This window comes from Xenopus laevis, chromosome 8S, assembly GCF_017654675.1.
Source record: "Xenopus laevis strain J_2021 chromosome 8S, Xenopus_laevis_v10.1, whole genome shotgun sequence".
NCBI classification, from domain to species: Eukaryota; Metazoa; Chordata; class Amphibia; order Anura; family Pipidae; genus Xenopus; species Xenopus laevis.
The window spans coordinates 101002462-101145969 of NC_054386.1; the positions used below are offsets into that span (position 1 = coordinate 101002462).

Sequence of the window (143508 nt, forward strand, 5' to 3'; positions counted from 1 at the left end):
CGCAGGTGATTGAGAAGTTGGTCAGTAGAGCAGAGGTTTCAGGGAAGACGAGTTGAACCAGATTCAGTCAATCAGCAAGTTGCTGTATTTACCAATTATAAAGCAGAGACAGACATAAAGCCATTGGGAAATAGAAGGAACGTGTGTTTTGTTGTCATTTCCATGGGGCCTGGTTGCTAGGGTCACCGACACCTTGATGATATGAGCAATGTCGTATCCACATCTCGCCGTTAGATTGACGCAGTCTATAAATAAAATAACACAACTCATAAAATGTTTATACTGACTGCCGATCGATTGCTTGTGTAGCCGGCAGGTCGGCCAATAAAGCTGCGCGTCTCTTTAATTCCCCAACTGTCACGCCGCCAGCTCAATAACTCCTATAACTGTCGCCTTATATATTCCCTGAGTCAGTGGACTTCAGCCAACTAACTGTCACCTTCCACTGCCAGCTACAAACCCAAATTAATGTTCCACAAAGCGGCTCCCATAGATTTCACTAAAAATCACCCAATATATATATTATTTATTTATAGAAAATGACGGTTCACCATTACGTTAACTTTTAGTATGTTATAAGCACAGCAAATTCTAAGCAACGTTTCAATTGGCCTTCATTCTTTCTAGTTTTTCAATTATTTGACTCTTTACAGCTTTCCAATGGGGGGGTCGCTGACCCCATCTGAAAACCAAAACTCTTTCTAAGGCTACAATATTACTGTTATTGCTGCTTAAACTATTACTACTTACTCTTCTTTCTATTTAGATCTCTCCTGTTCATATTCCAAAAGCAATGGCTGCTGCTATGGTAATTTGGACCCTAGCAACTAGATTGCAGATCTTGCAAGCTGGAGAGCTGCTGAATAAAAAGCTAAATAACTCAAAAAACACAAATAATACCAAATAGAAGGCAATTGTAAATTGTCTCAGGATATCACTTTCTACGTCTTACTAAAAGTTTATTTAAAGGGGAACAACCCCTCTAAAGGACAAATAACGGGAAAGGTCTTAAATGATTTATTTTATTTTTTATTTTAAATATTTTGTAATTTGTCAATGTTGCAAACCCAATGAAAAACAGTTCTTAAGGGTTCGGACACTGAGAACGGCATTTTTAATAAGACTAAAAATTTGGTGCTAAAGCGGTTCCCTTTGATTGCACTAAAAATCCCCTTTACAAGCACTGGCACAATTCTATATTAACAGTACATGTATCCTGTAATATCTTGGGGTCGGTGACCCTGACAACAAGAATGTTCAGCTGTAGGTGGGAAAGAGGCAGAAAATAAATGAAAAGAATGTAAGCATTATACAAAATTATGTAAGACCAAGTGAAAAGTCGCTTAAAGGATAAGTAAACCTTTTGAGTAATTGAATGTAAAATTGACGAGGGGGCTATTTTAAGCACTTTTGCAAAGTACATTCATTATTTAATTTGTTTTTATTCCAAGATATTAAGGGATACATGTGCTGTTAATATGAATGAATTTGTTACAACAGCGCCACCTGCTGGTCAGTTTCCCACCAGTCTGACCAGCAAGTAGTCAAGGAAGTTGTCAGGAGAAAGAAAGAGGCTGATGTTCTTCTGCTTAGGAAAGATGTGAGAAAGGTTTCTAATTTTATTCCTAAGCAGAAGAACATCAGCCTCTTTCTTTCTCCTGACAACTTCCTTGACTACTTGCTGGTCAGACTGGTGGGAAAATGACCAGCAGGTGGCGCTGTTGTAACAAAATTCATTCATATTAACAGTACATGTATCCCTTAATATCTTGGAATTAAAAAAAATTAAATAATGAGTGTAATTGATGAAAGCGCTTAGAATAGCGTCCTCGTCCGTTTGACATTCCCTAATTTTTCAGGTTTACTTACCCTTTAAATAGGTCCATCTATAACATACTAACACTTAGTTAAAGGGGAAGTTCATCTTTACATTAACTTAAGAACAATCTTGGATTCCAGCAGTGGCCAGGATTCCCAGACCACTGACTATGAAATTTGTTCCCGATTCCCTAACTTATTCTGATCTCTCATTGGCCAGATGAATGTGGTGGATTTAGACCTGCACATCACCCAGCCGGACTGGACTCCCACCATGTTCTCTTTGTATGAAGACGACAGCAGCAGCAGCACGGGGTCATCCAGCACCCCAACATTAAGCTTAAAGGTCAGCGAGAGTGAGGACAACGACCCCGATGGAGAGGAGAAGTTGTGCTCTGTGTGCGGGGACAAGGCCAATGGCTACCACTTCCACGTCCTCACCTGTGAAGGCTGCAAAGGGTTTTTCAGGTGAGAACTTGGCTTGGGTTGTGGATCATCTCCTTGATATACGGCCTGCAGTACCCCCTATAGCCACAGAGGGCGCCTCTTCCAACTGAGAGTTGCAGTACCACTTTCCACCACAGAGGACACAATGCTTATATGAGCAGGGCAGTACCACTCACAGCCAGACGGGGCACAACTGCTACACCAGGGGCAGTACCACTCACAGCCAGAGGGGGCACAACTGTTACACCAGGGGCAGTACCACTCACAGCCAGAGGGGGCACTACTGTTACACCAGGGACAGTACCACTCACAGCCAGAGGGGGCACAACTGTTACACCAGGGGCAGTACCACTCACAGCCAGAGGGGGCACAACTGTTACACCAGGGGCAGTACCACTCACAGCCAGAGGGGGCACAACTGTTACACCAGGGGCAGTACCACTCACAGCCAGAGGGGGCAGAGTGCAGCTAAGGATAGACCGACTGACTGTACCATGCAATGTGGGGGTCGATGTAAGAGAAATGAGATTCCCAGAAAGAAAAGAGACAATAAGTGAGACAGTGAAGGGACAGTAAGAAGGAGCAGTTCTTCACTGTCACTCCCTGTGATGCTACTAACAAAGGTCTATCCAGTAAATACTATTGTAAAGGAGCTGAGTCCTCCCCTCCAACCCATTTATCTGGCCTTCTGGAATGAGACAGATACAATTTGTCACCAGCAGGTGGCGCTGTTTCATTTCCTTCACTCGATAGGCCACTTTTGGGAATGAAGGACATGAGGACAACTCTATAGAAAGAGAGAGCAGGGATATTCACCCGGCCGCCCTCTAGTTATTGGGGAATGAACCTTCCAGCTGGAAAGTGTAGTTCAACAACTACTTGACAGCTCTGCCCCCTATCCCAATATGATATATAGTAATAATCTGATATATAATATGTAATATATAGTAATAATCTGATATATAATATATAGTAATAATCTGATATATAATATGTAATATATAGTAATAATCTGATATATAATATATAGTAATAATCTGATATATAATGTATAATATATAGTAATAATCTGATATATAATGTACAGTATAATATATAGTAATAATCTGATATATAATATATAGTAATAATCTGATATATAATATGTAATATATAGTAATAATCTGATATATAATATATAGTAATAATCTGATATATAATGTATAATATATAGTAATAATCTGATATATAATGTACAGTATAATATATAGTAATAATCTGATATATAATATATAATATAATGCCTCTCATGTTCTCTGCAGGCGTTCGGTCAGCAAAGGGTTACACTTCACTTGCCCCTTCACCCGGACTTGCCCCGTTACCAAAGCCAAGCGGAGGCGCTGCCAGGCCTGCAGGCTACACAAATGCTTCTCCGTGGGGATGAGGAAAGACAGTAAGTTCACTCTCAGGCAACAAATGGGGAAATGGAGCTTCTCCCAGAGAACCTTCAACCCAATAGACCTGATTCTCCCGCAGCCTCGCTGCACAAGTCCATTAAAGTCAGGAATCCGTTGCACAAAGTGAGTGAGGCTCCCACAAGCCTTTGCTGCGAGGCTTCGGCCAAACCAAGGGTTTCCATACAGCGGGGGGCACTTATATAGTATATTCTGTGCTCCAGGGTCAGTTTATACTCAATTGTGGTGTCAGACGAAGAGGAGCTCTAGTCTGGGGGCCCTATAAATCTTACATAGGGCCACATTTGGAGTCTGTATTCCAGCCCTGGTGTAACATATTGTCTCTTTAATGCTCAAAGATGCTGAAATAAATCTATAAAAAATCTCAACCATTATCATCCTCCAAACCAAACTCTTCCTCGCCCCCCCTCCCCATTGATGTTTACACCGATTTGATGCACTCGCTATACCCCTCAGCCACCGTAGCGATAAATTAAATGTGACGGATGTGGAGCACAGAGATGTGTACAGTGAGTGTGAGTGAGACTGGTGTACAGTGAGTGTGAGTGAGACTGGTGTACAGTGAGTGTGAGTGAGACTGGTGTACAGTGAGTGTGAGTGAGACTGGTGTACAGTGAGTGTGAGTGAGACTGGTGTACAGTGAGTGTGAGTCAGACTGGTGTACAGTGAGTGTGAGTCAGACTGGTGTACAGTGAGTGTGAGTGAGACTGGTGTACAGTGAGTGTGAGTGAGACTGGTGTACAGTGAGTGTGAGTGAGACTGGTGTACAGTGAGTGTGAGTGAGACTGGTGTACAGAGAGTGTGAGTGAGACTGGTGTACAGTGAGTGTGAGTGAGACTGGTGTACAGTGAGTGTGAGACTGGTGTACAGTGAGTGTGAGACTGGTGTACAGTGAGTGTGAGACTGGTGTACAGTGAGTGTGAGTGAGACTGGTGTACAGTGAGTGTGAGTGAGACTGGTGTACAGCGAGTGTGAGTGAGACTGGTGTACAGTGAGTGTGAGTGAGACTGGTGTACAGTGAGTGTGAGTGAGACTGGTGTACAGTGAGTGTGAGTGAGACTGGTGTACAGCGAGTGTGAGTGAGACTGGTGTACAGTGAGTGTGAGTGAGACTGGTGTACAGTGAGTGTGAGTGAGACTGGTGTACAGTGAGTGTGAGTGAGACTGGTGTACAGTGAGTGTGAGTGAGACTGGTGTACAGTGAGTGTGAGTGAGACTGGTGTACAGTGAGTGTGAGTGAGACTGGTGTACAGAGAGTGTGAGTAAGACTGGTGTACAGTGAGTGTGAGTGAGACTGGTGTACAGAGAGTGTGAGTGAGACTGGAGTACAGTGAGTGTGAGACTGGTGTACAGTGAGTGTGAGACTGGTGTACAGTGAGTGTGAGACTGGTGTACAGTGAGTGTGAGACTGGTGTACAGTGAGTGTGAGACTGGTGTACAGTGAGTGTGAGTGAGACTGGTGTACAGTGAGTGTGAGTGAGACTGGTGTACAGCGAGTGTGAGTGAGACTGGTGTACAGTGAGTGTGAGTGAGACTGGTGTACAGTGAGTGAGACTGGTGTACAGTGAGTGTGAGTGAGACTGGTGTACAGTGAGTGTAAGACTGGTGTACCATGAGTGTGAGTGAGACTGGTGTACAGTGAGTGTGAGTGAGACTGGTGTACAGTGAGTGAGAGTGAGACTGGTGTACAGTGAGTGTGAGTGAGACTGGTGTACAGTGAGTGAGACTGGTGTACAGTGAGTGTGAGTGAGACTGGTGTACAGTGAGTGTAAGACTGGTGTACCATGAGTGTGAGTGAGACTGGTGTACAGTGAGTGTGAGTGAGACTGGTGTACAGTGAGTGAGACTGGTGTACAGTGAGTGTGAGTGAGACTGGTGTACCGTGAGTGTGAGTGAGACTGGTGTACAATGAATGAGACTGGTGTACAGTGAGTAAGTGAGACTGGTGTACAGTGAGTGTGAGACTGGTGTACAGTGAGTGTGAGACTGGTGTACAGTGAGTGTGAGTGAGACTGGTGTACAGTGAGTGTGAGTGAGACTGGTGTACAGTGAGTGTGAGTGAGTTGCCTGAACCCACAAACTGTCAGTCCAGGCCTGGGCACGTATCTGACCATTGGAACAAGGAACACTCAGCGTTGGCAGTAATACATCATGGTAACCCCATTGTTTGTGTCCCTAGTGATAATGAGTGAGCGAGCACTAGCCGAGCGCCGGGCCCTGAGGAGCAGGAAGAAACATGAGAGACAGAGCAGGAGGGAGCCGGAGCCAGTCATGGGGTCACTGACGGAGGAGCAGATGAAGTTGGTCTCCCTCCTCACTGAGACGCACCTCAAACACTTCGACCCCACTCTCTCCAAGTTCAAGCATTACCGGGTGAGCTCATCCACTGAACCCCAATAAGCTAGTGACAAGTACAGGGAAATCAATGGGAGCTAAACCAAACTCCTACACTCAATAGGCCATGTCTTTATAGGCCATTTGGGGCTTTTCCTTTATTTTGTCATGGACTCTCATACAGTGACCCAAAGTCCTGCCCCATAGAGAAGGGAAAATACACTGGGTCAGCACAGAGAGTTCCTCCATCAGGAACCTCCAACCTAATAACTTGTCATCCCATGTGCTGCTCTGGTTACACATTAGCTACAGTGTGTCCTTTGTACTACCCACTGGCACGTGCCCACATCTTATTGTCCTTACAAACCTCTGAAACATTCCCATCCAACTGTACAGAGAAGGAATGTTATGGGCACACAATAAGCTATACCCTCATACTGTACTGTCTAAGGGAATCAATATGGCACCTCCCTCCTCCCATATGTATAAATACAAATATACAGAGAAGAAATGTTCTGGGCATACAATAAGCTATACCCTCATACTGTACTGTCTAAGGGAATCAATATGGCACCTCCCTCCTCCCATATGTATAAATACAAATATACAGAGAAGGAATGTTCTGGGCACACAATAAGCTATACCCTCATACTGTACTGTCTAAGGGAATCAATATGGCACCTCCTCCCATATGTATAAATACAAATATACAGAGAAGGAATGTTCTGGGCACACAATAAGCTATACACTCATACTGTACTGTCTAAGGGAATCAATATGGCACCTCCTCCCATATGTATAAATACAAATATACAGAGAAGGAATGTTCTGGGCACACAATAAGCTATACCCTCATACTGTCCTGTCTAAGGGAATCAATATGGCACCTCCTCCTCCCATATGTATAAATACAAATATACAGAGAAGGAATGTTCTGGGCACACAATAAGCTATACCCTCATACTGTACTGTCTAAGGGAATCAATATGGCACCTCCTCCTCCCATATGTATAAATACAAATATACAGAGAAGGAATGTTCTGGGCACACAATAAGCTATACCCTCATACTGTACTGTCTAAGGGAATCAATATGGCACCCCCTCCTCCCATATGTATAAATACAAATATACAGAGTAGGAATGTTCTGGGCACACATAAGCTATACCCTCATACTGTACTGTCTAAGGGAATCAATATGGCACCTCCTCCTCCCATATGTATAAATACAAATATACAGAGTAGGAATGTTCTGGGCACACATAAGCTACTACCTCATTTTCTGAAACCCCCATCTCTGTTGTTCTGCAGCCTCAGCCCAGGGTGCACATGTTCGTATACAACAATTACACCATCCCCAGCCCAACTGGGTTTCCTACAGACGGCCTCTTCTCTGATCTGAGTCTTGCGGAATCCAATCACAAAGACTTGGCTGATCCCCAGCTGATCTTCAGCAGTTCTACGGACGGCGATTTGCCCCATTTTGCTGATCTCAGCACGTACATGATCCAGCAGGTCATCCAGTTTGCCAAGGAGATTCCAGCTTTCCGGTGAGACTTCCATATTCCTGCTGCCACCTAATCCAAGGCTTTTATTGTTATCGGTCTTATTAGGTGTTAAGGTTTTAAACCATAAAGTATATGATCTGGCAGTTGCTATTGGTGGGCCTATCTACTTCCTTCCACCTGTGTATCTATGAGCTACAGTCACATGACTGGAATAACATAGAGAGGCCAATATGCTATGGGGAATGTAAGGGAAGGAAAGAGGCTACAGCTCAAGAAGTGTTTTCCAGTGACCGTTCCTGACCCTTGTCACCCACCAGGGCACTTCCTATCGAGGATCAGATCTCACTTCTTAAAGGATCGTCCATGGAGGTCGCCCATGTTCAGTTCAACCGGGTCTACAACACAGAGACCAATCTCTTTGAGTGTGGAAAACATAAATTCAGCATAAGGGATGGTGTTATAAGTGAGTATTCGCCTCTAACTGGAGTCAGTAGACCAAATGTACAATATTGCCACCTCATGACCAACATTTTAGCAAGACTATTGTAATGGATGGACCTCGAGAGACCTGAAAGGAACCTCTCCACTAGGTAAAGAGATCCACTGTACCAGGAACTGGAAGTAAATAAATCAAAGATCTGAGCCTGAGTATGTACTGTGAGGAGAGTTGTCTCTGACCATGGGAAAGAGAGTAGCCCAGAAGTAGGACGTACAGAGAGACAGATAGAATATAAATACAAAGGGGAGGTTCACTTATTTTTTGGTATCTTTGCCCTAGATATTGGTACACTTTTTGTTATCTTTGCCCCAGCGACCAAACATGATTGGTACCGTGAAGTAGGTGACATGGGTATCTTCTGGTTGTCACAATCTTTATGTTTTTCCCCAATTCAGCCGGATTCCAAGAGATGTACCTGGAACCGATGATGAAATTTCAACTCATGTTGAAGAAACTGAATCTTCATGAGGCCGAATATGCCTTGATAGAAGCCCTTTGCCTCTTTGCTCCTGGTAAGCACATCCCATAAGCCCATTAGCTATCAGTGGGTATTGACCTTCTGCTGGATGGGCAACCTCTTCTTCCATTGTCACCATCGTGGCCTACTGTCTCCCTATTGCCTTATTTTCTCCATCTTGCCTTGTTGTCTCCCTCTTGCCCTACTGTCACTACCCTCTCCTACTATTTAGATTTTTTCCTACTGTCTCCATCTTGCCCCACTGTCTCCATCTTGCCCTTTTGCCTCCTTCTTGCCCTACTGTCACCATCTTCTCCTAATATTTTAATTTTTTACTACTGTCACCATCCTCTCCTACTATTTTGTTGTAATCTTCTTGTATCTTGTTATAATTATTTCATTTTGCCTTACTGCGACTGTAAGGCGTCTTTATCTGGAAAGGTCCTGATTAGTTGTCTCCATATTGCCCTTACTGTCACAAGCTTGGCATGCTGTCAATATATTTCACTGCTGTCTCCATATTGTCATACTGTCTCTAAATTGTGTTACTGCCTTCATCTTGTCCTACTGCCACCATATTTCCTTGCTGTCTCTATCTTGTCCTACTTTGTTGTATCATACTTTCATCTGCCCCTACTTTCTTCATCTTGTCCTTCTACTTGTCCTACAGTCTCGTTCTTGTCCTCCTGTCTCCATCTTGCCCTGAAGTGTCTGTCTAGCAACTCACAGTTTTCCATTCTCATAGACCGGCCAGGTGTGGTTGAACATGATATTATTGACGAGATGCAGGAGAACTTGGCTTTAACGTTGAAATGCTACATGGATCTCCACCACCCACCTCCAGAGGGCAGGTAAGGAAGAGATCACCCACTTTTTAGTAGCACTATAAACCCAGAGCTGTCTTCCATAGGTAGATTTCTGTTACTGAATATCGAGCAAACTATTTTTGTTGCTGCTTTGGACAATTATCCTCCGTGAAAGACAATGGCTATGGTTTGTAAACACTTTTATAGAAGTTAGGGAAAGTCCTGCCACAGAACATTTGTATGCTTAGCTGATGTTTCTCAATATAGTAAAAACAACTTGTATTTAGTTACCTGTGCTTACATTGGTGATTATTTATCCTTGTGTCTATCATTGACCTGTGGCCTATGTGACTTTGGACAGGTTCCTCTACCCTAAACTCCTCTCCTTGTTGACTGAACTTCGCACTTTAAATGAGGAGTACACGCGTCAGATCCTTCACATTCAGGATATATCTTCTGAAAACGTCACCCCTCTGATGAAAGAGATTTTATTCTAAAATTTGCAGCCTCCCAACCAATAAACACGATTGGGAGGTAACTTTAACAATCATGAGACTGTGTGTGTGTGGGGGGGAAATAGTCTCTACAGACGTACAAGATGTCTACAGACGCACAAGAAGTGGTGGATCCCGTTAAAGCTGGATAATCAACATTGAGGCTTTATTTGAAGCACTGGTCCTACTCAATCCCGTATCCTCGTAAAGGACCTGTGAATGGTGATTCCAAGTGGACCTTTACTTTGCACTTACTAAGCCTTCCATGGCCCTCCATGGCTTGCCATCTTCTTTTATATTCATCACCACTACTACACAATATCAATGAAGGAGCTCTCTTATGGGATCCAACATGCTAAACCCCAGTGTCACTTTAATGTGACTCAATAGCAGCCAATAACCTGTAAGGAAGCCTACTCAAAAGCTGATGCTGTTTCTCCTTACCCAACAACCAGAGACTGTGCAACATTGCCAGAATATAAACTAATGTGTTCATGTTGCCTTAAGTTTTCACCCTTATGAAGTCCAGATCAGCCTTATTTGGTAATGTCTGCACCAATTATGGTCACCCAACTATTTTTGTATGATTTTTTTTACTGCAGTGCCACTTTAATAGAAAATACGTTCTTCAGGATGTTTTCGATGTAGATAAAAACGGGGTGATGGCCCACCATGGTGGACTATTATCTTCATATAACATTTTTAACCAAGATCCCAAAAATAAAAACCTTGGCTTGTCCACCTGGAAATCAAACCTACTGAACTTCTGCAATGGGGAGCTGCAGACTAGGTTACATGATCAAGGTGGAATGCTTGATGGTTCATCTCGAAAGCAGAAGAACCCTGCTAAGACCAGCATAGAGTAAGCCTTAAGTAGCAAGAAAATACCTTTGCTGAGTCAGCCATGAAAGTACTTAATAATAAAAATGTTCTTGGAATAAGTAATGTCTATGTAGCCTTTAAGCATCTTCTAATAGCTTGGCCTTTCATTTATTGAGCTGGGCATGGTTCCCATTATCCTTCAGCCACTTGTGACTAGTAATTACTCAGTATCTACTGAACACTTTGCATTTCACAGCATCTCCAGAGAGTTCCTTTTAATGAAGGAATTTCTGTAGATCTTTATGGAGAATTAGCTGATGAGAAAGATGGTCCTCCTACAATGTTCACTGGGCATAAATGTCACCATGGCTGCCTGGAGTCTATTTTATGCCAAGGTGGGGTCAGAGTACTGGTTTTGGACACTGACCACAGAGTTTGGTAAGCTCCAATTGTCTAGAAAAAAGGCCTACAAACATTTGGATATTCCAGGAGATCTGGATTCATCTACAGTATATCAGGTTTTAGTGCTGCTAATTTAGCCTTTCTTGAGTGAACAAAGAGACTATGGGATTTGGGTGTCTGAGAACACCAAGAGTTCCTCTCATTGGCCCTAACAGTGAGCACTTGCATGAACCTGAATGTCCTAAGAATAAAAACCTTGGCTTTTCCAGCTGGAAATAAAACCTACTGAACTTTGGCAATGGGGAGCTGCAGACTAGGTTGCACAATCAAGGTGGAATACATGATGATTCTTCTTGAAAGCAAAAGAACACTGCTAATACCAGCATAGAGTAAGGCTTAAGTAGCAAGAAAATACATTTGCTGAGTCAGCCATAAAAGTACATATTGTCTATGTTGCCTTTAAGCATCTGCTAATAGCTTGGCTCCTCTGGCCTTTCATTCTTTGAGCTGGGCATGGTTCCCATTATCCTTCAGCCACTTGAATAATGGGCTCATAGAGTAGAGTGTTTTACTCTCATCTTGTGACTAGTAATTACTCAGTATCTACTGTACACTTTGCATTTCTCAGCATCTCCCGAGAGTTCCTTTTTATGTAGGAATTGCTGTAGATCTTTATGGAGAATTAGATGATGGGGAGGATGATCCTCCAATCATGTTCACAGAGCATAAACATCACCATATTTAGAGTTTAGCTGCTTGGAGTCTATTCCATGCCAAAGTGGGGCCAGAGTATTGGTTTTGGACACTGACCACAAAGTTAGGCAAGCTCCAATGTTCTGGAACGAAGGTCTACAAAAATATGGATATTCCAGGAGATCTGGGTTCATATGAACCTGGTTTTGGTGCTGCTAATGTAGCCTTTCTTGAGTCAACAGAGAGACTATGGGTTTTGGGTGTGTGAAAACACCATGAGTTCCTCTCATTGGCCCTAGAGGTGAGCACTTGCATGAGCCTCAAGGTGACCATACACTTCTCCTTCGGGAGGTTTAGTCAATTTTGACCTTATTCTGTAACCATCTACACCTATAAGTCTACCTTAAGGTGTAGCTACATCAGATCCTACTCCCATCCAATTTGTTTGAAGTTTTGGACACTGACCACAAAGTTAGGTAAGCTCCAATCTTCTGGAACGAAGGTCTACAAAAATATGGATATTCCAGGAGATCTGGGTTCATATGAACCTGGTTTTGGTGCTGCTAATGTAGCCTTTCTTGAGTCAACAGAGAGACTATGGGTTTTGGGTGTGTGAAAACACCATGAGTTCCTCTCATTGGCCCTAGAGGTGAGCACTTGCATGAGCCTCAAGGTGACCATACACTTCTCCTTCGGGAGGTTTAGTCAATTTTGACCTTATTCTGTAACCATCTACACCTATAAGTCTACCTTAAGGTGTAGCTACATCAGATCCTACTCCCATCCAATTTGTTTGAAGTTTTGGACACTGACCACAAAGTTCGGTAAGCTCCAATCTTCTGGAACGAAGGTCTACAAAAATATGGATATTCCAGGAGATCTGGGTTCATATGAACCTGGTTTTGGTGCTGCTAATGTAGCCTTTCTTGAGTCAACAGAGAGACTATGGGTTTTGGGTGTGTGAAAACACCACGAGTTCCTCTCATTGGCCCTAGAGGTGAGCACTTGCATGAGCCTCAAGGTGACCATACACTTCTGCTTTGGGAGGTTAATTCAATTTTGACCTTAATCTGTAACCATCTACACCTATAAGTCTACCTTAAGGAGTAGCTACATCAGATCCTACTCCCATCCAATCTGTTTGAAGTTGGTGTATCAGACATCTGTCTGTATATATAGCCAGAGAGATATAGTATATCACATGCTTGAGGCTGTTTCCATCTTGGCCTCAGCACTTTGAGAATTTATGAGGCAATTGCAGCAGAACTGAAGCATGAAGCTGCTGATCCAAAGCAAATGAGATGGTTTTAGAAGGAAAATAAAGCAGTTGCTTCGTGCAAGGGAGATGCTGACAAAGCAATGCCCAATGAACTGGATTGGAACTCTAGGCAGGGTTTTAACTACTACTGTGCCGAGGGGATCCCACCAAGGAATGAATATACTCAGGGACATCACACTGTCTCTCACTGATGTCTTTACTCCTGGTGACCAACAGAACATCATTTTGGAATAAAAGGCACACCTATGACCCCAATGACTCTTAATAAAACCAAGTTAATTGCCATTGTTCTCTAATTGATCTTGTTTTAATACTGGTTCATCTGGACCTGGTACAACTGAATTGTAGATTTCTCTATCTCGCCCAGGCACATCTACGTCCATACGTCAGACACCAGCAGGCACTGACAGCTCTAAATCTGCCACCCATTGTCTAATATGTGTTGTAATGGGCATGATGGGAAGTGAGCAGCAATAGTCATTCAGATACACACTACCTTCCCAGAGACTATTATCCACTGTTACTATAGACACCATCTCTCCCTACTATACCTGCTATCCCACAGTCACACTCCCTTCCCAGAGACTATTATCCACTGTTACTATAGGCACCATCTCTCCCTACTATACCTGCTATCCCACAGTCACACTCCCTTCGCAGAGACTATTATCCCACTGTTACTATAGATACCATCTCTCCCTACTATACCTGCTATCTCACAGTCATACTCCCTTCCCAGAGACTATTATCCACTGTTACTATAGACACCATCTCTCCCTACTATACCTGCTATCTCACAGTCATACTCCCTTCCCAGAGACTATTATCCACTGTTACTATAGACACCATCTCTCCCTACTATACCTGCTATCCCACAGTCACACTCCCTTCCCAGAGACTATTATCCACTGTTACTATAGGCACCATCTCTCCCTACTATACCTGCTATCCCACAGTCACACTCCCTTCCCAGAGACTATTATCCACTGTTACTATAGGCACCATCTCTCCCTACTACACCTGCTATCCCACAGTCACACTCCCTTCCCAGAGACTATTATCCACTGTTACTATAGGCACCATCTCTCCCTACTATACCTGCTATCCCACAGTCACACTCCCTTCCCAGAGACTATTATCCACTGTTACTATAGACACCATCTCTCCCTACTATACCTGCTATCCCACAGTCACACTACCTTCCCAAAGACTATTATCCACTGTTACTATAGGCACCATCTCTCCCTACTATACCTGCTATCCCACAGTCACACTACCTTCCCAGAGACTATTATCCACTGTTACTATAGGCACCATCTCTCCCTACTTTACCTGCTATCCCACAGTCATACTCCCTTCCCAGAGACTATTATCCCACTGTTACTATAGACACCATCTCTCCCTACTATACCTTCTATCCCACAGTCACACTCCCTTCCCAGAGACTATTATCCCACTGTTACTATAGGCACCATCTCTCCCTACTATACCTGTTATCCCACAGTCACACTCCCTTCCCAGAGACTATTATCCACTGTTACTATAGACACCATCTCTCCCTACTATACCTGCTATCCCACAGTCACACTCCCTTCCCAGAGACTATTATCCCACTGTTACTATAGACACCATCTCTCCCTACTATACCTGCTATCCCACAGTCACACTCCCTTCGCAGAGACTATTATCCCACTGTTACTATAGATACCATCTCTCCCTACTATACCTGCTATCTCACAGTCATACTCCCTTCCCAGAGACTATTATCCACTGTTACTATAGACACCATCTCTCCCTACTATACCTGCTATCTCACAGTCATACTCCCTTCCCAGAGACTATTATCCACTGTTACTATAGACACCATCTCTCCCTACTATACCTGCTATCCCACAGTCACACTCCCTTCCCAGAGACTATTATCCCACTGTTACTATAGACACCATCTCTCCCTACTATACCTGCTATCCCACAGTCACACTCCCTTCGCAGAGACTATTATCCCACTGTTACTATAGACACCATCTCTCCCTACTATACCTGCTATCTCACAGTCATACTCCCTTCCCAGAGACTATTATCCACTGTTACTATAGACACCATCTCTCCCTACTATACCTGCTATCCCACAGTCACACTCCCTTCCCAGAGACTATTATCCACTGTTACTATAGACACCATCTCTCCCTACTATACCTGCTATCTCACAGTCATACTCCCTTCCCAGAGACTATTATCCACTGTTACTATAGACACCATCTCTCCCTACTATACCTGCTATCCCACAGTCACACTCCCTTCCCAGAGACTATTATCCCACTGTTACTATAGACACCATCTCTCCCTACTACACCTGCTATCCCACAGTCACACTCCCTTCGCAGAGACTATTATCCCACTGTTACTATAGACACCATCTCTCCCTACTATACCTGCTATCTCACAGTCATACTCCCTTCCCAGAGACTATTATCCACTGTTACTATAGACACCATCTCTCCCTACTATACCTGCTATCTCACAGTCATACTCCCTTCCCAGAGACTATTATCCACTGTTACTATAGACACCATCTCTCCCTACTATACCTGCTATCCCACAGTCACACTCCCTTCCCAGAGACTATTACCCACTGTTACTATAGGCACCATCTCTCCCTACTATACCTGCTATCCCACAGTCACACTCCCTTCCCAGAGACTATTATCCACTGTTACTATAGGCACCATCTCTCCCTACTATACCTGCTATCCCACAGTCACACTCCCTTCCCAGAGACTATTATCCACTGTTACTATAGACACCATCTCTCCCTACTATACCTGCTATCCCACAGTCACACTCCCTTCCCACAGACTATTATCCACTGTTACTATAGACACCATCTCTCCCTACTATACCTGCTATCCCACAGTCACACTCCCTTCCCAGAGACTATTATCCACTGTTACTATAGACACCATCTCTCCCTACTATACCTGCTATCCCACAGTCACACTCCCTTCCCAGAGACTATTATCCCACTGTTACTATAGACACCATCTCTCCCTACTATACCTGCTATCCCACAGTCACAATGAAATGTGCGAATTAAAATGACGTTTAGGAATCACATCCTTCCAGAGCCGGGGCTCAGTCATTTCTAGTTATGCCACTGACAGCAGATTAGAAGGAGGTTTCCAATAAAGCTCTGGTTTGGTTCCAGAGGAGGAGTAGAATACTCAATGCTCCTGTGGCATCAGAATGACTCATGGAAATCAGCAGCTTTAATTTACTTTAATTACTTTAGAGATGGAGTTAATTCAGTATTTCTCTTAAAGGCACAGTGTCACATGTCCCCACTGCATTGATAATCAGATTTATACGTAGAACTTTATGACACACCCCTGAAATACTGAGTGTATGGTTTAGTCAGTTAGATTGTTATTACATAAGCCTGGTTTATTCATCATTTACACATAATTACTGGCAAACAAAATAATTTTTGTTTTGTCTAAACATCTGACTGGTTTAGGCCACACCCCTGCTCAGTCCTATGCTGCCATCGTTTTATGGGATCTCTCTGTACAGACTATGAGCAAACTTAGGGACTGTTCCTGCTGAATTGTGCTTAGTACAGGGGAATACCTATGCTGCCATAGTTTTATGGGATCTCTCTGTATAGACTATGAGCAAACTTAGGGGACTGTTCCTGCTGAATTGTGCTTAGTACAGGGAATACCTATGCTGTCATAGTTTTATGGGATCTCTCTGTACTGACTATGAGCAAATTTAGGGACTGTTCCTGCTGAATTGTGCTTAGTACAGGGAATACCTATGCTGCCATAGTTTTATGGGATCTCTCTGTACTGACTATGAGCAAACTTAGGGGACTGTTCCTGCTGAATTGTGCTTAGTACAGGGAATACCTATGCTATCATAGTTTTATGGGATCTCTCTGTACAGACTATGAACAAACTTAGGGGACTGTTCCTGCTGAATTGTGCTTAGTACAGGGGAATACCTATGCTGCCATAGTTTTATGGGATCTCTCTGTACTGACTATGAGCAAACTTAGGGACTGTTCCTGCTGAATTGTGCTTAGTACTGGGAATACCTATGCTGCCATAGTTTTATGGGATCTCTCTGTACTGACTATGAGCAAACTTAGGGGACTGTTCCTGCTGAATTGTGCTTAGTACAGGGAATACCTATGCTATCATAGTTTTATGGGATCTCTCTGTACAGACTATGAGCAAACTTAGGGACTGTTCCTGCTGAATTGTGCTTAGTACAGGGAATACCTATGCTGCCATAGTTTTATGGGATCCCTCTGTACAGACTATAAGCAAACTTAGGGACTGTTCCTGCTGAATTGTGCTTAGTACAGGGAATACCTATGCTGCCATAGTTTTATGGGATCCCTCTGTACAGACTATAAGCAAACTTAGGGACTGTTCCTGCTGAATTGTGCTTAGTACAGGGAATACCTATGCTATCATAGTTTTATGGGATCTCTCTGTACAGACTATGAGCAAACTTAGGGACTGTTCCTGCTGAATTGTGCTTAGTACAGAGGAATACCTATGCTATCATAGTTTTATGGGATCCCTCTGTACAGACTATAAGCAAACTTAGGGACTGTTCCTGCTGAATTGTGCTTAGTACAGGGAATACCTATGCTGCCATAGTTTTATGGGATCTCTCTGTACAGACTATGAGCAAACTTAGGGACTGTTCCTGCTGAATTGTGCTTAGTACAGGGAATACCTATGCTGCCATAGTTTTATGGGATCTCTCTGTACAGACTATGAGCAAACTTAGGGACTGTTCCTGCTGAATTGTGCTTAGTACAGGGAATACCTATGCTGCCATAGTTTTATGGGATCTCTCTGTACAGACTATGAGCAAACTTAGGGACTGTTCCTGCTGAATTGTGCTTAGTACAGGGAATACCTATACTGCCATAGTTTTATGGGATCTCTCTGTACAGACTATGAGCAAACTTAGGGACTGTTCCTGCTGAATTGTGCTGTCATATTTGAAGGAGTTAGTATATACCTATAAAGCACTTCATGTTCCCTGGGTTATATTAGTATAGACAACAAGGTTTGGGAATTGTAGTTTAGCAGCACTAGATCTCAAGTCGGCCCGTCAACAATTAAATAGATCAGATTATGAACCAAGAATAGAAATGAAGGGAAAGAAATGCAGAGAGACAGAGAGTAAGGGAAAGAATATTATTTTTACAAACAGCACCACCCGCAGGCGTTAGTGAGTAAAGCTCAAGAGTTAGAGATCAGCAGTGACGTAACAATGGAGTAAGTGCAAGGCTGCAGCGCCTCCTAGTGGTGGTGAAAGAGGAGTAAACTTGTTCATTCACTCGCCGCTCTCAATAACAGAAGCCTTTACCCCAATGCGTAATCACAACTCAGTGAAACTGATAGCAGATATATCCCCGGGGATGACTCGGAAGGGTCCCTGAGATCAACAAAGGTCACTGTAGCTTTAATATCCCTGTAATGTCAGTAACGTATTGCACTGCAGAAAGACTAAATGCTGCTGCGTGATTATCAACACCACCACTAGGGGGCCACTCCTCAAGGGCATCTTTTATTTCATCTGAGGGTACACCTAATATAAAACTCATACTTTTGCTTCTTCTCCCCATGTATAAGCAGGAGCTGTCATAATGCTTGCCTCTGCAGCTTGTAAACAGGAAAGCACATCTACTGGACTGTAATAGATACTAATCTCCTGCAATATGTGTCAATATATATACACATAGTTGGAATGTTCTGGGCACACAATAAGCTATACCCTCATACTGTACTGTCTAAGGGAATCAATATGGCACCTCCCTCCTCCCATATGTATAAATACAAATATACAGAGAAGGAATGTTCTGGGCACACAATAAGCTATACCCTCATACTGTACTGTCTAAGGGAACCAATATGGCACCTCCTCCTATATGTATAAATACAAATATACAGAGAAGGAATGCTCTGGGCACACAATAAGCTATACCCTCATACTGTACTGTCTAAGGGAATCAATATGGCACCTCCTCCTCCCATATGTATAAATACAAATATACAGAGAAGGAATGTTCTGGGCACACAATAAGCTATACCCTCATACTGTACTGTCTAAGGGAATCAATATGGCACCTCCTCCTCCCATATGTATAAATACAAATATACAGAGAAGGAATGTTCTGGGCACACAATAAGCTATACCCTCATACTGTACTGTCTAAGGGAATCAATATGGCACCTCCCTCCTCCCATATGTATAAATACAAATATACAGAGAAGGAATGTTCTGGGCACACAATAAGCTATACCCTCATACTGTACTGTCTAATGGAATCAATATGGCACCTCCTCCTCCCATATGTATAAATACAAATATACAGAGAAGGAATGTTCTGGGCACACAATAAGCTATACCCTCATACTGTACTGTCTAAGGGAATCAATATGGCAACTCCCTCCTCCCATATGTATAAATACAAATATACAGAGAAGGAATGTTCTGGGCGCACAATAAGCTATACCCTCATACTGTACTGTCTAAGGGAATCAATATGGCACCTCCTCCTCCCATATGTATAAATACAAATATACAGAGAAGGAATGTTCTGGGCACACAATAAGCTATACCCTCATACTGTACTGTCTAAGGGAATCAATATGGCACCTCCTCCTCCCATATGTATAAATACAAATATACAGAGAAGGAATGTTCTGGGCACACAATAAGCTATACCCTCATACTATACTGTCTAAGGGAATCAATATGGCACCTCCCTCCTCCCATATGTATAAATACAAATATACAGAGAAGGAATGTTCTGGGCACACAATAGCCTAAAGCCTTATACTGTACTGTCAAAGAGTAACACTATGGCAGCTTCAGTCCATAAATATAAATACAAATATTCAGGGAAGGAATGGGCACACTGAGACATTATGACAGATTCGACCTATTGGTATAAATACAAAGAAACTGAGAAACACTTAGCATAACCTCATGCTGTACAGGTTTAAGGGAGTATAAATAATATAAAACCAATATTTGGTGCCAATTTGGGGTACAAAGCTAGGCCCTGGCTCGTATGGATTAAGACACAGGTATTGGTTCTGACACACAAACTTCTGCCACAATTCACCATTACAGGTATGGGATCCGTTATCCGGAAACCCGTTATCCAGAAAGCTCAGAATTACCGAAAGGCTGTCTCCCATAGACTCCGTTTTATCCAAATAATCCAAATTTGTATAAACTATTTCTTTTTTCTCTTGTAATAATAAAACAGTCGCTTGTACTTGATCCCAACTAAAATAAAATTAATCCTAATTGGAGGCAAAACCATCTTATTGGCTTTATTTAATGTTTATATGATTTTCTAGTAGACTTAAGGTATGAAGATCCAAATTATGGAAAGATCTGTTATCTGGAAAACCCCAAGTCCCAAGCATTCTGGATAACAGGTCCCATACCTGTACTAGGAATGAAGCTTCAGTCCATAGGCCATGTGTGGAGCTGCCTTTTGGTCAAAACAAAACAGGTTCCAGGTCTAGTGGCCATTGGACTAATGCAAAGCCTATGATTTAAGTGTCACAGTAACACGAAACGCGTTCGGCTCGAGATGATTGTTTAAATAAAGATTTTTTTCTACTTTTTAACTAATTGACTTTTGGTCTGATCTATACGTGGATTCCTAGAGTGCCCTAAACCCTTTTTGTTTTTAGCGTGGGACAAATTCTGCCTCGGCTCCTCAAATCGGGGGAGGGGTGCAGTCTGTGAATGTATATTTAGGACACTGGGTCTCCAGTATTGTGAGACAAGTTACTTCCGCACCAAGAGCCGGGGTCGGTATCATCCCACCATGATATTAAAGCCACAGTGAAACTTGTTCTTCCAGTGGTTCATAAAAGCCCCGAGCGCCAGTGTAACAGGCAGCGGGGGCAGCTTTTTCTCCAGGACGCCCCCTACACCCCAAGAACTGTCCACTGAGCCTTTAAAAACCACGTTGGCTTTGGGAATGTCCAGGTGGTAGCCAAACGCAAAGGATGTCTCCTGGAGCCTCGTGTTGGCTTCAAACTCAGCCCCAATTTGGATCTGCTGCGACAGAAATGAATATGGCAGTAAAAAATGTGGCAGATTACGGACATTCTCAAATAACTGATTAAAGAACAAACAAAATCTAACAAAATAACTGCCTTTTTGCACAAATCCTGCATGTAGAGAGACATGATGTCTGGTGAGTTTAATAGAGTGACCTCTAACACCATATATACTCGAGTATAAGCCGAGTTTTTCAGCCCCTAAAATATGCTGAAAAACTCTAGCTCGGCTTATACTTGGGTAAAGTGCAAAAACGGTCGCCGGCGTCTAAGAATAGTCGCCGGCGTCCAAGAATAGTCGCCGGCGTCCAAGAATAGTCGCCGGCGTCCAAGAATAGTCTACAAGAATATTCGCCGGTGTCCAAGAATGGTCGCCGGCATCCAAAAACAAGACGCCGGCACCTCCAATGGGAGTAGAAACCCTCAATTTTTTGATTGAAACTTACCAGAAGCTGCTGCATTTCTCACCCTAGGCTTATACTCGAGTCAATAAGCTTTCCCAGTTTTTGGAGGTAAAATTAGGTACCTCGGCTTATACTCGGGACGGCTTATACTCAAGTATATACGGTACATCTTCTAGGCAAAAGGAACCCCTCTATAAGATATATTGGATCTAACTGAATATCTGACACCTAACTGCTGCATGAAGAGAGAATGAAGAGAAACAGATGCTGAGAGAGGAATAGTGAACATAAACTTGATTATTTCAGAAACGATGCAGAATATTTAATTGATTGTATTTAGAAACTTTCTTATTTCAGTATGCTGAAGCTTATATTACATTTTTATTTTCTTGATATTTCCCCACTCAAAGGGCATGTAAAGCCAAAACAATGAAATCCAATTTTTACTTTCTTTAATAAGAAAGAAACCAATATACTTTAATTAAGAAACCTGACTGTATGCAGTGAAATAAGCTTATATTACATTTTCATGATAGTTCCCCTTTAAGTGGGGAACACAACACTGATAGTGTGTGAATGCAATTACACTGAGGTGTGAATTTTACAAAGAACCCTACACTATATATTTTTTCTTGTTTTTTCTCCATTTCCTTTTTTTGAGGTACGATCAGTTACACCTTTTGGAACATCTGATTTCTCTTGGAGGAGAACCTACACATTACTGAACTGGGGACCATACTTGGTTCGGGACTTTGTATTTTTTTAATTTATCATTTCTCATCCGCCAATAATCTGGACTGACAGGAGAAAGTGAATGGCTTTTTATGACCCTGGAAATGGGATTATGGGAATTAGAGGTAAATTGTATGAGCAGCTAAAACTACCATGCCCATTGCTCCTTGTACAGTTTTGGGGCAAGGAAAAGACTCCATCTTTAAATACACTCACCTGCTCATTGGCTTTGTGATAGTAGCTGGCGTGAGCACCCCCGTAGCCAATATTTACAGTTGCCACCCAATTGGGAGCTGGAAGTTGAACAAACAACACAATACCAGTCATTACTGCACACAGCACGGATACACATGCAAGATACAAGTGAGCAGCCGCTCACATTCAGCCAACCATAATGCACAGTCCTCTGCAGTGATCAGTGAAACTTACCGCTATATTTCCCTGCCATGGTAAAGATGGCTCCTTCTTCTCCCATTCGTTGATGATAGACCAGTTCTCCTCCCAAGACCAGCCGGGAAGTGATGCTCTGTAGGAAATGGGTCACCAGGATTGCTGTGAAATGAAGCGGAAAGGGAGATGAATAAGGATTGTGGGGTCTTCTAATCCCTTGAATTGATGGAGACAAAAGATCAGCCATGTGTAGAGAATAAACTAGGACTATCTGGTTAACTAATTCCCTTACTATACACATAAAGGCAATTGACTAGGATAACTGCACTGGAGTATCAGGGCAGGAAATATGATCTTTAACACGGGGTCAGACCAGAGCAAGGTTCAAAGCAAACAGACAAGTCCGATAGTTTCTATTCTAGGGAAGCCTCTCATTCTAGATTGATATATTACAAGAATCTATCATTCTGAATTCCTAGAATATGGACATCTGATACTATAGTTTTTTTTGTAAAAGTAGCCAAACCTAAATGTCTGATAGAAAGGATTTTTAACATTCTAGGTCTCTATAATAGAAGAATCGGTCATTCTGGTTTCCTCTAAAAAGGACGTAAAATATCCCTGGTTCCTCTTACAGAAGAATTAAGCCACACTAAGTTCCTATAAAAGGGACATCCAATATTCTCAGCTCCTCCTACAGAACAATCTGTAATGCTGTCATATAGTTCCTATATACGGTACATCAGATATTCCAGGATCCTCTGATAAAAAAAACTCTCACTCTATATTCCTCTAATAATAGAATCTGTGGTTCTAGGTTCCTCTAAAAGGAACATCAGATATTCCAGGAAATTTGAATTGGTCTTCTAGGTTTGTTTATAAGGGAAACATTAACGTTTTGGGTTCCTATAACAGAAACCACTAGGGTCATCTAATAATGTAATTTATAACTCTAGGTTCTTCTAAAAAGGAAATTTGATATTCAAGATCCATCTGACAGTGGAATCTGCCATTCTAGATTCCTCAAACCAATGAAAATGCTTTCATTGGTTTGAAGGAAGACTATAATTTAAGTTTCCTAAAGGATGAACCCTGCTATTGGCTTCCTTTGAACTCTTTCAGCTGTGCATTACAACTTCCATGCAGAAAGTAAATAGTCCAGTACCCCTAGTATCAAAATCCAGCAAACTGCCACAGTATGTGGCCCTGAGTGGCTGTTCTAGGTAGTCTCTTTACCGGATTCATTGAGGATATCAGGATTCCCCAAGGTCATGGTCACTGTGCAATCATCCCCTCTGTATTCCCCGTCAATCTGCCAGGTAAGGAATTTAGAGCGATAGGTCTAATAGAGAGAGAGAAAAGAAAGAGAGTGATTAGGCCTGAAATCAGATCAGCCTCCCTCCCTGCATCCACAATGCATGGCTACTAAGCAATACGGGACTCGCTAATACCTGGAACACGGCTTTGGATCGGATCTGATCAGCCAGCAGATATATCATCTGAGCATTAAGGCTCCCGGCGTTATCCACATCTCCAGACATCATAGGGAAAGTCTAGAGCAGAACAAGAGGCAAGAAAGATCATACATTGTATCCCATCCCCACTGTAAGTATATGCCATGCGTCTACTACCCATCCCATTACTAATAGAAACATCTACGAAGGAGACGTATACTGTACTGTGACAAATAAAACTCTACCTCTGCAGGGCTGGGCTGATAATCTCCCACATACTTTGCATTGAAGTGGTAATTAGACTGGCCCACTGTGCTCATGTGAATCGAGTGACTGACCTGGGAAATAGGAACAGAACACACAATTATACCATTAGAACTCATGTGCTGTACAAGCAGCAGATATAAACCCTATACACGGGCAGTGATTGTTTTCCTTTAACAGTTACAGTCAAATATTAATGTAAATCTTATTGTGTGCCCAGAACATTCCTTCTCTGTATATTTGTATTTATACATATGGGAGGAGGAGGTGCCATATTGATTCCCTTAGACAGTACAGTATGAGGGTATAGCTTATTGTGTGCCCAGAACATTCCTTCTCTGTATATTTGTATTTATACATATGGGAGGAGGAGGTGCCATATTGATTCCCTTAGACAGTACAGTATGAGGGTATAGCTTATTGTGTGCCCAGAACATTCCTTCTCTGTATATTTGTATTTATACATATGGGAGGAGGTGCCATATTGATTCCCTTAGACCAGGGGTCCCCAACCTTTTTTTACCCGTGAGCCACATTCAAATGTAAAAAGAGATGGAGAGCAACACAAGCATAAAATAGTCCCATGGGGTGCCAAATAAGGGCTGTGATTGGCCATTTGGTTGCCCCTATGTGGACAGGAAGCCTACAAGAGGCTCTACTTGGTACTATACTTAGTTTTTATGCAATTAAAACTTGCTTCCAATCCTGGAATTCAAAAATAAGCATCTGCTCTGAGGACACAGAGAGCAACATTCAAGGGGTTGGAGAGCAACATGTTGCTCGCGAGCTACTGGTTGGGGATCACTGCCTTAGACAGTACAGTATGAGGGTATAACTTATTGTGTGCCCAGAACATTCCTTCTCTGTATATTTGTATTTATACATATGGGAGGAGGTGCCATATTGATTCCCTTAGACAGTACAGTATGAGGGTATGGCTTATTGTGTGCCAAGAACATTCCTTCTCTGTATATTTGTATTTATACATATGGGAGGAGGTGCCATATTGATTCCCTTAGACAGTACAGTATTAAGGGGTATAGCTTATTGTGTGCCTACAACATTCCCTTTCTATATATTTGTATCTATAGACAGTAGCTGCCATATTGCTTGCTAGACATCACCAAAGGTGTCTTACCTGTAAGTGACTACTAAGGGGCTTGTTGATTATTAGCTTCACACCTTCCATCTGCTGTGGGAACACGTCTGAAAGCAAAAATTTTGCTATGTAACTAGCAGTTTTTAGGAATAAATCCCAAAAAGGAGGTACATCTTATCCTTTGCCGTCTTAGCAACTTATTGAAATTGTAGCTGGAAAGCAGATTCATTTGGAAATGAGAACTTCATTACTATGTGTTATTACCCTTTCTTGTATCTGGTTCTGACTTTGGAAACAATGTAGCAGAAGACCATACCTTTCCAGGCCGGTTAATCAGTTGACTTCTTCTTGAGCCGTCAGAATCAACAGGGCAGAGAATTAGCGATGTGGGAGTTGACAAATGTCCCGACCCTAACCCTCCCGCTCCCAGCCTAGCAAGTCCCATCTGTTTATAGACCTACTCCCGACCCACCCATTGCTGATGTCTGACTTTTTTCAGTTTACTCTGGGTTTGGCCATTTGTGGGGAGAGGAAATCTTGTGTGGAAGTCGTCCAAAACCCCCCACCTGCTGGTCCTGTTGGGTTAGGGCCGGCCTCCACATCACTACTAAGAATGTTTTCATTTACACCTGACATTCAAACCACTGAGCATCTGAAATGAATGTACAGCTCAAAGTTGTTTAGAATTATATTTTATTTCATTAGGCGATTGGGTGTCCCCTCCTGGCAGCTACACCGAGTCACCCACCAGTAAGGGGAGTACAATATAAAATCCAATATAGCAAAATCCATCTTCTCCCCTTTCTGTTGGGGTTCCTCAAGGCTCTGTCCTGGGCCCCTTATTATTCTCCTTCTATATGTCCTCCCTCGGCAAACTCATCAACTCATATGGTTTCCACTACTACCTCTATGCTGATCTATCTCTCCTCTCCTGATCTCAACCCAGAACTCCTAAATAGGGTCTCCTCCTGCCTGTCCGCTATCTCTACCTGGATGTCGCAACGCTACCTTAAATTAAACCTCTCTAAAACTGAAATGGTTCTCTTTCCTCCAACTAACACCAGTAACATCCCGGAAGTATCCATCATAGTTAACAATTCCACTATCACCCCCTCTCCCCAGGCCCGGTGCCTTGGGGTTATCCTAGATTCTGCCCTGTCATTCACTCCTCATATCCAGTCACTTATTAAATCATGTCACTTCCACCTAAGGAACATATCCAAAATACCATCATTTATCACCCAAGATGCTGCCAAAATTCTTATTCACTCTCTCATCATATCGCGTCTAGACTACTGCAACTCTCTTTTAATTGGCCTCCCCCTCCAGAGACTGTCAGCTCTCCAGTCCATAATGAACACTGCTGCGAGGCTCATACACCTCAGCAACCGCTCCTCCTCTGCCTCACCATTCTGTCAATCCCTGCACTGGCCTCCGTTACCTTTCAGAATTAAATTCAAATTAATGATCCTGACCTTCAAAGCACTTCATAACTCTGCCCCACCCTACATCTCTGAACTCATCTCTATATACTCACCCAACCGCTTACTATGCTCCTCTACTGACCTGCTCCTCAACTCTTCTCTCATTACCTCCTCACATGCTCCCATTCAAGACTTTGCAAGGGCTGCACCCCTCCTCTGGAACTCTCTCCCACGGTCTGTCCGACTTTCTCCCAACCTTTCTGCTTTCAAAAGATCTCTTAAAACGCACTTAAAAGCCTCCCCTCCCTCTTAAATACCAAACGCAACACCACATACAATACCACATTTCTCACCCACTTAATTCTGATCTTGCCCACTCCCACACCTTGTGTCTTATTCCCTTCCCTTTAGAGTGTAAGCTCTTTTGCACGGGGCCTTCCTCACCTTTTGTACCAGTATTGGTTGTGATGTATGTAACTCCATATGTTCTATGTATGTGATTTAGTTGTATAATCACATTTACGTTACAGCGCTGCGAAATAGGCTGGCGCTATATAAATACATGTTAATAATAATAATAATAATAACAATGGCCGATACTCACCTTTGCAGCTTTTGTGCAGCTCATCAAAGCTCCCCGGGTTGGGCAAGGTGACGCTTTTTTTGTGCGCTGTCCAATACGCCGGAAAGGCGGCCATAGCAACAATATTACCCATCCTGCCTCAGTCACAGCGCTGACCCTGGGCGGTGGGGAAAAAAATCAGGGTTGTTGTGGGTCAGAGACTGTTCTATTCTCCAGCTCTAGGGATAACGCTGATGGATAACTCCGGGACAAGTCGCTGCAGAGAAGCCATATTTCCCACAAGCGATTTAATGATGGAGTCGTCCCACCTGTACAGGGAAACACAGAGACACGTGACACAGAGAATCTTTATTTCACTCACTGCCCCTCATTATTTTACTCACACAGGGATAAGACTAGATTGTCAGCTCTTCTGGCTGGGCATGTCTGTGCCATTAGCCTGGGCTAGTAACTGCAGGCAGTGGCTTCTATTCATCCTTTATTATTGGCCCAGTTTACCAAGTAAAAAATCATGTAAAACAATAATAATCCCAGAATGCTTTGCCAGTGACTGAAATCTCTCAGTTATCCTTTTTAAATGAAACATGAAACCCAGGAAACAAGTGGTTTGTTATATCTATCCCTGAGGCGCCAGTTTCGTCGTGGCTCTGACAGAAATCCACTCACACTCACACTCGGTCATAAGCGGAAGCGGGCGGCCATCGTAAGTGCGGGCAAAATAAAAATCATTCCAGCGTGACGTCAGACGCTTCCGCCGCGCCGCCATTGGTGAAAAGGGCAGTCGCTACCATAGCAACGCTCGTAGCCTGCAAAAAAAGGGCATGGAATGTCGATGAAACAAAATATGAGTTGAAGCTGGAGCTGGCTCGCAGCAAGAGAAGCAGATTCTTTCCTCAGCCATTGGTCGCCGGGCTGGTGACGTCATTTGACCCTTTTTTGTAAGTCATTGACGAGCTATGTTACTTTAAGGGAGGTCACGCCCACCATGGCGAAACTCCGTGCTGCCATTGGAAGAGCGGGGACAGGCTCCAGACTTCCGGTAGCAGCAAAGGCAGGTGTTGGTGGGTAAAAGGAAGAGAGAGAAGGTGGTTCCACCCCTCGGGGGACAGGACAGGACAGAGCTGGGCTGAGGCCTACGGACAGAGCTGTGAGGAGTGACTGTACCGTGCAGGTGAGGGTCGGGGTCGGGTGCAGAAGTCAGGGCAGAGGCTCACTCAATACCAATACCCCATGAGGGATGACTGAGCTCAACACTAGGCTGGACCCCCGCGCACTTACCTTCTACTGGGTTATTATAATACTTTATTATAGGGACTGGGCCTGTAACAGAGATTCCCCAGTAATGACCCAGTTACCTTATGTTGGTTATTATAATACTTTATTATAGGGACTGGGCCTGTAACAGAGATTCCCCAGTAATGACCCAGTTACCTTATGTTGGGATATTGTAATTGATTCCTATGGGGGGCTGGGGCCCAGAAGTTATACCAGAAAGGGCTGATTTACCCCAAACTTAAATATTACCATAATACATGAGTATTGGATTGTGAGTCCTGCAAGTAATGACATTGGGGAGAGTGGGGACCCCAGTAAGGGCTCCGTTCCTCCTTGAAGCCATTGTAATATTATGGGGTGTATGATCCCTGTAGGTAACCCCTGGCACAGAGAATGGACGTTCCAGTTATTCCCTATGGAGGGGGGACAAGCTGTTCATCAGCTGATCATCACCCTCCCCCGTATCACACAGTGTAAAGAGCCACAGAAGGGCCTTATAGATCCATGTTGTGTGTGTGTTGGTTGGAAACACTTTGCAGCGGTACATAACCTTTCTCTCCATTGTTTACTTTTTTAGCTCCTGAAAATCATGGCTCAGTTCCACGACTCGTGGGGGGCTACTGTACCCCGGCAATGAGACAAAGGCCTGATGCAGGAGTTCAGGAACTTGATAGGTGAGTGGAACGAGAGGGAAGATTTAGATTGCCGAAAACTCAAAATATAGGAAAAGACCAACTACTAGTAAAGCAGTAGCCCAAGTGTGTGTGTGTGTGTATGTATGTATGTATGTATGTATGTGTATATATATATATATATATATATATATATATATATATATATATATATATATATATATATATATATTTAAAAATACTTTATTAGGACATACATAAGCCTAACGCGTGCCTAAAGTGGGCACTTACTTATAGGCTGGTGGTCTCCCCTTTTAAAGGAGTGCTGACCAAATCAAAATGGACCTATATTACATCACACTGATCCTTAACCAATCAGAGAAAAACTCGTTACTAAATCAATGACCAATAGAAATGTTACACATACTGCATCATACTGAGCCATATCCAATGAAAACAAATATCCAATCAAAAAGAAAGTCCAATGAGAGAAAGCACATTATACAAAAACTTATAAAAATTAGTAACGAAAAATCGGGGAAAATGCATATTACGCAGAAATTTAGCCAGTAGAAAAACTGTGTAGATTTAGATTCGTCCACTATAACAGGCGACACATGGCAGCTCCTGCTATAGTTATGGTTGACTCGTTATAGCTCCAGATTCTGCTAAACTACAACTCCCAGCATCCCAAGGCTCTGAGGCAACAGCACCAACACCCATTCCTAGAACACAAACCTGCTGCTCAGAAGCACAACACACTCCCAGGCTCAATATGGGCAGGGAGATAAGGAGAATTCCCATTTAAAGGGCAACTATCGCGAAAATTAATATAGTAATAAAAATATTAGCTTCAGCATACTGAAATAAGAAACTTTCTAAATAAAATCAATTAAAAATTCTGAAATAATCAAGTTTATCTTCACTATTCCTCTCTCAGCATCTGTTTCTCTTCATTCTGTCTTCATTCAGCAGTTGGGTGTCAGATATTCACTGACAGTTAGATCCAATATATCTTATAGGGGGGCTCCTTTTGCCTAGAAGATGTATTAGAGCTCACTCTATTAAACTCACCAGACATCATGTCTCTCTACATGCAGGATTTGTGCAAAAGGCAGTTATTTTGTTAGATTTTGTTTGTACTGGAATCAGTTATTTGAGTGAGCTCTAATACATCTGCTAGGAAAGGAGCCCCCCTAGAAGATATATTGGATGTAACTGTCAGTGAATATCTGACACCCAACTGCTGCATGAAGAGAGAATGAAGAGAAACAGATGTTGAGAGAGGAATAGTGAACATAAACTTGATTATTTCAGAAATAATACAGAATATTTAATTGATTGTATTTAGAAAGTTTCTTACTTCAGTATGAGGAAGCTTATATTAAACTTTAATTTTTACGAATGTTCCCCTTGAAACACGCAAACGCCGTTGCAACATTCCAAGGAGGAATCTCATGTTCCCCTAATAACTAAGGGTAAAGTTTGTACAGTTTTCAGTGTCGCTCACCCCAATTGATGGTCAAGATTTTGATTTATGATTTTAGGAAGGGGAGGGAGGTCATTCCCCTACTAGTTACTCACTGAGCCCATGCCTGCACAGCACTAACCTTCAAGTTGATAGGTTCCATAAGAAGTTATTTTAAAGGGCAAGTAAACTTTCCATAGTCGTGTAGCTCATTGCTGAGTGATACTCTTAATAGGTAAGAGCAGGCTGGGTGCTGTGGTAATGAATTGTTTGGGCCACCTACTCTGGGGAGCTGAACCTTGCCTTCACTGCATTGTCATGTTTCATTAGCAGCTGCTTTTAACTCAACTGGTTTTTCAGCTCTCAAAGAAATGTGACTGGTCCCACAAGCTTCGTAGACGCAGGATTTATGACTTTTTTTTTTTTTTTCTCGCTTCTGTGTCAGCCTGTAGGACTTGAGTTGCAGGGCAGACTTTTTCGCCTTCCTCTGGATCAACTGGCAGTTAGGCAGGTTAAAATAGAGTTAAAAGGTTGAACTTGATGGGCTTGTGTCTTTTTTTCAAACTGATTTATTATGTTACTATGTATTAGTGATGTGCGGGCCGACCCGATACCCGCGGGTCGGGCGGGTTCGGGCCGAGCTTGAGTGCTCCTAGCACGCATCCGACTTCCGGGTTCCAGTTTTATAGTGTTGCGTCTGCTCGCCCCGCCCCTTCGTGATCGGCAGGTCGGCGTGGGTCTATAAAAGGACCCCCGGAAGCGTGTGTGGGTATTAGCAGGGCGGGTTAGGGTCGGGTGCGGGTCAGGGAAACCGCACATCACTACTATGTATGACTCACCCCTGGCAGATCTATAGAAATAAGTCAAATCAACTGGACTTGCTGTGTTTTTTTCCTTGAAGACAATTCACCAGTCATCCAACTGGCTTTCCCAATTCAGAATAACTTGTACATAGGATCTTGCTTTGCTATATATCCTCTGAAATGTTGCTCCAATCAGCATAATCTGTTTATCATAATCAACAATGATGTCATTAAACGATAAGTAAACCTGAAAAATAAGTGAATGTAAAACGGATGAGGGGGCTATTCTAAGCACTTGTGTCATTTACATTCATTATTTATTTAGTTTTTATTCCAAGATATTAAGGGATACATGTACTGTTAATATGAATGAATTTTGTTACAACAGCGCCACCTGCTGGTCAGTTTCCCACCAGTCTGACCAGCAAGTAGTCAAGGAAGTTGTCAGGAGAAAGAAAGAGGCTGATGTTCTTCTGCTTAGGAATAAAATTAGAAACCTTTCTCACATCTTTCCTAAACAGAAGAACATCAGCCTCTTTCTTTCTCCTGACAACTTCCTTGACTACTTGCTGGTCAGACTGGTGGGAAACTGACCAGCAGGTGGCGCTGTTGTAACAAAATTCATTCATATTAACAGTACATGTATCCCTTAATATCTTGGAATAAAAACTAATTAAATAATGAATGTACATTGCTAAAGTGCTTAAAATAGCCCCCTCGTCAATTTTACATTCAATTACTCAAAAGGTTTACTTATCCTTTAAGTCAGGTGTTGATTAGCAAGATTGGAGCTTTGATGTATTATTAAACCTTCCAGGGAAGATTTTACCAGTTATTCTGAATTGGGAAAGCCAATCGTCTTCAAGGGAAAAAAAAAACACAGCAAGTCCAGTTGATTTGACTTATTTCTATAGATACACCATGACCTGGATGAATGAGAATCTTCACAAACTCACCCCTGGCAGATTTAAGGCTGAAAACTGCATTTTCTGCAACCATTTACTTGGTACGGTTACAGGCACATTTATCAAGGGTCGATTTTGAATTCATGGGAGTTTTTTAAAACTCCCATAAACTTGAAGTTTCGACCAAGGAAATTTATTATAAAAAACTATTTCTTTTTTTTTAAACTTGGGTGAATAGGATCGACCTGAAAACGAATCTAATTTTAAAAACTCGATTTCGTTTTTTTTTTTTTTTTTTTTCTCAGAAAAAAACTTGAATGTCAGGAAGGCAGCAAACAACTCCAAATTGATCCCTGGGCGTCTCCCATTCACTTAAACAGCAATTTGGCAGGTTTTACTGCAAATAATTGACTGTACAATATAAAATGTCATTCCTGAAGCAGCAAGTGTATTTAGTTGTAATATTGGTGTGTAGGTGCATCTCAGCTCATTTTGCCTGGTCATGTGATTTCAGAAAGAGCCAGCACTTTAGGATGAACTTCTTTCTGGCAGGCTATTGTTTCTCCTACTCAATGTAACTGAATGTGTCTCAGTGGGACCTGGATTTTACTATTGAGTGCTGTTCTTAGATCTACCAGGCAGTTGTTATCTTGTGTTAGGGAGCTGCTATCTGGTTACCTTCCCATTGTTCTGTTGTTTGGCTGCTGGGGGAAGGGAGGGGGTGATATCACTCCAACTTGCAGTACAGCAGTAAAGAGTGACTGAAGTTTATCAGAGCACAAGTCACATGACTGGGGCAGCTGGGAAACTGACAATATGTCTAGCCCCATGTCAGATTTCAAAATTAAATATAAAATAAATCTGTTTGCTCTTTTGAGAAATGGATTTCAGTGCAGAATTCTGCTGGAGCAGCTCTATTAACTGATGTGTTTTTAAAAAAAATGTGTTTTCCCATGACCCTGTCCCTTCAATGTCCTGTATATTGGGGTACAGTTAGAACAAGAGGTTCCTGTATAAAGGAAGGAACTAGTTTGAACCTTTTCTCTAACTCTAGTTGTTGTGCTGCAGGCGGGACACTATCGGTGCAGACATGGAGGACAAGCGGAACATCCAGATCATCGAGTGGGAGCACCTGGACAAGAAGAAGTTCTATGTTTTTGGGGTGTGCATGACCATGATGATTCGGGTGAGCGTTTACCCCTTCACCCTCATCCGGACGCGGCTGCAAGTGCAGAAGGGCAAGAGTCTGTACAACGGGACGTTTGATGCTTTCGTGAAGATCTTACGGACAGAAGGGGCGGCTGGATTTTACAGGGGGTTCCTGGTCAATACGTTTACACTGATTTCCGGCCAGTGCTACGTGACCACCTATGAGCTGACCCGCAAGTACGTGTCGCAGTACAGCAGCAGCAACACCGTCAAGTCATTGGTTGCCGGGGGCTCCGCCTCCCTGGTTGCCCAGAGCATCACGGTGCCTATAGATGTGGTCTCCCAGCACCTTATGATGCAGCGCAAAGGAGAGAGTATGGGGAGGTTCCGGGTGCATAACCCAGACGGGAAGCAGCCTGTGGTGTTCGGCCAGACCAAAGACATAATCCTGCAGATATGTCGTGCTGACGGTTTCCGAGGTTTCTACAGGGGTTACGTGGCTTCCCTGCTCACCTACATCCCTAATAGTGCGGTCTGGTGGCCATTCTACCACTTCTACGCAGGTACGTTCCACAGCGTGTTCTTCTCTCATCACTGGCACCAATACAAAGTACTGAGTCACACCGTGGAGTTGAAATACCACCCGGGACTATATCTTTTCTGTAATAAATATAGCAAGAATCTCAGCCATAAAGCAGGACAGGACTGTTGCTTACAATGGGGATCAGATAGGATCTGTGCAGCCACTGGGACAGAATGTTCTGTTATACAGATAGCTAGAATCTCAGCTGCCATAAAGCAGGACAGGACTGCTGCTTACAATGGGGATCAGATAGGATCTGTGCAGCCACTGGGACAGAATGTTCTGTTATACAGATAGCTAGAATCTCAGCTGCCATAAAGCAGGACAGGACTGCTGCTTACAATAGGGATCAGATAGGATCTGTGCAGCCACTGGGACAGAATGTTCTGTTATACAGATAGCTAGAATCTCAGCTGCCATAAAGCAGGACAGGACTGCTGCTTACAATGGGGATCAGATAGGATCTGTGCAGCCACTGGGACAGAATGCTCTGTTATACAGATAGCTAGAATCTCAGCTGCCATAAAGCAGGACAGGACTGTTGCTTACAATGGGGATCAGATAGGATCTGTGCAGCCACTGGGACAGAATGTTCTGTTATACAGATAGCTAGAATCTCAGCTGCCATAAAGCAGAACAGGACTGCTGCTTACAATGGGGATCAGATAGGATCTGTGCAGCCACTGGGACAGAATGTTCTGTTATACAGATAGCTAGAATCTCAGCTGCCATAAAGCAGAACAGGACTGCTGCTTACAATTGGGATCAGATAGGAAGTTGTCAGGAGATAGAAAGAGACTGATGTTCTTCTGCTTAGGAATAAAATTAGAAACCTTTCTCACATCTTTCCTAAGCAGAAGAACATCAGCCTCTTTCTTTCTCCTGACAACTTCCTTGACTACTTGCTGGTCAGACTGGTGGGAAACTGACCAGCAGGTGGCGCTGTTGGAACAAAATTCATTCATATTAACAGCACATGTATCCCTTAATATCTTGGAATAAAAACAAAATAAATAATGAGTTTAAATGACAAAAGTGCTAAGAATAGCCCCCCCCCGTCAATTTTACATTCATTTATTTTAAAGGTTTACTTATCCTTTAACAAAACAAGTAAAACACTGATTAAACAAAAAAGTGTATCATTTTAACTTACAGTTGAGTTATTTTACTAGTTGTAGCTTAATGAATGAGGAATTATTAGCAAATATTATATTATTATTATTAGTAAATATATTATAAAAATCTAAAGGAAAAGCAAAGTCTCCCAGTCATTTTTTTAGTTTTAGCAGCACTTGACCTAAAATAATAAAATATACTTTTTAAACAAATCCCTATATTATGCAAAATAGTATTTTTTGGTATTTAGACCCTTATATCTTGTTACTGAAGTGGAATTACACAAACGTCACGCAAAAAAAAATGATATATAATTTTCCCAGATAAAATAAACTCCCTCCCCTGGAAATTCCAAATTGAATGTCTGACTGACCGGTGTAGTAAGACAAAGACAAATTCAGAAAAACAAATGTTCTTAAGGGTTAGTTCACACAAGGAGATGGTAGATTTTGTCGCCTGGCGACTAATCGCCTCGTCTTCTGCCTCACGGAGGCAACTTCGGGCGACTATGGAAAACGCATTGCCGCATGTGCTTTAGCGCAGGCGACTTTTCATTTTAGCCTATGGGAAAACGCACTGAGGCAGTTCGGGGAGATTGTCGCTCAGAAGACGCGTTGATTAGTCGCCAGGCGACAAAATCTCCCCGAATCTCCTCGTGTGAACTGACCCTAAAATGTCGTGTGAAAGAAAATCTGAACTGCAAATTCACAAAAGTGGAGATCGAGGTCTGTGAATTTGGTGGGAAATCCGACAATTTTATCTCCCATTTTTATTTTGTCTAAATCTAATATATCTGCCATTACTAGTTAATATATTGTTTACTAGTATTAACTAATATTTAATATTTGGTCTCTTACATGTGTTCCAAAAGGGAATCTACTGATGACTAGGGTTTAGCTCCCCAGGGAAACTTTAGGGGGCAGATTTATCAAGGATGGAATTGAAAATTCAAAATTGAGTTTTTTATGGTCAAAACTGTCAAATTTGAATAGAGTTTTATAAAATAAAATAAAAATTTGATTTTCAAGATTTTTCATACTCTGGCCCTTTAAGAACTCGAATCTGACTATTCGCTGCCTAAACCCTGCCAAATTTCTGTTTAAGAAACGTCCAGGGATCAATTTGGAGTGGTTTGCTGCCTGCCTGACATCGAATCGAGTTTTTGAAATTCGAAACTAATTCGATGAGAGTTTTCGGGTCGATTCTATTCACCCGACTTTGAAAAATTATTTTTTATTGATAAATTTTGATTGGTCGAATTTCGAGTTCGTGGGAGTTTAAAAAAAAAAAAAAAAAAAACTCACATAAATTCAACCCTTGATAAATGTGCCTTCTGGAGTTGTGGTTTCCTTGGCTGGCCATTGGGAGGAGTCTCAACTGTAACTGTCTGTTTTCTCTTAGAGCAACTGTCACGCCTGAGCCCCGATGACTGTCCTCACCTCGTGCTTCAGGCTATAGCCGGGCCACTAGCAGCTGCCACCGCTTCTACCATCACCAACCCCATGGATGTGATAAGGGCACGTGTGCAGGTAAAAACTGTCAGCTCTTAGTTGGGGTTGAAGGGAGGGTTGTTCTGCTGTGCAAATGTCAGAATACTCTACAAGCCTTGAAGATGGAGTTGCAGATCCAGCAGGACTGATGGAATTATGAATTGTATCCAAACACCACTATGTGTGTCTTTGTGTCTAACTAACTGCCTTATACTTTTCAGGTGGAAGGTAAGAGCTCCATCATCAACACCTTCAGGCAGCTAATGGCAGAAGAAGGTCCATGGGGGTTGACCAAAGGCCTTTCCGCCCGTATTATTTCCGCCACGCCATCCACCATAGTCATCGTTGTGGGATATGAGACGCTGAAGAAGCTCAGTTTACGACCGGAACTCGTGGACTCGAGACATTGGTGATGGTAGAGCTTGTGAACTCTATCTTGTCCATCTCATGAGACATTGGTGATGGTAGAGTTTGTGGACTTAATCTTGTCCATCCCACGAGACATTGGTGATGGTAGAGCTTGTGGACTCTATCTTGTCCATCTCATGAGACACTGGTGATGGTAGAGCTTGTTGGCTCTATCTTGTCCATCTCATGAGACATTGGTGATGGTAGAGCATTTTGGCTCTATCTTGTCCATCTCATGAGACATTGGTGATGGTAGAGCTTGTGGACTCTATCTTGTCCATCTCACGAGACACATCAGGAGAACGTGCTGGAACATCATTGGTCTATCTCCTTACTTGGTTCTTCTGTGATCCTCTGCTGCTGGACTGAATTGGGGCGACCAGACCCTGAGAAGCACAAGACTCTCCCAAAACAACCTGTGTATACGTCCTTCCTTCTCCGTGTCCCTCACACGCGTGTGTCATACAAAGGGGTATTCCCCGTGGCCTCTCCTTTTCAACATTGTATCTGCCTTTTCCTCTTATTGTTCAGTTTTAAAAACACAGGGTATTCTCCCCCTTTTTTTTTTTTTTTATAAAGACGTCTAGATTTTTACACCCCATCCCTTTTATTAAATCTAATTGCCAAATAGGTTGCCCAGGGCTTACAGAATAGGCAATATAAGGTCCACGGGGGAAACTCTTCGTGCCCTCTGCTTAAAGTTGGTTTTGTTTGGTATAAAACATACCCCAAACCTTTCCTTTGCACCGCCCTGCAAGGCAATAACAGATAATAGTGCTACTTGTTTATTTTTAAAGGGGAAGTATGCCTATGTTTTGCATCTCTTCAAGTAGACTGAAGGTGGAATATTCTGAGCAACTTATTAGAGATCTTTATTATACATTTATTTTTAAAGTTTTGTTTTCCTAATCTTCTACAGTCTCTTGCCAGACTCAGACTTAAAGGAATATTGACACGGTGTAAGTCGGAGCTGCTCAGCTTTAGTTTCTAAGAGAAAAGTAGGCAGTTGAGTTGCTGCCTGATTTTCCCAATGGAATCTCCTATAGCAGTCCTTATTGCACCGGGGGAGGAATTTCAGCCTTTTGTGGTGCCAAAAATAGGGTATTTTAAAATAAAAAGTCATGGGAATGGCCAGGGATGTTTAAAGGATAAGTAAACCTTAAAAATAAGTGAATGTAAAACTGATGAAGCTTTAGTGATTTACATTCATTATTTATTTTGTTTTAATTCCAAGATATTAAGGGATACATGTACTGTTAATATGAATGAATTGTGTTACAACAGCGCCACCTGCTGGTCAGTTTCCCACCAGTCTGACCAGCAAGTAGTCAAGGAAGTTGTCAGGAGAAAGAAAGAGGCTGATGTTCTTCTGCTTAGGAAAGATGTGAGAAATGTTTCTAATTTTATTCCTAAGCAGAAGAACATCAGCCTCTTTCTTTCTCCTGACAACTTCCTTGACTACTTGCTGGTCAGACTGGTGGGAAACTGACCAGCAGGTGGCGCTGTTGTAACACAATTCATTCATATTAACAGTACATGTATCCCTTAATATCTTGGAAAACAAAATAAATCATGAATGTAAATCACTAAAGTGCTTAGAATAGCCCCCTCATCGGTTTTACATTCACTTATTTTTAAGGTTTACTTATCCTTTAAATAAAAAATAGTGTACACTTTCCTTTTAAAATTGTATCCGGCAGTTAAGGCACTAGGCATGTTAACACTTCGCCAAACCGTAGACTAAATATAAAATTAATTGACCTATTAATCCTGAATGTAGACAAATCTATGGTAGCTAAGGTGAGAAAGCCTAGCAACCAGGTGTAAATTCCAAAAAGACTGAGGAATACCCCATAGCAACCTAGAAGAGAAGGCAGAGTCGGTTTGTTCCTCATTATACTAAAAGTCCATCCCCCAGTGATTGGAACGTTCCATACGGGTGGATAGATTAGAGGGGGGCTCGTTATTATTCGGGGTAAGTCCAGTGGCTTCTGTTACTAAATTAATTCTAAACCTATGGGGAGGGGGGGTCTTTGTTTATAAACTTCAGGTTATATTGCAGATTTTTATGTGTATGTATATATTTAAACTTTTTAAAAAGGAATATGAAACACTGATAATATTAACTGTGACTGTATAATATGTACTTGGCTAATGGTTTTGTGGTCACTGGACCTGACCGGACTGTCCCAAATGAATTTAATTGTTAGTTCGTTCCCGGGCCCAGGGGCTGTCAATCGGGTTCTGCTAATGGTTTAACCCAAGTTTTATTGCCTACAATAAATACTTTCCTCACTGTGGACCATCTGATATTGTGCCTGAGACTATCTTTATTGGCTGTGGGCTACTGGGATTGGGGGCAGGGTTCTTTTGCAACGTTAAAGAAGATCCTGTCATTGGAAAATGTTTTGTTTCAAAATCATCAGTTAATAGAGCTACTCCAGCAGAATTCTGCACTGAAATCCAATTCTCAAAAGAGCAAACAGATTTGTTTATATTCAATTTTGAAATCTGACATGGGGCTAGACATATTGTCAATTTCCCAGCTGCCCCTGGTCATGTGACTTGTGCCTGCACTTTAGGAGAGAAATGCTTTCTGGCAGGCTGCTGTTTTTCCTTCTCAATGTAACTGAATGTGTCTCAGTGGGACCTGGATTTTACTATTGTGTGTTGTTCTTAGATCTACCAGGCAGCTGTTATCTTGTGTTAGGGAGCTGCTATCTGGTTACCTTCCCATTGTTCTTTTGTTTGGCTGCTGGGGGGGAAAAGGGAGGGGGGTGATATCACTCCAACTTGCAGTACAGCAGTAAAGAGTGATTGAAGTTTATCAGAGCACAAGTCACATGACTGGGGGCAGCTGGGAAATTGACAGTCTAGCCCCATGTCAGATTTCAAAATTGAATATAAAAAAAAATCTGTTTGCTCTTTTGAGAAATGGATTTCAGTTCAGAATTCTGCTGGAGCAGCACTATTAACTGATTCATTTTTTTAAGGGCAGGGGCACACAAAGCTACCGGGGGGACTTTGGAAACCGAAGCGCTCAGAGTGCCATCCTTCGGGCGATTTAGATTCGACGACCGACGGGGAGGCAGTTTGGGGAGATTAGTTGCCCGAAAAAGAAGCGATTTGTCGCTGGGTGAATAAAACACATTTTTGCAAATCAATCCTACTTTACAAGCACTTGTTTTCATGTAGCAGTTTCCCTTTAACGGGTTCTGTATCGTAGTTCTAATGAGGCTTTAAGGGTAAGGGCACCCGCTCAGATTCGGGGAGACTTCGTCGCCTGGCAATAAATCGCCTCTTCTTCCGGGCGACTAATCTCTCCTAACTGCCTAGAATGTAAATTGCCGGCAGGCTGGGACTGAAATCGCTTAGTTTTCCGTAGTCGCCCGAAGTTTTCTTGTGAAGCAACTTCGGAAAACGAAGCGCCATCCCTCCTAGAATCTTCGCGCTTTCCCTAAGGCACAGCAGTAGAGAAGGAGAGAGGTGATGGAGTTCAGCAGGGGGAATGCAGTTCATTCTGCTCCAGCGCACGTTGGTGAGACTCGGACACGGAGCAGAAACCAGGCTGGGGCTTGTGGTTGGGAATTGGGGCCAAGTGAACCCCAGGCTTCCTCCCTCTGCCTCAAACACTTATTATCAAGCCAAAAAGGCATGTGGTTTGGTGCTAAATAGATGAACTGTCGGCACTTTAAGCAGCAGTGAGCTGTCAGCACAGAGAGCAATCCCATTGGTTTCTGATAGTGAGGCTTGATGATGTCACCTGCTTATGTCATCCTCTTGTCCAACCAGCAGCCTCCAGCTCTGTTATTGGATTGGGATTCTCATAATTCAGCTGTGAGGGATTCTGGGAATCACTTTAATAACAGCTGGAGAACTGCAGTGTGTTTACATCATGGGACCTATAACGGGCCCCGGGGCCCAATGTTACGGATCAGAAACAAGTAAAGTGTAAAAAAGACACGTCCATCATGTCCAACCTTAAAGGAGAATTTAACCCTAACGTTATAAAATTCCTACCCCCCTCCCCCCAATTTAAGTGTTACCCCGGGAAAAATGCCCCTAACGTTTTACTTACCCCTTGGCGCAGATTTAGGCATCAGAGTTCACGGGCGCCATGTTCTTCTCTTTGTAAATCTTCGGACTGAGACCGGCGTGGCGGCGCATGCGCAGTTGGAACGCGTTACTGTTCCCCGACAGCTGCACATGCCCCGAAACTCACAAAAAATTCAGAAGCGCCGGTCTCATTCCGAAGATTACCGAAGCGGCTGAAGATGGCGCCCGTGAACTCTGATGCCTGAATCTGCGCCATGGGGTAAGTAAAACATTAGGGGCATTTGCCCAGGTAACACAGGTTGGGGGGAGGGGGTCTATGTAGAGTAGAGGGTAGGGGATTTTTAACTTTAAGGTTTAGTTCTCCTTTAAAGGGATCCTGTCATCAGAAAACATGTTTTTTTCAAAATGAATCCTTTAATAGTGCTACTCCAGCAGAATTCTGCACTGAAATCCATTTCTCAAAAGAGCAAACAGATTTTTTTATATTCAATTTTGAAATCTGACATGGGGCTAGACATATTGTCAATTTCCCAGCTGCCCCCAGTCATGTGACTTGTGCCTACACTTTAGGAGAGAAATGCTTTCTGGCAGGCTGCTCTTTTTCCTTCTCAATGTAACTGAATGTGTCTCAGTGGGACCTGGATTTTACTATTGAGTGCTGTTCTTAGATCTACCAGGCAGCTGTTATCTTGTGTTAGGGAGCTGTTATCTGGTTACCTTCCCATTGTTCTGTTGTTTGGCTGCTGGGGGGAAAGGGAGGGGGTGATATCAGTCCAACTTGCAGTACAGCAGTAAAGAGTGACTGAAGTTTATCAGAGCACAAGTCACATGACTGGGGGCAGCTGGCAAATTGACAATATGTCTAGCCCCATGTCAGATTTCAAAATTGAATATAAAAAAATCTGTTTGCTCTTTTGAGAAATGGATTTCAGTGCAGAATTCTGCTGGAGCAGCACTATTAACTGATTCATTTTGGAAAAAATTTTTTTTTCCCATGACAGTATCCCTTTAAGTCTATATATACTGTAACCTGCCTAACTGCCAGTTGATCCAGAGGAAGGCGAAAAACCCTCCTGACCCTACTCCAATTCCTTCCTGACTCCAAGATACATTGGAACCAGTCCCTGGATCAACTTGTACTAGGGATACACCGACTCCACTTTTTCGGATTCGGCCGAACCCCAGAATCCTTCGCAAAATATTGGGCCGAATACCGAACCCGATTCCTAATTTGCATATGGGTGGGAAGGAGAAAACAGTTTTTACTTCTTTGCTTTGTGACAAAATGTCACGAGACTTCCCTCCCCGCCCTAATTTGCATATGCAAATCTGGATTCGGTTCGGCCGGGCAAAAGGATTTAGCCAAATCTGAATCCTGCTGAAAAAGGCTGAATCCTGGATTCAGTGCATCTCCCTAACTTGTACTATGAGCTACTCCCATATCCCTGTATTCCCTCACTTGCTAAACACCATCCAAGTCATTGTCAGCAAGGTCTGGAGCAGACGTGGCTCAGCATCTCCCTCACTCCGGAACCAACGGGCCCTTCCAGAACCGCTCAGACCGCTGGGGGCCACAGATCCGCTGGCTAATGATACAGGGGCCGAGGGAGCGGAAGAACAAGAGGGAGAAGTGAGCCCAGAGCTACGGGACACCCTGCCATTATACAGCCACAACACCCAGGGCACGGCTTCCACGTTAACCCCTTCCCTGCGCTACATTGTTTCAAGAGTCGGACCTAAAACCAAACCAGAAAGGGATAAAGAAACGTTTCTCTCAGTAGCAATTACTGATGTCTAATATATCTATATATATATATACAGTATATAGGGAGGATACCCCTATAGATCTCACTTATACATCTCCGGGGTAAGGACAAGGGTGCCAGTTACACATGAAGTGGCTGCTGATCTATTGTGCAGCGTGCTGGGCTGGCAGGGGTTAATATGGGGGGGTTCTATTATAGGGTTGGAGAGATGGATATATATTATTTAGGCCTGTTCCTTCCTCAGGGGGGGAAATGAGCCAACTGCCCCTCTAAGCCAAGACTCGGGGGTATATATATATATATATATACTGTCACTGTTGTACCCAGGCAAGAGCGTTACTTGTGGGAGCAGCAGTGAGCCATGAAGCTAGCAATCCTTACTGTCCTACTACTGGGGGCGGCAGTGCTGTGTCTGGGCAGCAAAGGTAACTGCTTGTATTGGGGGCTCAGTCAGCTGAAGGATATTATAGTAAATATATTATTAATTGGGCAATAAAAAGCAGCCAATCAAATGTTTTCCTTCATTATTCTGACCTAAGCTGGCTGCTGATTGGCTGCACATATATACACATGTCTATTGCCTGCGTTACTTGTAAGGATCTGCCTGGGGGTGACAGTGGGTTTTGTACGGGGGGTTCAGCAGTTGCACCTTCTCTTGCTTTTACTTTGGTCAATTTAGTTCCATCATCTCTGACTTTATCTCCTTTATGTCTCTAGATGTCGATCATTCTAACAGTGTGGGGGAGTCTCACAGCTCCGAAGGTTAGTGATGTCTTTTACTTTATCTGAACTCACTCTGTTCTCTTCCTACACAACCCCTCAGTGACTTCTAATATCCTTATCATTTACAGTAGGGGGTACATTATCCCTTATAATACATGAGTGATACTCAGAGTTCCCTGTATAACTCAGCCTACAGCCTTGTGTCTTTATATGGTCACAGAACAACCCCTCAGTGACTTCTAATATCCTTATCATTTACAGTAGGGGGTACATTATCCCTTATAATACATGAGTGATACTCAGAGTTCCCTGTATAACTCAGCCTGCAGCCTTGTGCCTTTATATGGTCACAGAACAACCCCTCAGTGACTTCTAATATCCTTATCATTTACAGTAGGGGGTACATTATCCCTTATAATACATGAGTGATACTCAGAGTTCCCTGTATAACTCAGCCTGCAGCCTTGTGACTTTATATGGTCACAGAACAACCCCTCAGTGACTTCTAATATCCTTATCATTTACAGTAGGGGTACATTATCCCTTATAATACATGAGTGATACTCAGAGTTCCCTGTATAACTCAGCCTGCAGCCTTGTGCCTTTATATGGTCACAGAACAACCCCTCAGTGACTTCTAATATCCTTATCATTTACAGTAGGGGGTACATGATCCCTTATAATACATGAGTGATACTCAGAGTTCCCTGTATAACTCAGCCTGCAGCCTTGTGCCTTTATATGGTCACAGAACAACCCCTCAGTGACTTCTAATATCCTTATCATTTACAGTAGGGGGTACATTATCCCTTATAATACATGAGTGATATCATTCTCATTGCTGCTCTTCTCTCATGTGATACAGCTTTTATCTCCAGACAAGAATCTGCCAGTTTTGCGAGACTCAAGCGCAGTTACGGGAATAATGTGTAAGTCTCATGCTCTGTAATATTACCCAGAATTCTGTGGCCTTTCTGTGGGGGGTGGAGTTAATGCAGGTTAAAGGCTACATTTACACAGGGGAAAAATAACTCTTAGTACTTCCCCAGTTCTGCTTTGCTGTACTTCTACTTGGGCTGCTCTCTTCCCTGTGGACAGTCAGGGGTTTTGTTTTGCCGTGTTTTGCTGCTAAACACGATCAGTAGAATGAATGTGAACTGTACAGTCATTTACACTATCAATGCAATGGCTAATTCCTCTGGTCAGGTTTTCAATCAGAACCAAGTCCAACCCCCACACCTGACCATGGGAAAGAGAGCAGCCCAGGAGCAGGATGTACAGAGAATCAGGCATTGGAGACATTGGACTTCCAAACCCAGGAGAAAGTTTACAGTGGGACTAATGTAAATTGGCCAAATCACCTTACCTTTTAAAGGAGAACTAAACCCTAAAAATGAATGTGGCTACAAATGTCCTATTTTATATAGTGAACTTATTGCACGAGGCTAAAGTTTGAGCTTGTCAATAGCAGCAATGATCCAGGACTTCAAACTTGTCACAGGGGGTCACCATCTTGGAAAGTGTCTGTGACACTCACATGCTCAGTGGGCTCTGATTGGCTGTTGAGAAGCTAAGCTTAGGGCTCGTCACTAATTATCCAGCAGAAAATGAGCTTCCCTGGCTGTAATATAAGCTGATGCTACAGGTTTGCTGATTATTCAATTCTGATGCTAATTGCACTGGTTTCTGTGCTGCCATGTAGTAATTATGTGTATTAATTACTAATCAGCCTTATATTGTGACATTTCTATTCTATGTGTACTGTATATTGTGAGTGGGTCCCTAAGCTCAGTAAGTGACAGCAGCACAGAGCATGTGAATCAGTGAATCAGCAGAAAAGAAGATGGGGAGCTACTGGGGCATCTTTGGAGACACAGATCTTTACTGCTCAAGGGCTGTGGTTGCCTTGGGCTGGTACAGAAGCACAAAACATCATGTACAACATTTCTACCTACTTTTTAGTTTAACTTTCCTTGTCCTTTAAATAGGGAATTTCAAGCGGAACTATATTTCCCAGCATCCTCAGCCAGACATGACATAGGGCTGGATGTAGAGTAATACTAGTGATATGTTAATGTGTGTTGTGTCCTGTAGAGGCCAAGGTGCAGCCGTGGGGTCCCCCCTGGAGTCCCAGCGAGAGGTGTGTGAGCTGAACCCCGACTGTGATGAACTTGCAGACCACATCGGATTCCAAGAGGCCTACAGACGCTTTTACGGACCGGTCTAATTGCTCCCCTTCTCCCCCCCTCGACTGCTTGGTACATTCCCCCAACTGCTACACCCCATTTGGGAATCTCCTCCTGGCTCCCCAAACCCACGTCCTCTCTGATTGGTCTATATGTTTCCTGAGATGCTATTGGCTTATAGGGAAAGGTTTTCCACCAATAGGGGGGTAACACTTTGTATCAGATGAATAGGGTCTCAGTTGCACCCCTTACTAGTGGCCCTTAATGCAGACACCCAGGGGCCACTAATAGAATTTAACAACAGGGAACATAATGAGAAAGTATCGTCACTCCCTACACCCACAGTGTCTGTCTGCAACTCCCAGCACCCCTTGCTGCCATACTGCTTGCCTCAGCAGACCTAAACTTGAAAAGCCTCCAGAGATAAAGAGCTGACCCCCCAGTGGTGATATTGCAGTTACTTCCTATGGGGGGACCCAGATTGACCTCAGCTGAGGCAAGCGACATGGCAGCTCCTACTCATATGTTCTTTATAGAGTATGTTCATTTAAAGGGCCCCTGTGCTAATATAGCAATAAAGCTTTGCCTGCCATGAATATACAAACAAGCCAAGCTTCATAGGTGTAGCGCCCCCTACCTGCTGAATGGGCAACTGCATTCCCTCTACTCTACTGAGTTCTGACAGCGCTAATGGAAATACCATGATGCACTATGGGAAATAGGAACCAGCGCCTTCCCGTAAACCAGAAAAACTAGCCAATACTTTATAGGGTTACTCGCCTGCATGTAAACTGAGTCACGCCGCGTTATTCTGGGAATTCTGACTGCTTTGTGGTTGCTATGCTCACTGGCCCTAACAACCGTACAGTGATTGGAATGACAGACAGGGAAACCAATGAATTTCTGGCAGGAGAGAAGGAACTAGAAAAGGAAATTATTACTAAAGAGGCAGAAATCTCACATCATCATTGACTTGATTGTGACATCAGTACATTATAAGGTGAACTTCCCCTTTAATAAGGTGCTTATAACAAGAAGCCAATGGGAAGCTGCTTATTTTACACTGTCCGGCTGCTTCGCTACCTGCCAATAAAACAACTTTATTTACTCCAATTTCAGTCTCTCTTTGTGATGTTTGTCAGACTGGGGGTGTAATGAGATTTACTGGGGTTCATTTATCAACACTGGGCACATTTGCACCTGAGCAGTAACCCATAGCAACCAATCAGAGAGGAGTTTATTTTCAGCTGACTGCAGGTAACCAAGAGTAAGTGACCTATATATGTACTCATGCTCTGATTGGCTACAGGTTGCTTTAACCTATATATGTTCTCATGCTCCGATTGGCTCCATGTTAGTCTACCCTATTTCTCATGCTGATTGGCTACAGGTTGCTTTAACCTATATACTGTATGTTATCATGCTCTGATTGGCTACAGGTTAGTCTACCCTATTTCTGTTCTCATGCTCTGATTGGCTACAGGTTGCTTTAACCTATATATATTCTCATGCTCTGATTGGTTACAGGTTAGTCTAACCTATTCCTCATGCTCGGATTGGCTACAGGTTGCTTTAACCTATATATATTCTCATGCTCTGATTGGCTACACGTTGGTCTACCCTATGTTTTTCTTGTGCTCTGATTGGCTACAGGTTGGTCAAGCCTTGTCAGTGTTCTAATAGGCTGAAAGTTGATCTGGTACAAAGAAAGTTCCCCTGCTCTGATTGGTTACAGCTTATTTCTTGCCACACCCCTTCCCAGTTGGTTCCAAACTAACAAGTGCAATGGTGCTGTAGTGCTAACAAGTTTATTTGAGTCGTCTCAGCGGCTTCCTATCTACAGTTACATCTAATGATTCCAATACAAACCTTGTAATAAAACACAATTATTAGAATTAGGGTTACATTAAAGGGATTCCACTCGACTCTGCAAGGGTTAACAGGGAAAGGTAGTCTAATGCCTGATATCAGCGTCATGAGGTTACATATAGGGAATTCTGGGAAATCAGCAGTACCCCTGTTTCTTAACGTTGGGTCACCGATGTTGCTGCACTACAACTCCCAGCATTCCTTGACATATAATAAAGGGGGGAGGTTGTAGCACAGTAACATCTGTGGTCCCAGGGCTAAGCTTTAGGGCACCTCTCGTTTGACTCAAAATGAGCTTCCCCTTGGCCCCAGTATTAAGTGGCAGATACCCCAGTGCTGGCGCAGTTAAAGGGGTCGTTCACCTTTAAATTAACTGTTAGTATGATGTAGAGAGTGATATTCTGAGACAATTTGCAATTGGTTTTCATTTTTTATTATTTCTGGTTTTTGACTTATTTAGCTTTTTATTCAGCAGCTCTCCAGTTTCAGCAATTTTGTTGCTAGGTTCCAAATTCCCCTAACAACCATCCATTGATTTGAATAAGAGACTGGGATATGAATAGGAGAGGCCTGAATAGAAAGAGGAGGAATAAAAAGTAGCAATAACAATACATTTGTAGCCTTACAGAGCATTTGTTTTTAGATGGGGTCAGTGACCCCCCATTTGAAGGCTGGAAAGAGTCAGACAACAGAAGGCAAAATAAATCAAAAACTATAAAAAATAAATAATCAAGAGCAATTGAAAATGTGCTTAGAATTAGCCATTCTACAACATACTAAAAGTTAACTTAAAGGTGAAGCATCCCTTTAAACCTGCGTGTATAAACGGGTGACGGCTTAAGAGACAATATGGCCGAGGAATTAGCAGCAAGTCAGGGGTTACACAGGAGAGATGGAGCTGACCTTGGCATGAGGCCACACCCCCTCTCCACTGCTGGGTGCTGCTCATGTGCTCCATCTATACAAGAACAAAGTCAGGAAAGGAATGAGATGTCAGTGTGCTCCTCAGTAGTCGTAACAGACGGTGCATGGGAATGTATTGGATTCAGGGGCCTCTCATAGAAAAAGTGCAGTTAGTTCTGTTATATATAATATATATAATTCCACGCTAAAATACTCCTATTAGTAACAGTAACGATACATTCAGCAGCGGCTCTGCAAAGGGCAAGTTCATTGTGGGTGCAACGTGGTCCCATTTGCACTGCCCCCTGAATACATGACAGTTGGGATATAGTAGTACTGAGTATGGTAGACTGGAAGTGCAGCCCATTCACAAGAGCTCTCAGTGTATAAACTCTATGTCCAGACATGAACATCAACTTGCAGTACCGACCCTTGAACACTAGAGGGAAGCGCAGCACAAACAAATAATTCAGCTTTTAAAATCCAAAGTGGTCCGTTAAAGGGGGTGTTCACCTTTAAATTAACTGTTAGTATGATATAGAGAGGGATATTCTGAGACAATTTGTAGTTGGTTTTCACTTTTTATTATTTGTGTTTTTTGACTTATTTCGCTTTTTATTCCGCAGCTCTCCAGTTTGCACTTTCATCAGTCTGGTTGCTAGGGTCCACATTACCCTAGCAACCATGCATTGATTTGAATAAGAGACTGGAATATGAATAGGGGAGGCCTGAACAGAAAGATGAGGAATAAAAAGTAGCAATAACAATACACTTGTAGCCTTACAGAGAATTTGTTTTTTTAGATGGGGTCAGTGACCCCCATTTGAAAGCTGGAAAGACGCAGAAGGCAAATATTTTTAAAAAAACTATAATAAAAAATGAAGACCAATTGAAAAGTTGCTTAGCATTAGCCATTCTATGACACAATAAAAGGTGTCTTAAAGGTGAACCACCCCTTTAAGGCAAACACAAAATAGGAGCAGTGAGTTGCCACTGGAGAGCCTTTACTAGCCATGGTCACCCTTAGCAGGTAAGTAGATACATATATATAAACCCAGAGTGAAGTGTTTAACAGCAGAAGCAACAGCACAAGGATTCTTGTATAAAATCTCACCCTATTAGTCACATGCCAATTTCCCCTTTAATTATTTCCACTCCCGTAATTACACCCCTCCCCAGCCACACATGGGGGGCCAGTGATGCATTATATAGTAGGGAAGAGTCCAACACGTACAGTAGCCCACGTTTGGGCCGGCCCACTAGAAGCTGCACACAAACAAGGGCTCCATTATTGTCACTTTCTTGGAACATTCCTGTAATTCAGCTGACGGGGCGGAACGCCCTAATTCTTCGGGTGCTCGGGGCACGGGCCCAGCCAATCATGGGAGCAGCTGCAGCAGAAAAGCTCTGCAATCCAATGGATCATTGCTGAAAAATGGTGCGACCCCCAGTTCAATCCTTAATACAGACCACCTGCTCCGTTCCACGTATCTACTACACATTAGGGCCCATCAAGTACTAGGAGACTCTCAATCTGCTCTAGACACTTCAACTCCACCCTGGGAAATACCCAGACACATAGCTCTGCTTCTTCTTGATTCTGGGCTGCTCTCTTTCCCCTGGGAAGGAAATAGGGCGGAGTTTTCTCCTAAGTGATCTTGGTCAGATGGTTTTCCCATTGCACTGAACGCTATTGGCCAAGGAGATAGGGCTTCTCCCAACAGAAAGAGCTTGCCCAAACAATGAGCTCTACTCTGATTCTAAAGGGATTCAAACCCTTTAAGTCGAAGCCCCGCCCCTGCCTGTGGGAAAGAGAACAGCCCAGGAGCAGGAAGTACAGAGAATCAGAGCTCTGTACCTGGGTAAGTACTGGGGGAGATTGGATTCACTTACCCAGGGGGAGGTTCCTGTCTGACCATGGGAAAGAGAACAGCCCAGGAGCAGGAAGTACAGAGAATCAGAGCTCTGTACCTGGGTAAGTACTGGGGGAGATTGGATTCACTTACCCAGGGGGAGGTTCCTGTCTGACCATGGGAAAGAGAACAGCCCAGGAGCAGGAAGTGCAGAGAATCAGAGCTCTGTACCTGGGTAAGTACTGGGGGAGATTGGATTCACTTACCCAGGGGGAGGTTCCTGTCTGACCATGGGAAAGAGAGCAGCCCAGGAGCAGGAAGTGCAGAGAATCAGAGCTCTGTACCTGGGTAAGTACTGGGGGAGATTGGATTCACTTTCCCAGGGGGATGTTCCTGTCTGACCATGGGAAGGAGAGCAGACCAAGAGCAGGAAGTAGAGAATATCAGAGCTCTGTACCTGGGAAAGTACTGGGGGAGATTGCTTTGGGCTCACAGTGGAACATACTCAGTACTACTATAAACAAGATAAGTGCTATAGTTTGCCAGGCTCGGCCTGTTCCCCAAGAACGTTGGCCGGACAGAGGGACCTCCTCTCACTATAAGAGGCTCCACTTTATGGCTAGAGCCGTACAGACTGACACTGGCCATGGGGCACGATCACCTAAACGGCGACATGTCAGGGCGAGGCATCAGCATTCCTTCAGTTTGGCATCACCAGGGTTGTGATTGTGGAGAATGGAGTTGGCACGTGGAGACCACATCAGTGTGGCAGTGAAGAAACAGATAAGGATGAGGTTCCCCACCAGGGCAGTGGCCACGACCCCCAGGGTACAGGCCAGAGAGTCCCCTTCTGAGTGCACGGCTAGCCAGGCCTCCCGAGTGGCTCGGTCACACAGCACAGCCTCCAGCTGGAAGTGAGTGCCCAGCACAGCGCAGACGTGGAATAGTTGGTGGCTGTGGCCTGGAGGTGACAGAATGTGGCTAGTCAGTGCATTTTCTTATGTTGTCACTTACCTCCTTACTTACCTACATACACCCCTCCCCCGTAACCATATATTTCTCTTTCACTTAAGTGTTAAAGGATAAGACAACATAAGATGAAAAGTGGTGTCATGAGCATTATTTTCAGTGGCTTCTGGGCTGCTCTCTTTCCCATGGTCAGACAGGAACTTACTTTAATCTAACCAGTACCACTTCCTGTTCCTTGAGTTAAGACTTATTTAAGCACAGACAGGTTCCTGCGTGACCATAGGAAAGAAAGAAGCATATGTAGGTACTAGGAGGAAAACTGACTATATATTAGCCAGGAGGAGGAGCCTGTCTGACCATGGGAAAGAGAACAGCCAAAGAGCAGTATGTGCAGTGGGTATGGGAAGCTGTTAAAAAGTCCAGCACAGAAGTACAAAGAACCAGAACTCTGTACATAGGTAAGTACTGAGGGACGTTTATATTCACTTATCTATTGGAGGTTCCTGTCTGACCATGGGAAAGAGAGCAGCCCAAAAGTGCCGATAAGTACTAGGGGTAATTTGATATTGTTTTAAGATCCTAATGGTAACTATTACAAGTTTCATCCTAAGTGGACTTACCCTTTAAATGACCTGTGATGACAGATTTCTGGGCCCCATGAGGGCTACGGGCCAATGGCAACTCTTACCAAAGTAGTCGAAGCGTCCGGGCGCCAGGCGTTCAGGCAAATGGGAGGCGAAGAGGAAACCAGTGAGAAAAGCCAAGGTCAGGTGGTAGAAGTGCAGGGGGATCGCCTCGTTCCAGTTACAGTCTTCTCCAAAGCAAAATATCAGCTGCAAGGCAGGGACACGTATGTTGGACATGTATGGAGCACGCAAGCAGGTCACACCCACATAATCAACCTGTCCGTGGGAAAGAGAGCAGCCCAGGACTAGAAGTAGACAGATGAGCTCGGTACCTGGGGTATGTACTGGGGGATAACTATATACACCGACTGTATGAGAGTTTCTAGTCCGACCATAGGAAAGAGAGCAGCCCAGGACTAGAAGTAGACAGATGAGCTCGGTACCTGGGGTATGTACTGGGGGATAACTATATACACCTACTGTATGAGAGTTTATTGTCCGACCATAGGAAAGAGAGCAGCGCAGGACTAGAAGTAGACAGGTGAGCTCTGTACAGCGTCTGACTGGGAAGACGGGATGCCAGGAAAAAACCCAGTGGATCCCAACCCAAGTGGGACCCACCAGCCCAGACCTGTTCCACAGAGTGAGACCTCCTCCCCCACCACCACTCCTGACCTCTGCCTGGTTGCCCGGCTCCGCCTCTTGTTCCACCCGCTCCGCCTCTTGCTCCGCCTCTTGCCCCACCTGCGCTGCCCCACCCACACCCTGGATCCATCTGCTCAGAGAAAGTCCCCTTCCTGCCCATGGGAAAGAGAGCAGCCCCGGAGCAGGAAGTACAGAGAATCAGAGCTCTGTACCTGGGTAAGTACTGGGGGAGATTGGATTCACTTACCCAGGGGGAGGTTCCTGTCTGACCATGGGAAAGAGAACAGCCCAGGAGCAGGAAGTACAGAGAATCAGAGCTCTGTACCTGGGTAAGTACTGGGGGAGATTGGATTCACTTACCCAGGGGGAGGTTCCTGTCTGACCATGGGAAAGAGAACAGCCCAGGAGCAGGAAGTACAGAGAATCAGAGCTCTGTACCTGGGTAAGTACTGGGGGAGATTGGATTCACTTACCCAGGGGGAGGTTCCTGTCTGACCATGGGAAAGAGAGCAGCCCCGGAGCAGGAAGTACAGAGAATCAGAGCTCTGTACCTGGGTAAGTACTGGGGGAGATTGGATTCACTTACCCAGGGGGAGGTTCCTGTCTGACCATGGGAAAGAGAGCAGCCCAGGAGCAGGAAGTACAGAGAATCAGAGCTCTGTACCTGGGTAAGTACTGGGGGAGATTGGATTCACTTACCCAGGGGGAGGTTCCTGTCTGACCATGGGAAAGAGAACAGCCCAGGAGCAGGAAGTACAGAGAATCAGAGCTCTGTACCTGGGTAAGTACTGGGGGAGATTGGATTCACTTACCCAGGGGGAGGTTCCTGTCTGACCATGGGAAAGAGAGCAGCCCAGGAGCAGGAAGTACAGAGAATCAGAGCTCTGTACCTGGGTAAGTACTGGGGGAGATTGGATTCACTTACCCAGGGGGAGGTTCCTGTCTGACCATGGGAAAGAGAGCAGCCCAGGAGCAGGAAGTACAGAGAATCAGAGCTCTGTACCTGGGTAAGTACTGGGGGAGATTGGATTCACTTACCCAGGGGGAGGTTCCTGTCTGACCATGGGAAAGAGAGCAGCCCAGGAGCAGGAAGTACAGAGATTCAGAGTTCTGTAACTGGGGAAGACTATTGATTTAAGAACAACTGAAGCCCAAAATCATTGTGAAGATTGGGCGAGAGTCATATTTCAGCATTTTGCTGCATTATTCCTGCCAGACCTCAGCTGAGAGAGAGAGTGTCAGGTGACTACAGATCAGTGGGTGTTAATACACCCCATCTTTTTAAAGGATCACATAATAATCTGATAAAGCTTTGAGGAAGAGGAGCTCCCTCTACTGGTAAAAATAAAGACTAGTAACTGAAAAATGGACAAACAATATGGCAGCTTCTCTGTAGGGGTTTTGGCAATGGTATATTGGGAAAGGGGCATTCTCATATTCTATAATATCCTGCCTCCTCTTCCAGGAGGCCAAACATTGTATCCACTACTATTCCATTTCAGTGTTGCAGGAATACAGTCCCAGACACCCCATACTGGCTCACCCTGAAAAACAGCGGGATATTGTCGAACACGAAGGGGTGCACAAACGCCACTGTGCGCAGGACTTTGCTGAGTTGCGGCCGATCCACTTCCAGGAACCTGCACATAAGAAGTTGTATATATAGAGCAGGTAAACAGAACCAGAGGACTACATCTCCCAGCATCCTCAGCTACTTACCGGGAGTAGCATGATAGTCCTGTGCAGATGAAGGTGTTGAAGGCTGCAATGGGCACAAAGTATCGGTGGAGGGCGCTGTTGATCCATCGGTCAGGCATGATGTATGCGCTGTACGTGAAGGCGGAGCCTGTGGGGGCAAATCGAGGAGTCATAAACTGACCAATAAAACGGATTATAACAGAATCAGACCCCCAGATACAAGGAACCCACCCAGGCTATAAAGGCTCAGCGCTCCGTAGTCCAGGAAGTAGCAAATATGGCGGGCGTGGGCGGACATGCTGCTGAAGGTGTGGGCAAAGCTGGAAGTGAAGGGGTACAGGCAGATGAGCATCAGGTAAACCAGAAGGGGCCAGTTATAGGAGTGACCCCAAAAGTCCAGGGTGTAGGAGAGAAGCAGGAACCTCCAAATGAAATACCTGGGAAGACACAAATAAGCACTGGTGACCCCTAGTGATCCCTTGAGGTCAACAGACAGGGGTATCCAGAATCTTATAGGGGTATTAGACTAAACCCAACACCTGTCAGTTATAACTTGCCCCGCCCACCAGAAGCCATAGGCAAAGTGGTACCTGCCACCTCGTGATTCCACTCGGGGCGAATGTTACCACAGTCACCGCTGGTCTTCTCCACTCACCAGGTGGGCAGGAAGTGGGTCCAGATATTCACAGTTTCATTGGTCATTTGGAAGGAACTGAGCAGGCAGTCCAGGGCGGAACTCTTGGGGTGCCGGTACCCAGATATGATCCCATCTTCCCAGAATACCTTGCAAGGGGGAACACAAACACAGTCTCAGTTTCACTTCACAGGTTTGGGTAGAGGTACATGAGAGAGCTCCCTCTAGTGTTTATCCCTCTGCTTTACACTGGAAAAAAACCAAATAGTTTCTTAAAGGGATACTGTATTTTTCAAAATACCTCAGTTAATAGTGCTGCTCCAGCAGAATTATGAACTGAAATCAGTTTCGCAAAAGAGCAAACAGATTTTTTTATATTTAATTTTAAAACCTGACATAGGGCTAGACATATTGTCAGTTTCCCAGATGCCTCCAGTCACGTGACTTGTGCTCTGATAAACTTTAGTCACTCTTTACTGCTGTACTGCAAGTTGGAGTGATATCACCCCCCTTCCTCCCCCCCCCCAGCAGCCTAACAACAGAACAATGGGAAGGTAACCAGATAGCAGCTCCTTAACACAAGATAACAGCTGCCTGGTAGATCTAAGAACAACACTCAATAGTAAAATCCAGGTCCCACTGAGACACATTCAGTTACATTGAGTAGGAGAAACAACAGCCTGCCAGAAAGCAGTTCCATCCTAAAGTGCTGGCTCTTTCTGAAAGCACATGACCAGGCAAAATGACCTGAGATGCACCTACACACCAATATTACAACTAAATACACTTGTTGTGTTAGGAATTCAATTTTACACAGTAAAGTGAATTGTTTGCAGTATAATTTAGAAATAAAAACTGCACCATAAAAATAACGACAGTATCCCTTTAATCAGAACCAAGCCCTGCCCCCAGCATGAACATGGGGAAGAGAGCAAACCGAATAACAAAGTAAAGGGAAAAGTAAATATCTGTACCTGGATAAGTAAAATCAGCCCTAAGACTAAGGCCTGGCCATGGGGAAGAGTGCAGTCCAGAACCAGGAAGTACAATAATCAACAGTAATTACCGGAGGAAGACTTTATTCACTTACACGGTGGGAGGTTCCTACCTGACCATGAGAAATAAAGTAGCCAAATGAAATCTCTGTACAAAGAATCAACCGTGAAGTGAGACTAAGGCCTGACCATGGGAAAGAGAGCAGCCCAAGAGTTGGAAGTACATAGAATCTAAGCCCTCCATGAGTAAGTGCTGTTGGAAGGAATTGATTCACTTACACAGGGGGAGGTTCCTGCTCGACCATGAGAAAAAGAGCAGCCCATCACCGTTCAGCAGTTTAATCCCAGATTATTTTAACCCTTTAACATAATATCTAATACCTGCGATTGGTCTATGTGCACCTAAACTGTCTTATCCCAGCACAGCCATTCTTATTATTTAGTAGATCGGGACTTAAGAACCTCTAGCATCTTATTTGCATTTCTGAAGCCACTAGAAGGTTGGCGTAGGATTCTGGGAGTTGCAGTACAAGAGCAGCTTGAAGTTGGACAGCTGTACAGTAGACTTGTTTAGATATTCAGATCTTTATACATCGTTAGCCTAATGATATATATTAATTAATATATTCTTCCCCAGCAAAGAAATAGGACATCAATTCCTTTGGGGCCCCTAAAGCTCGGTCACACTTCTCCCTGGATCAACATTCCAGCGCTCGGTAATTCCAGGAACGTCTGACACCCTGACTTATCCCAAATCCACCAAGTCTGTTCTACAGGCACTCACTTAATCTGACTCTACATCATATGGACTCGGTGAGGATTTTCATAGACCTAAAAGGGGCATTTTTTTTGGTTGAGTACATATGGACAGCCATATGAATGATGACAACAGGGATATGACCAAGAACATCTCATGATCTGCACATGATCTGAACTTCTCCCCCAGTTAGTCCCATATTATATGTAATATATAATTACCCACACTCCAGTGTTCCTTCCCTGGGTGTATTTAGTGCTGCTTTCTCCTTATTATTATTGGTACCGCACCCTGGTGTAGTCTCCCGTGAGAGTATAACTGTATCTAATATAAGCTTGGTTTTGTTTTCTCTGCTTGGGCTTTGCTTTCTTTTCTTAAAGGGGAACTATAGCGAAAATTAAAATTTTATATAAGCTTCCTCATACTGAAATAAGAAGTTTTCTAAATACAATCAATTAAATATTCTGCATTATTTCTGAAATAATCAAGTTTATGTTCACTATTCCTCTCTCAGCATCTGTTTCTCTTCATTCTCTCTTCATGCAGCAGTTGGGTGTCAGATAGTCATTGACAGTTAGATCCAATATATCTTATATCTAATACACGGGCCTAGACGATGTATTAGAGCTCACTCTATTAAAATCACAGACATCATGTCTCTCTACATGCAGGATTTGTGCAAAAGGCAGTTATTTTGTTACATTTTGTTTGTACTGGAATCAGTTATTTGAGTGAGCTCTAATACATCTGCTAGGAAAGGAGCCCCCCTATAAGATATATTGGATCTAACTGTCAATGAATATCTGACACCCAACTGCTGCATGAAGACAGAATGAAGAGAAACAGATGCTGAGAGAGGGATAGTGAAGATATAGTGATTATTTCAGAAACGATGCAGAACATTTAATCGATTGCATTTAGAAAGTTTCTTATTTCAGTATGATGAAGCATACTTTACATTTTTATTTTCGCGATAGTTCCCCTTTTTCATTTTCTAAGGCCTCTCCGGGCAGCAGCGGAGGCGAGGTTGCTGGCAGGCAGCTGGGATACAGAGCTGCACTCTGGGAGGCAGGAGGGTAAGAGAAGAATTCAGAGGCACTATACTAGCACTATATTACACCGAATGTATGCCAACGACACAGCCTCCCAGACCGGAGAACTTGATGGTTATAAAAGGTAGAGGCACTTACCCGAGGCATCTGATGGACGCTGAAGAGCTGCGGTAGTTTTATCGTCAGCATCTCGAGCCCCCACGAGGTCTTTCCTTCTCTTTAGCCGGACAAAGTTGCTGGTTAAGACCCCCGTACAAGGCTGCTGTCCCCGACCAAACATCCGCACTAGGAGACAGGTTAGATTAGAGGAAGTCAGGCAACACTCGGGCCCCGGCGGAGTCTCAGCAGGAGGGAGAGAGAAGGGAACATCAGGAAGCCAAACCCAGATGTGAGAGAGGGACTCCAGCCAAATGCTCATAGCAAGTCAAGATGAGAAAAGATCCACGGTTCAACCTTCTCAAAGCTCTCCCCAAACTCCTCCACAAGAGGGCAAACAGAGCAGCCACTGGGCTAACTGCCAACTCAACCTTACAGGAGCCCCTGTAATATGTAATATTTTCCTCTACTACCCCCCTTAGTGTCCTGTCACTGACTTATGGGTTCCAGATGTTATCCTGGTGCTTCTGGAATTTACTCAGGGTTACATATCACAGCCCCAGGGACCCACCAGATCTCCTTAAAAAGGGGGCGGCAGACTTCTCAACTTGCAGTACAATACAGACAGTGTCATTCTAAAATTTTGCAGTTGGTCTTCATTTTCTATGGTTTTTGAATTATTAAGGCTTATTCAATTTGGGAAATTAAGCAGCTATCCAGTTGATAGCTTCCGTTTACCCTAGCAACCAGGCATAGATTTGAATGCGAGACTGGAAGATGAATAGGAAAGGCCTGATAACTGACAGTTGAAAGTTGGGAGGCAGAAAAGGAAGGCAAACGGATTGAGCTGCCACTAATATGGATAAAGGATTTTTGTTTTCTCAGACTGACAGGATTCTTGGCTTGTAAAATCATTGGTTTATTTTTTTCTTACATTTACAAAGGTTTTAACAAATCATTTGCATATTGTAACACCTGGTCACCCCCACTATCATTTCCGACCATAAACCTATAATCCTTTGATCGATTCGGCAGCTTATTTGCCCGTGTGTGAGGGCTTCTGACAAGTCCTCCCGATCGATATCAGGACAAAAATCTGGCTAATCGGGCAGGTTTGATTTTTCTTGCGAGTATCGGCTAGTTGATGCGGTCCAACGACCCATCGGTGCCCATTTCCTTCGGGCCAAGGCTGGAACGTTCGTATTAACCTGATATCGCCCTGCCGTTAGTGGGCATATTAGGGAAAGATCTGCTTGTTTGGTGAGGATGATCTTATTGTGTATGACCCACTTAAGTTTGGCTGCTTCTTAGCATTCCATGCCTTAATTTCATCTTATAGAATCTTCCCTCTGTCTCTTCAAAATGAAACACCCTTGCACTCTTAGTCCTTATAAGGTTTTTCCTCAACCACAGGAAATCACAGTTACCCACCCACTTGGACTGTAAGCTCTACAGGGCAGGGACCTCCTTTCTCTCTAATCTTAAATGTAGCAGTAGTTATCCCAATTGTATTGATCCCTGTTCAATCTTTCCCTATAAAAACCAGTTATTTTACAAACACTCCAAGTATTACTGTAATTGAATTACATGGTTAATGTGAAAGTGAAACCCCTTCCTGGTTCTGTCGAGTTGCTGAGTGTGTAGGAGAAATTACTAAAACAAAATAACGAGGCAACAGAAAGTCCTGCTGTATAATGAGATGTTTCTTATCATAATAGGCTGCAGTTTTAAACTGAGTTCCTTATTACTATTTGATCAAATTACATTTTATTTTTTGGAGGGGGGGTAGATATATACTGCCCAACAATATTCAGCAAAAGGAAATAATCCTCAAAGTCAGGATGACGGTAGCTTTTCTGGACACAGTTGCAGTCCAAGCTTTTCCGCTGTTTCCTTCAGCAACTTCATCTCTATACAAAAGGCTACCTCATTGGCCGATTTCAATTTCGTTAAAACCCCAAGTTGTACAAAGGAGGACAGTGTATTTTTTTGCATATCAGAAGATAAAGCTTCAAAGCACTGACTGGCTCCAGATGCAATCAGTTGAGAAATAAAACTCCTCATTCCAGACACATACTCTATTTCTGTGAAGGCATCAGTAAATTCCCTCGACAGATACATGATGGCCAACTTATACCCTTCAACAAATGGTTGAAACATCTTTGATAAAAACAAAACAGCAATTGCCCCGTTGTCCGTTAATTCAATTTCATTAGGAGTGACATGAATGATCTCACATTTGGCCAACATGATGCAGCCTTCATCAAAATCCTTCTCTTCAGACCTGGGTAAGAAGATGAACTCTTTGGAAAAGATGTCCCTCAAGAAGTTAAATGACTTAACAATGTCTTCTTTCCTGGAGGTCTGTGCCATTTCACAAGCCAGAACCACCAGTGCAGGGCGTACACACACATTGATCATATGGTTCCGATATAATGCACATGTAAGTATAGAAACTGCTTGTTTAAAGACAACATCCTCCGTCAGTGAACCTGTGTGCTTCTCAAATAAAGCCACGTGACCATCGATGAGACTGAGAGTATGTGAATGGAGATCAATGATGGACTGAACCACTCTGCTGGCTGACAAGTTATTGGGCCACTCTAGAAACCCTCCAAAGGCTTCTACCAAATCTTTCAGCCAAATAATCTTTTCAACCAAGACATTAAAGTCCATCTCTGGTAAATTCTGCAGCAAAATGGTTGCCACCAAGACTCCAGGGCTAAGAACCATATTTGTAATTTGGGTAAGTTCCACATTGTAAGCCACGTCACAGACAAATAGGCGCACGTCTTCAGAGGGTTCCTGGGGAAGATGTCTGGGCTGTAGATTATACTGTGACAGATCTAATTTCCCAGAAGACAGAGACCGTAATGATAAAGGTTCTCCGAAGTAAATATGAATGGTTCCGAAGTTCTCATTGAGAATGCCCCTCGCTTTTATCATACCCAACGTAGACTCTTTGGGTTTCGGCACACCAAGAAGTTCATACGCGAGGAGAGATTCTTCCAGAACCCTTTCATAAGTAATACTGATTGGAACAATGTAGGTGTCAGACACTTCACCTTTAAAAAATGGCTCCATGATGACAGTTAACATGCCAAACTTTGGATTTAACATCTTGCCTGTTCTGCTCCTCCAACCTTCAATAAAGAATTCCACTGGAGCGTAACCATTCCGCACTAAGGTCTTTACATATTCGGCAAAGACCGCCCAATAGAGCTTGTTCCCTCGGATTCCTCGTCTTATATAGAAGGCGCCGGCCATGCGCAGCAGCTCTCCTACAAATGTCATGCCGGTGAGGGCTATTCCTGAGGCGATGACGGGAATCGGCAGGTCGTACGTGTACAGTAGGTAGGACAGCATCAAAAAGTCAATGTAGCTCTGGTGGTTGGGAATGAGCACGACTGGGTGCTCTCGAATGGTTTCCGTCAGCATCCGGATTCCTTCCTCGTTGACGAGCACTTTCTGGAAAAGGCGCTTGAAGATCTTACTTAAAGTGAGAGCAAAGAATCGGACAGCGCCCATCCGCAGACCGTGACCCATTTCATCTAGAATGTCTGTCGCCTGTTGCTGGAGGGATTCCAGGGGCTGCCCAGTTTCTGAGGAGATTTGACCAAGGACATATTGCAGCTCTGAGGACTGGAGAACTTTAGCCTTTAAGGCACTGGGTGGGCAGGGGGTCAGGTTCTTGTAAAGGACAGGTGTGTAGCTCCTCATTGCAAATCTTAGGTCACTAGACTGTCGTCGTCCCTCCAGTATATCCTCAAAAGCCTCGCTCCTTCTCCTCAACTCTCCCTCAGAGCGTTTTCCCGCCATTCCTCCAATCCTCAGTCTCCACTCACTTTCCCACTATTCCTTGTACACGCAGCCGCCTCCAGTTACTTTCATGAGAGGTGTCCGACTATTTCTGTAAGTCTCGTGACTGACAACTTCAAGGCGGGGGAAAGCGAAAGTGAAAACTCAAAGTTCATTGGGACAGCTACGGAAGCCGAGAGGACGGCACAAGCAACTCTGTTGTTAGGGGAACCGCGCAGATCCCATGGCTGGCGGGAATGCTACGGAAGCCGGGCAGTTTTCGCAGAGCTCCTTGTTGCTACGGGAGACGTTGACCCGCGTTTGCTGGCTACGGAAGCCGAGCTGTACCCTATTGAGCGGCGCCTTTCAAAGACACATGGGAAACAGTAGGAAAATGGAAAGTTCACGTTGTATAAACTGGTTTTTATTTTGTAAAAAGATGTATCAAGAAAATAATACCACATATTTGTCCTTAACAGCCGCAATATTGAACTTTAAGGGGTTGTTTACCTTTAAATTAACTGTTAGTATGCTGTAGAGAGGGAGATTCTGAGACACTTTGCAATTGGTTTTCATTTTTTGTGGTTTTTGACTTATTTAGCTTTTTATTCAGCAGCTCTCCAATTTGTAATTTCAGCCGTCTGGTTGCTAGGGTCTAAATTCCCCTAGCAACCATGCACTGATTTGAATAATAAACTGGAATATGAATAGGAGAGGCCTGAATAGAAAGAGGAGGAATAAAAAGTAACAACAACACATTTGTAGCCTTACAGAGTATTTGTTTTTATAGACAGAGTCAGTGACCCCCCCCCATTTAAAAACTGAAAAAGAGTCAGAAGAAAAAGTTGAATAACTATAAATCTATAAAAAAAATTATATAATGAAAGGCAGTTTAAATGTTGCTTAGAATTGGCCGTTCTATAACAAAATAAAAGTTTCCTTCAAGGTGAACCAGCCCTTTAAAGTTTAAAGCCACGCCCACCTCGCAGTGTATTTAGTTGAAGTGGTGTCAAAGCAATTATTTTGTACAAGGCACCAGCCAGTTGGAAGCCCACGCAGTTTAAAGATTATATGCAAAAGAGTAAGAAATAACAATTATGGTGGGTGCCATGTTGTTTTAAAACTCCGCCCACTGTTGAAGGTTACGCCCCTTTCCAGCACAGTCTCAATTTCAAAGCTATTTTAGACATGGAATTGGCCCTGTATTTATCTGCTGTGTGTTCTGGGTATTATACATGGAATTGACACTGTATTTATCTGCTGTGGGTTCTGGGGTATTATACATGGAATTGACACTGTATTTATCTGCTGTGTGTTCTGGGGTATTATACATGGAATTGACACTGTATTTATCTGCTGTGTGTTCTGGGGTATTATACATGGAATTGACACTGTATTTATCTGCTGTGGGTTCTGGGGTATTATACATGGAATTGACACTGTATTTATCTGCTGTGTGTTCTGGGGTATTATACATGGAATTGGCACTGTATTTATCTGCTGTGTGTTCTGGGGTATTATACATGGAATTGGCCCTGTATTTATCCAGCTGTGTGTTCTGGGTATTATACATGGAATTGGCCCTGTATTTATCTGTTGTGTGTTCTGGGGTATTATACATGGAATTGGCCCTGTATTTATCTGCTGTGTGTTCTGGGTATTATACATGGAATTGGCCCTGTATTTATCCAGCTGTGTGTTCTGGGGTATTATACATGGAATTGGCACTGTATTTATCTGCTGTGTGTTCTGGGTATTATACATGGAATTGACACTGTATTTATCTGCTGTGTGTTCTGGGGTATTATACATGGAATTGGCCCTGTATTTATCTGCTGTGTGTTCTGGGGTATTATACATGGAATTGGCCCTGTATTTATCTGCTGTGTGTTCTGGGGTATTATACATGGAATTGGCCCTGTATTTATCTGCTGTGTGTTCTGGGTATTATACATGGAATTGGCCCTGTATTTATCTGCTGTGTGTTCTGGGTATTATACATGGAATTGGCCTGTATTTATCTGCTGTGTGTTCTGGGGTATTATACATGGAATTGGCCCTGTATTTATCCTGCTGTGTGTTCTGGTATTATACATGGAATTGGCCTGTATTTATCTGCTGTGTGTGTCTGGGTATTATACATGGGAATTGGCCCTGTATTTATCAGCTGTGGGTTCTGGGGTATTATACATGGAATTGGCCTGTATTTATCTGCTGTGTGTTCTGGGTATTATACATGGAATTGGCCTGTATTTATCCTGCTGTGTGTTCTGGGGTATTATACATGGAATTGGCCCTGTATTTATCTGCTGTGTGTTCTGGGTATTATACATGGAATTGGCCCTGTATTTATCTGCTGTGTGTTCTGGGTATTATACATGGAATTGCACTGTATTTATCTGCTGTGTGTTCTGGGTATTATACATGGAATTGAACTGTATTTATCTGCTGTGGGTTCTGGGGTATTATACATGGAATTGACACTGTATTTTTTATCTGCTGTGTGTTCTGGGGTATTATACATGGAATTGGCCTGTATTTATCTGCTGTGGTTCTGGGTATTATACATGGAATTGGCCTGTATTTATCCGCTGTGTGTTCTGGGTATTATACATGGAATTGGCCTGTATTTATCTGTTGTGTGTTCTGGGGTATTATACATGAATTGGCCTGTATTTATCTGCTGTGTGTTCTGGGTATTATACATGGAATTGGCCTGTATTTATCGCTGTGTGTTCTGGGTATTATACATGGAATTGGCACTGTATTTATCTGCTGTGTGTTCTGGGTATTATACATGGAATTGCACTGTATTTATCTGCTGTGTGTTCTGGGGTATTATACATGGAATTGGCCTGTATTTTCTGCTGTGTGTTCTGGGGTATTATACATGGATTGGCCTGTATTTATCTGCTGTGTGTTCTGGGGTATTATACATGGAATTGCCCTGTATTTATCTGCTGTGGTTCTGGGTATTATACATGGAATTGGCCCTGTATTTATCTGCTGTGTGTTCTGGGTATTATACATGGAATTGGCCTGTATTTATCTGCTGTGTGTTCTGGGGTATTATACAGGAATTGGCCTGTATTTATCTGCTGTGTGTTCTGGGTATTATACATGGAATTGGCCTGTATTTATCTGCTGTGTGTTCTGGGGTATTATACATGGAATTGGCCCTGTATTTATCCGCTGTGGGTTCTGGGGTATTATACATGGAATTGGCTGTATTTATCTGCTGTGTGTTCTGGGTATTATACATGGAATTGGCCCTGTATTTATCTGCTGTGTGTTCTGGGTATTATACATGGAATTGGCCCTGTATTTTCTGCTGTGTGTTCTGGGTATTATACATGGAATTGCCTGTATTTATCCTGCTGTGTGTTCTGGGTATTATACATGGAATTGGCCTGTATTTTCTGCTGTGTGTTCTGGGTATTATACATGGAATTGGCTGTATTTTCTGCTGTGGGTTCTGGGGTATTATACATGGAATTGGCCTGTATTTATCCTGCTGTGTGTTCTGGGGTATTATACATGGAATTGGCCTGTATTTATCTGCTGTGTGTTCTGGGTATTATACATGGAATTGGCCTGTATTTATCTGCTGTGGTTCTGGGGTATTATACATGGAATTGGCCTGTATTTATCTGCTGTGTGTTCTGGGTATATACATGGAATTGGTCTGTATTTATCTGCTGTGTGTTCTGGGGTATTATACATGGAATTGGCCTATATTTTCTGCTGTGTGTTCTGGGTATTATACATGGAATTGGCTGTATTTATCTGCTGTGTGTTCTGGGTATTTTACATGGAATTGGCACTGTATTTATCTGCTGTGTGTTCTGGGGTATTATACATGGAATTGGCCTGTATTTATCCTGCTGTTGTTCTGGGTATTATACATGGATTGGCTGTATTTTCCCGCTGTGTTTCTGGGTATTATACATGACTTGGCACTGTATTTATCTGCTGTGTGTTCTGGGGTATTATACACGGAATTGGCCTGTATTTATCTGCTGTGGTTCTGGGTATTATACATGGAATTGGCCCTGTATTTATCTGCTGTGTGTTCTGGGTATTATACATGGAATTGGCACTGTATTTATCTGCTGTGTGTTCTGGGGTATTATACAGGAATTGGCCTGTATTTATTGCTGTGTGTTCTGGGTATTATACATGGAATTGGCACTGTATTTATCTGCTGTGTGTTCTGGGTATTATACATGGAATTGGCCCTGTATTTATCTGCTGTGGTTCTGGGGTATTATACATGGAATTGGCACTGTATTTATCTGCTGTGTGTTCTGGGGTATTATACATGGAATTGGCCTGTATTTATCTGCTGTGTGTTCTGGGGTATTATACATGGAATTGGCACTGTATTTTCTGCTGTGTGTTCTGGGGTATTATACATGGATTGACACTGTATTTATCCTGCTGTGTGTTCTGGGGTATTATACATGGAATTGGCCTGTATTTTCTGCTGTGTGTTCTGGGGTATTATACATGGAATTGACACTGTATTTATCCTGCTGTGTGTTCTGGGTATTATACATGGAATTGGCCTGTATTTATCCTGCTGTGGGTTCTGGGGTATTATACATGGAATTGGCACTGTATTTATCTGCTGTGTGTTCTGGGTATTATACATGGAATTGGCACTGTATTTATCTGCTGTGGGTTCTGGGGTATTATACATGGAATTGGCCCTGTATTTATCTGCTGTGTGTTCTGGGTATTATACATGGAATTGGCCCTGTATTTATCCAGCTGTGGGTTCTGGGGTATTATACATGGAATTGGGCCTGTATTTATCTGCTGTGTGTTCTGGGGTATTATACATGGAATTGGCCCTTATTTATCCTGCTGTGTGTTCTGGGGTATTATACATGGAATTGGTCCTGTATTTATCTGCTGTGTGTTCTGGGGTTATTATATCATGGAATTGCACTGTATTTATCCTGCTTGTGTGTTCTGGGGTATTATACATGGAATTGGCACTGTATTTATCCTGCTGTGTGTTCTGGGGTATTATACATGGACTTGGCACTGTATTTATCTGCTGTGTATTCTGGGGTATTATACATGGACTTGGCACTGTATTTATCCTGCTGTTGTTCTGGGTATTATACACGGAATTGGCCCTGTATTTATCTGCTGTGGTTCTGGGGTATTATACATGGAATTGGCCTGTATTTATCTGCTGTTGTTCTGGGTATTATACATGGAATTGGCACTGTATTTATCTGCTGTGTTTCTGGGGTATTATACAGGAATTGGCCCTGTATTTATCTGCTGTGTGTTCTGGGTATTATTACATGGAATTGGCACTGTATTTATCTGCTGTGTGTTCTGGGGTATTATACATGGAATTGGCCCTGTATTTATCCTGCTGTGGGTTCTGGGGTATTATACATGGAATTGGCCTGTATTATCGCTGTGTGTTCTGGGTATTATACATGGAATTGGCACTGTATTTATCTGCTGTGGGTTCTGGGTATTATACATGGAATTGGCCCTGTATTTATCTGCTGGGTGTTCTGGGGTATTATACATGGAATTGGCACTGTATTTTCTGCTGTGTGTTCTGGGTATTATACATGGAATTGCCTGTATTTATCCTGCTGTGTGTTCTGGGTTTATTATAGCATGGAATTGGCCCTGTATTTTTCTGCTGTGTTTCTGGGTATTATACATGGAATTGACACTGGTATTTATCTGCCTGTGTGTTCTGGGTATTATACATGGAATTGGCCCTGTATTTATCTGCTGTGTGTTCTGGGTATTATACATGGAATTGGCACTGTATTATCCTGCTGTGTGTTTCTGGGGTATTATACATGGACTTGGCACTGTATTTATCCTGCTGTGTATTCTGGGGTATTATACATGGACTTGGCACTGTATTTATCCTGCTGTGTGTTGTGGGTATTATACACGGAATTGGCCTGTATTTATCTGCTGTGGTTCTGGGGTATTATCATGGAATTGCACGTATTATCTGCTGTGTTCTGGGTATTATACACGGAATTGCCCTGTATTTATCTGCTGTGTGTTCTGGGTATTATTAGGGCACTGTATTATCTGCTGTGGGTTCTGGGTATTATACATGGAATTGGTCCTGTATTTATTGCTGTGTGTTCTGGTATTATACATGGATTGGCACTGTATTTATCTGCTGTGTGTTCTGGTATTATACATGAATTGGCCCTGTATTTATCCTGCTGTGTGTTCTGGGTATTATACATGGAATTGGCCCTGTATTTATCGCTGTGGTTCTGGGTATATACATGGAATTGCCCTGTATTATCAGTGTGGTTCTGGGTATTATACATGAATGGCCCTGTATTATCCTGCGTGGGTTCTGGGTGTATAATATACATGGAATTGCACGATTTATCTGCTGTGTGTTCTGGGGATTATACATGAATTGGCCCTGTATTTATCTGCTGTGTGTTCTGGGTATATACATGGAATTGGCCCTGTATTTATCCTGCTGTGTGTTCTGGTATTATAATGGAATTGCCCTGTATTATCTGCGTGTTTCTGGTATTATACATGGAATTGGGCCTGTATTTATCTGCTGTGGGTTCTGGGGTATTATACATGGAATTGGGCCTGTATTTATCCTGCTGTGTGTTCTGGGGTATTATACATGGAATTGGTCCTGTATTTATCTGCTGTGTGTTCTGGGTATTATAAATGGAATTGGTCCTGTATTTATCTGCTGTGGGTTCTGGGGTATTATACATGGAATTGGGCCTGTATTTATCCTGCTGTGTGTTCTGGGGTATTATACATGGAATTGGTCCTGTATTTATCTGCTGTGTGTTCTGGGGTATTATACATGGAATTGGCACTGTATTTATCCTGCTGTGTGTTCTGGGGTATTATACATGGAATTGGTCCTGTATTTATCTGCTGTGTGTTCTGGGGTATTATACATGGAATTGGCACTGTATTTATCCTGCTGTGTGTTCTGGGGTATTATACATGGAATTGGCACTGTATTTATCCTGCTGTGTGTTCTGGGGTATTATACATGGACTTGGCACTGTATTTATCCTGCTGTGTATTCTGGGGTATTATACATGGACTTGGCACTGTATTTATCCTGCTGTGTGTTCTGGGGTATTATACACGGAATTGGCCCTGTATTTATCTGCTGTGGGTTCTGGGGTATTATACATGGAATTGGCACTGTATTTATCTGCTGTGTGTTCTGGGGTATTATACACGGAATTGGCCCTGTATTTATCTGCTGTGTGTTCTGGGGTATTATACACGGAATTGGCACTGTATTTATCTGCTGTGTGTTCTGGGGTATTATACATGGAATTGGCCCTGTATTTATCCTGCTGTGGGTTCTGGGGTATTATACATGGAATTGGCACTGTATTTATCTGCTGTGTGTTCTGGGGTATTATACATGGAATTGGCACTGTATTTATCTGCTGTGGGTTCTGGGGTATTATACATGGAATTGGCCCTGTATTTATCTGCTGTGTGTTCTGGGGTATTATACATGGAATTGGCACTGTATTTTTCTGCTGTGTGTTCTGGGGTATTATACATGGAATTGACACTGTATTTATCCTGCTGTGTGTTCTGGGGTATTATACATGGAATTGGCCCTGTATTTTTCTGCTGTGTGTTCTGGGGTATTATACATGGAATTGGCACTGTATTTATCTGCTGTGTGTTCTGGGGTATTATACATGGAATTGGCCCTGTATTTATCCTGCTGTGGGTTCTGGGGTATTATACATGGAATTGGCACTGTATTTATCTGCTGTGGGTTCTGGGGTATTATACATGGAATTGGCACTGTATTTATCTGCTGTGTGTTCTGGGGTATTATACATGGAATTGGTCCTGTATTTATCCTGCTGTGTGTTCTGGGGTATTATACATGGAATTGGCACTGTATTTATCTGCTGTGGGTTCTGGGGTATTATACATGGAATTGGTCCTGTATTTATCTGCTGTGGGTTCTGGGGTATTATACATGGAATTGGTCCTGTATTTATCTGCTGTGTGTTCTGGGGTATTATACATGGAATTGGTCCTGTATTTATCTGCTGTGGGTTCTGGGGTATTATACATGGAATTGGTCCTGTATTTATCTGCTGTGGGTTCTGGGGTATTATACATGGAATTGGTCCTGTATTTATCTGCTGTGTGTTCTGGGGTATTTATATATGGAATTGGTCCTGTATTTATTCTGCTGTGGGTTCTGGGGTATTATACATGGAATTGGTCCTGTATTTATCTGCTGTGGGTTCTGGGGTATTATACATGGAATTGGTCCTGTATTTATCTGCTGTGGGTTCTGGGGTATTATACATGGAATTGGGCCTGTATTTATCCTGCTGTGTGTTCTGGGGTATTATACATGGAATTGGTCCTGTATTTATCTGCTGTGTGTTCTGGGGTATTATACATGGACTTGGCACTGTATTTATCCTGCTGTGGGTTCTGGGGTATTATACATGGAATTGGTCCTGTATTTATCTGCTGTGGGTTCTGGGGTATTATACATGAAATTGGCACTGTATTTATCTGCTGTGTGTTCTGGGGTATTATACATGGAATTGGCACTGTATTTATCTGCTGTGTGTTCTGGAGTATTATACATGGAATTGGCACTGTATTTATCTGCTGTGGGTTCTGGGGTATTATACATGAAATTGGCACTGTATTTATCTGCTGTGTGTTCTGGGGTATTATACATGGAATTGGCACTGTATTTATCTGCTGTGTGTTCTGGAGTATTATACATGGAATTGGCACTGTATTTATCTGCTGTGTGTTCTGGGGTATTATACATGGAATTGGCCCTGTATTTATCCTGCTGAGGGTTCTGGGGTATAATCAGGCCCAGACTGGCAATCTGTGGGTTTGGGCAAATGCCAGAGGGGCTGCTGTAAGTTGCCATAGACAATCACTATATATTGGGCTGGTGGGAGGCTGTTTGGGCTGCTGTGTACGTGAAATGCCAGGGCTATTTTGAATTTCAGTCCAGGCCTGGGTATAATACATGGAGTTGGTCCTGTATTTGTTCTGCTGTTGGGGCAGTGGGACACACAATGATTTGTGCCTGGGGCAAATGATAACTCTGCTGGTGAAAAACATGCGGAATCACTTTAAATCCTGCAATAAAACAGTTGATGAAGTGACACACCTGCAGGGAGAGAAGAGTCTGTAACTGCTAATGTCCTGCAGATAACCATATAAAAATATAATTTTCTTACTTTGCCTTGGAATGTGCACGTTTTCAAACCCGGATTTTTAAACTGTACCTGGTAACTAGGGCTAGGTGACTTAGCAACCAAACAACTAGTCAGGCTAGATTATCTTTCCAATCAGTCCCACTGCTGCTCAGCCAGACATTTCATCCCAAGCGAGGAGCAAGGCAACAAGAAAAAGGTGAAATTTAAAACCAACCAATGCATTTATCAAGGTGTTCAACCTCGCACCACCACGCGAGCAGCTCTAACTAACTTGTCTAACTGGAGATAACAAGGGATACTGGAAGTTAGCGTGCGACTCATGTCAGTTTTTAAATTTAGTTTAACTTCCCCATTAAAATTAGCTACAGTGGCTCCTTTGCCTGCCCAGGCCCTAACTTGTCTCCAGAAGGAAGTTCAAAGCTCTGACCCAGGGCAGGAACTGGGGTGAGACTATATTCACTTACCCAGGGGGAGGTTCCTGTCTGACCATGGGAAAGAGAACAGCCCAGGAGCAGGAAGTACAGAGAATCAGAGCTCTGTACCTGGGTAAGTACTGGGGGAGATTCACTTACCCAGGGGGAGGTTCCTGTCTGACCATGGGAAAGAGAACAGCCCAGGAGCAGGAAGTACAGAGAATCAGAGCTCTGTACCTGGGTAAGTACTGGGGGAGATTGGATTCACTTACCCAGGGGGAGGTTCCTGTCTGACCATGGGAAAGAGAACAGCCCAGGAGCAGGAAGTACAGAGAATCAGAACTCTGTACCTGGGTAAGTACTGGGAGAGATTGGATTCACTTACCCAGGGGGAGGTTCCTGTCTGACCATGGGAAAGAGAACAGCCCAGGAGCAGGAAGTACAGAGAATCAGAGCTCTGTACCTGGGTAAGTACTGGGGGAGATTGGATTCACTTACCCAGGGGGAGGTTCCTGTCTGACCATGGGAAAGAGAACAGCCCAGGAGCAGGAAGTACAGAGAATCAGAGCTCTGTACCTGGGTAAGTACTGGGGGAGATTGGATTCACTTACCCAGGGGGAGGTTCCTGTCTGACCATGGGAAAGAGAACAGCCCAGGAGCAGGAAGTACAGAGAATCAGAGCTCTGTACCTGGGTAAGTACTGGGGGAGATTGGATTCACTTACCCAGGGGGAGGTTCCTGTCTGACCATGGGAAAGAGAACAGCCCAGGAGCAGGAAGTACAGAGAATCAGAGCTCTGTACCTGGGTAAATACTGGGGGAGATTGGATTCACTTACCCAGGGGGAGGTTCCTGTCTGACCATGGGAAAGAGAACAGCCCAGGAGCAGGAAGTACAGAGAATCAGAGCTCTGTACCTGGGTAAGTACTGGGGGAGATTCACTTACCCAGGGGGAGGTTCCTGTCTGACCATGGGAAAGAGAACAGCCCAGGAGCAGGAAGTACAGAGAATCAGAGCTCTGTACCTGGGTAAGTACTGGGGGAGATTGGATTCACTTACCCAGGGGGAGGTTCCTGTCTGACCATGGGAAAGAGAACAGCCCAGGAGCAGGAAGTACAGAGAATCAGAGCTCTGTACCTGGGTAAGTACTGGGGGAGATTGGATTCACTTACCCAGGGGGAGGTTCCTGTCTGACCATGGGAAAGAGAACAGCCCAGGAGCAGGAAGTACAGAGAATCAGAGCTCTGTACCTGGGTAAGTACTGGGGGAGATTGGATTCACTTACCCAGGGGGAGGTTCCTGTCTGACCATGGGAAAGAGAACAGCCCAGGAGCAGGAAGTACAGAGAATCAGAGCTCTGTACCTGGGTAAGTACTGGGGGAGATTGGATTCACTTACCCAGGGGGAGGTTCCTGTCTGACCATGGGAAAGAGAACAGCCCAGGAGCAGGAAGTACAGAGAATCAGAGCTCTGTACCTGGGTAAGTACTGGGGGAGATTGGATTCACTTACCCAGGGGGAGGTTCCTGTCTGACCATGGGAAAGAGAGCAGCCCAGGAGCAGGAAGTACAGAGAATCAGAGCTCTGTACCTGGGTAAGTACTGGGGGAGATTGGATTTACTTTCCCAGGGGGATGTTCCTGTCTGACCATGGGAAAGAGAACAGCCCAGGAGCAGGAAGTACAGAGAATCAGAGCTCTGTACCTGGGTAAGTACTGGGGGAGATTGGATTCCCTATTCAGATAGATTCTTAAAAGACCTCCTCTCTCAGCATGCGCCCCAAAGCCCTACGGTCTGTTTCTCATAAACAGTCATATGAAAAAAAGAAAAATAAAAAGTTTGGGAACCCCTCTTAATTGTTTGGAGTTTTGTTTTTTTTGTCATTGTCTTGTTGGAATATCCGACCCCTGCAGCGTAACTTCAACTTTGTGACTGATGCTTGAACATTATCCTGAAGAATTTGTTGATATTGGGTTGAATTCATCCGACCCTGGACTTTAACAAGGGCCCCAGTAGTCCCTGAACTAGCCACACAGCCCCTGAACTAGTCACACAGCCCCTGAACTAGCCACACAGCCCCTGAACTAGCCACACAGCCCCTGAACTAGTCACACAGCCCCTGAACTAGCCACACAGCCCCTGAACTAGCCACACAGCCCCTGAACTAGTCACACAGTCCCTGAACTAGCCACACAGCCCCACAGCATGATGGGACCTCCACCAAATGTGACAGTCGGTAGCAGGTGTTTTTCTAGGAATGTCGTGTTCTTCTCCCGCCATGTAAATCGCTTTTTGTTATGAACAAATAACTCAATTTGTGTCTCCTCAGTCCAAAGCTCTTTGTTCCAAAATGCCTGTGTGTTGTGTAAATGATCTTTTCCATAGAACAAGCGAGTGTGTTTGTGTGAGTGCAGAAAGGGCTTCTCATCCCCCTGCCATACACATGTTCTTTGTGCAAATTGTGCTGAATTGTAGAACGATGTACAGATACACCTGCATCTGCAGCAGGATCTTCTTGCAGGTCTTTGGAGATGATCTTTGGCTTGTCTGTAACATTCTCACAATCCTCCGCATATGTCGCTCCTGTATTTTTCTTGGCCTGTCAGACCTGGGTTTTACAGCAACTGTGCCTGTGGCCTTCCATTTCCTCATTCCATTCCTTACAGTTGGAACTGACAGTTTAATAAACCTCTGAGATGCTTTTTGTAGCCTTCCCCTAAACCCTGATACTGAACAATCTTTGTTTTCAGATCTTTTTTGAGAGTTGCTTTGAGGATCCCATGCTGTCACTCTTCAGAGGAGAGTCAAACAGAAGCACAACTTGCAATTGGTCACCTTAAATACCTTTTCTCATGATTGGACCCACCTGCCTATGAAGTTCAAGGCTTAACGAGCTAATCCAACCAATTTGGTGTTGTCAGTAATCAGTATTGAGCAATTACATGCATTCAAATTAGCCAAATTACAAGGGTTCACACATTTTTGCACAGCCAGTTTTTCAACATTTGATTTAATTTCATACAACTCATACCTCCCAACATTTTGGAAGTAAAAAGAGGGACAAAAAATTTTTTTCCGCACGTAGCGCAGCAATTTTTTGACCACACCCTAATTACCATGTTCATTTACAAAAATTTGGCAGGTTATGAAAGTTTGAAAATATTTCTCCTTATCTAAACTGTGTTTTTGTGTCTCAAAATTGTTACAAAGTATCTTATTTGCACGTGTTAGCTGTTCTGGGCTCTCTGCTAAAAGCCAATTAAGTGAGAAACTGTTTCTTTTTCTGGCTGTTCAGTGCAGAGAAAAGAGGGACTTTCCAGTACAAATGAGGGACTGCGGGTTGAGCTGTCAAAAGAGGGACTGTCCCTCTGAAAAAGGGACAGTTGGGAGTATTGACAACTGAATACTGCTTCACTAAAACTCTTTGTTCAGAAAACAGCCCAGTCCTCAGATGTTCCTGGGAAATGAAAGACATACCACTGTTATATTTTTAATTGAAATTGGAGTAAATTATTATGCAGGCTGAGAGGGGTTCCCACACTTTTTCCTATGACTGTAGTACTTGCACTGGGCAGGTTCCGAGTGGGATTAAAACAAATGGGCCTTGGTTTGAATCCAACAGGACAAAGAGATAGATGGTGAAGGGTAAACAATCCCCACAGTCAGTCTGACAAAGGGAAATGATATTGAACTCCCCTCTATCAAAGAACACAATAAGCCCTACCCACAACAAAGAGTTAATAATGGCCGGCAGTGAAAGAGTTAAAAACATGTGGACTTCCACTTGTCACTGGCTGGGGAGCTGTAGTTGAACTACACCAGGAGGGCTGATGGTTTAACCCTAAAACACACAATATGACTGCAGTGAAAGGGTTATTAGGGGCATCTCTGAATTCTCTCTCTGAGCTACAGGATCCCAACCAGCAACTGTCAGACACACAGATTATCTCAGAGCCATGAAGGCCCAGAGCTTCCCGAGCCCCCAGGAGCCCCTGCCCCCACACTGACCTGCTCCTGGGAGTTTGTCCTCTCATGGGTCCCTGTTAGTTGTAATCTTGAGGCTTGTAGGATGGGAGCAGGGCTAACTCCTGGCAGGGAAACTCGGCTGCAGAACTGCCTTTCTCTGCACATTCCTTGGCTGGGGATCTTGGGATAGAGCCAATCCCCCTACCCCCCGCCTCCCATTGGGCGCCTCCATTCAATCAGGAGATCCGGGTCTATAAGAGCTTTGTGCTCTTCTGAAAAGGGGCCCCCGTCTTACATTTCCCTTTCTCTGTCCCCACCCTCCATTGCGAGCAACAACTGCTGCAGCACCCCTACATCTGCATCCCATGCAACCGCAGCACCCCTACATCTGTATCCCATGAAACGGCAGCACCCCTACGTCTGTATCCCATGCAACGGCAGCACCCCTACGTCTGTATCCCATGCAACGGCAGCACCCCTACATCTGTATCCCATGCAACAGCAGCTCCCCTACATCTGTATCCCATGCAACAGCAGCTCCCCTACATCTGTATCCCATGCAACAGCAGCACCCCTACATCTGTATCCCATGCAACAGCAGCTCCCCTACATCTGTATCCCATGCAACAGCAGCACCCCTACATCTGTATCCCATGCAACAGCAGCTCCCCTACATCTGTATCCCATGCAACAGCAGCTCCCCTACATCTGTATCCCATGCAACAGCAGCTCCCCTACATCTGTATCCCATGCAACAGCAGCACCCCTACATCTGTATCCCATGCAACAGCAGCTCCCCTACATCTGTATCCCATGCAACAGCAGCACCCCTACATCTGTATCCCATGCAACAGCAGCACCCTTGCATCTGTATCCCATGCAACAGCAGCACCCCTACATCTGTATCCCATGCAACAGCAGCACCCCTACATCTGTATCCCATGCAACAGTAGCTCCCCCCACTTACTAACCCGGGACAGGTGCTGCAAAGGGTTAAGTTCCCCTGTTGTACCGGTAGATGGGAGCAAGGGCGAGGTCTCCGCTAGCAAGAGATCGCTTACCCTTTAATCATCAGCTTTATTTCTTCCTTCTTTCTTTCCTGTGGTTCCGACTCTTGTAACAATGTAGCAGTCAGTTCTTCTAGTTCAGGAGTCAGAACTCGCAGTACAAAACAGACACATGAATTACGTTTAAAAACCCAATGCAGGGTCCATGACAAAGAACCAGTGCTCTGGAACGACCAGGGAAAGACGGGAATCGCTTACAGTTGTGTTCAGAATAATAGCAGCGCGACATCACTAACCTGATCATACGGCAAATCATTTACTAGAAGTTGTAGTGGAGAATAGAAATCACACTGCTCATTCTGTGTCATTGACTCATTCATTGTTCCAAATAATGGCACTGATCCACATAATAGCTTGCAATAATAGTTATGGGACCTGTTATCCAGAATAATCGGGGCCTGGAGCTTTCTGGATAACAGATCTTTCTGTAATTTGGATCTCCATAGAAAATCATTTAAACATGAAATAAAGCCAATAGGCTGGTTTTGCTTCCAATAAGGATTAATTATATCTTAGTTGGGATCAAGTACAAGCGACTGTTTTATTATTACACAGAAAAAGGAAATCATTTGTAATAATATGGATAGAAAGGAGTCAGCCTTTCCGTAATTCTGAGCTTTCTGGATAACTGATCCCATACCGGTAATAGTTTGTTCCAAATAATAGCAGTGTGGGGATCAATTTAGTCCTGCAAAGTGGTCCTTGGCCGTGCGGGCAGTTTGTGGGCAACCGAGCTTGAAATGTGGGTCTTCCAAGTTTTTATTTTTTGTTGGGAAGATTCGGCACAGGAGTGACGTCACTGCCAAGCAAATGTGACATCACTTCCAGTTTCTCCTGTCCTCGGAGGGTCGGAGGGTTAGTTGGCCTATTGTGGGTCGGGTAGCGGGAACATGTAGGTCAAATCGCGGGTTCGGGTTTAAAAAGAAAATGGACCCGCGCTGGACTCCAGTTCAATTAGTGACCTCATTCATTCTGGGCAAAAACAAGAATGAATTTGGGCCCTTATTTAAAGGAGAAGGAAAGCTAGCAAAGCAGTTTATTGCTAATAGATTAGCCATAATAGTGGGGCTATAACATTATTTATTCTGCAGAATGCTTTACCATTCCTGAGTAAACTCTAGAAGCTCTCTGTTTGTTTAGGATAGCAGCTGCCATATTAGCTTGGTGTGACATCACTTCCTGCCTGAGTCTCTCCCTGCTCACTCATAGCTCTGGGCTCAGATTACAGCAGGGAGGGGAGAGAGGAACAAACTGAGCATGCTCAAGCCCAAGCCCTGGAGGTTTAAGCTGAAAACAGTTAGTCTGATACAGAAGCCCATGAGTACACAATAGAAGGAAAGAAATGTGATGTTTCTTTTGACAGAGGACTCAGAGCAGCATTACTTTGAGGGGTTACTGGTGTATTTATATAGACCTTTCTGATAAAGATTACTTACTTTTAGCCTTTCCTTCTCCTTTAAGGAAGAAAGAAAAAATGTTGTGCTGCATTTCACTCTGAAGCTCTCACTCAAATGGCTCCTTCATCACATTGTTCAGAAGAACAGCAGACTGATACAAAAGTTGATTGGAGAGAGGAGAACAGAGAAAGAAGTGCAGAAAGGCTGAAAGCCGTGTAAGAAAAGGACCAATGGAATGGAGAGAAGAATATCCAAAATGGCAAAGTATCAGCCAATGATCAGCACCAGGAAGATGAGTAAAGAAGGAGTAAAGTTCCCTGTGATACTGTTACAATTAGAAGTGACTATGTGAAGCCAAACTATCGGCAAGAAGCCCCCGCAAAGTCCCATTATTGAAAAAAAGACGTGGGCTCAAGAGCTTACAATTAGCCAAAGAACACATTGACTTGTCTAACAAGAAATGGCACAACATTTTGGGGACTGATGAAAGCAGTCTAGAACAGAGTGGCGCGCGAGCTGCCGGGGGGCCCTGGCCCAATCGCACCCCCTGCTCCCCCGGGAGTTACGCCACTGCCCAATGCATTTGCCTGGATGGATTTAAAACCTATTATAAGGATTTTAAGCTTTATTCACTTTTTAAACACACTGCTATTATTCTGAACACTAGAACTGGGGGAGATTGGATTCACTTAACTTGGTTCCTGTCTGACCATGGGAAAGAGAACAGCCCTGGGGCAGAAAGTGTAGAGAATCAGAGCTCTGTATCTCAGTAACTACCGGGGAGATTAAATTCACTCACCTTGGGGAGGTTCCTGTGTGACCATGGGAAATACCTCAGTAGAAATAACTACTCCTATAACATTAGTTTTCAGCCAAGATTATCATTATTACTGTGAAGACAAAATGTAAATATTGCTTAGCCCCCGGCACTGAGAGTTACAGAATCTTCAGCGGCGGGAGAGGGTCACACTGGGTCCCCTTTCAGTAGGCGAGTGTTCCAGCAAACAATAGCCCCTCTCTCCCAGCCCAAACCTCATTAACATTCAGCTTTCCCCCTGCTTAACCTCATTGCCAAGGGAACCCGGCCCAATCTGCGCCTGCTTGTAAATCACTTACACAGGGAACCAACTCAGAGATTTCCCTTCTCCCCAACACAAAAACTGGTGGGGGATGGATTTTACAAGGCACAACATTCTGAAACATTATCCTGGGGCTAACAATCTAAAATGTGTATTCAGGGATTTCCAGGGATGAAATCAATCTCTCTCTTATAGGAAACAGAACAGTTATCTCCAGAACCTTGAGAGACAAGATATAAAGGGCTGCCAATTCCATGTATAATACCCCAGAACCCACAGCAGGATAAATACAGTGCCAATTCCATGTATAATACCCCAGAACCCACAGCAGATAAATACAGGGCCAATTCCATGTATAATACCCCAGAACACACAGCAGATAAATACAGGGCCAATTCCATGTATAATACCCCAGAACACACAGCAGATAAATACAGGGCCAATTCCATGTATAATACCCCAGAACACACAGCAGATAAATACAGGGCCAATTCCATGTATAATACCCAGAACACACAGCAGATAAATACAGTGCCAATTCCATGTATAATACCCAGAACACACAACAGGATAAATACAGTGCCAATTCCATGTATAATACCCCAGAACACACAGCAGATAAATACAGTGCTAATTCCATGTATAATACCCCAGAACACACAGCAGATAAATACAGGGCCAATTCCATGTATAATACCCAGAACACACAGCAGGATAAATACAGGGCCAATTCCATGTATAATACCCCAGAACACACAGCAGGATAAATACAGGGCCAATTCCATGTATAATACCCCAGAACACACAGCAGATAAATACAGTGCCAATTCCATGTATAATACCCAGAACACACAGCAGATAAATACAGTGCTAATTCCATGTATAATACCCCAGAACACACAGCAGATAAATACAGGGCCAATTCCATGTATAATACCCCAGAACACACAGCAGATAAATACAGGGCCAATTCCATGTATAATACCCAGAACACACAGCAGATAAATACAGTGTCAATTCCATGTATAATACCCCAGAACTCACAGCAGATAAATACAGAGCCAATTCCATGTATAATACCCAGAACCCACAGCAGATAAATACAGTGCCAATTCCATGTATAATACCCCAGAACACACAGCAGATAAATACAGTGCCAATTCCATATATAATACCCAGAACACACAGCAGATAAATACAGTGCCAATTCCATGTATAATACTCCAGAACCCACAGCAGATAAATACAGGGCCAATTCCATGTATAATACCCCAGAACACACAGCAGATAAATACAGGGCCAATTCCATGTATAATACCCAGAACACACAGCAGATAAATACAGTGTCAATTCCATGTATAATACCCCAGAACTCACAGCAGATAAATACAGAGCCAATTCCATGTATAATACCCAGAACCCACAGCAGATAAATACAGTGCCAATTCCATGTATAATACCCCAGAACACACAGCAGATAAATACAGTGCCCATTCCATGTATAATACCCCAGAACACACAGCAGATAAATACATTGCCAATTCCATGTATAATACCCCAGAACACACAGCAGATAAATACAGTGCCAATTCCATATATAATACCCAGAACACACAGCAGATAAATACAGTGTCAATTCCATGTATAATACCCCAGAACACACAGCAGATAAATACAGGGCCAATTCCATGTATAATACCCCAGAACACACAGCAGGATAAATACAGTGCCAATTCCATGTATAATACCCCAGAACACACAGCAGATAAATACAGTGCCAATTCCATGTATAATACCCCAGAACACACAGCAGATAAATACAGTGCCAATTCCATGTATAATACCCCAGAACACACAGCAGATAAATACAGTGCCAATTCCATGTATAATACCCAGACACAGCAGATAATACATGCCAATTCCATGTATAATACCCAGAACACACAGCAGATAAATACAGGGCCAATTCCATGTATAATACCCCAGAACACACAGCAGATAAATACAGGGCCAATTCCATGTATAATACCCCAGTAACCATGGCAGGGCACATTTCAGGGAAATCCCAGTGCCGAGTTCGGCTCAGAAGCTTTTCTACTTTGAGCAGATAGAAGTGTTTAGAGGGGCAGAATGAATTGGTTTGGGTAGTATTAAGTGGCACAATGCAGAGGCTGTTAGTGCTGAGCAGTACAAAGAAAAAGCTGAATGGGGCAGAGGGTGCCAGGGTACAGTCAGTTCTGGGAATCAGAGTACAGATGAAACAATACACTGGATGTCGGGACATTAAAATGAACATTTAGGGCCGGGTGATTCACACAATTTAATTGGAAGTGTATACATAGCCTGGCAACATCAACAGGATTAAATAAACTTTTAAATCCAATGCCACCCAAATGTTCTGGGTGTAACCTCCTACCCTGCACCCACTCTCAGCTGCTGGAAGACTCTCAGGGGGCGCGAGCTCTGCTTCCCAGCAGGTGCAGGGGATTCATCTAACCCAGCTGGATGTTATCGACACGCACCGGCGTTATACACCGAAATATTTATAGTTCATCAGTCGGGCACTTGGCACATTCACGGGGAACAATTTGTTGCACTGAATACTTTCCTAAAGGGGTAGTATAGCTTTAAATTAACCATATGTTGGAAGTAAACTTGTGCTCACTCTTTCCATGACAATGCCAGAGACTGTGCCAACCAGAAAGATGGAGGGGACAGACCTTTACTGCTACATGCTGACCTCCAGTGCAAATGCCCCATTGCTGGAGATTGAGTAGAGATATAAAGGGCAACAGAAGCTGAAGGGTAAGTGCTAAACTTCCATATAGGCAACACTGGGGAAATATAAAACAAATAAATCAGTTTGGGAGGAGCAATGCTGCAAAGTGCCATCCCGCACCTCACATGCACCACACCCGGGGATTGGCTGCTGCACCAGGGAGGGTGGCACATAAGTCGTCCATGAGAAGCTCCATGTGAATATGTTTCACCATTAAACCCTCTGGTACCTCAGAGCCCCGACACAGCCAGTAGGTGGCGCTCAGAATACCCATCTGTACCCAGAAGACTATTCAGAAGAGTCACATAAGAGCATCCAGGGTTTTGTATCTCTCTCCACTGTCTCCATCACTCGCCATAACCTTCTACATTAACACATTCGTCTTTGCATCACTCCCTGAAACCCTCCAATGCCTCAACTTCAACCTCTATTCATCAGTAAATTCATCAGCCTCCGCATCTCTCCCCCACCGTATCCATCAGCCTCCGCATCTTTCTACCGCCATATCCATCAGCCTACGCATCTTTCTCCCGCCATATCTATCAGCCTCCGCATCTCTCCCCCACCATATCCATCAGCCTACGTATTTTTCTCCCACCATATCCATCAGCCTCTGCATCTTAACCCCACCATATCCATCAGCCTCCGCATCTTTCTCCCACCATATCCGTCAGCCTACGCATCTTTCTACTGCCATATCTATCAGCTTACGCATCTTTCTCCAACCATATCCATCAGCCAACGCATCTTATTCCCACCATATCCATCAGCCTCCGCATCTTTCTCTCACCATATCCATCAGACTCCACATCTCTCTCTCGCCATATCCATCAGCCTCCGCATCCCTATCCCGCCATCAGCTTCCACATCTCTCTCCTGTCATATCCATCAGTCTCTGCTGCCATATCCATCAGGATCTGCAACTATTTGTGGCCATATCCACCAGTCTCCGCAACTCTCTGCCGCCATATCAGTCTCCGCAACTCTCTGCCGCCATAACCATCAGCCTCCGAATCTCTAGGCCGCCATAACCATCAGCCTCCTCATTTGACCCCCATATTAATTGCCTTTTCTCTAGTATTCCAAAGGCAAAATGAAAGAAAGACAAAGGCGGTGAATAAAACAGCACTGTTTTCTTTATTCTCGCTCTCCTCGCAGTTCCACTCTGGTATCACCGAATACCCTTTGACAAGAATCTAACAAAAGAAAACAGGGGGTAATGAAAAGAAGGTTGGGATAGGGTGCAGCGTGGTTAGGGGCAGATTAGGCAATATTTGGAGCACAAAGGGGAAATGAAGCAGGTACTGGGGGGAAACAAAGGGGTAAGGGGGGGGGTTACTCTTTCCTGTCACCACACTTGACACAAAAGGAAAGATAATTCATGGTCCGGTCCAATCAGCCGAGGGGGAACTGGAAGATGGATGGTCCTAGGCTAGTGGTCACACACTAGGGTCATACAGTAGTAGATGAATGCCAAGACCATCCCTCCAGCCCCGGTGGCAGGCTCCTCCTCCTTTCCTCCGACTTCACAGCCCACGCCGTTTCGGGTGGGGAAGCAGCGCGTTTGTGCAAGAGAGACAGAGAACATATGTTTTTACATTTTTTTTTTGGCTCGCTGGTTTCGATTGGTTGCTGCCACCAATATTGTGTGTTTTGTTTGATTCCCAGGAGTCGCCGTTTTAGATTTCGGAGGCCACAATGGGTGAGAGAGGGAGCGGAAGCTTCTCCAGCACATGTGACTTCCCACACTCAGCCCATCTCCTTCCACTGCTTGTAGAACTCCAGCACGTTCTTTATCTCTATGTTAGAGCTGGAAGCTGTCTGCAGAGCCGTCTGTAAGGACACAACATTTTATTTGTACAACAGCAACTTATGTAATGTCTGTAATAGATAATAGATACTCTAGCAATTCATCTCTGCTGGGAGTCTGTTCCCTGTATCTATCCCCCTTTCACTCTCCCTCCTATTCCTTTACTGTATTAGTCCTACCACCCCTGCTGGGAGTCAGTTCCCTGTATCTATCCCCCTTTCTGTAAAGTATCACTTCCTTATGTTCCCTTTTAGCTTCCCTCTCGTATCAGACAAAAACAGACAGACATGTTAGTGACCTGCATTGCGGGGGAGAAGCTGTGGGGGTCATTAAGGTGGAAGCCAGTTATGATGGTGACCATTCCTGCTGTATCCTCGTCATTGTTCCCCTGGGATACAGTGAGCTGTTTGCAGCTGTCCAAGATCTTATAGAGGTGCCTGTGGGAGACAGGAGCAGCCCAATCAGGGGCGAGTAAGGACATTAATAGGCAGAGCAGTAACATTTGTGAATGTGCAGATGTAGAAGTCAGAGCAATACACACACAGATCATGGAATGTTTTGTCAGTGTTTAGGAAGGATTTATATACAGCACAGTATATTGGATGTGGGCACTGCACATGCTCAGTGGGCTCTGGGCAGCTGTTGAGAAGCCAAGAGCTTAGGGGTCATGGGAAATGATCAAGTGAGGTCAAATCTGCCATTTAAACTTGTACAGCTATGGGACCGGTTATCCAGAATGCTCGGGGTTACATGTGCTGTTAATATGAATGAATTTTGTTATAACAGCGCCACCTGCTGGTCAGTTTCCCACCAGTCTGACCAGCAAGTAGTCAAGGAAGTTGTCAGGAGAAAGAAAGAGACTGGTGTTCTTCTGCTTAGGAAAGATGTGAGAAAGGTTTCTAATTTTATTCCTAAGCAGAAGAACATCAGCCTCTTTCTCTCTCCTGACAACTTCCTTGACTACTTGCTGGTCAGACTGGTGGGAAACTGACCAGCAGGTGGCGCTGTTGTAACAAATTCATTCATATTAACAGTATATGTATCCCTTAATATCTTGGAATAAAAACTAAATAACCAGCCTTGTATTGTGTCAGTTATATTGGATACACACTGCATATTGTGCTTCCGTCCCTAAGCTCAGTTAAGTGAATGCAGCCCAGAGTATGTGCTGGGAATCATCAGAAAAGATGGGCAGCTATTTGGGGAATATTTAATAGAGAAGATCTGTGCCTCCAAAAGGGTTTTGGGCTTGTATTGAAGTCCAATTGCCTTAGGTGTAGTGTTTTTATGTGATTGAATCCCCCCTGATAATGAATGCAATTTTCCCAAGTACAGCGCTATTATATTTATTTTATTGCCATAAAGCAAGCCAATCCCTTACCGATCCCTAACCAATCCCTTACCAAGCATCGGTGTCCTGCCTCTTTAGCTTGTTCTTCTCGTAGCTCTTTCCAGTTTCTCTCTGGCAGCGGATATACCTGGAGCACAAATAAGATTATCCGGAAATCATTTACAGTAGGGGGTACATTATCCCTTATAATACATGGGTGATACTCAGAGTTCCCTGTATAACTCAGCCTGCAGCCTTGTGCCTTTATATGGTCACAGAACAACCCCTCAGTGACTTCTAATATCCTTATCATTTACAGTAGGGGGTACATTATCCCTTATAATACATGAGTGATACTCAGAGTTCCCTGTATAACTCAGCCTGCAGCCTTGTGCCTTTATATGGTCACAGAACAACCCCTCAATGACTTCTAATATCCTTATAATTTACAGTAGGGGGTACATTATCCCTTATAATACATGAGTGATACTCAGAGTTCCCTGTATAACTCAGCCTGCAGCCTCGTGCCTTTATATGGTCACAGAACAACCCCTCAGTGACTTCTAATATCCTTATCATTTACAGTAGGGGGTACATTATCCCTTATAATACATGAGTGATACTCAGAGTTCCCTGTATAACTCAGCCTGCAGCCTTGTGCCTTTATATGGTCACAGAACAACCCCTCAGTGACTTCTAATATCCTTATCATTTACAGTAGGGGGTACATTATCCCTAATAATACATGAGTGATACTCAGAGTTCCCTGTATAACTCAGCCTGCAGCCTTGTGTCTTTATATGGTCACAGAACAACCCCTCAGTGACTTCTAATATCCTTATCATTTACAGTAGGGGGTACATTATCCCTTATAATACATGAGTGATACTCAGAGTTCCCTGTATAACTCAGCCTGCAGCCTTGTGTCTTTATATGGTCACAGAACAACCCCTCAGTGACTTCTAATATCCTTATCATTTACAGTAGGGGGTACATTATCCCTTATAATACATGAGTGATACTCAGAGTTCCCTGTATAACTCAGCCTGCAGCCTTGTGTCTTTATATGGTCACAGAACAACCCCTCAGTGACTTCTAATATCCTTATCATTTACAGTAGGGGGTACATTAACCCTTATAATACATGAGTGATACTCAGAGTTCCCTGTATAACTCAGCCTGCAGCCTCGTGCCTTTATATGGTCACAGAACAACCCCTCAGTGACTTCTAATATCCTTATCATTTACAGTATAATTTTTGTTATGGTTGCAGCAGAAACATACCGGTTTCCTTTCTTAAATTCCGCCTCCAAGTAACGGATTCCGTCCCTGGCACCTGCATTTTCCTTTTTTAGAAAGTCCAGACCATCTATAACTGGGGGGAGGACAGGAAGAATGTCAGTTGTTACGAGGAAAGTCAGTCAGACAATCTGATCCTTATTATTGACTATTCTCGTTACAGATAAGCATGAGAGTATTTTATAGATTTTGCAGTTGAGGAAGCAGTGAAATGCAGGCATCATTACCTGCGCGAGGTATAATAAGAATGAAGCGCCCGCTGGTGGCTAGCTGCCTGATGATGCCCAGGTGTTGGCAGAGCGCTTGGGTGTCAGGAACAAGGTAAGGTGACATGGCTGACTGAGACTTGGGCTGCTGCAGGGTGCCCTCTAGCTGTGACACCTCCAGCTGGTGGCAGAAAATTACACAGGTCAGTTATTCCACTTATTAAAGGGGCTGTTCACCTTCCAAAAACGGTTTCAATTGAGATTATCGTAATAAAGACTTTTTTACAATTGCTTTCCATTTTTTAGTTTTTACAATTTTTCCAAAATCTAAGTGTAAAGTTGAATGTCCCTGTCTCTGGTGTGAGTCTGGCAGCTCAGTACTTCAGGCGCAGACTCCAAATTGTTAAAATGTTGCAACAATTAGTTGATCCATTTCTCAGCAGCATCTCTGGAGTATTAGCAACTATTGAATCAAGTCTAACAGCTGCCTGTAATGAAACTCTGCTCCGCAGCGACACAGACAAAATCTGTCAACTAAATGTTTCAATTTAGATCAGTTTAGAGGGTCGGTGACCCCCCTCCTCCCAGAGCAGCTTTAGAAAGTGAAAAATCAGACTTTACACTTCAATATTAGAAAAATGGTGACAAATAGAAAGTAATTGGAGAAAATAAGGGATGCACCCAATCCACTATTTCGGATTCAGCCGAACCCCCAAATCCTTCGCGAAAGATTTGTCCGAATACCGAACCCGAATTTGCATATTAGGGAAGGGGAAAACATTTTTTACTTCCTTGTTTTGTGACAAAAAGTCACGCGATTTCCCTCCCTGACCCTAATTTGCATATGCCAATTAGGATTTTGGCTCAGCCGGGCAGAAGGATTCAGCCGAATCCTGCTGAAAAAGGCCGAATCCTGGGTTCGTTGCATCCCTAGAGACGATCTTTATTTCTGGTGAACTGTCTGAAACCAACTGAACTGAAAAAAGTGTTGGAAGGTGAACAACCACTTTAAGTGTATTATAAGTAGAGATGCACCGAATCCACTATTTTGGATATGCAAATTAAGAGGTGAGAAGGAGAAAACATATGTTATTTCCTTGTTTTGTGACAAAAGTCACACAATTTCCCTCCCCATCCCTAATTTGCATATGCAAATTAGGATTCAGTTCAGCCAGGCAGAAGGATTCAGCTGAATCCGAATCCTGCTGAATCCTGGATTCGGTGCATCACTAATTTTAAGTATAGGCAGCAGTCCCATCATGCCATGGAATAATTTACATACCTGCAGTCTCAGCTGTGCCATGTCTCTCATGAGCCGGTTCCGTCGAGCCTCTTCCTGGGCCTGAGAAAAAGAGACAAGAAATCTTGATGAACATTGGCAGTCCCAATATTGCGCGGGGGGGGTTTGGGGTAGTGTGAGGCTTATAAATACCCAGGTGATTTTGTTCCACTTCCCAGCGGAAGTAAGCGGAGCTATTCACCATTCCACTTGCTGCCATCACTCTGCCTCAGTCTCTCACTCACCAATATTAAAAAGAGCCGTCATGCCGCTGTAATGTAAGGCTTAATGTCCCCTTGTCTGACCGGGATTACAGGGACAGGTTAGTACTGTTTCTAGGAATAGACCCTGCCTGATCTCCTGTCACTGTATTAACCCTGTCACTGACGTTCTGAAAGGTCCTAGAATGATAAAGTCTTATGGAAACTTCACCTAAGTTCCTAACAAGAACAAGCAGCAGCTACATTACAGAAAGCAAGCATCTGATTGGCTGCCAGAACCCGAGGTACTGTGTGCTAATTACATCCAATAAAAAGGCAGCATGTCCTCTCTGTGAGACTAGAAAAGAGGTGCTTATTTTGGGCAGGACAGAGCGTTATCCCACTCACCATGCGGAACTGAGCTTGAGCCTGATGAAGGATGTTGTCCTGTCCCGGCTCTGCGATGCTGGTGAAGATTGCCAGCTCTGTGTTGAACTGCAGGACGTTGCTCTGTAACCGAGTCAAGAAGTGGCCAAAGCTCCGAATGTAGCAGCTGCGAGCGACAGACTGAGAAGGGAAAAAAAAATACAATAATTAATAATCTCTACAGGGGTAAAGTCAATATAATCTCTACAGGGGTAAAGTCAATATAATCTCTACAGGGGTAAAGTCAATATAATCTCTACAGGGGTAAAATCAATATAAACTCTACAGGGTAAAACCAAAGACTCTACAGGGGTAAAGTCAATAGTATCTATACAGGGGTGCTACGACTCCACATTATACCAGCAGATCCTGTAGCAGCACTCATGAGCAAATTAAGAAAATTCAGATTTGGCCAAATCCTTTTGCCTGGCTGGACTGAATCCTAATTTGCATATGTAAAGTAGGACCAGGAAAGGAAATTACTTGATTTTCCACCCACTTTTTGCTTTGTCACCCCTAATTTGCATATTCAAATTAAGATTTGGTTTGTTATTTGGCCGATTCTTTAACAAAGGATTCAGGGATTCGGCCGAATCACAAATAGTGGATTTGGTGCATTACTAGAGCAAACAAATCTACATATGAAGGTTCATAAAACAGCAAGATGGCAGATGTGCAGGACGCTTATATTACCTCCTCCAGCACGGTCAGCAGCGGCCTTTCCTGCTCAAAGTTGATGTTCCTCTGCGCTTGCCGTAGCGGGGGCAGGTTTCTTAGAGCGGCATCTTCTGGAAGCAGCAGGTGACTGTTAATGTCGGGAAGCTCAGAGTCCATCAGTAGCTTCTTCACTTCATTGCAGAGAGGGATTCCTGACAATGAACAATCATCATGAGTCTTATTGTCTGGAATAATCCAGCCACATATTAGTATGATGGAAAGGGGATCTTCACACATTCCGATTACCTGATCAATCCACACAGAGCCGACAGATTACTGGCCCCTATATGGGGACCTCCCTACAGCCTGTCTCTATCTAGTCCACAAATATTCAAACAAAAACGAAGAGTGACATACGAAATAAAAATAAACTTTAAGGGATACTGTCATGGGAAAACGTGTTTTTTTTTTTTCAATAATTCTGCTGGGCTGTTCCAGCAGAATTCTGCACTGAAATCCATTTCTCAAAAGAGAAAACACATTTTTTGTATAATCAGTTTTAAATCGGACATGGGGCTAGACATATTATCAGTTTCCCAGCTGCCCCCAGTCATGTGACTTGTGCTCAGATAAACTTCAGTCACAGTTTACTGCAAGTTGGAGTGATTTCACCCCCTCTCTTCCCCCAGCAGCCTAACAACAGAACAATGGGAAGGTAACCAGATAGCAGCTCCCTAAAGGTGGCCATACACTATAAGATCCGCTCGTTTGGCAAGGTCGCCAAATGAGTGGATCTTAACCCGATATGCCCACTAACGGCTAGGCGATACTGGATGAATTCGAACGTTTGGCCCTGGGGCCGAACGATCGGATTACAATACTACGAATGGGCTCCGACGGGTCGCAGGACCGCGTCAACAAACTAATGCGGTCCTGGATTGTACAAAAAAATCAAACTTGACCGATCGATATCTGTCCAATTTTTGGCCTGATATCGATCGGGAGGACCAGTCGGGAGCCCCTACACATGAGCAGATAAGATGCCGAATAAGTCTAAAGGACCGTTATCGGCATCTTTAATCTGCCCTTGTATGGCCACCTTTAATATAAGATAACAGCTGCTTGGTAGATCTAAGAACGGCACTCAATAGAAAAATACAGGTCCCACTGAGACACATTCAGTTACATTGATTAAGAGAAATAACAGCCTTACTAGAAAGCAGTTTCATCCTAAACTGTAGGCACAAGTCACATGACTGGGGGCAGCTGGGAAACAGACAATATGTCAAGCCCCGTGTCAGATTTCAAAATTGAATATGAAAAAAAAAAATCTGTTTGCTCTTTTGAAAAATGGATTTAAATGTAGAATTCTGCTGGAGCAGCACTATTAACTGATGCGTTTTGATAAAAAAAAAAAAAACATGTTTTCCAACGACAGTATCCCTTTAAAACGATGTCCTTACCGGCCTCCTGTATCTTGGGGGCAGATGGCAACAGGTTTAAAAGCACCGACATTCTGTTCCACAGACTCTGAGAGCTCTGAAAATATTCAGAAATGCACGTTTATGCGGTGAACACTCTTAAGCCCAAAGTGTATGACATGTTTTTACGGCTCCTGAGTTGTCGGAGCAGCTGTACCTGAGCACACATGATCACAATGTCTGTGTTCGCCCTCAGCCAGTCCAAAAAGATCTTGACGGTGACCAGTAGCCCTTCACTTGTGATGATCTCCAGCCGCTCCTGCAGAGTTTTCTCATTGCGAAAAGACTTGCCGCTTAACATACTCTCTTCTGAATCGGATCCGTCTTCTGCATTCAAATCAGAGAAAAGGCAGGCAGCATTCATTAGCCATTCGGCAACTAGTTGCCAGTCACAATTCACAAGTGAATGAAGAAATACTCACCCTGTTCCACAGAGTTTTGCTTCTCCACATCTCCATTCAGCAGTGGTGTTGGTGCCTCAGAGCTGGGGTTGACAGTAGGTTTCACTAAGACGTTGGTGAATGTAGGTGCCAGGCGGAAACAGCGTTTGGTCTGGAACATTTGGGTGGACATAGCCTGGAGGTTGCTGGCTATACTGGCCTCACCACTGGCCGGGCAGGGTCCATTAACAGGGAGTTCCTGGCATTCAGCCTTTGTGGAAGCCGCCATCTTTGCATCCTGCTCCTCCGTTGGGTTTTTTAGGGAGTTTTTTCCCTTGCGTTCATATGGATCATCCTCCATGTCCTCAAGGTCTGAGCGAGACTCCTGGCTGTTCATGTCGGAGTCCGTCTCCATGTCGAAAGCTGCCTCATCGTCGCTTTTTTCTGAACCGCTCTCCGAAATATCACTGCCCTTGACTGAGCCGTGACTGGAGTCCGAATCAAAACCCTCACTCAGGTCGCTCTCGTCCAACTTCCGCGCGTGACGGCGTCTCCTAAGTCGGGACAGACGGGAGTATTTGTGGCTTTTTTTGCTGTTGGACTTTGTCCCCTGCTGCTTCCTCGTTTGGTTTTCCCCCATCTCAGGCTCTGGGTCAGTGTCTTTTCCAATCACCTCCGACACATCTTTGGAGTCATTGTCATCTGCAAAGCAAAGCTGGTGAGTAGTGGAAGGAAAACCTGCATGGATATCTATAGAACAGTCTATAATCAAGTTATAGTTCTCAGCTACTTCTCTTGTGTGACAGAAAGTCACGCAATTTCCCTCCCCGCCCCTAATTTATATATGCAAATTAGGATCCGGTTTCCGTTTGGCCGGGCAGAAGGATTCGGCCGAATCCCCAACCGAATCCTGGATTCGGTGCATCCCTAGTACTCACTACAGCTATTATTATAGGATGGAACTGCTTTCTGGCAGGCTGTTGTTTCCCCTACTCAATGTAACTGAATGTGTCTCAGTGGGACCTGGATTTTACTATTGAGTGTTGTTCTTAGATCTACCAGGCAGTTATCTTGTGTTAGGGAGCTGCTATCTGGTTACCTTCCCATTGTTCTGTTAAAGATACAAAAAAAAATATAGGAGAAAAAACAGTCTTTTAAATTAACTTTCCCTTGCCGATCCTTGCACAGTCTCTCAGCTGCAGTCAAAATCTCCAAAAATTATAAATGGATCAGCACCTATGGCAACATCACTAGACACCGTTTATAAGGATATAATTTACAAAATATTCATGGCTTTTGTGTATTATATCGCATTATCATCTTGTGAGTAGGCAATTTAGCCATATGGTGGTGGAAAAAGATTGGATGTAAAAGAATCATTAAGAGTGGAAGATTAAATGGGAACTTCACCTAGCAAAAGATCCTGGCACCGGGTGCTGCCGCAATATGTAACTGATCTGTTGAAAGGCTGCTGGGGGGGGGGAAGGGGTGATATCCCTCCAACTTGCAGTACAGCAGTAAAGAGTGACTGAAGTTTATCAGAGCGCAAGTCACATGACCATGGGCTGCTGGGAAACTGCCAATATGTCTATCCCCATGTCAGATTTCAAAATTAAATATACGTTTGGAAAAAAAAAATTTTTTACGACAGTATCCCTTTAAAGACACCTGTGTTAAATAACTCTGTCCTTTTATTCTTGAGGCCGCCCACTGTCTAATATGTATGTATGTATGTATGTATGTATGTATGTATGTATGTATTCTCTATGTCCAAATACACAGACAGCACAGAGAGATTCAATGATTTAATCCAATCATACCACAGCCACACATGGAGCCAGAGAGCAGAAGGGAAGGAGGAGCTCACCTGGGCTGTCATTCTTGAAGGCAGGTAAGGGACTCTCCTCCAGCTCGGCCTGCAGACGTATATTGACATGGTTGACCAAGTGAGAGAAGAGAGCCAGAGTGAAAGCAATAGCAGCGCTGTACTGTTTGGAATCTGAAAAGAAAAAGCAGTGGTGAATTAATGAGGATACTAGTGATAAACAATACTGGCATCGTTGTGCATTTCCCTTTAGCACAAGGCTGTAATGAGCAGTTATATAGTGACAGCACCCAGAGCTCCCATGATTGGCCACAGTCTTAAAGGAAAACTATACCCCCAAATATGTAAAACCCTGCTTCATGTAAATTAACTATTTTCATAATATACTTTTCTAGTAGTATGTGCTATTGGGTAATCAAATAGAAAATTGCCATTTTAAAAAATAAGGGCCGCCCCCTGGGATCGTAGGAGTCACGGTGAACATGAACCATACATGTTAGTTCACATGAGCCAATTAACAGACAGAGTTCTGTCTTTTGCTTCCTCACTTATTCCTGTTACAGTTAGAGCTGCAGTATTTCTGGTCAGGTGATCTCTTCCTGTTACAGTTAGAGCTGCAGTATTTCTGGTCAGGTGATCTCTTCCTGTTACAGTTAGAGCTGCAGTATTTCTGGTCAGGTGATCTTTTCCTGTTACAGTTAGAGCTGCAGTATTTCTGATCAGGCGATCTCTTCCTGTTACAGTTAAAGCTGCAGTTTTTCTGGTCAGGTGATGTCTTCCTCTTCAATTAGAGCTGCAGTTTTTCTAGTCAGGTGATCTCTGAGGCAGCACACAGACCATCACAACATGGTGGTTCAAGGCAAGAGATGTAAAAGGGCAATATTCACTTAAATATAAATACCAGTTTGGTAAGATTCTTTAATATGTCACTTAATATGATATAAAATATCTGTTGCTTCTGTGTTCATTTTGGGGGTATAGTTTTCCTTTAACTTTGAAACAGATTACAGGGTTGCGCCACAGAGGACAATTTCATCTCATTAAGGATAAAGGCATCTTAGTAGCATGTAAACAAATTCTCCAAACCACCAGACTATCTGGATACTACGGACACCAAACCTAGTAACCAAATATTTTACAGTTTTTAGTTCCCTTTTATATATGTAGGACCACACACAGACCCACACAATCAGTTCTGAGCTCTCGTCTGTATTACCCAAGTAACGTCCACACGAGGTTACCTGCCCGCTTCAGGCTGTGGACGCTCATCAGACAGATCCCCACCATCCTGAAGACAATCAAGTCGGGCAGGAAGGAATAGCCGCCCTCGTATTCCTCCTCATCCTCGCTGGCCGAGCTCATGTTGAGGGATGTAGGCATGTAGAACATGCACAGATTAAAGTCCTCTAGAACGGATTGGCAGAGGGAGGTCAACTCGGCCTCTATGGAGCTGGAAACAGAGAAGAGATTTCAATTGGACACACAGCACTTTTAATGACTCACCTTGTCTGCTCTCTTTACTAAATCAATAGGGTATGTGGATCCCATCAGTTCTAATCCAGGTACAGAGCTCCGATTCTATGTACTTCCTGCACCTGGACTGCTCTCTTTCCCATTGTGAGTCAGGAACCATCCCCCTGCTTAAGTAATTCTTATCTCCTCTAAGCATTTAGCTCTGTACATAACACTGACTCCATGTACTTCCATGTACTTCCTGCCCCTGGATTGCTCTCTTTCCCATTGTAAGACAGAAACCTTCAATACATCTTGGTCAGGTTCAGAGCTCGGTTTCTCTATAGTTTAGATCCAGAGCCCTGGCCAGGTTACTAGAAGAGACGTTGGATTTACCCAGTGGAGGATCCTAAAAGAGCCAGTAACTAATGGAACTGAATTTAATCCCAAGAAGAAAAACCCATTAACACTGAAGTTATTCTATTACTAACACTGTTATTTCAATACAGATTCCCAAACTATTAGGGATGCACCGAATCTACTGTTTTGGATTTGGCCGTAGCCCCAAATCCTTCCAAAAAAGTTTTGCCAGAATACCGAACTGATGGCGAATCCTAATTTACATATGCAGATTAGGAGTGGTATTTTTTACTTCCTTGTTTTGTGACAAAAAGTCACGCAATTTCCCTCCCCGTCCCTAATGTGCATATGCAAATTAGGATTTGGTTAGGCCGGGCAGAAGGATTCGGCCGAATCCCGAACCGAATCCTGGATTCGGTGCATCACTACAATCTATAATATATGTGTGAAAATCCAATACTTCCCTTTTAGTGTTGCAAGCAGAAAGTGAAATATGAGAGAAAATGACATGGGGCAGCAATTGGTACTTACCTGCTCTTGGGCTGCATCAGGCTCTGCAGGTACAAGAAACTCACCAGCAACCTTTTAATATCTTTACACCTTAAAGAGACAGAACGGGGGATTCATTGTGCAGTTCAGTGGCACTGACCCACTTTCTCTCACTAAAGACGCCCATCTCACACAGGCGTTCTCATCTTACCTCTTTTTGCTCGGGGACAGCTTCCGCGTCTCACTTTTCTTAAGCTGGTGGTACATTTTAGCTGATTTGTCGTACAATCGCTTCAGGTTGCCGTAAGCACCTTCAAATGACACTTCTGACTGGATACTTGGGAGAGAAGGAGGTGGAACTTTTGCAGTGAGGTCAGTAGGAGCAAATCCAAAATATATCACAGCAGTGATCATAATATCATCCCTCACATATGAAACATTCATTCCCTCTTTTCTTTATAGGTAATCCAGAAATCTGACTGCCCTATAAAATAAAACCCCTTCCTATGCTGATGATGAAATCACCCTTCCTAGTAGACCCTGTCAAGAGATTATATGTGTTGCTGGGCAATTATTTAATTATTTTATGCACTGAATCCACTATTTTGGATTCGGCCGAATACCAAAACATAATTTGCATATGCAAATTAGGGGGTGGGAAGGGGAAAACATTTTTTACTTCACGCCATTTCCTTCCTTCCATATGCAAATTAGTATTTGGTTCGGCCGAATCTGAATCCTGCTCTAAAAGGTCAGATCCCGAACCGAATCCTGGATTCAGTTCATCCCTAGTAATTAGTGGATAACTTATGAAGAATATGAGCCATACAGAATATCATCACCTGCACCTACATAGCCGGCTGATTTAGCTGCACAGAATGGAAATCCTAACGCCCCTATAATAATACCACCGACAGATACAGCACTTACCAGCGCAGGTAGCAATACGTGGCTTCCACATGGTAGTACTGGCTGCCAGCCAATGTGCCCAGCTGGTTAAATGGCATCCCTGTAACAAAAGAAGATTGGGGTTAATAACGGCTTTAAAGGAGAAGTAAACCTTTAAAATAGGCGAATGTAAAATAAATGAGGGGGCTATTTTAAGTACTTTTGCAATGTACATGCATTATTCCAAGATATTAAAGGAACAGTTCAGTGAGAAAATAAAAACTGGGTAAATAGATGGTCTGTGCAAAATAAAAAATATTTTCAATATAGTTAGTTAGCCAAAAATGTAATGTATAAAGGCTGGAGTGAGTGGATCTGTAACATAATAGCCAGAACACTGTTCTTCTGCTTAGGAAAGACGTGAGAAAGGTTTCTAATTTTATTCCTAAGCAGAAGAACATCAGCCTCTTTCTTTCTCCTGACAACTTCCTTGACTACTTGCTGGTCAGACTGGTGGGAAACTGACCAGCAGGTGGCGCTGTTGTAACACAATTCATTCATATTAACAGTACATGTATCCCTTAAAGGAACAGTAACACCAAAAAATGTAAGTGTTTTAAAGTAATGAAAATATCATGTAGTGTTGCCCTGCACGAGTAAAATTGATCTGTTTGCTTCAGAAACACTACTATAGTTCATATAAACAAGCTGCTGTGGAGCAATGGCGGAAATTGAAAAACGGCTAAATGGCACAGGTTAACTAATGGATAACAGATAACACCATTAGACAGACAGAGCTTATCTGCTATCTGCTGTGTAACCTGAGCCTTTTCTCCTTTGAATGGCTGCCCCCATTGCTACACAGCAGCTTATTTCTATAAACAATAATAGTGTTTCTGAAGCAAACACAGCAGTTTTACCAGTGCAGGGCAACACTGCATTATATTTTCATTACTTTAAAACACTTTTATTTTTTGACGTTACTGATCCTTTAATATCTTGGAATTAACAGAAAATAATTAATGAATGTAAATGACAAAAGTGCTTAGCATCTAGTACGTCTGCTGCGTCTGGACTGTAACTACCAACTCCTGGTAGAATGTTCTTGGTGTTACTGGCCATTTAAACCAAAAGACGGCCCTTCAGCTGTAACAGAACTACAAATCCCAGCATGTGTGAAAGTGAAAATGCACGATTCTCACCTATTTGAGGATCGACGGTGAGAGCCTGGTAGTAAAACCTTTCTGCTAACTTCTCTGTATCCACAACCGCCAGTTCATTCTGGTATCGAGCTGCAGAGAAGAGAGCATTAGTCTGATGTATTTACGTATGTATTGGGGATAAAAGAAATAAGATGGAAACAGGACTGCACTGACATGCAGCCTACTAACAGGAATCCATCTTACCCAGGTCACCAAGATAGACCAGACATCTGTGACATGCCATCCTCGCCCACTCCATCTCCTTACTGGAAGCCGACACTGGCTTTTTAAACCCTGTAACAGGAACATAATATAACATAAATAAAAGCAGCTTAACAGGAACAGTCCCTAAGTTTGCTCATAGTCTGTACAGAGAGATCCCATAAAACTATGGCAGTATAGGTATTCCCCTGTACTAAGCACAATTCAGCAGGAACAGTCCCCTAAGTTTGCTCATAGTCTGTACAGAGAGATCCCATAAAACTATGGCAGTATAGGTATTCCCTGTACTAAGCACAATTCAGCAGGAACAGTCCCCTAAGTTTGCTCATAGTCTGTACAGAGAGATCCCATAAAACTATGGCAGCATAGGTATTCCTCTGTACTAAGCACAATTCAGCAGGAACAGTCCCTAAGTTTGCTCATAGTCTGTACAGAGAGATCCCTAAAACTATAGCAGCATAGGTATTCCCTGTACTAAGCACAATTCAGCAGGAACAGTCCTTAAGTTTGCTCATAGTCTGTACAGAGAGATCCCATAAAACTATGGCAGCATAGGTATTCCCTGTACTAAGCACAATTCAGCAGGAACCTACATACACACATATATACAGGATTAGGATTACTGCTGCTAGCAATATCATTATGTATAAAAGAATAGAGCACACGGAGCATTTTGATGGCTACTAAATGGCCAAGAATGGAAGGTACCAGCAATGACTTGGGCATGTCGATTAATGATAGTTAAAGCAGCACAAAGTGAGATATATGTATCACAATAGATCCCTTGGTGGCACCAGATATAGTAATGTAATTAGTGCAATGTAATTACATTGAGAACAGGTGGTGACTGTCAGTAAAATGTAATTATAAATATCTCCCTCCTCAGTGTGGCAATTAGTGACAATTAGTCAGTATATTAGAAGAAACGTGTCATTTGCAGGAGGCTGCATTAACAGTCCTACCTGGCAAATCCCAGATCTAGATTGTTAGCATAAAATGAGCCAATATTAATTAGCATTATATTCTCTATAATAAAGTAAGATTACGCATAACGCCTCACAGGTTTTAACAGGGATCTGCTAGGAAGATGCCGGATAGTTTAATAAAGGGAATGTGACCTGCTCTTCATAAATGCAGAAAAAGGTGTCACTTTACCTTTAAAACGAGCATGCTGCACAGCAATTACTGCACAAGCTGGATATAAAGGGCAAGCAGAGATATCACAATACAGGGCTGGGTACAAGGTTCTGGCAGAGATATCACAATACAGGGCTGGGTACAAGGCATGGACAGAGATATCACAATGTAGGGCTGGGTATAAGGATTGTTATGGGTAATACATTACAGGCATAAAGTGCATGCAGTGATATCACAACACAGCTCTGGATACAAGCTGCATGTAATGATATCACAATAGAGTGCAACTCAGTTTTGAGAAGTGGATACTGAGATCACTTACCGATGAGCGGGTCAGTGACATGAGTCCAGTCGATGCAGCACTGAAGCTCCAGCTGGTAGTGGGACTGGATATAGAGCAGCAGATGTTGGTAAAAGCCAACCCCAGCAATCAAGTGAGTGCGGTAGGCACACTCCAAGGCACTACGGCTGTGTATGTGCTGCAAGTGGAGTCAAGAGACGTGATTTCATAATATATTTGTATAGTACAGTATTAGGCTACAGGGCAATAGCAACTATTAAACTACAATTCCCAGCATGCTTAAAAAGACAACAGCACATTGGGAGCTGTAGCTCAGAATACACATAAAAACCCAAAAATCTGTCCATCTCCAATAGAAAATTAAATACGATTGGCATATTATACATTGTAGGGCTGTCTGTAGCACTGGGACTGAATCACAGGACTATGTGTCTATAGTAGGGATGCACCGAATACACTTTTGGATTTGGCCGAACCCCGAATCCTTTGTGAAAGATTCAGCCGACCCCTAATATGCAAATTAGGGGTGGGAAGGGGGAAACATATTTTACTTCCTTCTTTGTGACAAAAAGTCACGCGATTTCCCTCCCTGCCCCTAATTTGTATATGAAAATTAGGATTCAGATTGGCCGGGCAGAAGGATTCGGCTGAATCCAAATCCTGCTGAAAAAGGGCGAATCCCGAACAGAATCCTGGATTCGGTACATACATACCGAACACCTTATTTGGGATACGCTGAATCCCTGCATCCTTCATGGATGATTCTGCCAAATACTGAACCGAATCCTAATTTGCATATGCAAATTAGGGTCTGGAAAGGAAGAATTTAATTTTTTTTTTACTTCCTTGTTTTGTGATGAAGTCACTAGGGATGCACTGAATCCACTATTTTGGATTAGGCTGAAACCCCGAATCCTTTGCAAAAGAGTTGGCCGAATACCGTGGAAAGGGAAAACATTTTTTACTTTATTGTTTTGTGACAAAAAGTCACTCAATTTCCCAATCTGCTCCAAATTTGCATATGCAAATTAGGATTCGGTTCGGCCGGGCAGAAGGATTCGGCTGAATCAGAATCCTGCAGGAAAAAGGCAGAATCCTGGATTTGGTGCATCTCTACCGTATATACTATTTGGGATTAGGCTGAATCCCTGAATCCTTCATGGATGATTTCCCTGAATTGAACAGAATCCTAATTTGCATATTGCAAAAATTTTTTTACTTATTGGTTTTGTGATGAAGTCACTAGGGATGCACCGAATCCACTATTTTGGACTAGGCCGAACCCACAAATCCTTCATAAAAGATTCGGCCGTATACCAAACTGAATTCTAATTCTAATTTGCATATGCAAATTAGGGGTGGGAAGGGGGGGGAAATTTACTTCCTTGTTTTGTGACAAAAAGCCAAGCAATTTCCCTCCCCAGTCCTAATTTGCATATGCAAATAAGGACTCAGATTCTGTTCGGCAGAATCCGAATCCTGCTGAAAAAGGCCGCATCCTGGCCGAATCTGAACCAAATCCTGGATTAGGTGCATCCCTAGAAGTCACGTAATTTTCCTTCCGGACCCTAATTTACATATGCAAATTAGGGACAGAAAAGTAAAATGTTTAAGTTTTTTTATTAACTTCCTTGTTTTGTGATGAAAAGTCGCTCAATTTTCCTTCCCGCCCCTAATTTACACGTGTACATTAGGATTCGCTTTGGCCGGGCACAAGGATACGGCCGAATCCTGCTGACAAAGGTTGAATCCTTTCTGAATCCCGAACCGAATCGTGTTTTCAGTGCATCCCTAGTATATAGGATACAAATGGGACAAGCGGTGCATTGTGGGGCAGACTATGCATAGGAAAGGGAACAATAATCCCCAGTAAAGTCGGCAATGGGATTGACAGGGAATTTCAGGGCTGTCTGTATCCAGGAAAATGGGCAATACACAGTGCATTGTGGGATTGTACGAGTATAGGAAAAGGCCATTGTGAGAAAGACATTTACCTTCTTATTGGTTTTGATAAGCTGAATGACTTCATAGTAAACCTTCCTCCATAAAACTTCCTCTGCTTTGCGCCCATATTCCACGGGGTGTAAGAACATAAGCTTCACACACAACTCCCGTAACCTGTAACGACACACAATGTCATTTCATCTTCCTGCCAGCCAACACAATGCATCTACATATCAGCGTGACCTCTAATTGTGTATATGTGCTTTGTATATTCTTTTATACGACTTGCACTGGGATATGCAAAGAAATGTAAAAACCTCAAAGGGGTTGTTCACCTTCAAACAACTAGTTGGTTTCAGATAGATCGGCAGAAATAACTTTTCCCAATTACTTTCTATTTTCTTTGTATGACCGTTTTTCTAATATTGAAGTGTAAAGTGTCATTTTTCACTTTTTAAAGCAGCTCTGGGATGAGGGGTCGCCGACCCTTTAACTGTTCTAAATGGATACATCTAGTTCATCCATTTGTTATCTTTGTCCCTGCTGAGCAGAATCTCTATCCATTTAGAACAGTTAAAGGGTCGGCGACCCCTCATCCCAGAGCTGCTTTAAAAGGTGAAAAATTGAGAAAAAAGAACATTTTATTGTGAACGCCCTCGAGGCGCGACTAACAATATACATAAAATACTTCCCCATTAAATACAATTTAGCGAGAGATCCAGTTCAGGGGGAAGGTTAAATGAGTCAGTTGGAGAGACGGGGGTGGCAGGGAGATTCCAGTTGCTGCAGAAAAGTAATAGACTCCCAGCATGTTGCAGGCTACTGCCCTGGCCCTCACAGACAAGCAGCAACCCAGCAAGCACCAGTCCCAACCCAATACCAGTCAGGCCTGTTGTTTTGACTCTATACCTGAACCAATAAGATATCAAATTGGTCTGGGATGGACATCCATCGTTGGCCAGATTTAGGTGGATTACTGCACTACAAATCCCAGCATGCCTTATCATTATCATGGGTTAGAGCATGCTGGGAGCTGTAGTGAAATAGGCTCATAACAAATATTATGACAATATCCCTTTAACGCACCTACAGATGGTGGTTTCAATCTCTACTGAAAACACTGTGGCTTTCCATTTCTAGCCCTATATCAGCAGCCAGTCCAATACCAGCAGCTATGAGACCCTCCCAGGTGCTAATGAGAGTGGCGCAGACATAGCAGGACCCTAGCCACCCATACTCAGGCACTGGGCTGTACTTACTTGTTCCTGAGGCTGATATTCTCCGGCTTGAAAACTTCCTGGTAGGCAGATTTGTTAGAAATGATCAGATCCAGCCGGTGAACCGTCTCCACTACAGCCCTGCCGACAGAGAGCAAAAGGGTTAGTGCAACTGGATAACAAATGGACTGCTGTGTATACATTAGAGTGCCATTGTGCTCAGGGGAGCACCTCCTGCATATTTACACTTCAGTCCATCCTTATGTTCCCCTTTAAAGGAATTGTTCAGTATAGAAATAAAAACTGGGTAAATAGGCTGTGCAAAATAAAAAATGTATCTAATATATTTAGCAAAAATGTAATGTATAAAGGCTGGAGTGAGTGGATGTGTAACATAATAGCCAGAACACTACTTCCTGCTTTTCAGCTCTCTTGGTTTCCACCGATTGGTTACCAGGCAGTAACCAGAGACTTGAGGGAGGGCCACATGGGACATTACTGTTGCTTTTGAATCTGAGCTGAATGCTGAGGATCAATTACAAACTCACTGAACAGTTATGTCCCATGTGGCCTCCCTCAAGTCACTGATTGGTTACTACCTGGTAACCAATCGGTGAAAAGCAAGAGAGCTGAAAAGCAGGAAGTAGTGTTCTGGCTATTATGTTACACATCCACTCACTCCAGCCTTTATACATTACATTTTTGCCTAACTATATTAGATACATTATTTATTTTGCACAGCCTATTTACCCAGTTTTTATTTTTACACTGAACTGTTCCTTTAACCCTTTAAGTGCCAGCAGAATTTTGCATTTCAGTTGTACGAAATGCCAGACGTTTTTGAAACATTTTGTGCTCTCTCACTTTAAGGACATTTTCTAAGGGGAAGCCTTTTGTTTACCTAGGAAAACTACACATTGTTATTTTTCGAGAAAACCCAAGCTTTCTAAATCATGTATTTGCACCTCTGCAAAAATATTTATAGCGCTAAATACCAAAAAAAATCCTATTTTTCATAATACATGAGTTTATAGCAGAACAATATTGTATTTTATGCATGAAATCCAACTGATTTGGAAAGCCTCATGCCTCTTGAACGTGCCAATACCAGATATGTATAGTTTCGGGGAGATTTAGGACTTCTGTACAGCAAAAACTCCTGCCAGTATATTACAGAATTTTGAAAGCACTGATACTTTAGATTCCAAGGCCAAAAAATCCTAAAACAGTGGGTTTACCCCAGAAAACCATATATTTGTGAAAAGTACACATTCTGCCGATTCCAAAATGGGTAACTGTGTCTCTCTACTCAACTACCAGACATCAAAGCTTGTCTGAACATAGCGGTTTTTATAAAAATTATTATTAAAATTCTGAAAAATCACTTCAAATGTTTTTATTTTGCTGCTCTGCATATCCCACACTGTATTAGGTACCAAAAAAAAAGCACCTGAATATGATTGTCAGGGGACCACTGAACAGTTTGATGCCCATTGGGCATAGGATTACCAAAGTATCTGCCATTTAGTGACCCCAAAATGAAGTAAGCACATTCAAATAATCCTGTGGGTCACCAGCTAATGAATAAGCAACACATTGACTGCATTTTTTGTGGGGTAAAAACACAGAAATATATGCTTACCCCCCAAAACCATATATTTCAGAAAGTACACATTCTACCAAATCTAAAATAGGTACCCATAACTTTCTGCTCCAAACTAGTGAGTCGCAAGGATTTCCCAAAATTAGCGGAATGGTGAAATACCTGAAAATTGCCTCAGGAGCAGGATTCACTTACCCAGGGGGAGGTTCCTCTCTGACCATGGGAAAGAGAACAGCCCAGGAGCAGGAAGTACAGAGAATCAGAGCTCTGTACCTGGGTAAGTACTGGGGGAGATTGGATTCACTTACCCAGGGGGAGGTTCCTGTCTGACCATGGGAAAGAGAACAGCCCAGGAGCAGGAAGTACAGAGAATCAGAGCTCTGTACCTGGGTAAGTACTGGGGGAGATTGGATTCACTTACCCAGGGGGAGGTTCCTGTCTTGCCATGGGGAAGAGAACAGCCGAGGAGCAGGAAGTACAGAGAATCAGATCTCTGTACCTGGGTAAGTACTGGGGGAGATTGGATTCACTTACCCAGGGGGAGGTTCCTGTCTGACCATGGGAAAGAGAACAGCCCAGGAGCAGGAAGTACAGAGAATCAGAGCTCTGTACCTGGGTAAGTACTGGGGGAGATTGGATTCACTTACCCAGGGGGAGGTTCCTGTCTGACCATGGGAAAGAGAACAGCCCAGGAGCAGGAAGTACAGAGAATCAGAGCTCTGTACCTGGATAAGTACTGGGGGAGATTGGATTCACTTACCCAGGGGGAGGTTCCTGTCTGACCATGGGAAAGAGAACAGCCCAGGAGCAGGAAGTACAGAGAATCAGAGCTCTATACCTGGGTAAGTACTGGGGGAGATTGGATTCACTTACCCAGGGGGAGGTTCCTGTCTGACCATGGGAAAGAGAGCAGCCCAGGAGCAGGAAGTACAGAGAATCAGAGCTCTGTACCTGGGTAAGTACTGGGGGAGATTGGATTCACTTACCCAGGGGGAGGTTCCTGTCTGACCATGGGAAAGAGAGCAGCCCAGGAGCAGGAAGTACAGAGAATCAGAGCTCTGTACCTGGGTAAGTACTGGGGGAGATTGGATTCACTTACCCAGGGGGAGGTTCCTGTCTGACCATGGGAAAGAGAGCAGCCCAGGAGCAGGAAATACAGAGAATCAGAGCTCTGTACCTGGGTAAGTACTGGGGGAGATTGGATTCACTTACCCAGGGGGAGGTTCCTGTCTGACCATGGGAAAGAGAACAGCCCAGGAGCAGGAAGTACAGAGAATCAGAGCTCTGTACCTGGGTAAGTACTGGGGGAGATTGGATTCACTTACCCAGGGGGAGGTTCCTGTCTGACCATGGGAAAGAGAACAGCCCAGGAGCAGGAAGTACAGAGAATCAGAGCTCTGTACCTGGGTAAGTACTGGGGGAGATTGGATTCACTTACCCAGGGGGAGGTTCCTGTCTGACCATGGGAAAGAGAACAGCCCAGGAGCAGGAAGTACAGAGAATCAGAGCTCTGTACCTGGGTAAGTACTGGGGGAGATTAGATTCACTTACCCAGGGGGAGGTTCCTGTCTGACCATGGGAAAGAGAACAGCCCAGGAAGTACAGAGAATCAGAGCTCTGTACCTGGGTAAGTACTGGGGGAGATTGGATTCACTTACCCAGGGGGAGGTTCCTGTCTGACCATGGGAAAGAGAGCAGCCCAGGAGCAGGAAATACAGAGAATCAGAGCTCTGTACCTGGGTAAGTACTGGGGGAGATTGGATTCACTTACCCAGGGGGAGGTTCCTGTCTGACCATGGGAAAGAGAACAGCCCAGGAGCAGGAAGTACAGAGAATCAGAGCTCTGTACCTGGGTAAGTACTGGGGGAGATTGGATTCACTTACCCAGGGGAGGTTCCTGTCTGACCATGGGAAAGAGAACAGCCCAGGAGCAGGAAAGTACAGAGAATCAGAGCTCTGTACCTGGGTAAGTACTGGGGGAGATTGGATTCACTTACCCAGGGGGAGGTTCCTGTCTGACCATGGGAAAGAGAACAGCCCAGGAGCAGGAAGTACAGAGAATCAGAGCTCTGTACCTGGGTAAGTACTGGGGGAGATTGGATTCACTTACCCAGGGGGAGGTTCCTGTCTGACCATGGGAAAGAGAACAGCCCAGGAGCAGGAAGTACAGAGAATCAGAGCTCTGTACCTGGGTAAGTACTGGGGGAGATTAGATTCACTTACCCAGGGGGAGGTTCCTGTCTGACCATGGGAAAGAGAACAGCCCAGGAAGTACAGAGAATCAGAGCTGTGTACCTGGGTAAGTACTGGGGGAGATTGGATTCACTTACCCAGGGGAGGTTCCTGTCTGACCATGGGAAAGAGAACAGCCCAGGAGCAGGAAGTACAGAGAATCAGAGCTCTGTACCTGGGTAAGTACTGGGGGAGATTGGATTCACTTACCCAGGGGGAGGTTCCTGTCTGACCATGGGAAAGAGAGCAGCCCAGGAGCAGGAAGTACAGAGAATCAGAGCTCTGTACCTGGGTAAGTACTGGGGGAGATTGGATTCACTTACCCAGGGGGAGGTTCCTGTCTGACCATGGGAAAGAGAGCAGCCCAGGAGCAGGAAATACAGAGAATCAGAGCTCTGTACCTGGGTAAGTACTGGGGGAGATTGGATTCACTTACCCAGGGGGAGGTTCCTGTCTGACCATGGGAAAGAGAACAGCCCAGGAGCAGGAAGTACAGAGAATCAGAGCTCTGTACCTGGGTAAGTACTGGGGGAGATTGGATTCACTTACCCAGGGGGAGGTTCCTGTCTGACCATGGGAAAGAGAACAGCCCAGGAGCAGGAAGTACAGAGAATCAGAGCTCTGTACCTGGGTAAGTACTGGGGGAGATTGGATTCACTTACCCAGGGGGAGGTTCCTGTCTGACCATGGGAAAGAGAACAGCCCAGGAGCAGGAAGTACAGAGAATCAGAGCTCTGTACCTGGGTAAGTACTGGGGGAGATTAGATTCACTTACCCAGGGGGAGGTTCCTGTCTGACCATGGGAAAGAGAACAGCCCAGGAAGTACAGAGAATCAGAGCTCTGTACCTGGGTAAGTACTGGGGGAGATTGGATTCACTTACCCAGGGGGAGGTTCCTGTCTGACCATGGGAAAGAGAGCAGCCCAGGAGCAGGAAATACAGAGAATCAGAGCTCTGTACCTGGGTAAGTACTGGGGGAGATTGGATTCACTTACCCAGGGGGAGGTTCCTGTCTGACCATGGGAAAGAGAACAGCCCAGGAGCAGGAAGTACAGAGAATCAGAGCTCTGTACCTGGGTAAGTACTGGGGGAGATTGGATTCACTTACCCAGGGGGAGGTTCCTGTCTGACCATGGGAAAGAGAACAGCCCAGGACAGGAAGTACAGAGAATCAGAGCTCTGTACCTGGGTAAGTACTGGGGGAGATTGGATTCACTTACCCAGGGGGAGGTTCCTGTCTGACCATGGGAAAGAGAGCAGCCCAGGAGCAGGAAATACAGAGAATCAGAGCTCTGTACCTGGGTAAGTACTGGGGGAGATTGGATTCACTTACCCAGGGGGAGGTTCCTGTCTGGACCATGGGAAGAGAACAGCCCAGGAGCAGGAAGTACAGAGAATCAGAGCTCTGTACCTGGGTAAGTACTGGGGGAGATTGGATTCACTTACCCAGGGGGAGGTTCCTGTCTGACCATGGGAAAGAGAACAGCCCAGGAGCAGGAAGTACAGAGAATCAGAGCTCTGTACCTGGGTAAGTACTGGGGGAGATTGGATTCACTTACCCAGGGGAGGTTCCTGTCTGACCATGGGAAAGAGAACAGCCCAGGAGCAGGAAGTACAGAGAATCAGAGCTCTGTACCTGGGTAAGTACTGGGGGAGATTGGATTCACTTACCCAGGGGGAGGTTCCTGTCTGACCATGGGAAAGAGAACAGCCCAGGAGCAGGAAGTACAGAGAATCAGAGCTCTGTACCTGGGTAAGTACTGGGGGAGATTAGATTCACTTACCCAGGGGGAGGTTCCTGTCTGACCATGGGAAAGAGAACAGCCCAGGAAGTACAGAGAATCAGAGCTGTGTACCTGGGTAAGTACTGGGGGAGATTGGATCACTTACCCAGGGGGAGGTTCCTGTCTGACCATGGGGAAAGAGAACAGCCCAGGAAGTACAGAGAATCAGAGCTCTGTACCTGGGTAAGTACTGGGGGAGATTGGATTCACTTACCCAGGGGGAGGTTCCTGTCTGACCATGGGAAAGAGAACAGCCCAGGAAGTACAGAGAATCAGAGCTCTGTACCTGGGTAAGTACTGGGGGAGATTGGATTCACTTACCCAGGGGGAGGTTCCTGTCTGACCATGGGAAAGAGAACAGCCCCTTTAATCCCCAGTACTCCCCAAAACCTTCCTACCCCAGTACCTCCAAATCCAATGCAACCTGATACCATGAAAGTGACTTCCTTCTCCAATACCAGCAAAAGCCAATCCAGCCTGGTACAATTAACTGTGGAGGAACTACAAGTCCCATCATCCCCAGAGACACGTCTGTATGTGCTCCTCCGTCATTCCCTCTCCTTCCCAAACTATTCACACACAGCAGCCCCTATAACCCTCACTTACCGGTACTGCCTTTTGGTGTGCAACACCTTGGCCTCGGGCTCGCTCTCGGCGGCTCCCTGGCTCATGGTTTCCGTCACCACAGACTCGCCGAGTCCGCCATGTCTGTCAGACGCCAAATCTCGCGAGAGCAGCGGGGCCTAATGCGCGCGCAACGAGAGCAAGCGGTACCTGCAGTGGCTGACGCGCACGATGGTAGTGGGCGTGGCTAAAAGTGAAGGCGAGGCGTTCGAGGTTGGGGCGGGACGCGGCGTGGAGGCGGAGTTTGCTGTGACAGGTGCGTGCGGAGTCGGTGACTCTGGAAGGGAAATATGACAGGGGATTCGGCGGGAAATCCTTGCAAAGTCTGACTGGATTTGCTGTACGTTTATATACACGCTGGGCGCCTTTACCTCGTTTATGGCTGGGTGGTGTGTGACTGTCTGCAGTGATTCCTGTCAGAATAAAACAAACACAGCACCTCGGTGTTGCTTTACGGCTCTCTCAGTACAACACCCTCTCCTGTTAGTAATGAATGCAGGGCCTGTGACTGAGGCATCTCTTGTTTATATATTATACACATTACATTTCCCTCATTTTACATCTTTTTTTCTGGTCCCCTGTAAAATGGCGGTTCTACTGTATGTTATACACAGGGATATTCTGAGACCATTTGCTATTGGGTTTTATTATTTGTGGTTTTTGACTTATTTAGCTTTTTATTCAGCAGCTCTCCAGTTTGTAATTTCAGCAGTCTGGTTGCTAGGGTCCAGATTGCCCTAGCAACCATGCACTGATTTGAATAAGAGACTGGAATATGAATAAGAGGCCTGAATAGAAAGAGGAATAACAAGTAGCAATAACAATACATTTGTAGCCTTACAGAGACTTGACTACGACGTGACTTGGTACTGGGTGAGGGGCCAAATACCATGAAGCTGCTGAGATGGATTTCATTATGTCCTGAAACCCACAGGGTGGACCCACCTCCAGGCCTGGACTGGGGTTTAAAATAGGCCCTGGCTTTACAAGTACGAGACCCAAACAGCGAGTGTCTATGGCAAACAGAAGAGCTCAACCGAATCGCCCGCAACCAGCAAGGTTTGATCTGACCCGCGGGTATTGGCCCGCCCCACTCATCACTACTGCCCACAGCTGCCAGTCCACCTGCAACACATAAAGGTCTGTTATACAATATAACTTCCTCGTGGGGCCTCTCGTCTTGTGCCATGGGGCCCTCTGCAGAAGTCTTAAACCAGGTCCTACAGGCCTGGAATCCAGTCTCTGAGTAATGGGCAGGAATCACCAGATGTGCCAGTGATACTCACAGCCTGAGGAACACACAGTTCAGGTGGTGCACAGTGGGGTGGACCATCACCCTGTAACCTCTGCAGCCAGAATTCCTTACAGGGCATTAATCCATAGAATACTCCTAGCATGGACTCCCAGTGCTTATCATTGTATTGTGTGCTGGGCCAGGAGAAGAGTGCTTGGGAGCCAGGAGAAGAGTGCTCTGGGGCCAGGAGAAGAGTGCTTGGGAGCCAGGAGAAGAGTGCTCTGGGGCCAGGAGAAGAGTGCTTGGGAGCCAGGAGAAGAGTGCTCTGGGGCCAGGAGAAGAGTGCTCTGGGGCCAGGAGAAGAGTGCTTGGGAGCCAGGAGAAGATTGCTCTGGGAGCCAGGAGAAGAGTGCTTGGGAGCCAGGAGAAGAGTGCTCTGGGGCCAGGAGAAGAGTGCTTGGGAGCCAGGAGAAGATTGCTCTGGGGCCAGGAGAAGAGTGCTCTGGGGCCAGGAGAAGAGTGCTCTGGGGCCAGGAGAAGAGTGCTCGGGGGCCAGGAGAAGAGTGCTCTAGGGCCAGGAGAAGAGTGCTCTGGGGCCAGGAGAAGATTGCTCTGGGGCCAGGAGAAGAGTGCTCGGGGGCCAGGAGAAGAGTGCTCTAGGGCCAGGAGATGAGGCTCTGGGGCCAGGAGAAGAGTGCTCTGGGGCCAGGAGAAGAGTGCTCTAGGGCCAGGAGATGAGGCTCTGGGGCCAGGAGAAGAGTGCTCTGGGGCCAGGAGAAGAGTGCTCTGGGGCCAGGAGAAGAGTGCTTGGGAGCCAGGAGAAGATTGCTATGGGGCCAGGAGAAGAGTGCTTGGGAGCCAGGAGAAGAGTGCTCTGGGGCCAGGAGAAGAGTGCTTGGGAGCCAGGAGAAGAGTGCTCTGGGGCCAGGAGAAGAGTGCTTGGGAGCCAGGAGAAGATTGCTCTGGGGCCAGGAGAAGAGTGCTTGGGAGCCAGGAGAAGAGTGCTTGGGAGCCAGGAGAAGAGTGCTTGGGAGCCAGGAGAAGAGTGCTCTGGGGCCAGGAGAAGAGTGCTTGGGAGCCAGGAGAAGAGTGCTCTGGGGCCAGGAGAAGAGTGCTTGGGAGCCAGGAGAAGAGTGCTCTGGGAGCCAGGAGAAGAGTGCTTGGGAGCCAGGAGAAGAGTGCTCTGGGGCCAGGAGAAGAGTGCTCTGGGGCCAGGAGAAGAGTGCTTGGGAGCCAGGAGAAGAGTGCTCAGCGCCAGGAGAAGAGTGCTCGGGGGCCAGGAGAAGAGTTCTCGGGGGCCAGGAGAAGAGTGCTCGGGGGCCAGGAGAAGAGTGCTCGGAGGCTAGGAGAAGAGTGCCCGGAGGCCAAAAGAAGAGTGCTCGGGGCCAGGAGAAGAGTGCTCGGGGCCAGGAGAAGAGTGCTCGGGGGCCAGGAGAAGAGTGCTCGGGGGCCAGGAGAAGAGTGCTTGGGGGCCAGGAGAAGAGTGCTCGGGGGCCAGGAGAAGAGTGCTCGGGGGCCAGGAGAAGAGTGCTCTGGGGCCAGGAGAAGAGTGCTCGGGGGCCAGGAGAAGAGTGCTCGGGGGCCAGGAGAAGAGTGCTCGGGGGCCAGGAGAAGAGTGCTCGGGGGCCAGGAGAAGAGTGCTTGGGGGCAGCCATCAGATAAATATGGGCCTCTAGGTGCAATCTCAGCCGCTCTCCAAACACCTTGTGTATCCTCAGTTTAACTTGCCATTGTGTTATTTCCTATTCCCCATTGGAAAGCACTTAGTTGCCCCGTGATTGCCTATTGTCACAGGACAGGGACACACCCAGAGAAAGATAAGGCCGATTGTGTTCTGCAAGGTCAGGGTCCTGCCAGTGGGTGCTGCATGTGCCATTGCCCGGCCCCCCATTGACTTGTGTATGCTAATGAACTACACAAACATTATTAGAGGGAGCCTTATCTACACAAGTTGTATTTTTATAACTTGGAAGCTGCCATGCTGCTTGCTGTAAGATCCTTCTCTGAATCATGGCGATGCCTGTTGCTCCTTGTTTAGTTGTTTGTGCCAGTTTCTGGATTCAGGCAGCAGCTCATGGCACACCCCTCGGTGCTTCCCATAAGGATCCATGAGAAACCCCATGTGCTGGTGACAGGCAGAAAAGGGGGGCAGAGTCATGTCCCTCCCCCGCAGCTGAACACAATGCATATGAATAGGAAGAGTCACAGTTTCCTTGTATACATCTCCTTTATACCCGAGCCCAACCCAAACAAGAGTCATGGATTTTCTGAGTCACAGGACAGAGCAGTTTCATGCCCAGCAGGGTTCATACGGGTGAATATGAAACCTTCAGCTTCACAAATCAGCCCCTGAATCAGCAGAGCTTGCAATCTAACGTGGACACACTAGGATCCATTTTAAAAACTGTTTATTCCTTCCTCTTGTCTGGTTCTCACTCTTGAAGCAATGTAGCAGAAGTCCGAGGTTTGTTTGTTAGTTATCTGCCCATGTTGGTGGCAACGCGATCCCACTGGGGTTTTTATTTGTTTACATGTTATTTAATAGCTGCTCTGCATTACAGAGTGATCCCTTATCTAGAAAGCACCAGGTCCCAAGGTAAAGTATCCCATAACTGCTGTGATCAAATGACTCTGTTTCAGCCTGTTGTGGATATCTCAGTGGGTGTGGTTTAATGTGTAACTGAGAACAAGCCCCTCCCTCTGGTGCAGGTTTAACCTGTTTGATCTCTCTCTCTCAGCAGGTAAATACACAGGACAGAGTGGGAGGTGGAAGCAGGTCAGTCCCACCATGGACTCGGGCCCCCACTAGGGAGATATGAAGCCCCAGGATCTGGTAAGTAAATAGAAGACTCGTTCTTCTACCTTGAGTGTGTAGTGTGGATCCCTGAAGGAATTCCCTGTATCACCATTTCCGCTGCTGGAGGTTACGGTCAGACGTAGGATAAACAGCAGGGTCTGTACAACTCGCAACTGCACTTTAGCCTTTTCCCTTGTTTATTTATTACCGTTTGTGTAGGGGTGGCCAGGGCCAAATACTCGGCTTGTTATTTCATTTTGTTTAAACTACAACTCCCAGCATTTACCAACAGTATGCCGTCTTACTGACCCTCTCACACTACTATACACACCAACTGGCAATTACAGCCCCTTCTTTGATACCAACTTGACTTACTATACACACTGTCTCATGGTTAACATGCTCTTCTATATACATTGCTTCATAGTTAATCCTGTTCTCATTATACCATCTTGCTTTACTATACACACAGTTGTACCCCTGTCTCCTGATGCCACATACAAAGTTCCCTACAGTAACAGCCGTTAATCAGACACATGCCTTACTATACACACTGGCACATAGGACAAGGCAGCATTTCGGCTTGTATATCACAGTTACCTCCCTCTCCCCCTGATATCATCTTGCCTTATTATACACACTGCCCTAGTTTTATAGCCCCTTCTCTTGCCTGGCAATCTCTAGATTCTGGTTCCCAGGGCCTATTTTGAATATTAGTCCAAAAAGTGGGTTCCAGGCCCCCAGAGGGGCTTTTGTTCTTTTATCTGATATAGGAAAGTCCAGCCAATCCCATATGAGTAAATCTTATTGTGCATAGGGATATTCCTGCTCCTCTAAAGGTGGCCATACACGGGCCGATAAAAGCTGCCGACAGACCGTGTCGGCAGCTTATTGGCCCGTGTATGGGGCCCCATGACGGGCTTCACCGATCGAGATCTGGCCGAAAGTCGGCCAGATCTCGATCGGATGGGACAGAAAATCCTGTCGGATCGCGGCCGGCATCTATTCGTTGATGCCGGTCCGCGATCGACCGCCCATTTGGGCATCGTTAGGATCCGATCATTGGGCCCTAGGGCCCACGATCGGATCAGCCGATATTGCCCACCTCAAGGTGGGCATATCGGAGGGAGATCCACTCGTTTGGCAACATCGCCAAACGAGCGGATCTCTCCATGTATGGGCACCTTTAGTGTCCGTGTGTAATGTATTGGTTATAAGCAGAAGACTATCTAATTCATCATCCCTGAGTGTCATTAGTACATTCCTGTCCCCATGTTCATCTGTATAACAAGTCACACCGCTGCCGTCATCCCTGTTTTTGTAGAGCTGAAACAGCAACGCTTTAGGCTGGTTGGACACACTAGATAAGGGTTTCAGCCCATAGGTGGCCATACACTATAGGATTTTTCGTTTTGGAAGATTGCATTGCAATGAAGGTGAAACGAAAAGTAGGAGCGACTTAAGGTGGCCATACAATGTAGGATTCACTCGTTTCACAAGATTACATTACAATGAAGAGGATAAGAAAAGTCAGAGTGAGGACAACATCAAGGTGGTTCCTGATCCGAAAGAAAATTAAGGTGGCCATACACTGTAGGATTCGCTTGTCTCCCAAGATCGCAATATAAAGGGGATACTAAAAGTCGAAACGAGGACCACATCAATGAGCCAATGCGGTCCTCAATCTGACAGAGGAATCAAACGTGTCTGATCGAGATCTGGGCGATTTTTGGGCATATATCGATCGGGGAGGCCAGTCAGAGGGCCACTTACTCAAGCAGAATCAGTTTAAAGGACCTGAATCGCCATCTTAAATTGCCCGTGTATGGCCACCTTTAGCTGAACACTCTGGTGGCAGAATAAAAGCTAAGGCACATGGATAAGATTGGACCAACCTAATTGGATCTACATCATGAACATCTACTTCCCACCTACCAACCTACCAATCCCATGCATAGTGCAACTCCTGCGTGTGAAGGTGGCCATACACGGGTAGATTAAAGCTACGGATATGGGTCCTTTAGACCGATTCGGCAGCTTATCTGCCCATGTAGGGGGCGTTCCAACGGGTCTTCCTGATCGATATTTGGAGAGATTTGGGAGGTTTGATTTTTCTTCTTTTGGTGTGATCGAGGACCGCATCGGCTAGTTAATGCACCTATTCCCTTCGTTGTAACCCGATCGTTTGGCTTATTGCCGAAAGATCGGATTAACCTGATATCGACCTGCTTTTTTTGGGCATATTGGTTAAAACGTGCTGATCTAATAGTGTATGGCCACCTTCAGAGTTCTGCGACCCCATTACCAAAATAATTCAGTATAACTAACCCCCGGGGGAAACCTGTGCAGTCTCTAAAATAGAGATCCCCCCAGGGAATGTGAAGCCTTGTCCTTTAACAGTATTTTATTTTAACCACACAATACCAGTAGCTGCAGGCTGGTTGCTGTGGGTTACAGGACAGAATGTGTCCACATTAATACATAAGCCAAAGTCACTTGTGTAGGCAGCAGCTATAGTAGAAAGCACTCAGCCGTGGAGCAGCGTTACTCCTGATATGAACACTTGGAACTCAGCTAGTAAGGAGGAGTATGGGGGTGGTGGGTAATTTTCTGCCAGATACAGGAAGGAAGAAGGATATAAGAATAGAAGGTTGTGCCCTGAAATCAGCAAGGGAGGGGGGCGGGATAATATTTAGAAGTTCTGCTTCATGGAAATATTATAGCCATGGAACAAAACCCTGTGCTTGATTTCATTTAACCACAAAAAGCCGCTAGCAGGAGGCATAATTGTGCCCTCAGACTACCCAGCAGAGCAGGAGCCAAGAACTCTGTCCTCAAGACTAAAAGGAGACCAGCACAGTGAGGCCCTATTTTAGAAAGGTAGGAAGTAGTTACATACAACTGCCTGTCAGCAGAGATGGTAGAGATCACGAATCAAAGATGAAAGGCTGAACATGATGTAGTTGAGTTTTGTTTCTAACATCTTGCTAAACTGGGCAATAGGTGTAAAGGGGATTCCCAGGAATACTCGCAGATTATGAATTTGAGAACAGTGAGCTTATATAACAGCTTTTATACAGTAATTGAGGTGCTTTGAAGAGGTGTGGAGAAATAAGTCTGGACACGAGAGGCCATTATTTTACAGATGTGTGTCTTAGATAGTAGCGGATGTTGACCTACATAGCCCTGGAGATCCCTCCTAAATTGCAGCAGTTGTATATAATAGGATATGTATAAGCACACAGATGACCACATTATTTATTAATGACAATATACCTTACTTAGCATTTATAGGAGAAAAAAGGAGCAGCAGAACTGAAACCGCACTAGGTCTGTGTAACCGCCCCAAGCCGAGTGATCAAAGCATTCAGTATAGAGGTGCAACCACACAGGGTGGAGTAGACGCCTCTTATCTTCACTTGCATTCCTTTGCTTGCTTGAAAAAGTCAAGGGTTTCAGTCTGTACAAGGCTCGAGTTCCTTGGATCTGCCATGGATTTTATCCAAAAACAAATTCCTTCAGTCTACTGTTGTCTCCTGTTTCCTCTGTTAACACAAGGTAACCCTTGTTCTGTTTGTTTCACTGCCAGGTGCGATGGGAAGAGGCAGAACATGAGACAATGAGTTCTCCTTCTCTACCTTCAGCTTAAACCAGACAAGGAAAAATCGCATTTGTCGACAGAAGTCCAATGGTTGCTCCAGAAGCGCCTGAAAAGCAGAGAGATGTGGACAATGGAGTTGTAAGTGAATCTGCGGAGTTACCAAAAGTGACGGCACAACCCAATATGAATGTAGATCAAGCGAGGCCTATCAAATCCAACAGGCCACTTGATCATGGAGAGGATGTTGATCGGAAGCCCACCCTTGATCCACAGGACAGCCCAGAACGGAAGAAGTTAAAAAGTGTTGGGTTTTGTGAAGTAGACATTTCTACAACCCTTCTCCAAAATGGTGCTTCAGAAGACCAAAGTTGTGATCGATCATTGGACAGTGGAAGTCTCAATAATGACAAAGACATAGCCATGGATTTACCAGAGAGCAAAGATCAAAGTTCTCCTATTACCACAGGTCTGCCTTTACAATGCCGAAAGCACAGTGTCCCAACTTGCCTGTGTAAAGAGTGTGTGGAGAACTATTTGAACCTTAATGAAAGTGTAGAAGAACCTCATGTAGAGGAGGGTGGGGAAGATGGTGGGGATTTGCTGTGTGCAGACAGTTTGTCACTAGACTCCAACTTAGTTAAGAGCAGAAGTGGCTCTGAGAGGTCCCGGAGCTTAGTCTTATTAGAGGAGGATGACTATGGCCCTAGATATGAAGATGCACAAGTTACCCTGCCCTACCCTGATTATAGCAAACCACCAGACCACATCACAAGATTAAGCAATGCCGGACTGTTTGAGCCCTGTGAAGATCAAGCTGAGAAGAGAGAGGCAGAAGACCTAACCGGAGAGGAGGACTGCGAGTCTCAAAAGGTTATCCCTGCCTTTTTTATCCAACATGAGAGGCAAGAAAGCTTTTCTGGAAGTAGCCACAAAAAAGTGCAGCTTGAAATGTGTGAACATTTGGACTCTGATAAAAGAGAAGCAGAGGTGGAACCCCTACTCCGTTCTCATCGTTCAAGATCAGTAGATGTGGAATCCATGCAAGGAGGGCCTCAAATCTGCCAGTGTGATAGAAACTATCTCAAGGTCGTGGGCTCCTTCTTGCTCTCCCTTTTTGTGTTCCCAGCCTTCCTATGTTTATCTTACACATTCCTGCCCTTTGATGCCCCGCTGATGCCAGATATCACCACCAGGCTTGTTTACACCTTACGGTGTGCGGCATTTGCCTCATTCCCCACCATCCTTGGTAAGAACCATACCTTGTTATATATACTGTATATATAAAAGCTAAGAGCAGCAGTAGAAATATCCACCTGTAGAGACCACACCCAAGGGTACTAGACTATATAGATCTCAGTACTGCTGTTGTTTGTTTCACACATTGTGTTATTTCTTTCTCTCCAACCTTGTAAACTGCTGGCTCGTTGCTAGGGACACCCATTCAAGAAACAAGAGAGACCTTTGAATCCCAGGTTAATATTATTCTCGGAAATGCAAAGCTACTTTGATTACTATTGTCTACACAAAAGTAATTAGGTTAATTGCACACTTAGTGAAACAATTTGTGATGCTGTAGAAAACATTTTTCCCCTATTTTTCCGCAGGTGTAATAATCCATGGGATCTCGCGGCTCTGTGCCTCTTCCTTTGACCCCTTTAAACCCAAAGTGCGGGAGGTGACCATTCACCAGCGGTTTGTCAAGCAGAGCACATTCCTGTTTGTTTTGTATTTCTTTAACTTGTGTGTGCTGGTGACTTACATGCCTCAGAACTACCTGAAGCTCATCCCTCTCCTCACCTGCCTCTTTGCACTATCCCAGTAAGTCTGATGCACGGGGGATGGGCTGTTATAGGAATTGACTGTATGTGGAAACAGTGGCAAGTGTCATTCTTATTACTGGGCATATCAGAGACATTTCCCTTTATTTGAACTATAATTACTTATTTACATTTTTAATTAAGTGAAAAAAAGTTTCAATGCTACTTATCTCTCTCCTTGTGTTCCTGTATGGTATTCCAGATGATCCATATTCTTCTCCTAAGGTCCTCATCCAGCTTCCTTTCTGTCTGCTAATTTATACCATTCATATACACCTCCTCCATCAGCCTTTCTATGTCCCACAAATCTATCCTCAGCCTACTCTCTTCTCTATCATCAGTCTCTCCACCCATAGTTTTTACCCCATCCATCTCTCTCTCTACATCCCACATTTTAACCCATCCAACTCTCTTCTCCATCATCAGCCTATCTACATCCCAAGTTTCTACCCCATCCATCTTTCTTCTCCATCAGAGCCTCTCTACATCCCAAGTTTCTGACCAGTCAATCTCTTTTCTACATCATCAGGCTCTCTACATCCTTAGTTTCTACCCCATCCATCTTTCTTCTCCACCAGAAGCCTCTCTACATCCAATTTTTGTAAACCATCCATCTCTCTCCTCCATCATCGGCCTCTCTAAGTACTAAGTTCCTACGCAACCCCTCTCTCTTCTCCATAATCAGTCCCTGTACACGTCTTGCTTCTCCTTGCATTCCTGTAAACTTTTGCCTGTCTTCTTACCCAGTGTACCTCTCATTTCCATCGTCAGTCCTACTGCATTTCAAGTTTCTGCTTGTATTCCAGCAATCGTTTAAACATAATTTTATTTTGTGTCATGTTTTTCCTTGCAGTCCTTTTATCTTTTGGTGTACCATCTTCTTTTGTAGCCATCAGTGCCTCTGCCTTATATTTACCTTTATATTTCTGTAATTCTTCCATCACTCTCCCTTCTCCTTCAGCAGTTTTCTTACAACCCATATTTCATCTGTAATTCAACTTTCATCACCCTATGTCTTATATTTTTCCATGTATTCCTCCAATACTTCCTTCACTGACTTCTCTTCATCTTCATCAGTCCTTCTACCCCTTTCTCCATAATTTCCTTACCTGTTATCATGCCCTGTGGTCTACTGTATGTTCTCCATGTATTGTTTTAATCCATCTGTTTTCACATTCGTTCACTGATTTCCCTTTGCCTTCATCAGTCTTTCTACCCATTTTGTATGTCTCTATATAATTTTTTAATTTTTCAATCATGTTCTTCTTCTTTTGGTCCCTCCATGTTTCTCCACAACTTGACAGCTCAGAATTCCCAGTGCTTTCCACACTGTTCTCAGCTTCTAGTCCCTCCTCTAACTAACTTACCAATGTTTCCATACCACTTGCATTAGAATAACTGTACCTCTCCCTCATAAGTAAAGCACTGCGTATCTTGACAGCGCTATATAAATAAATGATGATGATGATAAGCCTCCTGCTTCTACCTTCCCTCCACACCACCCATTGAAGCTCAGTTCTGCCCTCTGACTCTCAGACTGCAGATACCTATGATACACCATAGATTCAGACACTGAGATCTTTTTGTTATATCTCTTTCCAGGCTGATCTACTGGCTGTCCTTTGCAGTTGGCCGATCATTCCGTGGATTTGGCTACGGTCTTGCCTTCCTACCTTTGGTATCCATGCTGGCTTGTAACCTCTGCTTCATGTTTCTTGTGGATCCGGAGAGGATGATTTATTTGGGTTTACCCCGTAAGGAGGATTCAAAGTCAAAAGCAGACGCTTTGGGCTAAAGGCGTGGGGCCCTCAGAGGAAACTGAAACAAAGAAGAAATGGAGCAGCCTCAGGTCACCACTCCAGTTTTTCATTCCCCTTTAGGACAAACGTTTAGAAACATAGGGAGGGTTCAGGTGCATTGTGGATGTTTCTTACTCCTCTCTTTCGGAACTAATGTTACACGCTTGTTTTAAATATGTTTTCTGATTGGTTGGTTAATGAGCACGAGACCACAAAACACAACAGTGGTCACTGAACTAAGATTAGATGGAGCTTTTGGAGGTCCATAAGGGTAAAAACACGGAGCTGCTACTTGTTGTGCATACACAATGCCTAAAAATACCCATGCCATAGACAAGGATGGCTTCTGCTAAAACACACGCAGTGTCTTAGCAAAGCCAATTATCACTATTCTCTAATTTGTAGCCGTGACAAGTAGCTGCTACCAGTAGCTCTGTGTGTCTTCACCCTTAAGGACCTAGGAAACGCATAATCCTCTGCCTATTTACATTAGCTTGATTAAGTACCCCAGTCGTACTTACCCAGTACTGAGTTTCTGCTGTTGGGCTCCCCTTACTTTTATATTCAGGGATGGGCAGTATGAAGCAGTTACTAAGTACAGTGAACTCTTGATCTGTGGAGCTGTTTTATATTACTTGCCCATAGATATCAGTTACAATGAGAAGCCTTTTCCATCTCTCTCATTTCTGAGTCCAAGTTTCTTGCCCTGACTGACGATGGGAAAGAGAGCAGCACAAAAAAGATTTAGAGCTCTGCACCAGGTTAGGTACCAGGGGGAAGTTCCATTTGACAGCAAAGAGGCCTATGTTTTATCCCAAGAGGAAATTCTTGAATGGCAAAGAGTTTAATTATAGAACAGTAGTTTCTGTTATATCATGATATAGGCATGATGAACAATTTGGAGTTGTCGTACTACTTGCTCCGCAACTTCTTACGTTAATTATACATAAGGTATTTATAGCAACTGTTTGTTGTTGACTAAACTGCCATGTTGTGTTGATAAAAGATCGACAGTTCAATATTTATATTCAAATAAACAAAAAATTGGTGGTTTGAATTTTGACACCAGCTTCCTGGTTGATTGAGTTCATGTTCAGTCACATCAGAATGCCGGAAAGCTGCTACTTAGTCAAAACTTTCACTCAGGATCAAGCTCTACCCTCCTTTATGACCACAGGGAGGAGAGCAGTTAGACATGGTTTTGAATGATTGGGCCATGTCTTGAGTGCTCGGCGGAAACAAATCGGAGCCCTTAAAGTGACCACATCACAGCAATTCAGCCTAGTTTACTAACAGGGAAAGTACGTTATGCTGTGTGTGCCAAATGAGCAGCTTGTAACAGAGATGTGAGTGAGCACATGTCTGTACAGAGGCAGTGTGGGTCAGATCTCACCTGCCTCACGCCTGGAGCCTTCCTCCTACTGCAACACAAAGTAATTACTGTCCTGGGCAATCATGGGTAGGGACTAATTGTCAGTTATGGCAACAGGGTGGAACATTAGGGAAGAGGACACTGCATGCTGAGACACCTTCAGCCGAAAGCGGAAATCCAGCCAATGTTTTTGTATTTGTGTAACTTTAGGCAACTATTTACATTGATACAGAAAATATATTGTGTTGCAGTAACTGACAGCACTACTCCTAGTAATAGCAAAGGAAACAGGATTCTCACCAACTCGTCTGATGGGCTGTGCACCAAAATATTTCCCTAATTATTATTATCCCACTGTTACTATAGGCACCATCTCTCCCTACTATACCTGCTATCCCACAGTCACACTCCCTTCCCAGAGACTATTATCCACTGTTACTATAGACACCATCTCTCCCTACTATACCTGCTATCCCACAGTCACACTCCCTTCCCAGAGACTATTATCCACTGTTACTATAGACACCATCTCTCCCTACTATACCTGCTATCCCACAGTCACACTCCCTTCCTAGAGACTATTATCCACTGTTACTATAGACACCATCTCTCCCTACTATACCTGCTATCCCACAGTCACACTCCCTTCCCAGAGACTATTATCCCACTGTTACTATAGGCACCATCTCTCCCTACTATACCTGCTATCCCACAGTCACACTCCCTTCCCAGAGACTATTATCCACTGTTTCTATAGGCACCATCTCTCCCTACTATACCTGCTATCCCACAGTCACACTCCCTTCCCAGAGACTATTATCCACTGTTTCTATAGGCACCATCTCTCCCTACTATACCTGCTATCCCACAGTCACACTCCCTTCCCAGAGACTATTATCCACTGTTACTATAGACACCATCTCTCCCTACTATACCTGCTATCCCACAGTCACACTCCCTTCCCAGAGACTATTATCCACTGTTTCTATAGGCACCATCTCTCCCTACTATACCTGCTATCCCACAGTCACACTCCCTTCCCACAGGGGTTCCCATGGGTTACATCAATACTCCAAGGTTACTCACAGCAGAACACAGGGTATAAATACTTTATAGGCTACTTGCAGCAGAATTTGAGTAACATTAATACCCCCTTCATGAGTAGAACCACAGTACTAAATGCACAATATGTAGTATATTTACCCCCTACTGTAAATGATAAGGATATTAGAAGTCACTGAGGGGTTGTTCTGTGACCATATAAAGGCACAAGGCTGCAGGCTGATTTATACAGGGAACTCTGAGTATCACTCATGTATTATAAGGGATAATGTACCCCCTACTGTAAATGATAAGGATATTAGAAGTCACTGAAGGGTTGTTCTGTGACCATATAAAGGCACAAGGCTGCAGGCTGAGTTATACAGGAACTCTGAGTATCACTCATCTATTATAAGGGATAATGTACCCCCTACTGTAAATGATAAGGATATTAGAAGTCACTGAGGGGTTGTTCTGTGACTGTATAAAGGCACAAGGCACAAGGCTGAGTTATACAGGGAACTCTGAGTATCACTCATGTATTATAAGGGATAATGTACCCCCTACTGTAAATGATAAGGATATTAGAAGTCACTGAGGGGCTCTGGGACCATATAAAGGCACAAGGCTGCAGGTTCAGTTATACAGGGAACTCTGAGTATCACTCATGTATTATAAGGGATAATGTACCCCCTACTGTAAATGATAAGGATATTAGAAGTCACTGAGGGGTTGTTCTGTGATCATATAAAGACACAAGGCTGCAGGCTGAGTTATACAGGGAACTCTGAGTATCACTCATGTATTATAAGGGATAATGTACCCCCTACTGTAAATGATAAGGATATTAGAAGTCACTGAGGGGTTGTTCTGTGACCATATAAAGGCACAAGGCTGCAGGCTGAGTTATACAGGGAACTCTGAGTATCACTCATGTATTATAAGAGATTATGTACCCCCTACTTTAAATGATAAGGATATTAGCAGTGATCATTTAAAGGCATATGACTGCAGGCTAATGTGTAATTCTGTTGTTCCTTTTAACTAAGTGCTTCGAGTCCCACAGGAGAAAATCACCATAAAAATGTTATTGTTATTATTGACCGCATGCAGTGTGATAATCTCATCCACTAGATGGCACCATTTACATAACAGGTTTACAACTGTTGACTTATTGTTTTATACTAGTTGAGTATGAAAAAAAAACACCTCCGTCAACTTCAACCTTTTGTAAGCTCCTGTCTAACATCTGTTTAATGAAGAACACGCTGAAGGGTTTAAAATAAGAGTTGCGCCAATACAATATCCCACATCCCCTTATGTGTCGGGTATCACAGAGGATCCAATCCAATCACCAGGGCACTTGACTGTTGATAGAAAACATTTTATTTCTCATCTCTTGCTGACATTTCAGATCTGCTCAAGTCCCTTATTTTGTGCTTTGAAAAAGAACGCGAAGAGTTCTAAAATATGTTTTATTTAAATAAAAGCTTGAGTGCCTGGTGATAGAACTGGATGTTCAAATCCCGTAAGGAAGTCCCTTGTCTAGTGATCACAGAGTGAAGTGAAACTGGCAGTTGTGGGTGCAAGTAAGTATCACCGAAGATGAGGTTGAATTTCTAGTCTACTACTGGCCCACACTGTAGCATGTAGCTACTAGTCCAAATCTCTTACCTTCAGGGGCTTTTTAACAAAGATATAGTTCACAAGTTGACCCAGGGACTAGTCCAATTGCCATTTTGGAGTCAGGAAGGAATTTTTCTCCCTCTGAGGCAAATTGGAGAGGTTTCAGTTGTTTTTTATTTTTTGCCTTCCTCTGGATCAACTGGCAGTTAGGCAGGTTAAAAAAAAGTTAAAAGGTTGAACTTGATGGACGTGTGTCTTTTTTCAACCTAACTTACTATGTTACAGATGTCAACACTCTCCTAGTTATACCCTAACCATGCCCAGTGATGCCATGACCATCACCCTTGATCCTCTTCCACACAATGAGATATAAATACATGTGATGTCTAAGACTAGACCCAATCAGGGTGGGAGAGGCAGGGTTCTTGTCAGAGTCCTTTCAAAGTAGGAGGCCATAAAAAAGGTTTTTGGTGGATCAGGTTCCAGTTTATTAAGGTCTGGGACATGGCACTCCAGACATATGGGGCCCCACTGCTTGGGAGCATTGAGTTAATTAGTTTAGGCATGGGATGGTCTAAGTTATACTCCACTCGACAGTTACAGCAGTTGGACTGGAGAAGAACGACTGGATTGGAGCCAAAGCTCTATCAACCTTGGGGCTACTGGATTACCTTTGTTCTTTATGGACGTTTTTAATATTATACTTTTAATGGAGTCAGTAATTTGAATTCACATATGCTTCTCACTTTATATCTAGAACAGGGTTCCCCAACCTTTTTTACCCGTGAGCCACATTCAAATGTAAAAAGAGTTGAGGAGCAACACAAGCATGAAAAAGTCCCTTGTGGTGCCAAATAAGGGCTGTGATTGGCCATTTGGTAGCCTCTATTTGTACTGGCAGCCTACAGAAGACTCTACTTACTCTTACTATACTTAGTCTTTATACAATTAAAACTTGCCTCCAATCCTGGAATTCAAAAATAAGCACCTGCTTTGAGGTCATTGAGAGCAACATCCAAGGGGTTGGTGAGCAACATGTTGCTCACGAGCTACTGGTTGGGGATCACTGATCTAGAAGAAGTAAATCAAGAACAATTGGACTTGCTGAGTAATCATTGAAGACCTTTCACTACTCAACCGAGCAGCTTCTTCAGCTCAGTTGAACAGAAGAAGCTGCTTGGATGAGTAATGGAACATCTTCAATGATTACTCAGTAAGTCAAGTTGCTCTAGAAATACTAGAATTTCTACTAGATATATCATGACCTGGATGAATGAAAACCTTCCCAGACACATTCTCATTGGATACTTAGTGGCGGCACGGGTGTAACTTCTAACAGTTACCCACTTCTCCTGCTACAAAAACTTTATTCTTTGATCTTTGCTTGATCTGTGATGATAAAAAGCAACAGTCGAGTATCACAAAGCAAGTAATAAATATAAGTAAAAAAATTTATGAATTATTAGCCATCAGATGCCCGGCAGATTCACATTGCTATAGCTGATAGAGACATAATATGGGTTCCAAACAACATTTTCGTTCAGCACAGACAATCCCTCCTGGTCTGTGAAGCTAGTTTCCCCTAAAATGCTTTTGAGCTGGATCCAAAAGAAATGCTGCTTGCTGGGCTCTGAAGGCCACTCAAGGTAAGTTTTGGTTCTCAGCATCTTCCTGAGCTTTTGGAACCTTTTGGGCAGGTCTTCCATAGTGACCTTCTCTTTGACCACCAAGATGACGTCCTCAAATGAGTGGCCAATAGCCCTCTGGTGGGCAAAGTACAGTTCATAATTACACCACTCGCTGTTGACGAAGTTGTGGGAGAGAACAAAGATGGTCTTGCGGCTGTTCTCGATGTTCTCGATGATGTTGTCAATGATCCATCTCCCTGGGAGGAAGTCTCTCTCGTGAATGCAAACTCGGTACGGGGGGCTACAGCTCTCCAGCCGATAAAGCAGCTCCCCTCTCACCCAGTCGGCATCCGAATGGCTGTAGGAGATAAAGGCGTGATAGTTGTAGTCTCTGCTATGATTGGGTTTTTTAGAACGATATTTGGACTTTACTATGCGCAATGTCATTCGGAGGTACCACGGAACGTCAAACCTCCAGCACAGAAACATGAAGAAAATAATAACGACAGCAGTAGTTGAAACTGAAATTGCAATCACCAGTCTCACATCACACTCAACCCTCCCTGGGGCGTAATGCTGAATGTTGATATCTCGAAGATTCTGAGGGTGAAAGCAATGATACCCCTGTGGCCAATCGACAAGCAGCATCTCATTGTCTTTTTGCAATGAGCTGAAGAACGCATAAAGGTCACAGGTACAATCATATGGATTTTCTCCTGCTGTCAACCTTCTCAGACTGGGCAGGTCCTTAAAAGTACCCTCGTCGATAAGACTTATTGAGTTGCCTTCTAGGTGCAGAACCTGAAGGTTTGGATTTCTCCATTCACTTGACATGAAGGTTAGTCTGTTTTGGCTGAGAATCAGCTCTTTAAGGTTGGTTGCTCTGTTGAAATAACTCATGTCTAACCATTGTAATTCGGAATTAGACAGATCCAGGAGCTCTACAGAAGTGGGCAAACACTGGAACATGCCCATTTTCAGGGTGTTGTCCTTTAAAATGAGAGTTGTTATGTTTGGAATCCATGTACAAACCTCATTTATTGCTCCCAAGTAATTAGACGTTAGATCAAGTTTGGCCAGCCTGGGCCAGTTTGCTGTCAATAAAGATATTAATCGTAGACTTTGCAGCTTGTTACTTCTAGCTATGAATGTATCAAGCTTGGGTAACCCACCATCTCGGCACAATGGATTGTAAAGGTTTGTGCCCAGAAGTTGGTTGCTGGATACATCCAGTCTTTCTAGATTGCCCATTTGACTCCAGGCGCTACAGGGCACATATTCAAAATTGACACTGTTGATGTGAAGGTTTCTGACTTTACTGAACCAAGTGAAAGTCCAGTCAAATCTAAAGATACGAGGGCCAGATATGTCTTTAAGGACCAGGCTGTTCAGATAAAGGTGGTCAAATAGAATATGTGTTCTATTGGTATTCAAGGAACGATCAAATTTAACAGACAGAAGCAACAGGTCTTGGATGACAGATTTCTGGATGCTGTGCAAGGCCTGGTGCAAGAGGTTCTCAGTAAACGTCCCCCTGTAAAAAATCAGTTCCCTAATTTTAATGTCTGCAAAGCCACAGAATAAACCCCTCGCATCTGTGTTATGGGTGAACTCAAATAACTTTCGGAAACGGAGGCTGTCGATCGATTTTCCTGCGAGGTCCTTTAACATCAGTGGCAGAGCTTGTACGTTTGCATCAAGAGCAATGTCCAACCATAAAATTCTTGTTTTGAGAACTTTAAAGGCCCCTGGTTCATAAAACCCGATACTGGACATGGTCTTCAATGAAAATTTCTTGAGGCTTATGTTCTTTATGGGGGCAAAGTCATTTTTTAGGACTTTGCTTACTAATGGGCCTCCAATGGACAAATATTGTAGATTCACCAAGGTTTCGAAAACTTTGCCAAGGGTAGAGTAGTTGTACAAGTTATTGGACAAGTCAAGAAACTCCAAGAGCAGAAGAGGTTCAAACAATGTTGATGGTATCTCCGTTAGACTGTTGTTAAACAAGGTCATGTTCCTCAGAAAAGCATTTGAGGCAAAAGAGCCTCTTTCTATGGTGGAAATGTTGTTAAAACTCAAATTCAAGGCTCTTAAGTTGGTGTAAGCAGAAAAATCATCAAATTTGATTTGAAATAGCCTGTTGTAGGACAGGTCCAACCTTTCTATTGTGATGGGAAGGTCCTTAGGGACTTCAACAAGGTTCTGCCCTTGGCAGTTGGCATATCTGTTGGTTGAGTCATTTTGGCAGGGGTTTTGACCTGATATCCATTTCACAAGGTTCAACAACAAGAAGCAAATGGTAACCTTCTGTTGGGTTAAAACATGTCCATGGTCTTCACATCTGTTAGAGAAGAATGAAATTCAGTAAAAAAAATGGCATAACTGAAAACTTGTCACGGAAAGCTGAGCAAATAGCGAGAACAAAAACAAACAAAGAAGGAGAAAGTTAAGGAGAAGATAAACAGAGGTGGGTGCACCTGTACGCACCTTGAGGAGTGGAAACAGGACGGATGTTTTTTAACAATTGTAGGTAGACAATAGACATAGAACGCCTATTGCTTCAGCAAATACATTTGTTCTTTCTCCCCTGGCAAGACCCTATCCTAGTCCTTCTCTTCATGCTGCTCAAGTGGTCCGAAACAGAGAGTCAACATGGTGACACGTCAAAGGGACTCATTACAAAGACGTCTCCAACCACCTTGACCTGCGGCCATTCTCAGAGTCAGAAAGACATCCCAGTCATTTACACAAGCCAAAAAACCCTGCAGTCGGTGGCATAACTGGCCCCTTTGGCACACTGCACCCTAACTAACCTTACCAGTCAGTGACAGGGGGGTACATATGAGATATACTTACCTGGCTGAGGGCATTATCAGCACAACATCATCTCTGATGCGGGGTCAGGACATTTATTGATAGACGAGGCTGCTGTTAGGGACCCCAAATTCAACAAAGCCATGTGGTTCCAGGTCTCCGCACCTACAGAAGAGGCTGTCAGTATGGGTTTCATTATATCTGTTTACCTGACTGCAGGATTTTCAGCTCCTAAAATGAACACGCCTTAATGCAATGGAAACTGCATTACACTTTGGTGCACGTGCGTATATATTGAATCCTTTGGCTGAATTGAGATCCTGAGCACTGTTTATCCCACATCCAGGGGTCACTGAGAGGCAGAGAGAAGAGTAATTAACTTGTAGTGTTGGTTCTGCCACGTGGATCCAACACCCATGCCCTATTTATTACCTAGAAACATCCCGAGGAGCCCATTGCTCAGTCACTTTGTTACCAGCTCATTAAAGTGCCCCCTGCTGTGCACCAGGAGATATTGCGTTATTGCTGAATGTAATTGCTGTTGAAAGCAGAAGATGGGCAGCTACAGGGGGCAACTAAGGTGGCACAGATATCTTCTGCTGAGAACTGTCCACATTGGAGCCTAAGGGCAACATTGCTTGTATAGGCAGTTAACCCTATAGCTATCAGCACAGAAGCGCTGAAAGGATGTGGCTGAAATCCCGCTATTAGCAGTCAAAAAGGGCCAGGATCTCAAAACATAGAAATTTCATGGAAATTACACTTTATCAAAAGAGCAATTTAGAATTCCTTTTCTATTTGGATTTAGATACCCTATACAAAACCCTCAATGAATTCCCTAAAGGCATCAGACTCACTGGCCTGTAATTGTCAGACTGAGAAAAACATTTCTCCAATCGACTGGTTGCATAACAAACATTTGCCATGTATTGCCCTTTGCTTATTCAGACATCAGTGTTGTTCGAAATACCCCATGTGCCTTAGCCCTCAACGTGCCACCATCTGCTGCCTGCTCAGTGGCCAGTTGCAGGGATCTACCCATTGAGAAGCCTCCAGTCACTTAATGGCATTTGAATTGCAGCAGAAATTACAGGGAAACATGAGCAGAGCAGGTGCCTAAATGTTTTTCACCATCAGCATAAGAAGGGGTTCTTTACTTTAAGGGAAGTCAAGTTATGGGATTCCCTGCAAAGAGATGAAGAATGAGTGATTCATTGGTGGGGAGGAAAGGAGATCTCACCATCAGCATAAGAAGGGGTTCTTTACTATAAGGGAAGTCAGGTTAATGGATTCCCTGCAAAGAGATGAAGAATGAGTGATTCATTGGTGGGGAGGAAAGGAGATTTCACCATTAGCATAGGAAGGGGTTCTTTACTGTAAGGACAGTCTGGTTATGGGATTCCCTACCAAGAGAGGGGGAATGAGTGATTCATTGGTGGGGAGGAAAGGAGATCTCATCATCAGCATAGGAAGGGGTTCTTTACTGTAAGGTCAGTCAGGTTATGGGATTCCCTACCAAGAGAGGGGAATGAGTGATTCATTGGTGGGGAGGAAAGGAGATCTCACCATCAGCATAGGAAGGGGTTCTTTACTGTAAGGACAGACAGGTCATGGGATTCCCTACCAAGAGAGGGGAATGAGTGATTCATTGGTGGGGAGGAAAGGACATCTCACCATCAACATAGGAAGGGGTTCTTTACTGTAAGGACAGTCCGGTTATGGGATTCCCTACCAAGAGAGGGGGAATGAGTGATTCATTGGTGGGGAGGAAAGGAGATCTCATCATCAGCATAGGAGGGGTTCTTTACTGTAAGGGCAGTCAGGTTATGGGATTCCCTACCAAGAGAGGGGAATGAGTGATTCATTGGTGGGGAGGAAAGGAGATCTCACCATCAGCATAGGAAGGGGTTCTTTACTGTAAGGACAGTCAGGTTATGGGATTCCCTACCAAGAGAGGGGGAATGAGTGATTCATTGGTGGGGAGGAAAGGAGATCTCACCATCAGCATAGGAGGGGTTCTTTACTGTAAGGGCAGTCAGGTTATGGGATTCCCTACCAAGAGAGGGGGAATGAGTGATTCATTGGTGGGGAGGAAAGGAGATCTCACCATCAGCATAGGAGGGGTTCTTTACTGTAAGGGCAGTCAGTTTATGGGATTCCCTACCAAGAGAGGGGGAATGAGTGATTCATTGGTGGGGAGGAAAGGAGATCTCATCATCAGCATAGGAGGGGTTCTTTACTGTAAGGGCAGTCAGGTTATGGGATTCCCTACCAAGACCCCCCACACATGGAGTGCAAATTGGGTCGTTTCTGGCCTGGAAATGCCCATAGTGCTATAAGCGGCATTAATATGTGAATCTGTCAGAAGATGGACAGGGAGAGACAGGGAGATGCATGGGGAGCAGTGATCTGTAGGACTGTACCCTGGGATTCATTGAAGAGACATAAATGGCACAAGGGAGGACACGGCCCCTACAGGAGCAATATTTTAAATAAAAGGACAGAGCTTACCTGGCTGCAGGTGCCTGGTCTGTTCATGCCTATGCCAGTTCTTTCACTCTCACGACTGGTATCCAGCTCCTTACAAGAAGATCGTGGCAGCTTAGGTCTGAGGCTGCAGCAGCCTGGGGGTGTGGCTGTGGGTGTGGCCTGTCATATCTTAGTTGTTCCTGACCAATGAACCCTCAGCAAAGCTAACACAACTACAGTTCTTATGGAAAGTAGTACCTGTCTATCCTTTTTTATTTTCTGCACTGCTGGATCTGACTCCTGAAACAATGTAGCCAAAGTCAAGCCTGTGAAGACACATGCAAGGAACTATGGGACTTGGGGCCTTGGCTGGAGGAGAGCTGACTGGTGCTGCAGATCTGCAGACAAAGGAGGAACGGTGGTCATTTTAGAGTTTGAGGACTACCATGGGGAAGCCGTACGTCAGCTCACAGACACTATATTGTATGAAATCTTGTCATCTAACCCTACAAACATTTTTTCAAAAGCAACTACATACACTATGTAGCTTCTTTTTTACTTAAAGGAGAAGGAAAGGCTAAAAGTAAGTAAGCTTTATCAGAAAGGTCTATATAAATACACCAGTAACCCCTCAATGTAATGAGTCCACAAAGAAACATCACATTTCTTTCCTTCTATTGTGTACTCATGGGCTTCTGTATCAGACTTCCTGTTTTCAGCCTAAACCTCCAGGGCTAGGGCTTGAGCATGCTCAGTTTGCTCCTCTCTCCTCCCCTTCCTGCTGTAATCTGAGCCCAGAGCTACGAGTGAGTAGGGAGAGACTTAGGCAGGAAGTGATGTCACACCAAGCTATTATGGCAGTTGCTATTTTAAACAAACAGAGAGTTTCTAGAGCTGATTACTCAGGTATGGTAAAGCATTCTGCAGAATAAATATTGTGTTGTAGCTTGTACTATTGTGGCTCATCTATTGGCAATAAACTACCTCTGTAGCTTTCCTTCTCCTTTAATGATAGACAAATTGATTTCCCAAAAGTGGAACAATCTACTATACCAAATTTTTATCATTTACCAAAAGTACACAAAGAAACCTGCCCTCCACTAGGATGCCCCAAAATTTCCGGAACCCTTAGTGCAGCTTATTGACACATATTTGCAGCCTTTAGTCCCTCAACTACCCAATTACATCAGGAACAGCCAACACAGCAAAGATAATGTATCTACTCTTAAATGGAAAAATCATTATACATGGGCCTCCCTAGATGTTACCTCATTATATATCAGCATTCCTCATCACACAGGCTTAACAGCCATCAAATACCATCTGCAAAAATATAGCACATATTCAATACAACTACAGTCTTTTTTACTGGAAGCCACTGAGTTTCTACTATATCACAATTAATTTCTGTACAACAACAAATTTTATTTACAAAAACAAGGTAATGCAATGGGGGCTAAACTCACAACCTCATATATTGGTGTGTAGGTGCATCTCAGGTCATTTTGCCTGGTCATGTGATTTCAGAAAGAGCCAGCACTTTAGGATGGAACTGCTTTCTGGCAGCCTGTTGTTTCTCCTACTCAATGTAACTGAATGTGTCTCAGTGGGACCTGGATTTTACTATTGAGTGCTGTTCTTAGATCTACCAGGCAGCTGTTATCTTGTGTTAGGGAGCTGTTATCTGGTTACCTTCCCATTGTTCTGTTGTTAGGCTGCTGGGGGGAAAGGGAGGGGGTGATATCACTCCAACTTGCAGTACAGCAGTAAAGAGTGACTGAAGTTTATCAGAGCACAAGTCACATGACGGGGGCAGCTGGGAAACTGACAATATGTCTAGTCAGATTTAAAAATTAAATATAAAAAAAATTGTTTGCTCTTTTGAGAAACGGATTTCAGTGCAGAATTCTGCTGGAGCAGCACTATTAACTAATGTGTTTTGAAAAAAAAACATTTTTTCCCATGACAGTATCCCTATAAAGCCATTCCCGTTGGGCAATTTATGAGACTTCTTTGTTTATGTACAGATGATACAGTGAATTTCTTAAGCAATCAGAAATCCTTAAACAAAGATTCAGAGATCGAGGGTTTGCAGAAACTTACAGTATCATAAAACGCCTTTCATAAGGCCTTTAAAGGGGAACCCTGGCTTCCAAACCAAAATTTGATAAAGAGGCCACATAACACAGAAACCCCTGATATATGCATCACAGTTACCTGTTTCTTCAAAAAGTCTGAATAAATGGCATTGTCTATGCTGAAATCCAGCTGTGTAACAGTTCTTCTCTTTCTGCATCATTTGAAATCCTGGCAGGGAAGGAGGGACTAAACACTGATGTTACACATTGTAACAACTTCTCCACAGCTTACAGACAGCATGCAGGAACTACATAACCCACAATGCATTGCACTGGGATCTTCCTTTCCTTATTGAAATCACGTGTGCAGAGTGGGGTTTGGAGGATGCAGGCTGAGGACAGATGGCTGTTGATACAAAGTAACAGTAGTCAGACAGATCAGCCAAGTAGTCAGACAGATCAGCCATGTAGTCAAGCAGCTCAGCAAAGTAGTCAGACAGATCAGCAGGCTTAGGGAACTGTCAGAAACCATTAAAAATCATGAAAAGTCTGCATATTCTTTAAATGATGTATATTGCAAAGTTGCTTGAAATTATGTTTACTTTTCAAAAAGTTTTGTGGAGTTCCCCTTTAACAACCATCCACCCTCTAACAAGAAAGAAAACAAATTACATGAACTAGGGACCGACTCAGCGGTTCAGATGTCCATTCAAAGTGGCATTAGCCACTCACCAGCCTTTTTGTGACTAGGTACAGCCCCAAATTCATGGAATCAAAAGAATTTTGAATAGGAATTTGATCTTTGGACTCTATACTGAACTATGGCTTTAAAGTAGTAACTAGACGTAGCCGCACTATAGGCCATTCGTTAGCACCCAGTTACGTACAGGTTCCCAGAACAGGGAAATGGCTTAGCACACAAGGCGTGTTCAAGTGTGGGCAACTCGATGCTTCACATGCCAACATGTCCAAAAAACGAAATGCTTTGTGTCCTCATTTACACACAAGAGATACACTATTAACCATTTTATCAACCCTAACACTTCGTTTGTGGTGTATCTCTTGGAATGTAACATTCAATATATGGGCCAAACCACTAAATGTAATAAGAGAACATATTTGGGATATATAAAAAATAAAAGCCCTGATTCAAGTGTGGTAACCAGTGCAATGGAGGTGATATTCATAAATTAAGGGCTAAAGGCATTGATAAACTAAAGAAATATTTAAAGGATAAGTAAACCTTTAAAATAAGTGAATGTAAAATTGATGAGGGGGCTATTCTAAGCACTTTTGTAATTAACATTGATTATTTATTTTGGTTTTATTCCAAGATATTAAGGGATACATGTACTGTTAATATGAATGAATTGTGTTACAACAGCGCCACCTGCTGGTCAGTTTCCCACCAGTCTGACCAGCAAGTAGTCAAGGAAGTTGTCAGGAGAAAGAAAGAGGCTGCTGTTCTTCTGCTTAGGAATAAAATTAGAAACCTTTCTCTCATCTTTCCTAAGCAGAAGAACATCTGCCTCTTTCTCTCTCCTGACAACTTCCTTGACTACTTGCTGGTCAGACTGGTGGGAAACTGACCAGCAGGTGGCGCTGTTGGAGATTTGGTACAAAGGAATATTGCCCAGCTACCAAATGTTTATAATCTGTACAATTTCCCCAACATTTAAAACCTAAATTTGGTCTATTATAACTTCTCAATGGTTTAATCCATGTGAAATATGTATTTCTCCAATTTTTCTGTATATATATTTTTCTATACGTTTTGTATAATGTATTTTCTTTTGGGCATTCCTCTTTCTTCTGATTGGACACAGTTTTGTATGACGTAGTTTATGCAACTTATTTCACTTTGTATTGAGCTCTTTACTCATTGGTTAAGACTCTGTGAGATGTAATGCATTTTAATTGGTCGACAACCCTTTAAAAGCATTGTACCAATGGGAGACCTGCAGCCTACGAGTAAGTGCCCATTCAGGCATGAAACGCGTTAGGCTTGTGTCCTAATGTCCTAATAAGTCTTTTTAACTTATCAAGACTTGAGCTACTGCTTTACTAGTAAATGGGACTCACCTCACTTTGAATCCTGCATATTGAAACCCTTGGACTGGGGGTTGTCCTGGTGGGGGACTATTTTATAATTTATAATTCTCTTTCTTTTCATTTTGAACTTTTTTGATTTAAGGACAGAGCCACACACCATTGCTTGCAGGTTTATTTAGCAAACAAATTCACCTTCCATGTGACAATTCTTCAGTCCGGACACTGGAGGGTGCTGCCCATTGTGACCCTCAGCAGATCAGTTAATCCCTTTGTTGCTGGGAGTTCATCCTGCCCCCTGGTGTCCTATAGAGGGAACTGCTCTTGGCTGGAAAATACAAGGGCACTGGCCCCAAGTCACCCGCAGATGCCAGAGTGTGGCTGTAATGCATCTGCTCAATTAGAAGAGGGCAAGATTCACTAAAGGGGTTGTTGTCATTTCGGTGCAAACCAATAAAATTTGACTTTTGAATCCCACAAGTAGTCATACAAGGGATATAAAGGGTGACATGCCAACACCATCACACACATTCCATGGGAATTGAGGTGTCACTGTCCTTGGTGTTAACACTCACCATGGAGTTAGGGCTGCTTCTGGGAAAACATAGATAGGGGGACATCCCTGCTTCTCTGTTTGAGGGATGAGTTCTCCCCCCAGTTGGAAATATCTTCTTCCCTTGTTGAAAATGGCAGAAGGAGTGCAAGACCTAGCCCCTCAGTGGTTTCCCTCCCTCTCTCAACCACCTCTGGCAATGTTCCGAAATTCATGACACCGGAGAGATTGGCAGGTCGGGTGCAGGTTTATGGCAGGCCAGGTTACTTCAAGGTTCTAAGGTGGTGAAATGTGTTCCTTCAAGGTTCTAAGGTGGTGAATTGGGTTTCTTCAAGGTTCTATGGTAGTGAATTGGGTTCCTTCAAGGTACTAAGGTGGTGAATTGGGTTCTTTCAATGTTCTATGGTGGTGAATTGGGTTCCTTCAAGGTTCTATGGTGGTAAATTTGGGTTCCTTCAAGGTTCTATGGTGGTGAATTGGGTTCCTTCAAGGTTCTATGGTGGTGAATTGGGTTCTTTCAAGGTTCTATGGTGGTGAATTGGGTTCCTTCAAGGTTCTATGGTGGTGAATTTGGGTTCCTTCAAGGTTCTATGGTGGTGAATTGGGTTCCTTCAAGGTTCTATGGTGGTGAATTGGGTTACTTCAAGGTTCTATGGTGGTGAATTGTGTTCCTTCAAGGTTCTATGGGGGTGTATTTGGGTTCCTTCAAGGTTCTATGGTGGTGAATTGGGTTCCTTCAAGGTTCTATGGTGGTGACTTGGGGTCCAATGTGATCGGCAGAAAGAAGCGGCACTTGTTTATTTCAGTTTTAGCCTATGGGTAACGTACAAAATTTTTTTTTACATTTAACCCACACCTTAGTATCCGAGGAAACAAAAGGTGCCGTGTGTGTGGCCCTTGTAGGGCCCCTCCCTGAGCTTCAGCAAAGGCACTCGGGGACTTTCCAGTGAGAAATAACTTCATTCCAATTCATTGTCTCTTCTCAACACCAAGACAAGACAATTTTTCTTTACTCTTTTGCTTCATTGTCTGGAGTTTCTGCTCCACCCCAATCTGCTAGAATGTGCTAGGAATGGGCGGGGCTTGCCAAATATCCCGACCTCTCCGTACAGGTTCCCTTTATATAATGACTAGAGATCTCAGAGACGTTACAGAAGTTACATGGATGAGACTATAGTGAGCACCCATTATGGAGATGCCGCACCATGCAGGGACTGGTAGTACCCATCCTTCAATGGCTGAACTCTAGATTGTAAGATCCTGTGAGTACCTTTACTTACTTTACTCATTTCCATTGGTGTCACGTTTATATGTTACTCTGTAGGGTTTTGTGGCACTTGGTGCTATAGGTTGTTTCCATTTTTATAGGTTATGATGAACAACACTGTATTGGATCCCTAGTTATATCCCATTGTGTATAAAATACAATATACCCCTGCCCTGTATGAAAGGTAATTGGCTGCTCCTGCCTTATTCTGAGATTTTGTGTTCCAGTGAGCCGGGGATGGGTGTCACCTTTTACACTATTGCCCCAGGGAGATGGTATCATTTGACTCTTTAGTGTTTAGAGTCAGAAAAACTGTAAAGTATCAGTTTCACTCATTATATAGGCCACATGAAGAGACAGAACCATGGTTCCTGTAGTACCGACCAAGTTATATATACAAATAACTACAGGTCATAGTTAGCACAGAGTAGGCAATTAAGTGCAAAATAAATCACACGTAGGTAACCAGCAGCTCATGTTGTTGAACTACAACTTCTATCATCCTATGAAAGCCTTTAACCCCCAGCTATTGTAACCAAATCAGTAAGATGTCCTCCAGCTGTTGCGTAACTACAGCTCTCAGCATTCCATGATAGAATGTCATTCCACTGTCATTTTTGGGAGCAATGTGTGCCCTTTAACTTAAAATCTTAGAAGATGGAGACAGTAGAGCAATTTGGAGACAGTAAAGATGATGAAAGTAAGACAAAGATAGTAAAGCAAGTTTGAGACAATAGGACAAGATGGAGAGAGTAGGGCAAGATGTAGACAGTAGGGCAAGATGGAGACAGTAGGGCACGATAGAGACAGTAGAACAATATAGAGACAGTAGGGCAAGATGTAGACAGTAGGGCAAGACAAAAATAGTAGGACAAGACAGTTGGATGAAATGGAGATTAAAGCAAGTTTGAGACAGTAGAGTGAGTTGGAGACAGTAGGACAAGATGGAGACAGTAGGGGAAGATGTAGACACTAGGACAAGATGTAGACAGCACGACAAGATGGAAACAGTAGGGCAAGATGTAGACAGTAGGGCAAGAAGGAAACAGTATGGCAAGCTGAAGACAGTAGGGCAAGATGGAGACAGTAGGACAAGATGGAGACAGAAGAGCAAGATGGAGATATTAATACTTCATTATTGCCCAATGTACAGATCTTTAGATGTTACCAGATATGCTGGAAGCTGGACACCAACAACCATTGAATCAAATCAGTTTGATAGTGCCATCTCACAAGTGATGAGACAGTAGGGAAAGATTATGAGAATAGGACAAGAAGGAGACAGTAGGGCACAACAAAGATAGTAGAACAACATTGAGACAATTGAACAGAATGGAAATGGAGACAGTAGGACAAGATCATGACAGCAGGACAAGTTGGAGACAGCAGGGAAGATGGAGACAGTAGGACAAGATGATGACAGTAGTAAAAGAGAAAGATAGTAGGACCTGCTTGACACAGTTGGACAAGATGGAGACAGAGTGAGATTGAGACAGTAGGACAAGATGAGGACAGTAGGGCAAGATGGAGACAGTAGGGCACAACAAGGATAGTAGGACAACATTGAGTCCACATGGCAGCCTCTACCATTCACTTAATGTTCTGTCCTGGCTCGGGAGCCCATTATAATGCCCTTACAAATACCCACAAATTGTTCTTAGAACAGTGCAATACTTGTGCTGCCATAGTTTTATAGAATCTCTCTGCACATTACAGGTCATATCAGGGGAATCTGTTGACTCAGGGCTTTAACATGTAAACCCTGGGGGGGGGGGAAACCCACAGTTATGGAACGTCAAGCCTAATATATGACGTCTGTTTAACTGGTGAGAGTAGTAAGGTTAATTGATTCTATCTTTCTTCTCTGTTCTCTGTTAGGACTAAAAGTTGTTAAAAAATGAACACTGCTCAACAGAATGGAATACTGGCATTATGGTGTTTCCTGGTGCTTGGGTTAGTAAGAGAGAGCTGGTGCCAGACCCCATGCCTGGTGGATGAGAGCCAGCGGTATGTCTCTTGCAGTGGCCTGAATCTTGTTGAGATCCCAAAAAGTCTTCCTACCACCCTTGAAGATCTGGATCTGTCTTTCAATAGACTTTTCCAGATAAAATCAGCTGATTTTTCCACCTTTACCAACCTCCGAGCCTTAAATCTGAGCTACAATGAAATATCCAGCATAGAAAACAGTTCTTTCAACTCAAATACTCGTCTGAGGTCTCTCACCCTGTTTAACAACAGCCTAATGGAGATGCCTTCAACCTTGTTGGAACCATTGCTCCACCTGGAGTTCCTTGACATGTCCAACAATTTCTATAATGAGTCTACTTTGGGGGAAGTCTTCAAAACGTTGGTCAATTTACAAATATTGTCCATTGGAGGCCCACTAATAAGTAAAGTCCAAAAGGATGACTTTGTCCCTTTACAGAACATCAGCCTTCAAAAATTTGCACTGAAGACCATGTCCAGCCTTTTGGTTTATGAAGAGGGGGCATTTTCGTTGCTCAACACCCGGGTTTTATGGATTGATATTGCTCTGGATAACAACGCACAAGCTCTTCCTCCGATGTTAAAGGACTTGGCAGGAAAATCATTCACCAGCCTCCGGTTCCGTAACTTGTTCGAGACCAATTACTACACAGGTGCAGTGGATATATTCTCATGGCTTGCGTACATTAATACTACAGAGTTAGTCTTTTACCGGGGGAAGTTTAATGAGAACTTGTTGATGCTGATCTTGGTGAATATTCAAAAGTCGAGAATCCTAGACCTCTCGCTTTTGTCGGTCGACTTTTCTCGTTCTCAGAGCGCCAACAAGACCAATGTAAGCATCGACGACCTTTATTTGCGAACCCTCTTAGTGAAAGATGTCACAAACCCTGATATCTTGAGATTTGATTGGACGTTTACTTGGTTCAGTAAGGTGAACAACCTGAGCATCATCAATGTCAACTTCAATTTTGTCCCCTGTGATGCCTGGGATGAAATGTGCAATTTAAAAAAGTTGGACATGTCATGTGATAAACTTGTGGATGCCTATCTGTACAATCCAAAGTGTCACAATGTTGTGTTGCCCAAGATTGAAACCTACATACTCGCAAATAACAATCTTCAAAGCCTTCATTTGCTTTCTTTATTGACAGCCAAGTGGCCCAGGTTGGCCACTCTTGATCTTAGGTCTAATTCCCTAGGATCCTATAATGAGACATGTACATGGACTCCTAGCATAACAACAGTAATACTGAAGGACAATGTTCTCAACGTCTATGTGTTCCAGTGCTTGCCGACCACCGTAGAGTTCCTGGATTTATCCCATTCCCAGCTGGAACGGTTAGACATGGACTACTTCAACAAAGCTACAAACCTCAAGGAACTGATTCTCAGCCAGAACAAAATTAAATTCATATCCAGTGACTGGAAGTGCCCAAACCTTCAGGTTCTTGCTCTGGAGGACAACTCTTTTGGGGTGATAGATAAGGGGTCTTTCAAAGACCTGCCCAAGCTCAGAAACTTGACAGCTGGAGATAATCCATATCATTGCACCTGTGACCTTTATGCATTTTTTAGTGACATCCAAGAGGAAAGTAGAATCGTGCTTTTTGATTGGCCAGAAGCGTATTATTGCTATCACCCGCCGGAGCTTCTTGACACCAAAGTTGCATTTTACACCCCTGGGAGGGTACAGTGTGATGTGAGACTGGTGGTGGCTATATCAGTGTCAACCACAGCTGTGGTGGTCATCATCACCATGTTACTCTGCTGGAGGTTTGATGTTCCCTGGTATGTTCAAACTCTATTTGCCATAGTCCAGTCCAGATACCGTTCTAAAAATACGGGTGAAATCAAGGAATATCTTTATCACGCCTTTGTCTCCTACAGCCACTCTGATGCCGACTGGGTGAGAGGGGAGCTGCTTCATCGGCTGGAGAGCTGTAGCCCCCCGTACCGAGTCTGCATTCATGAGAGAGACTTCGTCCCGGGCAAATGGATCATTGACAACATCATCGAGAACATCGAGAACAGCCGCAAGATCATCTTTGTTCTCTCCCACAACTTCGTCAACAGTGAGTGGTGCAATTATGAACTGTACTTTGCCCACCAGAGGGCCATAGGACATGCACTTGAGGACATCATCTTGGTGGTCAAGGAGAAGGTCACTATGGAAGACCTTCCCAAGAGGTTTCAGAAGCTCAGGAAACTGCTGAGAACCAAAACCTACCTGGAGTGGCCTTTGGAACACACTCGGCAGCATTTCTTTTGGATCCAGCTCAAAAGCATTTTGGGCAAAGTCAGCCCTTCTGTTATAGACCAAGAGGATTTGTTGGTGGCCAATGGAGGTGCTGCTTCGTCGGATGGTCCTGCATCTGAAGTATACCAGGAAGATGCTGAACTCTACGAAGCACTGATCCCACAGTGATATTACACCTTTGTATTGATTATGGTGCTTTCCTGGGCATTCGGAAAGAGGGGATACCACCCTTCATCTCAAAGCCAACACAAACTGTTGCTATGAGTTACTGGACTGTGGAACTGGTGCCCATGTTTATACATGACATTGCCTCCATAGTTGGGTCAAGTTCCTCCTGCCACTAGGAGGTTCCTATCTCACTGTGCAGAAGCAATGGATCAAGTCTGCTAATGACAGACCTGTAAGTCTGACCCCCTGCAGTGGGAGACAAGCCTGGGAATATTTTAAGATGGAATATTGATGGGCATGAACTGGAGAAGTAGTTTTAGATTGCAAGCTCTAATATGCAGGGTTCTCATCAGTATTTGTACAGTATATATGATGTCTGCACCCTTTTAATGTAGCTCTATGGAAATACATGTTACTTATTATAACAAAACCTGTACCAGTGTCTTTGCATAAAGGGTCAGTTCCTTCCACATTCTCTTTATTAGAAGCACAAAAGAATCTCTTGTTGGGTTGGTGCTGCGGCTCTGACACCCGAGACCCGGTGAAACTGGAATGTCAGTTGCGCATGCAGAATTCAGCTTCCCCCCCCCCCGCAGAGGCAGGAATGCAGCTCATGCGTCTATCAGTAGCTACACTGCTGCGCATTAGAGACGGCCATGTGTCTGTCCTACCCCTGAACAAGACATACGGGCAAATTCACTAAGCGCCGAAAATGCTTGACGGCTTCGCCGCACTTCGCCAGGTGTAGTTTTGCCAGGGCTGCACAAATTCAGGTAGGCGAAAGGTAGCAAAGGTGCGCTAGCGTTAATTCGTCAAGCAAAGCGAAGTAACGATAGCGATGCCTAATTTGCATACGGCGCCAAGTTAAAGTACAATGGACGTATATGCAGCATAAACTACATTACACTACACAAGACTGGGAAATATTCATTAAATAAAATAGAAGACTTATATTGCCCTATACATGTGCCCAGGCCCGGATTTGTGGCGAGGCCACATAGGCCCAGGCCTAGGGCGGCAAAAAATAGGGGCGGCATGCCGCCCAGCCGCATTATCGGGACGTGTGCGTCCCCATTCAATTACACCAGCAGCGCCTGCGCTTTTTCGCCGGCGCGCTGGGAAGGGGAAGTGTAGGCGGGCGCTAGGACCACGCGGCCGCCTGGTCGGACCGCCGCCTAGGGGCGGCCGGCAAACAAATCCGGTGCTGCATGTGCCCACTGTATAGTTTTGGTGCCATATGTTAGGAAATGTAGGGGGGAACATTTTCGATCCATCACCCTGAAAATGTAAAAGACGCCAGTGTTTTTTGGGATTTAGAAATTTTTTTAACTATTTTTGAAGATCCTCCTATCTACTCTATTGCACTTCGCCTGGTCTGAGCTGGCGAAGTCAAGTCTGGCGCAAGAGTAAAATCCACAAATTAGTGAATTAGTGTAGTTACGTCCCTTCGCCTGGCGTTAGGGAGTGAAGTAGCGCTAGAATATGTCTACTTCACTAGCGAATTCACGCCAGTACCTGTTAGTGAATCGGCGAAGTGTCAAAATGACGTCACGCTGGCGAATTTTCGCTAGCGTTAGCCACTTCACCCTTTAGTAAATTTCCCCCATAGAGTGCAGTGACAATAACTACAAAAACAGGTGAAAGTGCAGAATGTGAACCCTGCCCCCCAGTAAATAACGGCTGACGTTTGCACTTCTCAGAGGAATTCAGCTGATTTTCTGGCAGGGCAATATTTCTTGTTTTACAGGTATTTGTTTGCTCAGCAGCTTTCATGTTTGGTATTAACAGTTGCTAAGCTTACCGACCCTAGAAACCAGCCGGTGGCAGTCATAATGAGTTAAAGGGGACATTTACCCACCCTAAAAACTTCATCTAGATTTGCTCAATGTGTCACCTCGCCCCTTTGAAAAATGGAAACATATTATATTCACTTCTTGTGATCTGGCAGGAACCTCCCCCTGGGTAACTGATTCCAATCTCTCCCAGTTACTTTCCCCGACACATAGTTCTGATTCTCTGCATGTCCTGGGCTGCTCTCTTTCCCATGGTCAGACAGGAACCTCCCCCTGGGTAAGTGAAGCCAATCTCCCCCAGTACTTACCCAGGTACAGAGCTCTGATTCTCTGTACTTCCTGCTCCTGGGCTGTTCTCTTTCCCATGGTCAGACAGGAAACTCCCCCTGGGTAAGTGAATCCAATCTCCCCCAGTACTTACCCAGGTACAGAGCTCTGATTCTCTGTACTTCCTGCTCCTGGGCTGCTCTCCTTCCCATGGTCAGACAGGAACCTCCCCCTGGGTAAGTGAATCCAATCTCCCCCAGTACTTACCCTGGTACAGAGCTCTGATTCTCTGTACTTCCTGCTCCTGGGCTGTTCTCTTTCCCATGGTCAGACAGGAACCTCCCCCTGGTAAGTGAATCCAGTCCTCCCCCAATACAATTTCAATTTTATGGTCCTCAAACCATAGTTCTTTATGTGTCTATAGCAGAGAGACACTGTATTGACCATGGGGCCCTTCTCCAGTTCAGTCCCTTCTGAATATTGTCACTAGACTATTAAGTAGCACCATTCCCCCTGATTGATTCTGATCCTACTTGTGGGTGAGTTCCCCTTAAAAGAATAAATTAGTAAGAGACACTAGCACACCCTTAACTTCCCAACAATTACAGACGCCTGGAGCACAATGATAGAGGGATCAGCACCCTTCAAAAATGCTTGGGGCATCTAGTGGTGGA

General features: G+C 44.0%; 10 protein-coding genes across 23 annotated transcripts in view; 5 read left to right on the forward strand and 5 right to left on the reverse strand.

Annotated features, from left to right (window-relative positions):
* Window positions 1-10756, forward strand: part of nr1i3.S (nuclear receptor subfamily 1 group I member 3 S homeolog) — a 20970-nt gene extending 10214 nt beyond the window's left edge. Inside the window, exons 2-9 of the mRNA XM_041574532.1 lie at window positions 2039-2286; window positions 3567-3697; window positions 5898-6091; window positions 7363-7601; window positions 7877-8022; window positions 8454-8570; window positions 9261-9366; window positions 9683-10756. Of these exons, the coding sequence (XP_041430466.1) occupies window positions 2039-2286; window positions 3567-3697; window positions 5898-6091; window positions 7363-7601; window positions 7877-8022; window positions 8454-8570; window positions 9261-9366; window positions 9683-9818 (1317 nt within the window). The 3' untranslated portion in view covers window positions 9819-10756. The remainder of the gene's footprint in view (window positions 1-2038; window positions 2287-3566; window positions 3698-5897; window positions 6092-7362; window positions 7602-7876; window positions 8023-8453; window positions 8571-9260; window positions 9367-9682) is intronic.
* Window positions 10757-20413: 9657 nt separating this feature from the next.
* tomm40l.S (translocase of outer mitochondrial membrane 40 homolog-like S homeolog) lies at window positions 20414-28316 on the reverse strand. 4 transcript variants are annotated; one of them, XM_018233527.2, is made up of 9 exons: window positions 28148-28316; window positions 27497-27783; window positions 25508-25575; window positions 24351-24443; window positions 24103-24204; window positions 23888-23993; window positions 22691-22813; window positions 22478-22554; window positions 20414-21123 (listed from the first exon to the last, which is right to left on the reverse strand). In XM_018233527.2, the coding sequence occupies exons 2-9, from the start codon at window positions 27606-27608 to the stop codon at window positions 20878-20880; spliced, it is 927 nt and encodes a 308-aa protein (XP_018089016.1). In that variant the 5' UTR covers window positions 27609-27783; window positions 28148-28316; the 3' UTR covers window positions 20414-20877. The 4 variants fall into 4 exon arrangements, with proteins under 4 accessions (XP_018089016.1, XP_018089019.1, XP_018089015.1 ...); XM_018233530.2 differs by having other exon boundaries at window positions 20414-21120; window positions 28142-28316; XM_018233526.2 differs by having other exon boundaries at window positions 28142-28316.
* A 174-nt stretch (window positions 28317-28490) lies between these two features.
* On the forward strand, window positions 28491-39604 carry slc25a44.S (solute carrier family 25 member 44 S homeolog). 5 transcript variants are annotated; one of them, NM_001096763.1, is given in 7 exon segments: window positions 28560-28646; window positions 29328-29424; window positions 33627-34270; window positions 36808-36935; window positions 37118-37497; window positions 37547-38198; window positions 38944-39604. In NM_001096763.1, coding segments are annotated over 3 exon segments (942 nt in total). In that variant the 5' UTR covers window positions 28560-28646; window positions 29328-29424; window positions 33627-33648; the 3' UTR covers window positions 37310-37497; window positions 37547-38198; window positions 38944-39604.
* Window positions 39605-43448: 3844 nt separating this feature from the next.
* bglap.S (bone gamma-carboxyglutamate protein S homeolog) lies at window positions 43449-47146 on the forward strand. Its single transcript, NM_001090743.1, is given in 4 exon segments — window positions 43449-43551; window positions 43844-43888; window positions 44715-44778; window positions 45944-47146. Coding segments are annotated over 4 exon segments (306 nt in total). The 5' UTR covers window positions 43449-43487; the 3' UTR covers window positions 46077-47146.
* A 681-nt stretch (window positions 47147-47827) lies between these two features.
* Window positions 47828-75782, reverse strand: paqr6.S (progestin and adipoQ receptor family member VI S homeolog). Of its 3 annotated transcripts, NM_001093937.1 has the most exon segments (9): window positions 47828-50891; window positions 51005-51621; window positions 52318-52462; window positions 54444-54540; window positions 54620-54746; window positions 54830-55035; window positions 55254-55381; window positions 58175-58321; window positions 75585-75677. In NM_001093937.1, coding segments are annotated over 7 exon segments (1026 nt in total). In that variant the 5' UTR covers window positions 58226-58321; window positions 75585-75677; the 3' UTR covers window positions 47828-50891; window positions 51005-51349.
* On the reverse strand, window positions 59036-62488 carry LOC108700390 (dihydroxyacetone phosphate acyltransferase). The gene has a single exon (XM_018233531.2). The coding sequence runs from the start codon at window positions 61949-61951 to the stop codon at window positions 59969-59971; it is 1983 nt and encodes a 660-aa protein (XP_018089020.1). The 5' UTR covers window positions 61952-62488; the 3' UTR covers window positions 59036-59968.
* A 7200-nt stretch (window positions 75783-82982) lies between the features above and the next one.
* LOC108700391 (protein SMG5-like) lies at window positions 82983-108459 on the reverse strand. Its single transcript, XM_041574533.1, has 22 exons — window positions 108195-108459; window positions 102012-102110; window positions 100803-100926; window positions 98830-98986; window positions 97353-97442; window positions 97149-97238; window positions 95989-96067; window positions 95270-95395; window positions 95101-95169; window positions 93999-94207; window positions 92800-92931; window positions 90975-91634; window positions 90710-90879; window positions 90535-90610; window positions 89108-89283; window positions 88397-88555; window positions 87792-87851; window positions 86531-86690; window positions 86289-86379; window positions 85078-85152; window positions 83973-84111; window positions 82983-83697 (listed from the first exon to the last, which is right to left on the reverse strand). Exons 1-22 carry the CDS (start codon window positions 108257-108259, stop codon window positions 83614-83616), a joined length of 3090 nt encoding a protein of 1029 aa, XP_041430467.1. The 5' UTR covers window positions 108260-108459; the 3' UTR covers window positions 82983-83613.
* tmem79.S (transmembrane protein 79 S homeolog) lies at window positions 108450-120523 on the forward strand. Of its 4 annotated transcripts, none has more exons than XM_018233534.2 (5): window positions 108450-108468; window positions 112188-112279; window positions 115833-117090; window positions 117449-117662; window positions 119264-120523. In XM_018233534.2, the coding sequence occupies exons 3-5, from the start codon at window positions 115932-115934 to the stop codon at window positions 119454-119456; spliced, it is 1566 nt and encodes a 521-aa protein (XP_018089023.1). In that variant the 5' UTR covers window positions 108450-108468; window positions 112188-112279; window positions 115833-115931; the 3' UTR covers window positions 119457-120523. The 4 variants fall into 4 exon arrangements, with proteins under 4 accessions (XP_018089023.1, XP_018089022.1, XP_018089024.1 ...); XM_018233533.2 differs by having other exon boundaries at window positions 108453-108468; window positions 112185-112279; XM_018233535.1 differs by lacking the exon at window positions 108450-108468 and adding an exon at window positions 111746-111910 and having other exon boundaries at window positions 112185-112279.
* A 4211-nt stretch (window positions 120524-124734) lies between these two features.
* Window positions 124735-130542, reverse strand: LOC108700394 (toll-like receptor 2). Of its 2 annotated transcripts, XM_041574534.1 has the most exons (3): window positions 130456-130542; window positions 127987-128109; window positions 124735-127471 (listed from the first exon to the last, which is right to left on the reverse strand). In XM_041574534.1, exons 2-3 carry the CDS (start codon window positions 127998-128000, stop codon window positions 124969-124971), a joined length of 2517 nt encoding a protein of 838 aa, XP_041430468.1. In that variant the 5' UTR covers window positions 128001-128109; window positions 130456-130542; the 3' UTR covers window positions 124735-124968. The 2 variants fall into 2 exon arrangements, with proteins under 2 accessions (XP_041430468.1, XP_041430469.1); XM_041574535.1 differs by lacking the exon at window positions 130456-130542 and having other exon boundaries at window positions 127987-128374.
* Window positions 130543-134244: 3702 nt separating this feature from the next.
* Window positions 134245-141481, forward strand: LOC108700395 (toll-like receptor 2). Its single transcript, XM_018233538.2, has 2 exons — window positions 134245-136355; window positions 138239-141481. Exon 2 carries the CDS (start codon window positions 138258-138260, stop codon window positions 140772-140774), a length of 2517 nt encoding a protein of 838 aa, XP_018089027.1. The 5' UTR covers window positions 134245-136355; window positions 138239-138257; the 3' UTR covers window positions 140775-141481.
* The last annotated feature ends 2027 nt before the right edge of the window (window positions 141482-143508 follow it).

Coding starts and splice junctions, on each gene's coding strand:
- slc25a44.S (XM_041574346.1), top strand. CDS start 29,384: ATGAGACAAAGGCCTGATGCAGGAGTTCAGGAACTTGATAG. Junction 29,425..33,626: donor GGAGTTCAGGAACTTGATAG/GTGAGTGGAACG, acceptor GTTGTGCTGCAG/GCGGGACACTATCGGTGCAG. Junction 36,936..37,117: donor TGATAAGGGCACGTGTGCAG/GTAAAAACTGTC, acceptor TATACTTTTCAG/GTGGAAGGTAAGAGCTCCAT.
- tomm40l.S (XM_018233527.2), bottom strand. CDS start 27,608: ATGGGTAATATTGTTGCTATGGCCGCCTTTCCGGCGTATTGGACAGCG. Junction 23,994..24,102: donor GATCCAAAGCCGTGTTCCAG/GTATTAGCGAGT, acceptor TCTCTCTATTAG/ACCTATCGCTCTAAATTCCT. Junction 22,814..23,887: donor TGATATCCTCAATGAATCCG/GTAAAGAGACTA, acceptor TTCATTTCACAG/CAATCCTGGTGACCCATTTC.
- LOC108700395 (XM_018233538.2), top strand. CDS start 138,258: ATGAACACTGCTCAACAGAATGGAATACTGGCATTATGGTGTTTCCTG.
- tmem79.S (XM_018233534.2), top strand. CDS start 115,932: ATGGTTGCTCCAGAAGCGCCTGAAAAGCAGAGAGATGTGGACAATGGA. Junction 117,091..117,448: donor CTCATTCCCCACCATCCTTG/GTAAGAACCATA, acceptor ATTTTTCCGCAG/GTGTAATAATCCATGGGATC. Junction 117,663..119,263: donor TGCCTCTTTGCACTATCCCA/GTAAGTCTGATG, acceptor ATCTCTTTCCAG/GCTGATCTACTGGCTGTCCT.
- paqr6.S (XM_041574255.1), bottom strand. CDS start 75,707: ATGTGCAGAGAAAGGCAGTTCTGCAGCCGAGTTTCCCTGCCAGGAGTT. Junction 55,382..75,584: donor GGACAAACTCCCAGGAGCAG/GTCAGTGTGGGG, acceptor CCCCCTTGCAAG/GTATTCTGGGAAGATGGGAT. Junction 52,463..54,443: donor ATATCCCGCTGTTTTTCAGG/GTGAGCCAGTAT, acceptor CCTGCCTTGCAG/CTGATATTTTGCTTTGGAGA.
- LOC108700390 (XM_018233531.2), bottom strand. CDS start 61,951: ATGGCGGGAAAACGCTCTGAGGGAGAGTTGAGGAGAAGGAGCGAGGCT.
- LOC108700391 (XM_041574533.1), bottom strand. CDS start 108,259: ATGAGCCAGGGAGCCGCCGAGAGCGAGCCCGAGGCCAAGGTGTTGCAC. Junction 88,556..89,107: donor TGCTGACCGTGCTGGAGGAG/GTAATATAAGCG, acceptor TTCCCTTCTCAG/TCTGTCGCTCGCAGCTGCTA. Junction 86,380..86,530: donor TCTTATTATACCTCGCGCAG/GTAATGATGCCT, acceptor TCCTCCCCCCAG/TTATAGATGGTCTGGACTTT.